Genomic DNA, 144179 nt, shown 5'->3' with positions numbered 1-144179 from the left:
ATCAGAACTTCAGTTTGGCCTAGTTGGTATTTACTGCAAATCATAGTGACCGCAAAAAAGACGGGGACAGAGGAAGAAAACACATAAACAGCACGGCGGTAACGATGTAACTGATGAGGGATTCTTCGTTTGGGGACACGACGGACGAGGGAACACAGAAAAAGGGGCCAACTGTACGAGATATATGCTTCAGAAGAACTTCAGTTTGGCCTAGTTGGTATTTACTGCAAATCATATGGACCGCAAAAAAGACGGGGACAGAGGAAGAAAACACATAAACAGCACGGGCGGTAACGATGTAACTGATGAGGGATTCTTCGTTTGGGGACACGACGGACGAGGGAACACAGAAAGAGGGGCCAGCTGTACGAGATATATGCTTCAGAAGAACTTCAGTTTGGCCTAGTTGGTATTTACTGCAAATCTTATTGACCGCAAAAAAAGACGGGGACAGGGGAAGAAAACACATAAACAGCACGGGCGGTAACGATGTAACTGATGAGGGGTTCTTGAGAATGAGAACGATGAGAATCCCTCATCAGTTACATCGTTACCGCCCGTGCTGTTTATGTGTTTTCTTCCTCTGTCCCCGTCTTTTTTGCGGTGAATATGATTTGAAGCCAAGAGCAGACCGCCCTTGAGAAAGCGCCTATAACATTAACCATCCTGAGCGTGCCATTCCCTATGCACTCTCATGCCCAAAGTGCGCCTTCGATTGCTGGTATTTAAGCATTGCGCGCGCTGTGTCGATGGTAGTTGTCGCACGCCTGGGTTGCCAGTTGGTGAAGCAAGCTTCGTACAGGACCGGCTTCCAGCACTGTCATGCAGACAGTGGCGGTGACAACTTGACAACAGAGTGTAGGCTTGGATGAACAAGCCAAGAACAGACCGGCCAGGAGATATCGCCCCGTAACATGAACCAGCGTGAGCGTGCCATTCGCTGTGCGCTCTCATGCCCAAGGTTCGCCTTTGATGGCTGGTATTTAAGCATTCCGCCCGCTGTGTCGATGGTAGTTGTCGCACGCCTGGGTTGCCAGTTGGTGAAGCAAGCTTCGTACAGAACCGGCTTCCAGCGCTGTGATGCAGACAGTGCCGGTGATAACTTGACAACAGAGTTGTAGGCTTGCATGCACTAGCCAAGAACAGACCGCCCAGGAGATAGTGCCCTGTAACATGAACCAAGATGAGCGTGCCATTCACGATGCGCTCTCGTGCCCAAGGTGCGCTGTTGATGGCTGGCGACTAAGGCTTCCGCACGCTGTGTCGATGGTAGTTGTCGCACGCCCAGGTTGCCATTCGTGAGGCAAGCTTCGTTGAGAACTGGCTTCCAGCGCTGTGATGCACACAGTAGCGGCGATAACTTGACACCAGAGTGTTGGCTTGGATGAACAAGCCAAGAACAGACCGTTCAGGAGATAGCGCCGTGTAACACGAACCAGCGTGAGCATACCATTCCCGATGCGCTCTAGTGCCGCAGGTGCACTGTCGATGGTTCGCATTTAAGGCTTCCGCACGCTGTGTCGATCGTAGTTGTCGCACGACGCTTTGCCACTTGGTGAGGCAAGCTTCATTCAGTACCGGCTTCCAGCGCTCTGATGCAGACAATGGCAGCGTTAACTTGATACCACTGTGTAGGCTTGGATGAACAAGCCAAGAACAGACCTGCCAGCAGATAGCGCCATGTAATATGAACCAGCATGAGCGTGCCATAGGCGATGCGCAGTTGTGCACAGGTTGCGCTGTCGATGGCTGGATTTTAAGGCTTCCGCACGCTGTGTCGATGGTAGTTGTCGCACGCCCGGGTAGCCAGTTGGTGAGACAAGCTTTATTCATAACCTGCTCGCAGCATAGTGATGCAGACAGTGGCGGCGATAACTTGACACCAGAGTGTGGGCTTGGATGAACAAGCCAAGAACAGACCGTCCACGAGAAAGCGCCATCTAATATGAACCAGCATGTGTGTGGCATTCCCGATGCACAGTTGTGCACAAGTTGCGCTGTCGATGGCTGGATTTTAAGGCTTCCGCACGTTGTGTCGATGGTAGTTGTTGCACGCCCGATTTGCCAGTTGATGAGGCATGCTTCGTTCAGAACCGGCTTGCAGTGTTGTGATGCAGACAGTGGCGGCGATAGCTTGGCACCAGAGCATTAGCTTGGATGAACAAGTGAAGAACAGACCGACCAGGCGATAGCGCCTTGTAACATGAACGAGCGTGAGCGTGTCATTGCCGATGCGCAGTCGTGCACAAGTTGCGCTATCGGTGGCTGGAATTCAAGGCTTCCGCATGCTGTTTCGATGGTAGTTGTACCACGCCCGGGTACCCAGTTGGCGAGACAAGCTTTATTCATAACCTGCTCGCAGCATAGTGATGCAGAAAGTGGCGCCGATACCTTGACACCAGTGTGTTGGCTTGGATGAACTCAACAGACCGCCCAGGAGAAAGTCACATGTAACCTGAACCAGCTTGTGCGTGGCATTCCCGATGCGCTGTCGTGCCCAAGTTGCGCTGTCGATGGTGGGCATTTAAGGATTCCGTACGTTGTGTCGATGGTAGTATCCGCACGCCTGATTTCCAGTTGATGAGGCAAGCTTCGTTCAGAACCGGCTTGGAGTGCAGTGATACAGACAGTTGTGGCGATAACTTGACACCAGAGTGTTGGCTTGGATGAAGAAGCCAAGAACAGACCGCCTAGGAGATAGCGCCCTGTGACATGAACCAGTGTGAGCGTGCCATTATTGATGAGCTCTCGTGCCCAAGGTGCGCCGCCTATGGCTGGCATTAAAGGCTTCCGCTCGGTTTGTGCATGGTAGGTGTCGCACGTCCGGGTTGCGAGTTGGTGAGGGAAGCTTCGTTCAGAACCGGCTTAAAGCGCTGGTATGAGGACCGTGGCGGCCACAACTTGACTCCAGAGTGTTGTCTTGGATGAACAAGCCAACCACAGACCGGCCAGGAGATAGCGCCCTGTAACAGGAACCAGCGTGAGCGTACCATTCCCGATGCGCTCTCGTGCCGCAGGTGCACTGTCGATGGTTCGCAGTTAAGGCTTCCGCACGCTGTGTTGATGGTAGTTGTCACACGACGCTTTGCCACTTGGTGAGGCAAGCTTCATTCAGAACCGGCTTCCAGCGCTCTGATGCAGACAATGGCGGCGTTAACTTGATACCACTGTGTAGGCTTGGATGAACAAGCCAAGAACAGACCTGCCAGCAGATAGCGCCATGTAACACGAACCAGCATGTGCGTGGCATTCCCGATGCGTAGTTATGCACAAGTTGCGCTGTCGATGGCTGGATTTTAAGGCTTTGGCACGTTGTTTCGATGGTAGTTGTCCCACGCCCAATTTGCCAGTTGATGAGGTGTGCTTCGTTGAGAACCGGCTTGCAATGTTGTGATGCAGACAGTGGCGGCGATAACGTGACGCCAGAGCATTAGCTTGGATGAACAAGCGAAGAACAGACCGACCAGGAGACAGCGCCTTGTAACATCAACCAGAATGAGCGTGCGATTCCCGATGTGCTCTCATGCCCAAGGTGCGCTATCGATGGCTGGCATTTAAGGCCAGCCATCGATAGCGCACCTTGGGCACGCTGTGTCGATGGTAGTTGTCGCACGCCTGGGTTGCCAGTTGGTGAAGCAAGCTTTGTACGGAACCGGCTTCCAGCGCTGTGATGCAGACACTGGCGGCGATAACTTGACAACAGAGTGTAGGCTTGGATGAACAAGCCAAGAACGGACCTGCCAGGAGACAGCGCCTTGTAATATTGTCACGTGGTCGTGACGTCAAAGAACACAGTAGCAGTACTGTCAAAAGCAAAACTAGCTTTTATTGGGCGAACCTGTACCCACAAACAGGCTACACTTAAAGCGCAACGAGAGCGGCAAACACAGTCGGCGATCGTCGAAAATCTGATCAGCGGGTCAAGCGCGTCTGCTTTTATACAGCTGTCGTCCAATGTTCCAGACTAATCGTTGGGATCCGCATGCCTTCTACAAAGTTCTACATCATTCGCGTCAAGCGATGATATCAGATAACACAAGGTTCGGTGACAACAGACAGCGGATAGAAGCATCGACAACTTTCCAGAAACTTCGGATAAATGCAGGCGCGTCCCGCGCTGTGCGATAACATTTGCTAGGCGGCAAAACATGTCGCCCGATAAAGATAAGTACACGTGTCAATATGAACCAGCATGAGCGTGCCATTGCCGATGCGCATTCGTGCACAAGTTGAGCTGTCGATGGCTAGAATTTAAGGCTTCCGCACGCTGTGTCGATGGTAGTTGTCGCACGCCCGGGTAGCCAGTTGGTGAGGCAAACTTTATTCATAACCTGCTCTCAGCATAGTTATGGAGAAAGTGGTGGCGATACCTTGACACCAGTGTGTTGGCTTGGATGAAGAAGTCAACAGACCGCCCAGGAGAAAGTCTCATGTAATATGAACCAGCTTGTGCGTGGCATTCCCGATGCGCTGTCGTGTCCAAGTTCCGCTGCGATGGTTGGCATTTAAGGCTTCCGCACGTTGTGTCGATGGTAGTTGTCGCACGCCCGGCTCGCAAGTTGGTGAGGCATGCTTCGGTGTGAACAGGCTTGCAGTGTTGTGATGCAGACAGTGGCGCCGATAACTTGACACCAGAGCATTAGCTGGGATTAACAAGCCAAGAACAGACCGACCGGCAGATAGCGCCCTGTAACATGAACCAGCGTGAGCGTGCGATACCCGATGTGCTCTCATGCCCAAGGTGCGCTATCGATGGCTGGCATTTAAGGCGTCCGCACGCTGATGAAGAAGCCAAGCCGGATGAAGAAGCCAAGAAGAGACCGCCTAAGAGATAGCGCCCTGTGACATGAACCAGTGTGAGCGTGCCGTTATTGATGAGCTCTCGTGCCCAAGGTGTACCGCCTATGGCTGGCATCAAATGCTTCCGCTCGGTTTGTGGATGGTAGTTGTCGCACGTCCGGGTTGCCAGTTGGTGAGGGAAGCTTCATTGAGAACCGGCTTCCAGCGCTCTGATGCAGACAATGGCGGCGTTAACTTGATACCACTGTGTAGGCTTGGATGAACAACCCAAGAACAGACCTGCCAGCAGATAGCGCCATGTAACATGAACCAGTATGTGCGTGGCATTCCCGATGCGCACTTGTGCACAAGTTCCGCTGTCGATGGCTGGATTGTAAGGCTTCCGCACGTTGTGTCGATGGTAGTTGTCGCACGCCCGATTTGCCAGTTGATGAGGCATGCTTCGTTCAGAACCGGCTTGCAGTGTTGTGATGCAGACTGTGGCGGCGATAACGTGACACCAGAGCATTAGCTTGGATGAACAAGCGAAGATCAGACCGACCAGGAGATAGCGCCGTGTAACATGAACCAGCGTGAACGTGCGATTCCCGATGTGCTCTCATGCCCAAGGTGCGCTATCGATGGCTGGAATTTAAGGCTTCCGCACGCTGTGTCGATGGTAGTTGTCGCACGCCTGGGTTGCCAGTTGGTGAAGCAAGCTTTGTACAGAACCGGCTTCCAGCGCTGTGATGCAGACAGTGGCGGCGATAACTTGACAACAGATTGTAGGCTTGGATGAACAAGCCAAAAACAGACCTGCCAGGAGACAGCGCCATGTAATATGAACCAGCATGAGCGTGCCATTACCGATGCGCAGTTGTGCACAAGTTGCACTATCGATGGCTGGGTTTTAAGGCTTCCGCATGCTGTGTCGATGGTAGTTGTGGCACGCCCGATTTGCCAGCTGATGAGGCAAGCTTCGTTCAGAACCGGCTTGCAGTGTTCTCATGCAGACAGTGGCGGCGGTAACTTACACCAGAGTGTTGGCTAGGTTAAACAAGCCAAGAACAGACTGCCTAGGAGATAGCGCTCGGTAACATGAAGCTTAGAACGACAGAAAGCTGAGCTAGTTGGTAAGGATTCATTATGCAAACTAGAAGTGCAAACTAAATGCAACTAAATGCATTATGCAAACAGAAGTGCAAACTAGAAGGCATTTGCCCTGCAGTGAGCATAGCCAGGCTGTTGATGATGATTATGGGAGGAGGAAGAGTAGGCTTTCGCCGTTCACCGCTTATGAGAGATCTTAACCCTTTGAGGGTTGATTTTCTTCGCCATATGCAACCGCCCAGGGTTAATTTCTTTTATTGCAGATTCCAATTTTTCTTAGGGACTTATTTCGAAAACAATGTACCGCAATTTTTCTAGGGTGACCGTAAAGTGAGAAAAAAATATTTTGCCTTGGTATGTATGTACTCTTCATTCATTAATAATAACAATAAAAAAGGAGATAACCTTATAAGGATTATAAGTTTGATGCATTTTTATACACACAGTTCAAGGCCTTGAAAATGCACTCACGAGAATATTTTTCAGGACTTAAATGTTCCTGCTCTTACACTAATATGTACATCCATAGCGTAATCGAACTGCGTAGGTGTGTCCACTTGAGAAATCTGTGTGGTCCTGTGCCTGTCAAAAAAGCACAGCATGTGAAAAACTTCCGCTAATCTTAATCTTATCACCAACCAGAGGCAATTAATTTTCGCAAGTGTCAAAAATAAAGCAACGGAAATGCATGCATGGCGGCATCCTTCCTATGCGCGCCCCTGTGAGCACTAAACAAGCGAGAAAGAGGCCGTCACCCTTTAAGCGATTAGTAACGAGTTAGCTGTCAGTTTTGCAAGTGCAGGAAACCGACACTGCCTGCGGAACAAAACCCGAACTGCCGCCTGCCTGCCCGCCCGTGCACCAATGCGCCAGCGGTAGTATATTAGTATATAGAGACACGGGAGCAAACTAGCTCTAAACGAAACCATGCAACGAAAACAAAGAGAGGGAGGTGCACGAAAAAAATTCCCTGTATTCCCACATAGTGGCAGCACATGACAGAAGAGAAAAAGTTATGAAATTGGCACGCTTTTTAAACGTACAGACAGTACCGTAAATATACGGCATTGACCATTTTGGGACTTGTTAACTGCGCCGTATACTTACGTCATTGACCCACAAAAAGTTAAGAGACCCCGTAATTTTTTTATTTACATCATGAAGTGCTCCCAAACGTCAGGCTCATGTGCGAGTATGAGACACACCAACATCCCACATTTCTATGAAAGGAACAAAACAGGTAGGAAAGACGCCAAGTAAAAGGGATCTCTGAAAAACTACACACAGTATGCCAAAACACAGAAAAACAGTGCGAGTACATTCCAACCCAAACAATGGAGACGTACAGCTGAATTATTATGCTTAAATGAATTCCTTAATTCATTTCGTAATTACATTGCTACGGGATAGTATTTCCAATGACGAAGAGCCGAGCAGTAAGAAGATGACGACGACGATTGGAAGGTAACGTGGGCTGTTGCCTCTTGGCCAACTGCGCCGTATTGCCTTGTAAATATACTTGTAAATAGCTTTTTGTCGGTGTCTTCCTACGTAACATATCTGGTGGAGGTGGACGTTCCCTGTACCTCGTCACGGAGCTTCGCAGTGGACAGTACGTCGAGCCTTCCTTCGTGGCTCCCGGCGACGACAACTCGACTCCGCCGGCTCCGACACCTGCTGCCACTTCGACAGCCTACATCACTCTCCCCCGCTCCCCATAATCCTGGCGTATTCTCGGCAAAAGATGGGGAAGATGTCGAGGACTGGATCAGCCTGTACGAACACGTCAGCCGCAATAACCGGTGGGACCCTACTATCATGCTCGCCAACGTAGTCTTTTACCTCGGTGGCACACCTCGAGTTTGGTATCGGACGCACGAAGATGAGCTGAGCAGTTGAGATTCACTTAAGCAAAAGCTTCGTGACTTGTTTGACAACCCCTACGGTCACCATCTTGCTGCGCAGAAGGCGCTTTCCGGTCGTGTGCAGACGTCAACGGAGCCCTACATCACGTACGTTCAGGACGTCTTGGCTCTGCGCCGCAAAGTTGACGCACACATGACTGAGTCCGACAAGGTCTCCCACATCCTCAAAGGCATTGCCAATGACGCCTTCAACTTGCTCGTATCTAACAACGTGGCGACGGTGGATGCAGTTATAGAAGAGTGCCGCCGCCTGGAACTCGCTGAAAGCTGACGTATCGACCAACAGTTTGCCCGTCTGCCCAACACCGATTATAACCTTAATTATAACCAAAGGTAGTGGGTTTGACCCTCGGCCTTTACGGTGTCAATTGGAATCCAACTTGGAGGTATAGCCGATTCGCCCATACTATGTATCTCCAAGTGCTTTTCATACCCACTGCTTTTGTTGTTGCCTCAGTCCATGTCACTTTAATTGTATCGATCAGTCCTGACCATGGCGACTAGGTCTTTCACCAAATATACCAAATATTCGAAACACGAAATGGGAGATATTGAATTTGTGAATCATATTATTCGAACATTCACTATTTGATTTGTATTCATATTACTTGAATATCTGCATAACCCTACATTTTTTATTTTCTTCAACTTTTCAAAACTGGCAGCAGTAAAGATAAGTTAGCAAAAATGCAACATACTGCTGTAGTACTACAGCTACAGCCCGAATGCGTAAGCCAGTCTATCTATGCAATGCTATTACATAATATGCTTTGCCAATAAGATCTCTTGGCACATTTATTAGTTCAATATTGCCATGTTTTTAACTCCGAGACATAAAGTGTAATTCATCCCTATTAAAACTGCGGCGTCACATAGCGACAGCTTCCTTCTCTTTTTTTTCATGTTGAATGTGCACATTGCACGCATCTACAGCACCATCTCGGTGAGAATAATTCTGCCATGTTGGTAGAATATTATGAATTATTCTGTGAGCTCGATATAGTGCTACCAGTATGATAGATGCTTGAAACTTATGGAAACTGAAATATTCTCTGTGGCTTAAACATTAGAAAGCGCTCGTAATAATAATGGACAAGCTGTAGCTGTCTAGAGCACTTACAGTACAATCTTGTTAATTTGGAAAATCGTAAAATTCACACTCGTCTGAAGTAACTTTAATTACTATGAATCAGGTGATTCAGACTAATTCAGGTGCCTGCATTGACTAAAAAAGTTTATCTGTCAGGCAATTTGTTTCTGTACCATCCCTGATCTCTGCTTTAGCTAGACGAAAAAGTGTGCAACAGCCATTCGTCTACTCTGTAAAGGACAACACATACAGCAATCTTTGTGGGCCTTTTAGAACGCCCACGCTCGGCCGTACATTATGCCAAGCCTTTCTACTGGTTGTCAGCAACTACTTCAGCATGCCAGATTCAGGCATTGCTAACCGCGGCTGTTGTGGTCATATACTACACTGCACATTGTCATTGCAATTATGGTACTTGTGCAGGTGACAGACCCTTGTGCATCAGACCCAATCAGCACAAACCATCAACTAGGCATGCCAGAAAAAACCTGCATACCTTTGTGGTTCACTACTACGTACCTTTTATAACTTCTATGTCAAATACTTTCAATTTGATAGCTAAGGAATTTCCACACTATGATGATGTGGCATCGAATGGCCAAAAGCATTGTGGCAGTATTTACATATTTAGTCAACTGTGCACAAGCTCACAGGATGGGTCACCTCTGCACAAAAGTGCACTCTCCTTACTTTCAGTAGAGCTAATCGTTTTTGCCAGATTACATAAAAACTTAGTGTACACAAGGCAGTGATGGAAGTGCTGCACCAGTTGCGCCAAACTGCACCGTGAAGGAAATCCTGCTACATGCTGCGCAACATTGTCGTTTATGGCAGGTATTGCACCAGGTCTGCGCTGACCCACAGCTGCTCCGAATTGGGAACACACGTTCTGAGCATGCGTGGAGGTGCCGCACAGCAAGCACCCTTCTTTGCGACTCAACCTTGCACGCTTTCCATCATAGCTACAGCATGTAGGCCTAACCATGTTTACAAACAGTAGGCACCGTTGATCTATTCTATAGTATTCTAGCTAGGCCCAATAGCACCATCTCGTAGGTTCCGCCCAGATTTTCCGCCATTGCTTGCGCTTAATTTTTTTTTAATTTTTAGACTGGGGGGAATTGCCAAAGCCACAATTTGATTATCAGGCGCGTGGTAGTGTGGAACTCCATAATAATTTAGACCACCTGGGCTTTCTTGACATGCACCCAATGCACGTTCTTGCATTTTGCCCCCATTAAAGTACGGTCCAACAAGATAGTAGGCCTATCTCGCTGACCACCGCAATAATGACGACCAACAGCGCCTGCGATCTGGCTGCTGCTCATCATGGCGCGCTTATTTTTCACAACACGATTAATGTGCACTTAAATGAACTGGTTATTCTCGGTTTTGTCGGTGTGATTAGTAAACAAAACATAATACTTGCAAGCCACCCGAGCCACCTCGCTGATCGGTGTTTGCTTTCCATCCACGAGACAATACGCCGTTCGATCGTTGCTGGCGATCACGCCAGTGGTTTATTACTAGGCGCTGCTTTACGAAACACTCGCACATTTGATCAAATGTTGTTGTATTAAATACTAGATCGTATGAAAAACAAACTAGCAGATTTCTATGTCGCCGTGAGCAGCTATAGAAGCGATCGCCTGCGCTGGGTGATACTAGCCCAATACAGTGATGCTGGCTGCGTATAGGCCCGCGCAATCTTAGCTATTGGCTGCGGCCGTCTTATGACTTGAGCTCTGTACCTACGTACCTTTTATTTCGCGCTCGAAAATTTATTAACACATATAGACGCATTAATGACATACGCACTGCAATTTACGTAGCTGTGACTGTGCTGCCTGCATACGTGAACGGGTTAAAGGCTGTCTATACTGCAGGTGGTTCAAGTCTTTGAGATGAAAATAAATTATTTATTAAATTCTTCATTGAGCTGCAGAATTAACTGTGAATTATGATTACGTTTGCGTTTATCTTCATCTTCTTATATAACGACAGTAAAATCGAACAGCAATGTGAAGAAAAAATACTTGCATCTTAGTATAATACATATTGAATGCAATATTTCAGAAAGTAGTAACTTATACAGAGCTTCCTCTTTGCACCAGAGCAGTCAAAGCACTCTTTTCTTGCTCCAAACAAATTTTTTTTCTCTGAATGCATAAATTTGTGCTCCAAACTGTGATTTTTCCTGCTCCAAAAGCTGCTCCAAAAGACAAAGTGCCGGTTCCATCACTGACAAGGTCAAAATGTAGTCACATGTAGTATACTTGGATACATTAGAATAAGCATTTTGGCCAGTTTCGTGTAATTTCTTGACTCCGTACCTCTGGTGGTGGCATGATTTTGGGGGTTTGCAGTCACCGCTGTGGCTGTGGCTGGCCAGAGGTGAAAAGTACCATGCATGGTCAAGGCACGGACGAGAATGAGAAGGCAGCTCCTACTGAACACAAACCATCAGCAGCCACGCAGTGCTGTCGAAAATAACCACCATCAAAAGCGAGTGTTAGCGAGGTGCTCTGTATTGGTACCTTTTGCTTGAGCAGGGAATAACCGTTCGGCCTCTGTCAGTCATAGCAGTTGCATATGCCCCTGCACTGTCTGCTTTTTGTAGTTATCGCAAGAAGCCTCGATTCGAGTCATTGAGTGAGTGAGTGACCACAGGTTGACATTGCAGGGTTATGCGAGCATTGTACATAGTGAGCTCTCAAGTTAGTGAGAGCAAATCTCTGTCTACAAGCAGCAAAGTTAGTAGGAGTGTGTGAATATTCAAAACTTTAAAACAACTAATCAAATATTGTCAAATTTGATTCGTCTTTGACTCAAATAATCACTCTTTATAAATATTTTTCAGTTTTCTAATACTTTTACAACTGTCAACTGAGGGTGATAAAACGTCAAATTGGAGCAAAACATGAGATAAACTTCATCTCAGTGGCCATAGTAAACGTAAATAAAATGAGATGTTATATAGTAGAGCTCACTATAATTTGCTCAGGGAGCCAAACTTTTCCAGCTAAACCACTATAACTTGCACTCCCTCAAAAATTCCTAAAGTATGAAGACAAACTGTTTTATGCTTTATTTGTACTTTTAATAAATGCTTGCTGATTTGCAATATAATTGCAGAAGCTTGGTAATGTGAATATACTAGGATGGTAACATCCTGAAAGCAGCGGTTTATTGTTCAAAAAACCTATTTGATGTTTAATGTCAGATTGCATTTGCTTCTGGCACTGCTTGATTCAATCTCAAGAATACCATATTTACTCATCTAATTGCCCGCATCCCCATTTAGGAGCGTAAAAATTTGAAGAAGGAAAAGAAAGGTTCGCTAAGCATCACGTGCATGCTCGTGTGCTGGTTAATTCCCACAAACCACCACAATCTGGCACTAGTCCATGTCCGAAAAGTCAGTCAGCAACTGTAAATATGTTCATAATCAACCACCACTGGTTGCATTTATTTGAATAGCCGTATGAGTGCAGTTTGGCGCTTCAGTGCGTAGTCATAAGCCTGCCCAGTAACAACTGGGAAAAGAAAGTCCGGGCCTTACACAAGTAAATACGGTAACAATTTGCACACCTCTTATAGTTGTTAGGATGCTTCTCTCCTCAGTACTTTGTCTGTGCAGGAAATTTAGGCATTCCACAAAAACGCAGCAAGAGCCTTAGCGTGATTGCGTTTCATGTGCTTGAAAACAGCTATGCTGCTTCTACTCTTGAACTCATGCATGTGGGCTTTTCTTTTTTTCACCCACCTTTCTTTAGCAGCGTGCCACAACATGGAGAGTCCAGGAGCAGAAGGCGATGTCCCTGCTGGTCAACAACCGCTGCACCTCTCAAGCACTGTGCGCTGTGAAGCTTACCTGCAGCTGATGTTCATGGCTACCTTTGTTCTTTCGTTGTTATCTGTCATTTTTTGCCTTGAGACAGTGAGCGTACTTGCTCTGGCCCATAAGGGGTGTCTTAATTCCCATCCACTTGGTGCCAGACGTCTTCGAAATGGTTGTTCACTGGGTGCCTGTTGTAACTAGTTCTTGAACTGACTGTGGTCACTTTAGCTGAAGAGTTGGAAGAGTAATCATGAGTGCACTCATAGACTAGGTGAGAAACTAGTAGGGCGTAGTATAACTGCAAAAGAAACTAATAGGCTGTACTTGAATAGTTTAGGTATGGTTTTCTTTTTTTTTCTGTATAATTATTGCAAATGCTGTCTGTGTTTTAGAACATTTATGTCTTGTTAATGTTGAAGTTTTGTTTTAATTGTTGCTTTTGAACACTTCTCTCGTTTGGATAGCTTCAAAGTAAGGAGGCGGCATGCGACTGTTATTGCCGAGGTGATTTTGTCCTTGTCGCACTGAAGGCCACTCATTTTTATTCAGCCCCCACCTGCATAAATGTACGGGTTCCATCTCATCTTGACAGAGCAAAGACTGAATTAGTGTCGACCAGGAGCAGCATTTTGCACAACATTGCCAACCATAAGCCTAAGCCACAGCACGCAGTTGTGAAAAACATTGCACATGTATAGCATTTGCCCATGCATTCTGCTTCCTTCCATCTCGTTGGAGCAATTGCAAGGCATTAGTTCATAGCATACATGTTTTAAATCACAAGTAAACTTACTTTATTTCACAACTGTCAGTTGAATGCGAAAAGCAGCATTATCAAAATGAATACAGTAGAACCTCGTTAGTATATGTGGAAAAAACCGACAGAAAAAACACACTAATTGGGAAAATGTATGATCCGAAGTTACTAAAAACAATTATATGGACTCGCCTATTGTTGACATCTACATACTGCAAAGCATCGCACAGATCGTCGCTGCACGAGACGGTGACGCGCGTGGAGCTAGTAGTGCTCCAGTGGCCCGAGATGCTTTTTGTTGATTTCCTATTGCATGTTGTTTTAAGAGAGGGCAACGGGAAACCAAAACGTAATCCAAAATGTAACCAAAACCAGTGGGCGATGCCGCATGCCACTGAAGCAAAACGTGATGCCCAGATTGCACCACCTGCTGCAGGGAACGGCAATGCGTTTGCATTATCGTCTACTAAAAGCATGCAGTACGCTACCAATGGCACTACGCACCACACGCTGTAAAACAGATAGGTGAAGATGCTTATTGCAATAGGTTTGGCTGCAATATCTGTGAATGTGGTGTGCGACGACCCGGATGGAGGTTTGCTGGTACCAAAATTAGAAACTGTGTGTGCGCCGGTGTTTTTACGTGAGACGGGCAGGCGAGTATTACGGTGAAGCCACTGCAGTGGGCAGCTATATACTGTTCTCAGTCGTGCACGCCTCGTGGATTTTCTTGTTTACATGGGACCTAGCGGCCGCAAAACGTATCGTACGATCACAGTTTGGCAATGTACTGAACGTTGGTGCCGAAAAATCGTGTTTTCCGGCAACGTATGAACCGGTAAAAAATGAGCGTAACTCTACGGGTCATTTTTTGTGTTCGCGATCGCAAATGTTGGCGCTGGGAAAACGTACGTAATGGGAACGTATCAACGAGGTTCTACTGTATTTATGGCTTGTTGGCCATGAGTGGAGTTGAAGCGTGAAATGTCGCCTGTGCCATCTTGCACTTCAACTGTACTCGTAGATCACCAACTGGCCTGCTCCCAAGCCTTATTGGCCAATTTTCAAAGCATAGCAGGCAGTGGGTTGTCTGTTCAGAATAGTCACTGTGGAGTCCCATGGCTGCAGTGGCTTCGGTTCTTTGCTTATTTTTTTCTTTCTAATTTGTTGCATTTCTCTGTAAACAAAGCCCCAGACATTGCCATTTTAGAGTCCTGCTTAAAATTTGTAATTTACAGGTCACAAGCTTACAAAGACTTTTACTCCAAGTCTTTTGCACACCTTAACCTTTGTAAATGCTTTTCTCATAAAAAAAATATTTTTAGTTAGGCAATCGTAGTGGAGGGTTCTGCTATGGTATTTTAATGGTATATGTGATGTAGATGAGACATGGTTACAGGATTGTGTTGGAATTCAGTGTTGTCATCAGGTTTTTTGAAACTGTCATTGCTTATGTCATGACCTCATTTAGTTTCACTACATCATTGCCAGGCTTGCTTGGAGCACAGTGGAGAATTGACGATGGTAGAGAATGTCAGGTTTTATTTTTGGAAACATTACACATGGCAGAACACAGGCCGAAAAAATGTTTGCATTCCTTACAAAATTTGGCCATCACTCAATGTGCCGACATCTTTAGTTAGTGCAGAAGTGGTGCTGCTAGGGAACAGCACAGAATTGTCTTTCCAAAAAACTATGGCGCAAGATTTCTTATGAAAAGTTGATTAAATGCATGAAAAGGGCAGTGCTAGCCTTTATTCAGTTCAGCCTTGCATGTGGCTGTGGTGTTTTGTCGCCACTCTTGCAGCACTTGCATGTGATGTCTGTTGAGCACACTTTTTTCTTATGTGCATATTTAAATGAAGCACTTTTTACCTTTAGGATTAATTCTTTTATTTCATATAAGAACATGGTTACATTGGGACAAGAAAAGCAATGTTTTTTTATTAATATTATTATTTCTTTCTTTAACTTTTCCACAAATGTATCATAGCTTCACATCCTTTTGAACCTAAAAGTAGCTGCTCCTCAGCATTCAATATAGAACTTGTTGGTGAGTAACAGCATCTTCATTTGAAATTAGTGGGCTTTTATCCCTTCTTCAAAGAAGAATGTTGTGATGCTTTACAGTAGTGGTTTTTAAAGCTTTTGGGAAAATGTAATAGTATGTGTAGGTTGCACAATATTCGGGCAGCTTTTTTTTAAACTTCAGAAGCTCAAGTGCCAAGCCCTCTGAGTGAGAAAGTTTGCTCTTGGCTGCTCCCTGTCTCGTAGTGTTCTTGTAAGGCACCATACGGAAAGACTGCATCGAATTTGTACGAGTAAGTTTTAACAGAGTGTACTTCCCCAGTATTTTGTCTAAGCCAAAGACTCTGCTTTTACATGATGCTAAGCCATCTTGTGATTCTTGGTGGTGGTTCCGTCAAGTGTCCTGATCAAGCAAAAGGTTGTGTTTTCATATGCCTTCCAGGCTGTGAATGAAGATTAGCCATGTTCAGCTTTGTACTATGGCAGCCGCTTTGCAGATTTCGTTAACGAGTTTTGCATGAATGTATGAGGATTAATGTGCTCACACACTATCTTGTGCATTCTGTTTATTGTGTGTGCGCACACTGGTACATAACCTTATAATTTTTCAAGGCACCTATGAGTCATTTATTTCTTTTTCTGTGGTGTTTTAATTGCTGCATAAGGAAAATTCTTGGGTCGCTAGCATTACGCAAACCTGCTAATAGTCATGCGCACATGGGCCAAATATTGGCCGAATTCTATTTCTGATAATGTGTTTGTTCTTTTTTTCATTGTGATTGTCTTGGGCACTGCATCGCTGGCATCACTGCCAGAACTGGCGTGAAAGCCAGTAACAGTGGAATGGAATCAAATGAAGAGAACCTTTGCTATTTTGGAGCTCCTTAACCTGTTCTAGACTGTTCTCCTCACAGGTACACAAATCAACGTAGAATTCTTCTCACCTTGTGCAACATGTACTCTTCATTTCCAGTGGTTTATGTCCAGAATCACCAGAAACGGGTGCAAAAAATAATGAGCCTCTAGAGTGCCTTGTGTTGCTGGAAAATGATGTCCAAACCTTAACTACACTATATGCTGGCAGACCAAACGTGTTTGTATAGAATCGTTTGTGTTTAAATAATTTGGTTGGAGGCTGGCCATTTTTCTTTGTGTATAAGTGTTTGGTCACTGCCTCCATATTTTGAGGTCTGTATGCAGGAACGCTGAGGGGACAAGAGAGGTGTGCTTCTTAGGAAAACAAACATTGTTCATTAAGCTAGTCATTGAGCAGTCGATGTAGCCGAAAGGCTACTGATATCTTTCCTGATGAAACTTGCAAAGTAGAAACTATCCGAAAGAGTACAATATAATATAAGATGGAAGTCAAAGCTTTTCGGTAGAGTTTCATAGTTGCATGTAAACGATTTTATGCTGAGCCTAAGCTGTCTGCCCTACTGCTTATATATGCCTTGGTGGCTCTGCAAGACTATGCACAGTGGCAGTTCCTTAATGAAAAACACAGGCAACTAGAAGAGAGTATTTATGTCTATTCCTACAGTCGCAAGTATTATTTTGCACACTTGATTGCCAGCTATTGGTGGCATTTAACAGTACAAATAATAAGAGGCTTTGCAACTTTGCACAACCATTGTTTGATTTCCCTAGCAGTTATACATGCACTGCGGGAAAATGTAGATACAGAGCACAAAAGTAAGAAGTTGTTGGCTGGGCCAAACGTATGAGTAGACAAACTTGAATATCTAGAAGGTGCTGTAAAAGTAAATGACGCATCTCTCCCTGGTTAGCCGGGAAGGCAGCAAAGTGCAGATAGCCTATTTTATGTTAATATTGCATGAAGCCATTATGTAATTTGTATGTGCACTCTTGCTTCACTTACATATCTTAAAAAGTACAGAAAGAGTACTAGAAGATTGTGGCCTGTGAGGCAGCAGCTGTGTGAAACACTTGCTGTATGGAAAAAAAAGTGTTCTCAGTCTTGTCAAGTTTGGCCCGTAGATATCAGCGGCTGAAGTGCAAGTGCAGTAGGAACTTTTATTTATAATTTATTTATATGAAAATTTGGTGTGCATTTGCATCAGACCTTTCTCTGCATACAATAAGAAGGGGTTGAGAAGGACTTGCGTCACCGAGTGCTTCATCTGTGCTAGTAATGTCCTTGTGTTTTAAATATTCACACTATGATATATGATGCAGCCCATTTGGTAAGCTGCTGAGCTGGTTTAACTAGGAACAGCTCCAACTGCACACAATTTCTAACTGCATTGGACACACATGATTGTGTGCTTGAGTGCTATTATTCATTACTGTTGCACTTACATGCCTAACATCCCACTCTGTTCACATCATTTGTCATGAATTTAACATATTACAGTGTCTGATAAGTCTTAAGTCCCATGCCGAATATGTAACGGGCATCACTGACCTTGTTTTGTCACTAGCTTTGTTTTGTCTCAGGAAAAAAAAAGAGGAATCCACAGTACTCTGCATAGTTGTAGTTAACACTGAGCCTTTGTTATATTGCAACAGATGACTGTAAATGTTTTTCATAATAATGCATCTTCTTGCACTGTCTCTGTAATCATACATACTCACGCATTTGTTTAAAACCTCCTCACTGTCAGTGCAGACTGTCAGTGTCTACATTTCTGGACATCAAGGTTAAGGTTTCATACTTTTGAGTCACTCCGAAATTCAATCCTCTAGCACCTCATAGAGCACACATATGACATATAGCATGCTGGCTCAGGTGTAATAATCTTTTATGGACCAGTACCGTTCATGGGCATTAGAGTATGGTTTGATGATTGGCCTGCACTAATGTGGACTTTGGCAGTGACAAGGTTGTAAAAACGAGGAAACAGCTTCTTTCCAGGGCAGTCATCTGAAATACATAACGAAGGTGTGATTTGTGCCAACTTCGTATTGCAAGGTGAATTTTTTTTTTTGTATGGAGCATGATTAATGGCATTCCACAAATGTAATAAGTTGAATCTTGATATAACTAACACAGATAGCGCCGATAATTTGATATAAAGAAGTAAATCTATACTTTTGTTGGTCATGCTTTATTTCAAAGTATTCTACAGCTATAACGAAATGCCAAATTCAGAGGTCATATTGGTTACAGCAGAGCAAGTATTTTTCTCGCAGCTTAGAATGTGGATTGTGCTAGCAAAAATGTCAGCAAGAGCGAACGACACATTCTAGATGTGCATGTGTGTTTTAGTCAGCAGCACGGCTTGACTTCTTGAAGTTTGGAAGCTAATGTTCCGTGCCTGAGTGACCACACCAATCACATGGTTATGTATATTAATGACGGTGCAAAGTGCATTTATAATTTTACATTGTTCACATGCTACGTATTGGCACGGTATGCTGCTGACATGCCGTAAAGGTTGGTAGGAGACCCTTTGCTGACCATCAGAGGCATAACATTTGCACTTCCATTGCATAGACCCAATCATAATTCTTTTCACCTATGCCTGTGTGTACACATCTTACGAATATAGGATATAACGAAGATACGTATTTCTGTGTCAGATGCGACTTTGTTATAATGAGGTTAGATTTTAAGTGATGTAAGGGTGAGCATTGGTTTTGTGACCATGTCAACTTTTTTGTAGTTCATGCCATGTGGTTTATAACACATTGCGATGACCTGATGTCTTCTCTTGCTTTGCACCAGGTGTTTTGTTTAACTCCTGTTTCGCTCTACTAAATGTGGCGAACTTTTGTTAAGGGAACTACCGAGGTTGATGCCGTTCGTGCTTTTTGTAATCTTTCCAATCCGTCCTATCGAGGTGGCTTCACTCTTATTCACTGTTGGCCGTTTTACAGCTTTAAGTCTTCTCTGCAGCAATCATTTAATATAAGTGCTTGACAGCCTCGATTATCCCTCCTTTGTACTTTGCACGCACGAAGTGCCAGCATGTGTCCTTTGTCTTAGTGTGACAGTCATCCTGAAATAGAGCTGCTTATTTTGTTAGCGACAGCATAGTTACTTGCCTCCACAATACATTCAAAATTCCGGGTCCCATTTTTAAGAATGAAAGCCGGTATTCTTTTATTCTTCGTGCTTAAACGCAAATCTTAACTGGATATTGGAGCTGATTTAGCATCTTCGCAGCCACTTTGCTTGACAACATGAAGTAGGACTCGTTCACCTGATTATCAGATGCATTTATTTCTTGCTGGAACCAAATGAAGGAATTACAGGGCCTGCATGTCTATGACCTTTTCGTTTGAGTTGGCTCACCAATGCATGCATGTTTGCAAAACGTGTAGACATTGACTGCACATAAGGTTGGTAGTTGAGAAATATAGCTCTAAAAATCCTGGGCTCTTGGTACGACATGCAGCACAAGAGCACTGCATCCACAGTTGGTTCCAACGTGTATGTGAATGCCCAGTCATGCTGTGCCAGCAATGGGCAGTACGTAAGGACCACATTTCTGATATGTTTCAGCTAGTCATAAAAAATGTAATTGCAGGCAGAGAAAAAAGAAGTTACTGGCAGTGGTGCTTCATAGAACTCTATTTCCTTGTGCAAAATAGAACTTGCTGGAGGCTGCTAGTTAGGCTGCTTGCCCTGTCTTAACGTGCCTTTGTGAAACTTGGTTCTGGAAGAAAATGTTTTTAGAGTAGTTTCTTCAAACCTTCCTAAGGTGATTTAGTGGCACCACCTGGAGCAACATCAGCTGTTGACCAGTTGCACTGTATCACTTGTCTTTGCTTTTTTTGAAAAGTTGCCTGTGTCGCCTGCTCATGGTGCATCTGTGCACTTTGCTACTGAAAGGAATTTCAAATGGAGTGCCTAGAGTATTTGGAGAGAAGAGCTTCAAATAAGAACATGGCCAGGCTTGCATGTCGGATAGGCTTGCAGATGGATTTCCCAAACACAGTGGATGATTTGCTGGAACAGTACCATGGCATCATCTGTCACTGCAGCGGTGAAAAAAAGTGCACACAGTGTTTTGCTTGTAATCTATGGTGTTGCTCTGACAATGACAGATGGCACAACCATTCTGTTCATGTAAATTCTACACTATTTGCCAGCATCGTCGTAGGCCAACACGTGCTTTATTCTGAATGAATGAAACCGGCAAGTAATGCACCAAGACATATTAAAATGCATCCACCATGAAATGCCTCTTGTGTGTGAAGTTTGAGTGCAAGTCAGCCAGGCGATTTATCAGGTAGAGTAATGTACACCTGCAGTCACATTTAGGCAACATATTGTCAATACAAAGGCTAGGAGGTGAGGTCTTAATGGTGTACAGGCGATGTTCTTGTTCTTGAAGCTCTCATGAATACAACCACTAATGCCTTTTCTTATGTCAGTGTTACTGTGCCGTTGTGCGTCAAATTAATGTGCTAGGAAAAAGATATGGCAGAGTGCTGCCCCTGTTAGGTGCACATCATAGTGCCCTGTGAGCTGCAATGCATTTGACGCCGTCTAGTCATGGAGTTACCACGACCCCTCTTAATCATGGTTGAGTGGTCTGTGCTATGCAGTATATTGTCTGCGAGATTGTTTATCTGCTCTGTTGGACGTGTGTAGCCATGGCTGGTACAATGCACCCTTTCTATGGCTATTGTATTTTTTTAATTATTTCTTTTGCTTGAATAAAGTTCATTTCGTCCGCGTTTGCATGTGGCCATTGGTTTTCACAAAAGCACTCGCTACCTGCTGGCTGTGGAGTCGCTACAAGTTAAGCATTGTTGGTCACGTCGAAAACGTTTGGTACTGTGCAGTGCAGAAACTGCAGTTAGTGAGGGGGGGGGCAACATTCCTGGTCGCTTGTGTGGCCTGTCCACAATCGCTCATTGGAACATTTCTACCGAGAAAGACTCATTTAGCTCCTTCCCACATTACTTGCCTTAGGATGTAGCATTGATTAGGTATACTACACCTTCTACGAGTCATACAGCTTTGTGAAAGCGAGCACAGCTGCGCAGAGAGACAGACCACAACAAACTTTTAGTGAGATTCCCAGTAACAGACTGTTTTCTATACTTTCCCTGGTGCAATAGCACTGTTGAAGCCCTGGCAGATTATGAACACTGGCAGAACATAACCATATCAATACTCATGCAAAACCCACCAATCTTGCTGTGCACTTTGACTTCAAAAGAGGCCCAACCTATGTCTTCCTGCACTGCAGCATTTGTGGTTTTAACATCGACCGCATTACCAACCTTTGGCTAACTTCCAATCCCAACATGATGTCTGATTTTAAGTGCAGAATGGCATTTGCGAATGGTAGCGCTGGCACCGTCACCCCTTTACAGAGTCCTCGCACCACCTCACATTTATGTTCCATTATTGCTGTATTCTGCTTCCCCTTCATTCTTAGATTATCTTGGTGGATGCTTGAGTAGGTCTTCTTTCCTTCGTTTATTTATATACCAACATATTGATATTTCTTGCCTGTAGGTATGACTTGCTGTTGATGCTATGTAAATGTCTCTTCATTAAAGGTTATTAATGACCGAACTCGGGGGCTCCGCACCATCTGGCAGACGCTGTGGCAGTTCAGTTAGATGGTACAACAGAGGGTGACATCAACAAGGACATGCCCCACCCTGTTTACAGCCAATTGTACTAGTTTATTTAGTATGCCCTTAGTATTGCTGCATGTTCTTTGCATGACCGTGTGCGCATGGTCATGACATTACCTCATTTAATACCATTCTCATGTGTCCACACGATCTACAAGTTGCCTACCCAACCATTGTTTTCTAGAAGTGGTTACAAGATAACCATGCAGGTACCAGATAAACCAAATCTGTCCAACGTCAGCCAAAAAGCCCTTGTCGGCAAAAAGAAAGGTGGGGGGGGATTACATTGAGAGAGAATTCTCTTTTACAGCTCAAAATGTTCACGAGCACTGTGTGTGTGTTGCCGGCTGTGGTTAAATAAGGAAATAAATATCACTGTGTGCCTCTGCACGGACCTCCCACATGCTCTATTTTTTGATGAAGTATTGGCATCCCCTTTGAAACGGGGCGGTGACAAATGTAGTTGCCTAGCCTGCTTGAGTTAATCAAGTATGCTAACATGCTTTTCATTCTAGCATTTTTGTATCCATCTCCTTAATCTTCTTTCTCTTCCTCAAGATTTCCCCTTCTACATTGTACTGGTATACCTATGCCTGTTGCTTATCTCGACTGCTGACCGGTTGGTGCTTCCATCCACTTGAAATCCAAGCGCTTTTGGAAGGTGTATGTATACCTAAAGGTCTCGGCCCCTCTGACCTCATCGCTAGTTATCAGAGGAGTTCCTGTATCCTGACCTCATCGCTAGTTATCGGAGGAGTTCCTGTATCCTGTTCATTACTGTTTCTAATTGTGTTATCCTGACTTGGCTGGGTACTGTACAGGTCAGTATAGAATTCTTCTGCTGCTTTTACTATATCTTCGAGATTGCAGATGATATTACCCTGCTTATCTTTTAGTGCATACATCTTTGTTTGTCCTATGCCAAGTTTCTATCACTGATTTCAGGCTCCGTCCATTTTTTACGGCTTCTTCAGCCTTTCTCGCATTATAGTTTCGAATATCACTTATTTTCGCCTTGTTGATCAGTTTTGACAGATCCGCAAATTCTATCTTATCTCTTGAGTTGGACACTTTCATTTTTTTTTCGTTTCTTTATTAGGTCCTGTTACTTGGGAGAGCTTGCCTACTGGTTGCCCTGGTGCCTCACCTCCCACTTCTATTGCTGCTTCTGAAGTCGGACTAGTTACGGTTTCATTTATTGCCTCTATGTCATCTTCATCACTCTGTTCTAAGGCTGCATATTTGTCTGCAAGTACCAGCCTGAATTTGTCTGCTTTTACCCTTGCTGTCTCTAGGTTGACCTGTTTCTTCTTGACCAATTTAGCTCTTTCTCTCTCCAAATTAAGGTGAATCCTAGCCCTCACAAACCTACGATCACTGCACTTTACCTATCACTTCTACATCCTGCACTGTGCTGGGATCATCAGAAAGTATAAAGTAAATTTCATTTCTTCTTTCATCATTAGGGCTTTTCCAGGTACACTTTCTGTTGCTACGCTTCCTGAAAAAGGTGTTCATTATTCAAAGCTTATTCCTTTCTGTGAATTCTACCAGCATCTCTCCTTTAGCATTCCTAGAATCGACGATGTAGTTGCCAATTGCTTGTTCGCCAGCCTGCTTTTTCCCCACTTTTGCATTGAAGTCGCCCATTACTACAGTATATTGAGTTTGCACTTTTCTCATCGCTAATTCAACATCTTCATAAAACTGATCTACTTCCTCATCATCGTGACTGGATGTTGGAGCATAGGCTTGTACTACCTTTATTCTATAACTCTTTTAAGTTTGATTACAACTACAACTACCCTCTCACTAATGCTGTAGAATTCGTCAGTGTTGCCCGATATGTCCTTATGGATTATGAATCCTACCCGGTATAGCTTCTTATTTAGGAGACTTCTATAGCAGAGGACATGTCCGTTATTCAGCAATGTATAAGCCTCACCAGTTCTTCTAATCTCACTAAGGCCGATGATAGCTCAAACAATGTCTGATAATTCCTCAAAGAGTCCTGCTAAACTAGCCTCACTCGAGAGGGTTCGGTTGTTAAACATTGCAAGGGTCAGTTTCCATTGGCGGCTTGTCCGGATCCGTAGACTCTTAGCACCCTCTGCTGCTTTTCCAGGTACACTTTCTGTTGCTACGCTTCCTGAAAAAGGTGTTCATTATTCAAAGCTTATTCCTTTCTGTGAATTCTACCAGCATCTCTCCTTTAGCATTCCTAGAATCGACGATGTAGTTGCCAATTGCTTGTTCGCCAGCCTGCTTTTTCCCCACTTTTGCATTGAAGTCGCCCATTACTACAGTATATTGAGTTTGCACTTTTCTCATCGCTAATTCAACATCTTCATAAAACTGATCTACTTCCTCATCATCGTGACTGACCACTGCGGTCTGACCACCGCAGTGGTCAGGTGCTCCGCAGCTGCTGGGGACTGAGGGCCATTGGGTAATCAAGTTAGCCAATACTGCACCAGGGAGGCCAATTCCTAATCTGGTGAGGGAGTGCCTTGTTGAAGCTTTGTAGGCCTTGCTAATTTGGTTGTATCTGGATTAGTACAGCCCCACTCGCTCTCGGCATCATCTGCCGGTGACAGGCATCACTCCAAGCCTGCAGAAGTTGTGCACTGGAAGAGGTGAATTTCAAGCTCACCATAAAAAAAAGGAAGAAAAAAAAACTTATAGCGTGTTATAACTGCAGTGTTCTTATCATTTCTCAGTTGAAGTCGACAGCTGCACGTGCCAATCTGGTTGCCTATCTTATGTTTTCTTACTTTGTTTCCCTTCCCCTCCTTCCTTAACCTGTCTTTATATTCCGACGTGCACTGCAAATAAACGCCCATTCTTCGAGCTTGTCCGCTTGTGTCTGCCTCGCCTGCGTCAAGCGCAGTGTCTGACCTACAATGTAAGAGTGGCGACGAGAAATGGAAAGCAAAACCCCTGGCAAAACCTTGAAGCACAGGACGGCAACTACGCCACGGGGCGACGACTTGGCGATGACACACCAGCAACTGCCCGACTTCGACGATGAAAGAGACAACTGGAAGGCCTATGTTATCAAGGCAGAGGCATACTTTGAGGCAATGAGCGTTACAGAGTCGGCAAAGAAACGGGCGCTTTTGGTGGCAGCTTTAAGCACGCGCACCGTTCAAATATTAGCAGGATGAGTAGCGCAGAAGAAGTCAAATTCTTTGCAGTACGAAGACGTCGTGAAAGTCTTGGACGAGTTTTTTTATCCCAAGCGCCATGAGATTACCGAAAGGTTCCGCTTCTGCAACCGCTGCCAGCTTGACGGTGAGTCTGTTCGAGAATTCATTACTGAAATTCGTCGAATTGCCGACAACTGCAATTTTGGTACCATGCTCGACTGAATGCTACGGGATAGAATTGTGTGGGGCATAAGATCGAGTGCACTGCAGAAACAACTCCTGACAAAGAAAGATCTGTCCGTAGAGGACGCTGAAATGGTGGCACTGTCGGCTGAAGCTGCAGATAAGGATGTTATTAAAATGGCCGTAGACACGTCGGCAATGCTTAAAATTAAGGTGCAGTCAGCCTCAACGAAAGAGGTACCGGCCGAATGTGGGCGCTGTGGCAGCATAAAGCACAACAGTAATGACTGCTGTTGGAGTAATGCTCGTTGTTATCACTGCGGTCAACGTGGTCACCTAGCAGTAAAATGTCGGAACGAAGAAAGCGCAAGATCTCGCACTCGAGAAGGAGCCCGGGGATTTCGTGGCACAGTACTGACTGTTAAGGAAGGGGAGACAGATGAAGACATAGAGGATAACACGCACATTTGGACGCTAAAATCGACGCGGGAGGTTAATGTGAAGCCCCCAATGCGATGCACCTTCACGTGGGGAGGTATGGACGTATCAATGCTTATCGATACGGGTTCCCCTGTCTGCGTCGTGTCCCAACAGCTATTTGAGCAGCACAAAAACACTTGGCCTTCGCTACGGCCTTCACGCACGAAGTTATCATGCTACCTCGGAAAATTGCCAGTTTTTGGAGAGCTCCTGTTGCCAGTGTCGTACGACAGTACAACTGTAGAATGCACATTGGTGGTGCTAGATTGCCCCGGTCCAAGCTTATGTGGTAGAGACCCAATTTCCTTCCTGAGCGGCGCAGGCTCCCCGGTCCTCAGTCTCTCAGCCAAGCCGCTGACCGCACAGCCGTCTACCCCCATGCAGGTCACTGCTGACGTGTATGCCGAGTTTCCAGATATTTTCAGCTCGAATCTGGGCCTGATCAAAGGACCTGCGGCACACCTACAGCTGAAGGAGGGCGCCATGCCCAAGTTCTGTAAGGCCCGATCTATTCCCTTCGCTCTACGTGACAAGGTATCTGAAGAGCTTGATAGGCTCGTGGCATTAGGCGTCTTGTCACTAGTGCTGCATTCCGAGTGGGCTACACCCATTGTACCCGTGCTTAAGAAGGACGGCACCGTTAGGATTTGTGGCGACTTCAAAGTCACTTTAAATTCGGCATGTGAGCTGGAGCAGTACCCTTTGCCAGTAATCAATGACATGTTCGCGTCCTTAAGCGGTGGAAAACATTTGAGCACACTGGATTTACGTGACATATATAACCAAGTTCCTGTCAATGAAGAATCGCACCAGTTATGCGTGATTAATACGCATAAAGGTCTTTTCTGTTACAACAGATCCGGCATTGCCTCTGCGCCAGCCATTTTTCAACGCAGAATGGAAACAGTTCTGCAAGGCTTATCAGGCGCACAAGCTTATCTGGATGATGTCTTGGTGTCCGAAAAAGCAGGAAGTGACAACGTGCTAAAAGCCGTTCTACAGCGTTTCCGCGAGAGTGGTGTTAAACTACGCCTCGACAAATGCAAATTTCGGCAAGTGTCCGTTGCATATCTCGGCCATCGAATCGATCAGCAAGGGTTGCACCCAATAGAAAAGAATGTCGAAGCTATCACAGAAGCCCCTAGCCCGAAAAATGTTGCTGAGCTTCGTTCTTTTCTTGGCATGATCACGTTCTACTCAAAATTTTTTGACGAACATATCGTCTCTGCTCGCTCCACTGTATCGGCTGCTGGTAAAGAACAGACATTGGCTCTGGGGACAAGAGCAACAAACGGCGTTCGATAAAGCAAAACGGTGTTTGCAGCAAGCAGGGGTGTTGGTTCACTTCAACCCTTTACAACCGTTGAAACTGGAGTGCGACGCATCGCAAAAAGGTATCGGCGCAGTGCTTTTTCACACGAAAGGGAACGTCAACAAGCCAATCGGATTTTGTTCAAGGACATTGTCGAAAGCAGAAAAAAATTATTCGCAACTTGAACGTGAAGCACTGGCCCTCGTATTTGGAGTAATGGAGTTTCGTGATTACCTCCCAGGCCGAGAATTCATTCTGGTCACAGATCACCAGCCGCTCCTGGGTCTGCTGAGACCGGATCGGCCCACTCCGCCTCTGGCTGCTGCTCGTATACAGCGCTGGGCGCTGTATTTCGGAGGATTTTGCTACAAGTTACAGTATTCGCCAGGCAAGCAGCTCCTGAACTCGGACGCGCTTAGTAGGTTGCCACAAGAAACTTTGGAGCCAACGCCGGAAGGGGAGCCACATGACTACGTTCTGGCACTCGCATGTGTCCAGGAGGGGGCAGTCTCAGCAGAACTGCAGGCACTGACGGCAGGTGACGCAGTACTTTCAAAGGTCGTGCAGTACAGAAGAGACGGGTGGTCTCCAAGCTCTAAAGCATTAGAACGAAGCTTACTCCCCTTTTATGACCACAGACTGGAACTGTCATTGGCCTAGCGTTTGCTGTATTGGGGCCGTAGAGTTGTCATTCCAGTTAACGCGCAACATAGAATCTTGCACATGTTGCACGAGACACATCAAGGATCACCGGCGATGAAATCAATCGCTCGGTCAGCTTTTTGGTGGCCAGGAATGGACCACGACATAGAACAACTGTCAGCGGGGTGCACAAACTGCATCCAAAATCAACCAATGCCAGGCATCTGCTCCGCCAGTTAACTGGCCAACCTGCCAGGAAAACTGGTCGAGAGTGCACTTAGATTTCGCGGGGCCAATCAAAAGAAACATGATCCTTGTTCTCGTAGATGTTCACAGCAAATGGCTTGAGGCCGTACCAATGAAACAGGCGACCACATCTTCGACTATTACTTGCCTGCGCAGCCTCTTTAGCAGGTTCGGCATTCCTCACACCATTGTTTCAGATAATGGGACGCAGTTCGCTAGCCAAGAATTTACTGATTTTGTGAACAACAATAACATGACCCACCTGCGCACGGCTGCGTTTCATCCACAGTCGAATGGCCTAGCAGAGAGGGCTCTCCGAACTGTTAAAGATGGGCTGAAAAAGATGAACCAGGGTAGATTAGAAGATTGCCTTTGCAAACTACTTTTCAACTACCAGAGAACACCCCTTGCATCGGGCATACTCCTTCAGAACTTCTTGGCTACCAAATCCGGTCCCACCTCGACACGTTTTCCTCCTTTGGTTGCAGGAAGATCGGGAGCATCGGATGACTGGATCCTTGCACCAGACACAAATGTTTACGTCCGTAACTTTGGTAAAGGTGATAAGTGGAAGACGGGCACGGTAAAGTCAGCAGACAGAGCTAGGATGGTGACAGTGGAAACACCCGAGGGCTTCGTTCGGCGACTTGAACAAGTTCACACAAGGAAAGACTCAATGGCTACCCAAGGCCACAGGGAAAGTGAAAGCTCGCCCACCTCGAGAACTCCGGAAGAAACTCCCGGAGCAGCGCCAAAGGCAAAGACCGAAACTCGTGAAACGTCACCACTACAGCATCAGTCATCACCCCAACCCCTGGACGAGCAAGAGAGAATCGGTGAACCTACAGTAGCCACACAACTCCGACGCTCAACTCGAGAGCACAGACCTGTGCAGCGTCTTCAGTATTATTGATGGAGAAATGTTATAACTGCAGTGTTTTTCTTATCATTTCTCAGTTGAAGTCGACAGCTACATGTGCCAATCTGGTTGCCTATCTTATGTTTTCTTACTTTGTTTCCCTTCCCCTCCTTCCTTAACCTGTCTTTATATTCCGACGTGCACTGCAAATAAACGCCCATTCTTCCAGCTTGTCAGCTTGTGTCTGCCTCACCTGCGTCAAGCACAGTGTCCGACCTACAAACTTCCAACTATGGCAACCGAGCATTTGCCATAGCTCAGTCAGATAATCCTGCAGGTGGGGAGGCTACCTTATCGCCGACAAGTACAGCCCCGAGGGCCCTACATGCCTAAAAACTTCTTTGATTTGTCCGCGATAGAAGTGTTTTCCTGATTGCGATGGGTAACTCAATATAGAACAATTTCTAAATGGTTTCGGCCTCGTAGTTCCGGAGCTGCACGTGCGCAGGTGACACAATGGTCCCGACATTGTGGTTTCGGAGTCACCCGTGCGCATGCGGTCATGAACGCAGCTAGATACACAATACATTTTTGGCGAACTTGAATAATACTTAAATGTAGTGTGGAAAAAAAAAGAAAATGAGAAGAAATAAAAACTTTCAGCGCTTACCAGGAAATCACTAGTAAAGTGTTCAAGGCGGTACACCAAACTCAGTCTCGGCTGCCTGTCTCACACATGGAAGAAGTTATTCCTAACGAGGTGGAACTGATACTGAATCGTCGCGAAGACTGGCGCCAAATGAGAGAAGGACGCCTAGGCAGAGACCTTCGCTCAAAGGGCAAATTCTAAGAGTGTGGAGACGGGCCGCTACAATGATGCCGAGCCACGCGTAAGAAAGGCTTCCTTGGAAAGCGGCCTTTCTCTATGATTGGAAAGCGCCTACACGTCGCCTCCTTCAAGCTACAGCGCATGCGGTCAGTTAGACATCGTTTGTACAGTTCTCGCAGGGAATCTATTGAAGTACCTATTACCGCCGCACTTGCAATACTGTACTTTTTAGCAGTTGCGAATGCGCACTCGTGAAATGAAAACCCGCGAAAACTAATATAAGCGCGAATGTAGAGGAAATAGATGGGTGCGAACTACGACCTTTTTTACATGATGATCTGTATTGTCAATTTTGCTGCTGGTTGTCGCTACATTATTTCTTTATGATGTGCGTGATACTGTAAACTTTCTCATCATATTTTCTCTGAAATAAGACGGCAAGCTGGGCGAGTTGGTGATTGAACATGTTCCTATGGGTGGGCATAGTCACTTTACACGTGTTTACATTTTCTGTATATTATAGTCCGTTGCTTGAAATAATAAACCAGTTGTTAGTCTGCGCTCGTGATGTGTACTTCCTCTCGTCCTTCGTCCGGGTTGCACTGCCCACCCATAGGAACATATTTTTTTTCCTTTCGCACAACAATTTTTTTCTCTGCGGCACAGAGCCCATACTTCTATTCGTGTTTCGAATAATAGTAACATGCACGATGAGCTCGCTTTTATAGCAGAAAGGGGCATCTCAATAAGTACAATCGGCAGCACGCTTCAGAAGTTATCGGGAACGTAAGCATGCCCGCAATAGAGATTAGTAAGAGGCAAATAGAAGATTGGTGAAAGTAGGGAAACGACAAACAGAGGTGTAAAAAAACAATGTTTCCAATAGGGGTTCAGAAAGTTTGGTTATGGGAATTATTAGTTTTTTTTCCTTTTTTTTTAAACATAGGTAGGACATTGCCCGATTTCAAAGGGGACGCTCATAGCATCCACCCATCCATCCATTCATATACAGGAGCGTGGCAGAGAGGAAAGGAGATGCAAGAAACATGTTTGGATCTTTGCACAATGCCCCCTGGAGCTCCGTGGGCAATGATCACCACATTAACCTCTTGACAGCTGTAATTATCTGTGACCCCCACAAAAGCACTGCAGAAATTGCAGCGCTTACCTTTCTACTATACCCAAGTTCAGAGGGAAACTAGAGAAAATGGTAGAGAGGAGGGGGAGAAGAGGCAGATAATGGGTAGAAACGACGCAGTTGCGAAACGAGTGACTAACAGCCTTGTTACTCTTCGTTCGCAGTTCCCACACAAGGGGAGGGGGGAGGGAATAGAGAAAAGGTGACGTGAGAAGGCAAGAAAATGCTGCTACTACAGATACCACAGCGATTGCGGGGAAACTGGATAAACTTATGTTCAAGGTATGGCGACATGATAACCCCCCCGCTCCCTCTTCGAACTGCCACTGACCTTCGCTTTGCTTTCACATTCAAGGTTTCCCTTTCATCCACGTCACTCTGTAGGAGCCCACCTCCTGAAATCTGTTCTGTGGGAAAGAGGGGGGTTCATGTCAATGCCTTACGATGATTGTATCACGAAGCCTGCATGACGACAACGGCATAACGAGAGTCGGATAAGGACGCTGTAGTGACGATGATGGAATAGCTACAATGGCACCATGATGACGCGACAACGTATTCATGAAGTCTGTATGATGATGACAGCATGACAAAGGTGGGATTACAAAGTTGGAACGACTATGATTGAACGACCACGCCAGCAGCACAATCACTTATCTGGCGTCCCAAGCCGGTAGACAGCTTGCGCAACTGGGTCAGTGTAAGAGGCTAGTAGATAGGTAGTTTCAAAATGGCTAAGTAGGCAAAGGATGCTAATTGCATTAAAAACAATAAAAGGCAAGAAAACAAGATATGCAGTTGTATGTGTAGAGAACATGGCACATGCTGTCACCTATTGTACCTACGTGATCTAGAAAGGCATGCAAGCACCTCATCACAAGGGTATACTGATGCCATGCTTGCACACGAGTCGCTCAGCTCTACTATTTCTGCTGCCATAATAATTTCACAAGTAGTTTGATCTGTGTATGTCACCAGAACAATTCACTTCTGGAACAGTGGTCTCCAGCAGCAATCACATGGTGAATGCCCAAGTGACTGGACACAAGAGCTGGAAACATTATGATCATAGGTGGTACACGATTCAAGGATTAGTTGGAAGACACTGCTTGCTTAACGATTAACATTTTATGTTTCTTACTTTGGATACAGTCATCCCTTGCTTTCAGCAATAGGGATGAAAAGAGAAGTGGCTGGGGTGTCTTGGAGATTGTGAGCTAGATTGTTCATGTGTACATACAGAAGCAAGCTCTCGGAGATCTTGGACATCTAGGCCAGGTGGAGGGGGCGCAGCCATGAGCAAAGCTCAGTGGGTTTCAGTGTCAGTTCTGTTGCAGACTAGGTCAGGTGAAAGGTAGGAGGCTGAGGTCAGCACAGCTGTTTGGTGTGACAACACCTGCTCTTGATCTCCAAGACCAGCCCCACTTTATAAGCCAGAATGGTGCGGTAACCGCCCCTGTCAGCAGACGCCTGAGACAGTCAGCTGCTGCCCATGAAAACTTAGTCGAAATCAGTGTAGGATTCAATGGGGAGTGTCCAGGCAAGTTCTCAATGGTAATTAGCGTGTGCCACTGCAACAGCCTCATCGTGATCATAATAAAGTGCAGGAACTTTGGTGCAATTGGCTAAGGAGCTCAGAAGCTCCTCCCTTACCAGTCTACAAACGATGTCAAGCAACAATAAAAAAGATAACAATGCGGTCCTTATTTCGTTTACAGCTGTGTCAATGTACAGTAGAGTTACACCATGTTATTATGACCCTTATTAACGTTGCTGACTCGAACAATTAACAAATTTTGTAGGCCCCAAGCTATTTCAATGCATTTGTGCATAGTTAATACAGAAACTCACCGTCCAGGCAATGGACAGCACAGGAAAGTCTAAAACATATAGAAGCTCATGTATTTGTGTCTTGTTAGCATGGATAGTGTCAGTATGGACAGGACTTCCCCTAAATATGAACTGAAAGCCCTGTGCAAACTGGTGGCAAAATATGTGCAGTGTGCTGTGCTTTCTCTTCCTACGTGACACCTAAGTAATAAGCTTCAGTGCTGATATGTTCTTTCAAGCATAGATACTTTCTGAAACAAGGATTGACCAGCTACGTCTTCAGCTGTTCTACTGGTATCTCATGCTCAGAAGTCGGTGGACACAGAGCAGTTTCTCCTCTTCAGCGCTAGCTTAATCAACATCTAGCTCCCCCTACTGAAGTCCAGTTCTATTGGACTCACTTTTTTTAGTGGAAGTGCCATTGAGAATTCTATAAATAAGAAGCCCATCACAGCCCTCATGCTGTGTGAGATGCTTCAAACTGAACTGAAATTTTGATAGGATACCGTGGACCAGAATAATGTTCTTGAACTTGCTCAAACTTTGTGAAATTCGATTTTCAGTGCACAGTGCAATGAATATAAACAAGCTTTTTTTGTGTTCTTTTATCAATAAGCATTTCTTTTCCCCCATCAAGATTCATTATTATGAACTTGCTTTACAGATGTTAGCTGGAGACCAAAGTGTACATATTAACAACGCACTACTGGATTTCTTGTTACTACTGTTTGGATTCAGCTGACATGTACACACACTTCAGTTTGTTCCACTGCAAGCAGTAAGCAATGCATCTCTTCAACCACGCTGTTGGTCAGTAACATGTTTTAATGGGCCAGGCTGGTCTCTTCCCTATCCCAATGAATGTGGTACAGAGAGCTGGTCTTGGTGGCTTTTGTTTCGTCTACCCAAAACATTGAGGTAATGTCTTGGGAGGCAAGTAGGGTACCGTGGATTTCAGCTTGCCTGCTGGCAGGTTCATGTAATGTCGAGGCAACATTAGTATGGTTCACTGCAATACAGTTGAACACACTCATAATGAAATGGCATCAGACACAAAAGTACTTTTGTTATATACTGTATTCATTATAAGTATGGATGCACGAATATTATTCGAATTTTCGAATATGAATTGAATAGTCCTCGCTATTCTATTTGTATTTAATTTGAAAATTCACATTCAAGACTGTCGAATATTCTTTTTTTTTTTTCAAACATGAGAGATAGTAACACTTCATAGATTTTTAAATAGACTGTTGCAGGTGAGGACTGTGCCGAATGGTTCTGCTGCAGGAGAACCATGGTTGTTGCACAGAGGCACTGCAGTTCCCAAGTGAATGCACAAAGCACATACCTTCTGCTCAATAACTTCCAATCATTAAAGAGTATTTAGCCTTTCATTAGCTTATATATGAATTCGTTGTCAAGATTTAGGCAACACAATTATTTATCCAGTCTTAACATGACTGCATCCTTGTAAAACGATATGCAGTGCCATAGTATCTCTCCTTCAATGAGGACAACACCCTACATACATCTGGTGACATGTTGTTTCCTTGTCTCATTAGTGTTGTTGTCACCGTGTGACAGATAACCGAAATCAGTTTATTATTTACAAGCTCCTCGGTTGATTGGACTTCCAGTTGTGAACAGCAGTACATGCATGTATCAAATAATGTAATCAGGCCTCACAAGTTTTTTTTTTTTAACCTAGTAAACTTTGTACAAATTTATATTTGTACAAAGTTTATATTTGTACAAATTTATTTTTTAAGGAATAAGAAAATGTTGAATTTTTAGAAGTCATTTTTCTGAAATATTCATCTTCGATTCACTAAACTCACGATTATTCGATTCACTTCAAAATATTGCCATTCGAACCCTCCTAGCTATAAGCATATATTCGTTACACACTGATATCAGTAAAAAACATTATACAGGGTTATACATATCTGATAATATTTTACAGCCATATTCGTTACATTGTGGTTCAACTGTATTCGCATATCCATAAGAGGATGCTAGGGTGTTTGAAAAGGAATGTTTTTTGTGCTAGTTGTCTTGCCTGTAAGTTACAGAAGCTCAGTCTGTAAGCTGGTGGTGGTGGTGGTGGTGGTGAATTGTAGCAACAGGCGGGTTTAGCCTGGCGAACAAGGCCGGCAATGTAAGCTGACCATACCAAAATCGTAGCATCTACATGCCTTTGTAGAAACCAAAAAGTTTATTAGGTTAAAATAAAAAGCTGTTCAGCTGCCAACGATTAAAAAGAGAAAACTTTACTGTTTTTTCCCTGACATACATAGAAAATGAATGTCTTAGAAAATGCAAATTCTGGCAATAACAAAATATGGAATTTTGTTTATACCCTAGTCAAACAATGTGCACTCCATTGGTAAAGGACAGTACGACACAGATGCAGTGCAGAACACTTATAATGATATCCTGCAACATTAAATCATGTATTGCTAGAAACAATCTATTTTAACAATGTAAACTTTTTCTTTTGTATTACTAGAAACAATTCTGCTTGACAATGTAAACTTTTTGCAGTGGCTGCACACAAAAATAAACTGGACATGATAATGCATTTGTCAGCTTCAACATATAAAATCCTGGCTTCTGAAAAAGTACTTTCTAAGAGAACAGGTCATTGCATTGAACAAAATTAAGATATGCAGGTGGCACCAAGCCCAACTCTATTCTTCATCCATAATAATACCACACAACATTAAATAACATACTGTTGAAAACAATGAACCAATCATTTTAACAATGCAGACTTTTGCTTTTGTATAGCTAGACACAATCACATTTCAGCAACGCAAACGTTTGCACTGGCTGTATGCAAAGATGAACTGTATATGATAATGCAATTGTCAGCTTTACGATACAATAAATTTCTGGCTTGTGAAAAAGGTGCTGTCCAAAAAAAAAACTGATCACCAACAGAACATCACAATATGCAGGTGGCACTAAATTTAACTCTAACCGTTGGTGAACACACCCATAAATGCACTCTGCAATTAGGTACGTAACCTTAGGCATTCCAAAGAGCTGATGTTAATGCATATGCAGCGAGTAAGTGCAACACACAGTGTGACTGTCAAGCTCTGCATGTTGCAGAACTAAGCACATATTTCCAATGAGCTAAGCCTTATTCAACATGGTTAACACTTTGAACACTGACCAATATTTAGTTGTGCAAATAACAACATTACAGTCTTCATTTCTTGCAACTTAGTTCTTATGATGCAGTTAACATTGCAGCACAGGTTCTCACAGAGTCACTGAGGTGTCTCAAGAGCTTAATGATAATGCATCCTGCCGAATTACAGAAATTACATGTCGGTAGAGAGATATATGCCTGGTGCTTTAGCAACAATTGTCTCTGTTCAATTAAAGATAGGGGACATGAGGCAAGCTGATAACTTTTGCTGGCAAAGATCCACAGCAGTTGTGAAAATCAGAAGCTGCATGATACCTGCCAATATTGTAATTAGTAACATTATGACTTTAGTAACATTATGATGCATGTTCTAATCATAAAATCATAAAGAAGTCAGCCAGCATGCAAAGCAAAATCATTTGCTATAAGGTATGCACATGTCACAAGTTCAGAGAAATTTATTTCGACTCAAAATGCATGTTGAAATACATAGAATTTCACTATGCATTTGAGACTCCACTTCTCCAAACTGCTGCTAGATACAAAGCTTCCAAGCATTATGCTTTGTGTACTACTAGTGGACTTTCATTCTGCAATTACATGCTACCTGAATTTATTGATTAAAAGCTAACTAGTGAAGATTACTTATTGAGCATATTGGCAACTTACACAAATTATGATGTTTGCTACTGTTATGAATCTAGGCCAGCAAAAATGACCATTTTGTCTCAAATCCCTTGCTATTAATAATCACACATTCATCACTGTAACACCCTGTGTAACAATAGTCAACTATAATGATGAAATTTTCTGGCACGTGATTATTGTTACCAACAGACTGCACTGTACAGCACATACGCTTCGTCTGTCACTCATTCCTAGAATTGCAAGCATAGTTGGCAAGCACTAAAATAACTCTGCTAGTTATGCCTCACACTCGCCTCTAGAAAGCAAACTGAAGAAAGGCAAAAGTAACAAGTTCTAGGTCTGGGCACATTGGTAATCTATTCCAGAGAAAACTTGAAGTACAGCCAAGAAACAGGCACACAATAAATAGTAACAAATGACACCTAAGTGAACTTGTGTTAACATATATACTAATTGTGTCCCTGTGCCCTTTGCTGTTTTCCAAGTTCTCCTTACATACCAACAGTCTTGAGAAGATGGCATGTGTGATATCAATACAGCAATGCCATCTTATATGATGTTGTTTTTTTTCGTAGCTGCACGTCAGTTTAACTTCGAAAGTATCATGCCCGAAAGCTCTTCGCGAAAAATGTTGCACCACAAAGCATTTGACAAGCAATACCCGTTTCACATTTCGAGATCTTTCCTCGTCAGTTCAGTCGGGCATCCCACATATCTTGTATGTCTGAAGCACCGTCTTCTGCAGCTCCAGTATCAGCAAAAGGTATTGGTGCAGCCTGCTGTGAAGAGCTGTCATTCCCCATGAAATGCCAGGTAGCCTCCATCCGGACTCAGTACCATTCTCGTTCTTTCTTGCATATGTTTGCTCTGCACTAAGCACATACAATAATTTACTATTTAAAATTCACACGAAAACATTTATCAACTGTACCTCTTGTAAAAATAATTTTATATCATGCATCAAGAAAAAGTGTGGGGCTCACACCATGACAAAAACAACACAGCAACCTCCTGAATGTTACAAGGGCAAATAGGACCTTAGCCCATTCGAAATACACAAGTGTACCGACAGAGCGAGTAAATAAAATCAGATTTAGTATGTGCAGTTAACGTCCAATTTTTTCGGACTTTCCGGGAACTGTGAAAACATCTGAAATGACGAATGCATGCCTTTAACTGCCCTCAAGTGTGCAAATCGCCACAGCCACATCCGAAATAACTTTAAAGACCTACCAGTACAATTATTAAGTGTCTTGGCGCTTGTACTGTGAGAGAAGGTGGGTGCTTGCATGTATAATTAGGGAACACATTTTATGTCCTGTGACAGTGGCCACTTTGCACTCTTGGTATGCTTCACCGCAATACAGTGCATATGCTTGATTGCATACCATCACTGCATTGCAATAAATCTGACTTTCGGAAACTGGTGTTACGGAATGCTTTAGACACTTGACGTGCATTTCACACTTTGACGCCATCGGCGAGGATGACGAAGGCGGAGTGGGCACTATTGCTGACTCGCAACGAATCGTGTAAGTGAAAATGTGGCACTGAACAGCTGGAAGCTTGATAGTGAATGTAAAAGCAGCTAAGCCTAACGACAGCACAAAGCTACTATGGGCTGCCAGCGGATGGACATGCGAGAACGCTTGTTCATTGCAGCAAGATAACCAAACGGTGGCAGTAGTGGCTTCAATAAATGCCGTTTTGGACCTGTGGTTGTGGCAAAACGTCAGAAACATTTTACAACGTAGGGTCTCAGCGTACGAAATTTTAGATGTCTTTATACATTGGCTCTATGGGTTATGTGGCAGTGCCGCGAAGACGTCCGAATCGGGCATGTCTGAAAAATCAGTCATTCAACATAACGGTAATACTAGAAATGAAATGGGAAAGAACATGACGATAGGAAGCTTTGTCTGCCAGACTACGATCACCATCGACCATCTCCTGTTAACAAAGCAATTTTATCCCCACCGGAACATCCACTCTGGTTCATCTATTGAGAAACATTCAACAGCAGTAAAATGTGGTTTACCCCTGCTTTGCGTTTATACAGAAAGAGAAACAGAACTATTGAACAGAACTATTGTCCTCAATGGTAGTGCTGCAAGTGCTTGGTTTCAGAATGCTCACATCTAACGGCTACTGGGTTCCCTATGTGGCAGGGACGGAACTCCCTCATGTTTGATCAAATTCCAGAACCTCGAAGGTCATCATATCGAGGTAAGATTTCACAAGCAATTCATCTGCTAATTACAAAAACAAAAATTTAGACCAAGTTTTGTAGCCATGAGCTGGAGAGAGAGAGAGAGAGAAACAACTTTACTGGTCCATTGTGAACTGAAACGCGTTAAGCGTCTGATGGGGTGGCTCCCTCTTCGCGGGCTCCATATGCTTCCAGGGCCGCCTGGCCCCTGTGGATCAGTTGGAGCTGGTCTTCCAGGGCGGGGCTGGACAGCATGATCTCCCATCGCTCGGAAAGAGTGGGGATAGCAGGGGGGTTAGGTATGGGTATAGGTGGGGGGTGGTCAATGGAAAAATTGCACTCTCCTATGACGTGCCGAAGGGTGCCTAATGCATTGCAGTGAGGACATGTGTTCTTATATCTCTCTGGGTACATTTTGTTCTGGAGGCAGGGGTGGGGAAAGGATCCTGCCTGGATTTGCCTGTATATTGTTTGTTCGGCTCTGGTCAAGGAGTGGTGGGGGTGCGGGAATGTCTTCCTGCCGTCCCTGTAATATCTGACTATATCTCTGTAATTTGTGATGGGTTGCCATCCCCTTGCCTCCTCCTCGTTGGCCCGGGAGTTTAGCGCTCGGGCCTGTTGATGAGCATATTCATTGCCCTCAACTAAGGAGTGAGCCGGGACCCAAACTAATTCGATTGCTTGTTTAGGAGGCGTAGCTTTACCAAGAATTTTTAGTGCCCCAAGGGACACCCAGCCAGATCTGTAGTTCTTGTATGCAGCTTGTGAGTCCGTGGCGATCTTGGTGACGTTTGGTTGCAGGAGTGCGAGAGCTATCGCTGCTTCTTCTGCTTCCTCCGAAGACGGAGTGTAGATTGATGCGCAGGTGACCAGCTTTTCTAGCCCGGTGACCACGACTGTTGCCCTCGTGGAGCGTTTCGATAGAGAGGCGTCTGTATATAAAACAGTGTCGTCTTCCTCCAGGGTCCTGAAGATGGCTCTTGCGCGGGCGTCGCGTCGTCCGGCATGCCTTGTGGGGTTCATGTTGCGTGGTAGTGGTTTGCATTCCAACTTCTCACTCAGCTTTTCGGGTAATTGGTCGTGGCGGGTGTAGTGCGATTCTTGCCATCCTAGCTTGCGGAGGACGCTTCTGCCCGCCTTGGTCTGGCTAAGGCGTACCCTTTGATTGGATAGGTGGGCTTCAACGAGCTCGGCTACTGTGTTGTGGACTCCCATTTGAAGTAATTTTGTCGTGGATGAATTTATGGGAATACCCAGGGCCTGCTTCGTGGCTTTCCTGATTATTGCGTCAAGTAGTAAGCCGTCCTTCTTGAGGAGCTGCAGGTACGGCGCCGCGTAGACGATTCGTGATATAACAAAGGCCTCAACGAGGCGCAAGGTGTCCGATTCCTTCAGACCCCTCCACCTGTTGGCCACTCGTCTGATCATGTTCAAGATTTGGTCTGACGTGAGCTTCATTTTTCTAATCATGGCTGTTGCCTTGCCGTCTGCCTGGATCAGGAGGCCCAGGATCCTGAGTTGTGGTACCGGGAGGATCCGGTTCCCTTCCAAAGTGATTTCTATATTTTCTGCTTGGGTACTTGATGCACGTGGTCTGACAACGGTCAGCTCCGATTTTTGAGGCGAACAGCAAAGGCCACATGTCTTCACATAGCTGTTGATCGTGTCAGCCGCTTTTTGGAGCGTGTTTTCTATCCAGCCATCCGACCCTGCCCTCGCAGTCCAGAGGGTGATGTCGTCGGCATATAATGCGTGGCCCAGACCATCTATTGATTCGAGAAGCTTGGGCAACGGCAAGAGAGCCATGTTAAATAACAGGGGGGAAAGGACCGAACCTTGCGGCGTTCCTCGATCCCCCAGGTAGATCGGTTGGGATGTCTCCTCTCCTATTCTGATCCTTGCCGTTCGGTCACGAAGAAAGTCTCGGATGTAGTTGTAAGTTTTCACTCCACAACCCGTGTTGCGCAGGTTGCGGAGGACACTTTCATGTGTGACGTTATCAAATGCCCCTGTGAGGTCTAGCGCTAGTATCGCTCGCGGCGCCTGCTTCGTTGCTCGCTTAATTACCAGTTCGTTGAGTTGTACGAGAACATCCTGGGTGCCCAGGTGTTGCCTAAAGCCATACGATGTCTCTGGCATCTGATCGGTGGCATCAAGATGTCGCTGCAACCTCTTAAGTACCATACGTTCCATGACCTTCCCCACGCAGGACGTGAGGGATATCGGTCGCATGTTGTCGATGTGAGGTGTCTTCCCAGGCTTGGGTATGAAGCGGACTTCTGCCTCTTTCCATTCGTGTGGAAGATTGCCAGACTCCCAGACCCGGTTCATATACTCGAGCAGCTGTCTGCGGGCCTTGTGCTCGAGGTTGTTAAGTAACTTGTAGGTAATGGAATCGGGTCCCGGCGCGCTGCCCCTGTTGCTCTCGGAGATTGCTGAGATCAACTCGGTGTCAGTGAATGGCTTATCTAACGCTTCATTGGTAGGTCCTGCGTAGTCGGGAGGTGTGATATCACCCTTCTCCGTTTTCAGGTACTTGGCCTTCAGGTCGTTGACGAGTTTGTCGGCACCCCCAGTATAGTTGTTGAGGGTGCGTGTGAGGCTTCGATTAGTGGCGCTCTTGCTGCCGAGAGCTGGACAAGAAACTAAACAGCAATGCCATGGTACGAGCGTGACCAAAAAGAATTTAATGCCGTGGTCTAAAGGCCACCATTCCAGATTGAGGAAGCCATGATAACACCGAAGTGCAAAAAGTGCTTTCCTCTTATTTTGTGCATGCACCATGTGTGCTGGCACAAAGTGTTTCAGTGAATGCACAGTATACTTGTAAATTCTGTTGAAGACAAAAAATTGCACATTGTGATGTGAACAAAGTTCAAAGAAACCTTATTTACCTAGGGTGCAAAAAAACAAGCACACAAGATGCAACCAAGGGCGGAAGAAAGCTACAAGCAGCAGGGTACCCTTGTTCTATCATAGCTGTAGCAGCAGAAACCCTCCTTGACGGGTAAGCGGAAAGCAAAGCTGCTAGTGGAAAAAAAGCCGCAGGTTGTTCCGTACATGCATAAAGTGGTCCACAATTTAAAGAAAGTGGCCAGCAGGTACAAAGTACTTATTGTTTTTTCGGCTCCACGGAAGCTTGCTGGCCTGTGCTAAGGCATCGCAGACCTGCAGAAAATCACCTTTTGTGGTAAAAATCATAAAAGGCTGTATGTCTTCTTGCCGGTCAAACAGTGGGCAACGCAGCAGCAAAATGGGCAGCGTGCTTAGGAGCCCCTTTTCTACGTATTCCAGGTTGCGGCTCTGCTGGCAAAGTGCGAGCTTTTGTTGGGCTGCCACACTGCAACTGCCTCATGGAATCACAATATAGGATGGCTTCACATCCCGTTATCGGATCCTGGTGACAAGTTCCACGTCAACAAGATATCGAGCCCTGGCATCACAGCGTACACACGGGATCAGTCATGGATGACGTCGGCTCACGTGACCCTGCAGGAGGTGAAGCTACCACCATGCTATTCCAGTGGGCAACGCAGCAGTGAAATGGGCAACATGCTTAGGAGCGCCTTTTTCTACGTATTTGAGGTCGTATTTGCCGACGGCCTGCTATTGCAGCGATAATAGGTTTGTGCTGCTGCTGCCTTGCCCACTGTGTTTTAAATGCCTTCTTGCTCGACTTAAAGATATTCCTGTAAATCTTTTGCTTTGTGGAAACATTGGGGCCAACCCTGGCCCTACCGAGAAGGAAATATTGATGGAACTTCTTGCTGGTCAAAATTAATTGAAAACAGCTATACAAGATGTACAGGCGTCTCAGAAAGAGATTGGCAAGCAAGTCAGTTCATTAACTGATCATGCTGATGGTTTAGAGCACCAACTGAGCAACCTAAGTGTAGTTACCCGTGAAAAATGAAAGAAAAATAAAAGAAACCAAAAGAAAGAACTAGGAGGGAGAATCAGCAAATTATATGTCTAAGAAATAGAATTCTTTGCGATCCGATGTTTTTGAACAATTGTCTGCGTAATGAGCCACTTGGGGGTGGGGGGGGGGGTGGGCATGATTAGCCGTGGCGGTGAGTGCAGATCTAGCCTCCATTGTTGAAAAACTAGATGACCTAGAAAATCATGGTCGAAGAAACAATTTGGCCATTTACGGACTCGATGAACCAAGCAATGAATCTTCTCACGATCTTGAAGGGAGAGTAAAAGATTTGTTTCACAGCAATCCGGATATTCCCATGGCAAATATAGAAAAATTCCATGGAATTGGAAACAGAAATGTTAGCCATGCACACATGCTTGGGTTGCTTGATTATCGTGAAAAAATGTCAATTTCGAAGGCTGCATTCAAATTGAAGGATACAGCTGTTTCAATATCACAAGATTTCTCACGTAGAGATTGAGAAATTCGAAAGAAGCTATGGAACAGTTCTACTCTAGAAAGAATTAATGGCTCGAAAGTCAAACTTGTGCACAATAAACTGAGCATAGACAGTGTAATCTTTGGCTGAGATGAAAAGAAAAGTGCACATGTCCAACGAAAAAAAAAATGTTTTGTACAAAAGCCTCAGGAGCTTAATATACTTAACGTGAACTACCGGAGTGTTGTTAACAAAGTCACAGAACTTGAGGGAATATTGGTGGCCCATAACCCTGGAATAATTATTCTCACTGAAACATGGTTAAATGATTCTATAAAAGATAACCAATTTGTTCCTCATGGGTACAATGTGCACAGGAAAGATCGAGGGAGCAAAGGTGGGGTAGTTGCTTTGCTGTTCAAGGAGCGCTTAGAATATTGAGAATGCCAGATATACCGAACATTGAGGGCATATTCTGTAAAGCTTATCATGGCGCAATTAGATATGTATTGAGAGCACTTTACCGACCACCAATTCCTCTCCTGATTTCCTTGCTCATTTGCAAAGTTACCAGATTCATGTGAAGCCTGGTGATCAATTAATTCTGGGCGGAGACTTCAATATGCCAAACGTGGACTGGCCAACCTTCACACTTAACGTTTCTAATGACAAGCTACAAGAAGGTTTGTTTCATCTGATTTTTTCTTTTGATCTATGGCAAGTAGTTGACAGTTTCACTAGAATACACGGTGACTGCTGCTCCATCCTTGGTTCTAAGTGGTTCTATTACGGGGCAATCAAAGTGCGAAGTACTGCCTAGAATTTCCGATCACTATGCTGTGCTGCTGACCCTTTTGGGCGTCTCTGTGAACAAGTCCATTGATGTCCCTTTCGTGCTCAACTTCTCGCGCTCAGATGATGTCGCCATATTGGACATGCTTTCGTTTAGTTTTGACTCATTCCAGGGCAGCAGCGCAGACATTCATACACTGTGGAATCAATTTAAATATATTGCAAATGATTGCATAAAGCACTTTGTTCCTTGCATGTTAAAGAAAAGCAAAGGCAAATCTCCTTGGATTTCTCGGGACACATCACAATTAAGAAGTCAATTAAAGTGCCTGAAGACAAAAAGAGGTACCGCAAGAGACTTGGACACTTTGCTTACTAAAATTTCCAAACTCTCTTTCGAGCTAAAAAAGAAAGTTTCTTCAGACAAGCAATGCTACTTTGGGGAGAAACTTCGTACACTTATTTCAACATCTCCTGAAAAGTTCTGGGGGCTAATTTCTCCCAGTAAGCAAATTAATTATGCTTTTGTCATAAATGGTGTTTTGAGTGATGATAGTGCAGTAATAGGAGATGCATTTAGCTTACACTTTATATCTGTTTACACAGATATATTAATGATATGACAGTATTAATGCACATTTGTCTATGCAACGATTCCTGCACGTGTGAGCCAGATCTTTTCCAAATCCGCATTCTTGGTAAAAGCAAAGATTCCCTGGCATGGGAATTAATGGAGGCCTATTTCATCAACATTAAATATGATGTCTGTGTCAGCAATAAATCTGTGGCTTTATGTAGCACTGAACAACAGTTTCTGCACTGTATGATTGGATAATGATGCAAACTTGTTTTAGTATTGTACGCAAACGTATGTGCCCATATGACCACCTTCGCCTATAAATAAGATCCTATCTACTTTCAATAAACTTCTTTTTTTTGGTACACACATACAGCATAAAGCGCTTATAATGCAAGTCACTGGCATCTGGAATTTCCACACTATAAGCAGCACCGCACTATAACAAAAACAACATTTTTCAAAGACTGTGCATGTGCAAAACATGTCGACCAAGCAGCCACGTGTCTGGGAATCGAACCATACAACTGGACATTATGCCCGGACTTTCGTAGGTGAGGTGGTTCCTCCACTTTCCAAGTACCTCACAGCCACTGCAACGCATTTCGTGACTCTGCCCCAAACCGCGAAGTTGGCCACCGACTCCCGACAAGACAGCACTGGTTAGGCCTAACTTGCGGGGGTGTCGGGCAGGATGTCGTCATGGGAAGCTCGCTCTTGATATACATTCGTACCCACAGAAAAACACATGGAGATCTGGCATGAGATGTGCACAGACCGCACTCACAGCAGCGCACTGGAAGCGGGGTTTGTGGGCACTGAGCCAGTAACTACTGCAAATGCGTACAGCTAAAGTTCATATCTGCTTGTACTAGTAGGAATGGCGAAAGCTTGCATGCAAACAAGATTCTGAACTGATGAATTTACAAAACAGAGTTTAGTCTGACAGTGTCACAGAGTCAAGGTCACATGCATGATATCTGCACTTCCGAGATGATGCGCAGCACAACGGGCGAACGTGAAACACACTCGTGGCCTCAACCAGTTTTTCCACGGTGCTTTGTGAAAAACAACTGATTTTACTATTGAAATTCATTTTATTAGCCTGTACAATATTTCAGTAATTTTTTCAACCACGTTTGCGTCTGAAAAATCAGTCGGCAACTGTACTTAGTTTCTGCATGCAAACTGAAGAGCCAAAGAGCGACAATGCACACACATTCGGTGTGGATCATGTGCCAAAGAACGAAATCAGAGACACACACTTCGTTACTCTCAGAACAAAAGACGGAGGAACCATTCCACACGTCAGCAAAATCAGAGTCCTTGGAATGCTCATTGAGAGCAACAGCTCTAACGCCGCGACAGTGGAGAAGATCGTGACAAAGTCTAATAATGCCTTGAATCTCATACGACGCGTAGCAAACAGACAACATGGCCTTAAGGAAGAAAATCTCCTCAAGCTAACACACGCCTTTGCGCTATGCCACTTCACCTACGAGGCGGCCATGCACAGATGGAAGGTAGCGGAGAAGGACAAACTCAATGTACAACTGAGGAAGCTAGTCAAACTAGCACTGGGAATCCCCAAGAACACCGAGACAGAGCTCCTGCTGCAACTGAGGGTGCACAATACACTTGAAGAAATCGCCGAAGCTCAAGAACGGGCTCAATGGACAAGACTCTCTGGAACCAAACCAGGTAGAGAAATCCTAGCCAAACTAGGTCATGACACCACAGTAATGGAGAATCTATATCGAAGCGTTCTGACGGACACATGCAACTCCTACACAGTTCGCCCACTCCCGCGGAACATGAATCCCGCGCACCATCAACCCAGAAGGCTGACACGCGGATCGTTCATCCTGCGCGAAATACGTGATAAGAAGATCTTAGCCTGTTTCGTAGACGCGGCACAGTACCCGACCAGGAAGGCTTTCGTTGCAACCACGATCAATAAGCAGGGTCAAGTCACAAACGCTCTCACAGTCAAGACCCACAAGTCCGAGATAGCAGAACAGGTCGCCATCGCACTCGCGCTCACAGACCCGACCACCACCGACGTCTACAGCGATTCACGCTCGGCCGTCAAAGCCTTTCAGAAAGGAGCAATTGCAAGCCAAGCTCTACAAATAATCAATAGATCTGCACCGCTGCAGCATCACACCATCTGCTGGTTCTCGGCACACCTCGGAGATATCGAGGATGCCCCTCGCAATCTCAATGAGATGGCTCACAGGAGCGCGCGAGACCTAACCCTCCGCGACGCCACTTATTCTGGTCGTGACCATCCCAGCGAGAATCGTGACCCTCCCTCCACATATAACGAGATAAAAAAGCACTTTTATCTAGACCACAGAATATACAGCACACCTCGCAATAAGCTCACCAGGCCTCAAGCCCTCACGTTCAGAATGCTTCAAACAAACACGTACCCCACGCAGAACAGACTACATCACTACATGACTGACCTATACAAAACATCATATTGTGAAAATTGCCATAGCACACTAGACGTACATCACTTGCTCTGGCCGTGTGGTCGGACCCACGCAAACAAGGATCAAGACTCCGCCAGGCTACAAGAAGCATTACGCAGCACAGACCTGGCGGAGCAGCTCTGGGCCATCCAGCGAGCCCACGATGCGGCCAGGGAGTTACAACTCCCGGTCCCAACGTGGGAGTAGCCCGCTCTATGGGACCTTGCGTCCTGTAGCTCGCAGGACCTTTCATTAAAGTTATTCAATCAATCAATCAATCAATGTGCAGTTGACACGAAGCCAAAGCAAAAGGCTACTCCATCGCGTAGACAACCCATGTGTGTCTGTTGAGCCAGCCCACTGCCACCGCGTCCACGCCCCCCCCCCCCCCCCCCGCCTTCCTTGTTCGTTTGATAGCTCCGCATCTCCTTCTCATCCTCCCCCGCATCAGCCTCGTTGTTCTCTCCTCGGCCGGCGCACTTCATCGAGAAGTGCGCTTGCTGCCTCCCTTGGCTTGTCTGCATGATTTTAAAAAACCACATCATAATCAGTATTCTATCTCGCACAGCTGCTCTATAAGCCGTAGCAAACTCTATGGGAAAATAAACAGGAGTCAGGAAAGTCTGTATTATATGTTATCCTGCACTAAAAAGGGGTTATAAGCGGTCTGAGCTGTACTATCAAATACGAGCAACTTTAGAGATAGAATGGTGTGGCAATGTAACCTGCATATACTGCATGTCATATAGTATGGCATATAGCTAACATATACCTAAATATGTAGAGAGCCTCACGGTGAATACAACAGCAAAAATACGCTTGGAGTGTCCATATAGTTGCAATCGCGATACAAGCATAGCGGAGCAGCATGCTTCAAGTGTTGCCAATGAGGAATGACATCACTCACCTATTCTACAAAGAATAAGCAGAGGCAGGCGATAACATGGGGAATTGTACTGATGCGATTCGCTGCAATGCAGTTTAACTTAACATAATAAATTATGCAGTTAATTCAGATCGCTTAAAACAGGCCCTTGATGGTCACTAGGACCTACACTATCAACTAAGTGCATTCACACACAATCAGCAAAATTGCTTTGGGGTCCCTTCAACCCTTGCACCCCCAATTCCAAAACAACTTGGGAACCCACCTTTGCACTAACCCTCCTTCTCCTGTATACTACACTCGTTTTGAATTTTTTGTTCTTTTTTTTCAGCACATCCCGTGCTTCTCCCAAAGCGACTCCTGAAAAAGGAATATTGCATAGCCATTGCGCCATCTGTGCAGAGGTCAACTAAAACATACAAGATGTTAAAAAATTTCTGAGAGTAGGTGGAGCGCTTGTCCCAGTGCTTTGTTGCTGTCTCAGCAGGGCAGCCAGGGGGACCAAGTGTGATAGGTCTATCTGCACATGTTGACTGATAAAGGAATATATGTACAGCTGACAAATTCTGAATTTGGAGAAAGCAATTATGAAGAGCCTGCCTCTATGTAGCATGAAAGGTCCACTGAAGCAACAAAGGGGGAAAAAAAAGTGCGGGCTGAGGATCGGCATGGAAACCATGTTAAAGGGACACTAAAGCGGAACAATAAATCAGTTTAGACTAATGAAGCATTGATTGAGAACCCTGCAGGCAGTCATTTAAAAAAAATAGTTTGATTATTGGATGAGAAAATGAAGGTCCAAGTATCAGTATTTGAATTTCGCGCCGAAACCCCAGCGCCGGTACGTCAGCGTGACGTCAGGAATTCCAAAGTATGTTTTCGCATTTGGGCTTCGTTGGCTGAATAAAGGTTCCCTAAACTTGCCATGTTTATTTTTGGTTCCTTTAGAACACAATGTAGTCAATCTGTACCGCTACATATAATTAGTAGGCCCTAGAAGATGCCATCAAAATCCAAGACGTCACAGCTCCCAGGTGCGGGAACTTAAGTAGGCGTCGCCACCCGTATTTTGTTCTTGCGCTTTTTCTGGCTTACCAAACGTCTTATCATTGTAAGAGTGGTGTTTTTGGTGTTGTAGAACGGTAATTTACTGATGCAGAAGAAATCATTTTTTACTTTAGTGTCCCTTTAATATAGTGTGCCAAGTCTGTCCACAATTTACCACATGAAAGAATTTATGTACAACAGAAAGCTGAGGATGTTAGCTGGTATTCACAGTATGGATATACAGGCATGCAATGCACGGCCACAAGCAGAATGAGAAGGGCAACAAAAGTGCTTACTACACTTGAACCCTGCGATAATGAAATTGGCTGGGCAAGCGAAAAAATTTGCTTTTGTGAGAAATTCGTTGTAGCGAAATGAAACAGCACAAAACAGGGAATGTATCGCAAAACAAAATTTTACTGCCCAAATTCCACTAGCTTACTTTGGCAAGCCTTGCTTGAGCCTACAGAACAGCACTTCTGACAGCACAATGTGTGCCCGATGCATCACTAAGCGATGGCGGCACTGCCATGGAGCCATATTCTTGGTCAATCGGTTTTCGGGATGCAATCACTTTCATGCAACTCAGCACCAGATGTGGAGCAACAGTGTTTCATGCATGCAGCAGCATTCCTCCAGGGCACGCTGTCACCCGCAGAGGCACAGAACAAAAGTGATCACATCTCGTACCCCTGAAAGTGATCGACGGAGAATATAGCCTCTTTGTGTAAACCTATGTCCAGCGATGCCAAATCTGCATACGATGACTGTTGGGTGATACCGACACCAGTGTTCCTGAAGCAAGGGATGCGTATTCTCGGATGTTTGCTCAATCATGGTCGGATGCATGGCAGCAGCCCACGCAGCAGCCGCCAGCTCAAGCGCCATAAACAAGTCCATGTCGGTGAAATGCGGATTTCTTTGTTTTGCTGCACTTTTGTCACCAACCCGCAGATTATGCACTGCACTAGGTACACAACAACCCTTGTCACATGTCGGTAGAGACATGTGGCCGTGCCATTTTAAAGGGCGATCAACAAACAAGATGGCAGCCATGACAAGTCTCCGATGCATGTGATCGCTTCCAGTGCATGAGATCGCTTATGGTGATTGGTTGTTTTTGTAAACAAAAATGGCAGCGCCCATGCAATTGAATAGGGTAGTACTTTATGCAATTTTAAGTGTGAAGAAAAGGCACTTGAACACTTTTTGGAGTTTGCTAGCCTTGTGCGAATAGGCAATATGTGGGGTAACGTTTCGGCAAATTTCGTTAGTGAGGGGTTGCAGTTCAGCGACATTTCATTGTCAAGAGATATAAAATGCATTAATTCCTATGGGTACTCACCAGGGATACAAAAATATTTCACTGTCGCAGCAATTTCATGGTCGTGAAATTTTGTTATCATGGGTTTCGACTGTATCAACTAAAAGGTTGCACTTCTGCCACTGTGTTACCTTTTAGTTTTTAGTCCGCATTTGTGCTGTCGTTCTCATTCTTCTTCTATGCGTGCTTGGCACGCCTGCATCTTCATAACATGAAATAAATTTATGAACTGTTCATGAATTCTGAATTGGGAGAAACACTGGAGAATCAGCTTCTATGTGACATAAAATCTCAGCTGAACCAACACGCGAAAGAGTGCAGATTTTTGGGCTAGTTGGTTCATTGCATCAATTGAAGTTATAGCACTGGATTGACACGGACAAGAAAGACGACAGAATGTGCACTATTCTATCGACCGAATTTTATTTCAGAAAAGCATGATACTTATACCGGTCAAATGAGTGGAAATCATCGCATGCACAACCCAACATTTTCCAGATAGGCAGTGTCCTTTCTGCTTAGAGTAATCGACAGAGCGCTGACACAGTGAGCACCTTCTTTTGCAATCAAGCTTGCTTCTACAATTTCCCTCGTACCTTTATCTGTACTTTTAAACACGACTACACAATCTCTAATCAGTGGTTTACACCCATAATCATCACAATGCATGGAGACATGTCCATCTCAATAACAGTTCAATTTTTGCTCGTGTTCCCTTAGCCTGTCATTGATGCATCTGCCTGTCTGCCCTATGTACACTTTGCCGCACGAGAAAGAGAAGCAATAAACGACACCTTGTGCGCTGTGCACAAATGGCGGCCGAATGTTCTTCGCGCATCCTCGGCGCATTTTTCTCAATGGATTGGTAGCCTTACATATGCTTCATAACCTTTTGTGGAACTGAAAATACAACGTCCACTTTCACTTTTCGGGCCACCTTCTTTAAAGCATGCGATATCCCATGCATGCACGGTACAACCACCTTCTTTCTCCTTTCATGGCTGCACTTGCACTTACCACCCAGTTCCCCTAGTTGTTGCAGCGCATTTTCAGCCACTGATAAAAGTGCGTGGATAGGGTAGCCTGCTTCCAGTAGCCAGTCAAGCATGCATGCTTCCGTCTTTCTTGTCCATGTCAATCCAGCACTATGACTTCAATTGAAACCTGGGAGAGGCTTAGGAACAGTTCGGGGGTGGGGGGCAGCAGTGGTGGAACTGCCATTTGACCTCCTGGCACAAGTCAAATGCCTGTTAAATCTAGATTTGAAAGATCTGATTTTGGTGCAGTGACAAGTACTTTAGGCATGATGTCCAACATACATCTGCATACCATATATGGTCTGAATTTTGACTGAAATAGTCAATACAGTGGAGCCAGCTTTACACACATCAATGAGACATTCAGGCTAAATATTACCTAACTAGTTTCTTTAATATAGCATAATGGCTTTCCCTGTGTGTACATTGCAGTACAAAGCTGCTTCTACCATTCAGATTTGCAACAGGTGTTGCGCAATGAGCTCGCTTCAAGTGAGCAAGAAAAAATAGGTTCGTGGAATTGGGGCACGTCAACAAGACCACACCCTAGGAAGTAGGGTGGAGAAAGCACACTAGCATCATTGCACTACCAAAAATCTAACAGCCTCAGGTGAACTCCATGACGCAGACCTTGCAGCAGTGTGATAAAAGTAATTGCGGGATAACCCCGGGAACATGCCTCAAATGATCGCCTGCAATGTGTCAGTGGCTTCAGGTGACAGCTTGGTTAATACTATGTCCAGGGAGCTATTGCAGCTGCACTGAGCACAACTGCACATGCGATGCTTGATTGCCACCAAAACTTTCCAAATTGAAATAGTTTATTGCACTTCATGAAGGAATCAGGTCTCAGCTCCACACTTTTTTAATGTATCACCTCTATATTTCAATGGCTGATATACCCAAACAGGACTTTACCGTCAGGTCTGCTACTTGCAGGTAGTAAGGTCTTCCGTTTTTGCATTCATCCCCCTTCGTGATGATGGTCTCGAACGACCTACCCTTTGAAACAGGATGGCGACAAACATTTGCATATCCTGCATAACCTAATTAGGTCTGACTATATTACAGTCTGGTACTTTGCCTATCTCTAATTTATATTGTTACAAGTTGCTGCCATGTAAAGTTACCTATACCTGTAATGATCATGCCCTCGCCTCTCTCCTGCTTTTCCCCCACCAATACTCAAACGGTGTCTTGCTTACTCGATTCTGGAAGGTGGACGTTCGCTCAGGCTCTCGATGTACGAATATGTGTAGAATGGTTGAGATGTCCACTACAGAGAGCGCAGTTGCTGCACTTCAGGGACCCCTTTCGCCTCCCAATGATGATTTCACTTACTACCTTGCATGGCGAAGTGATACAAAACGAGGCCATCATTTAGCGACACTGAAAACCAACACTAAATAAGTCTACTTTGGCATAGCATTCTTCCAAAATGCTTTTTAAATTAAATTGGGAGGGGATTAGACTGGAGAAAATGAAGGTCCAACATTCGCTGGATTTTGCACCTAAGCACTGGTACATCAAAGTGGCAAAAATTTTGGTACTCTCTCGTATACTCTCTAAAAGCAGTTTCACTCGCTACTTTCCGGTCATGCTGATCATGCACATGTCATTTGTGACCTGAAAATACTGGACGTGCAATGATAAGCCCCCAACCACACTAGCGGAAAAATGCATGCGGCATGCCGCCGCTGTTAAAATGCGAAAACGCCGTTAAAACCAGACACGTATATCGAGCAGTAGGTTGTGTCAGCATGATACCAGTTTCCTGTGTGCATGTCACTGAAGGGGCCGCTCTCATTGGTCTCCTATTGCGGCTTGCTTGCCACGGTGGCAAGCTGCGAAAAATCAGTCCAGGACCGATCCCTCCCGCAGCATGAAAAAGCTGCTGCACAGGTTTTTCTGCTAATGTGGCTGATGCATAAATGACAGGCATGCAAGGTAGACGATTGTTGTAGGTCAAAGTATGCCTCAAAGCATGTAAACTATTTTTAGAATGCACTTGCGCTGTTCTCACGCAGGAAACGTCCTCGAAAATTGCAGAGTTCTTCATTCCTTTATAATTTGGTGTAATAATTTTACGATGAATACTTAAAGGGACACTACAGGCAAGTACTAAGTTGACGTGAACTGTTTAAATACCATTCCAGAAACCTCGCAACCCTTGTTTCATGCCAAGAAAAGACTTATTTGACAAGAAAATTGCATCTGAAGGGTCCAAATACCTTTTTTGAAATTCAAATCTCCCGCCATCAAACCAGGGAAGTAATGACGTTGCATATGCCATCACCACTCTTTGCTGCCATTGGTGAGTAAAACACCGCCCTACAGACGGCAGTACCATGCCAAGCTGCTTTTTGGTCAAGTGGCATAGACCGTTCGGACATCCCGCGACATCACATGGAAATAGAATTCTCTGCTACTTGCAGTTTGTGCGAGTTTCGCGAGCCAGCAAAACCAGCACGTCACTCTGCGATAACTATTGAAACGCGAAAGCATGGGCGGCTCGGAGTCGAGCGAAAACGAAACCTTTTGACCGCCCGCGTCGTTGTCAAGGGTAATTTCAATTAGTTCTTTTTTTCATAAAGTGAAATAGAACTGAACAAGTAGCATTTTATTTCATCTTATAATACAATGCAATGATGTTTTTTGCAATGAGTGGTTCACTACTATTGACGGAATTTAAATAAGTGCTTTTGTCATCGGGCAATTACTTGAGTGTCCCGGGGGAGTCTCTAATCATGTCTGCATTTACCTCAATTTCTCGATTATTAAGGCTCTGTTCGCGATAATATTGACGCCTTCTTGAGCACTAATCTATCACTTTATCTTGACTTAATATTTGTTTTTAGTGTCCCTTTAACAGGGGTGCAACAGCTGAAACAGCTTTTGGAGCGATTTTTGGAGCAGGAAAATTCTGGTTTCAGAGCAGATCAAGGGGGGAAAGGATATTTCTGGAGCTGAAAAATTTCAAATTTGGAGCAGCTAAATTTGTTGCAGAACACTCAAAATCTGGAGCACATCAATGGATTAAGAGAGCAATTTTTATAACAGTCCTTCCCTTTTGGATTAACTCCTGCAGTTATTTTACTTTTTGTTAAATTGCCTTACATTTTGCAATGGATCTGACTTAGGTAGGGGGCAAAAAAACTGCTGTGTTCCGATGCCTAGTTTTGACCAGATACACTGAAGTGCCAATAATTTCACTCCCATAATTTGAACTACAGGATAACTTGAAATGCATTTGTGTGCAGTTGCAGCGGTGGCAGACATTTAAATCAATAGAAAAACTCAGTATTAAAAGAAAGAAAGACACAAGGTGGTTACTTCAAGCCAGATTCCCTTTCCGCCCACCAATTTTTGCAGAGACATGATGCCTGAACACAAACTTAAATTCCGGTCGAATGCTATGGTGCTTGCAGTTGTTTTTTGCTTGCACCATCCTAAGGGTATTCCGGAAAATGTCTGGCATATCTTAGAGAGTTTTCTGCATAACACATTGGCGGAAATCATGTTATGCCGATACAGTAAAACCTCGTTTTAAGTCCTGCAGTGGGCTTAAAATAGATTAATGATGATTTCAGATTACACAGGATTGAAAAAAATGTCCAAATTAACCAAATGTCAAATTATCGAGGGTGTCAAGAAAACAATAAGCAAATGCTTACTACGTCAACATGCTTTTATTTACTGAATGAATCAGCAAATCCTGCTTCTATTTTGCACAGAAGCAGTGCGGAAGCTGCAATTCTGGTCATCTCGTGACTGATTAGCGCTCGCAACGGCGAAGGCCCTGCGACTTCCTTTATAGCGCAGCCGTGGCAAGCGTCTTCATCTGAGACACGCTTTTTGCGACCGTGCGCACATCCCGATTATTTTGTCACCAGGTCCCTGCCCATTGTGATGTAGACGGTGCTCTTCATCCTTGATAGCTTTCCACTGAGTAAAAACAAAACTGCTCGTTGCCGCAACAGCTGCAGACAAAAACGCAGTTGCTGTCGACAGGCTCATGGATGGCAACCTTGCGGTTCTGAAGGCGCATGGCCGACGTGTGCACCAAGTCAAAACGGGACTACCGTTTGCTCCAACTGCGGACGAAACCACGGCCATTATCAACGCAACCGTGGATGGAGACTACGCAGTCATGAAGGTGCACTTCCAACGCGGTGCCGTGCACGGCGGTAAACGTAAGAATAAAAGCTTCAGAGGCACAAATAGGCACAAAGCATTCTGGCATTGCTGTCATTCACGTACGGTTTCCACTGATGACTATGGCGATGCGATTTCCGCCGCTTCGTTTTGTTGGATGCTGTTTCTGCTCTTTTGTGTCACCATTTGTGGTGCTCCACTCTTGCTGAGCTCCGAGAGTTGCCCGAATTAACTGGTGTGCGGCCAAATACGTCCGAATTAATAAGAGTGTCATTGCATTAAGTAATGCAAATGCCTGCTGGGACCAAAGGAAGAGTCCGAATTATGCAATATTTTAAATTAACGAGGGTCAAATTAAAGAAGTTTTACTGTACTGCATCGAAACAGCAGCTCCATTCACTTTTGGCTATATGGTTGCTTTGCTCGCTACAGGCATTTGTTCAATAATTGAAACCATAATTTGTCAAAAAACGTTTTGTAAGCCATTGTGTTTTGCCCCCTGGCACTGATTCTGCGATTTTACAAGTGTGCTTTTCCCCTATGGACGTGGCTGATGCAAAAGCGCTTCGGCGTTCACACGCTGACTGACAGGGCGTGCTTATTGCTGCAGCAACTCGTCTTATCCATATTTTGTTGGAATGTTTTGTTGTTTTCCTATTGTGCTTTAAGACGGCGATGGGAAACAAACGAAATTGAGCTGGTGGGCGATACCATATGCCACAGAAGCAAAATGTGGCACTCGCATTGTGCCGCCTGCAGCAGAGAATGGAGGTGCGTTTGGATTATCGTCTACTAGCATGCAGTACACTACCAACAGCACTACGCACCACACACTGTAAAACAGATAGGTGAAGATGCTTATCACAATAGGTTTGACGCCGATAATGGGGAATGTGGCATGTGACGACCCAGGTGAAAATTTGTTGGAACTGGAATAAGAAACCGAGTGTACACTAATGTTTTCACGTGAGACGGGCGGACAAGCATTGCATTGAAGCTGCCGTGACAGGCAGCTATATACTGTTCTCAAGTGCGTGCGCTTTGCACATATTATTCTTTACATGGAATCTAGGGGCCAGAAAATGTATCATACAATCACAGTTTGGCTATGTATTGAACATTGGTGTAAAAAAATTTTGTTTTCCGGGAACGTATGAACTGGTAAAAAATGAGCATAACTCATTCAGTCATTTTTTGTGTTCTCGATCACGAACGTTGGTGCCACGAAATCGTACGTAGCAGAATCATATAAACGAGGTCCTACTGTATATGGTCCCTTTGATGTTAACCCACCAGGCTCGAAAAAAAATTCACTGATGATTACGATACTCCCTAATGCAAAATTTGAGCAGAGCTCTATACGTGTTCTCATTTCGCGATATTTGAGGCAAAGAATTTGAGAGACACATGTAGCAGAGTTGGCAATTGTTGAAAATCTTATCCGCAGGTCAAGCATGTCATTTTTTATACATGACTCGTCGAAGGTTCCAGTGTAATCGGTGGCACTGCTTGGCTTCCAGAAAGTACTACACAATTCGCGTCGCGCATACAATCAGATTACAAAACAATTGCAAACCATGACAATCAAAACAAGTGTGAATGAGACCAAACCAAGCAAACAAAACAAACGCGAGCGAGAGCTGATGTGAGCAGACACTAGTACAAATCATGCGGTCGGGCGGGTTCACACGAAGCCAGTTTCCCACGCACACGTCACTGAAGGGGCCGCTCTCGTTGGTCTTTGTCGTTCGCGGCTCGTGTCTTTCATCTGCCGTTCTGCATTTGCTCTTTCATCTTTCACTGTTGTGCTTGTTTGCTTGGTTAGACCACCACCGCCGTTGCCGCAGGAATGGGCCATTAAGAGCTGCACTCTAAAAAATTCATATTTCATAAAAGCGGTAATAGTCCTAAAAAAATTATGGGATTTTACATGCCAATACCATGATCTGATTTTGAGGTACTACAACCTAGTGAAGGACTCCGTCCTCGTTGAAATGTGGCCACCGCAGACCGTATCGAACCTGCTGCCTAGAGCTCAGCAGTGCTACGCCATAGCCACTGAGATACCATAGCAGGTAACATTCTTTCAAAATGGCAGCTTCATATGACATTGAAACGAATATCTTTAGACTAGAATATGACTTGAGCACTGCTACGGTGCTCCTTACAAGTGATGTGCAGCCCATTCAAACCTGTAACATTTACATTTTGCAACATGTACTTGCACCACTGTAAGCAAAGCAACCACACAAACTAAAACAAACTGATTAAATGATTTAAATGAGTTGCCACGTGAAAAGTCACTTGAAAGGACTAAGGAGTCTCTTGATGCTAGGTAACCGAGCAAAGACAGCTTGTTTGGTCTACCAGCCCTGCTGGTAAGAATGATCATGTGCCTACATTGTTACATGCGTGCGAGCCTCTAAGCGTGTTAGTATGAAGGTATATGTAACTAACAGGCCCTAAGCAAAACACTAACACGGTTTCGTAGGCGTGCTAATATGATCGCACTTTATCGTGCATAAATGCACCAACATGCAGGGAACAATGGCGCGATACTAGACAACTGTGGCGACTCCAGAGGTTCTGAAGATGAAGTTGATGGCACGATACTTGACGACTGTGGCGACTCCAGAGGTTCTGAAGATGAAGTTGACAAAAGCCAAGCTATTTGCATACGTGCCACTCTCTTCTGGCTTGAACATGAACCTCTGGCAGTTGCGCTTAGTGTTTTTGGCCAGCTCAAGTGCAATTCGAGGCACTTTTAATGTTTTGGCACAGGATGGCGCAGCAAGTTGCAAATATAGCACCTGGTCACGATTCCCGTAGATGTACCAACCATGTAAAAGTGGCAACCCAGTTCATGACCACCACTGTTGCAACATCATGGGTACAGATAATGTCCTAAATATCTATCGATACACTGTAGGGAACCTGAAATATCTACCGTTCTTACACACTGTTCTATGGAGTAGGTGGCAGTGTTGCTTGGGAAGTTCAAATAACTGAACTGGTCTGAAAAATCAGATGTCTTAAAGGTCAGTCGACCACTGCAGTGATGAAGCACGATTTTCCTGCCAGTTAAAAGAAACAATAATGTCAGCCTTTATCACTGAAACAACAGAATACAAAGAAGGGTGTACAGAAGTGTGTTTAAATATATGTCAGTCACGCTCGTTTAGTTGATGAGTGGTGAGAAGAGATGCAACGACAACATTGTTTGAATATAGGGTACACTGAAAGCCCGATTATGCACCCTTTGATATTACGAAACTCCGGGTCTTACGACGTGTTAGTGCTATCCTGGCAAATTCCACATAGAGACAATACCTTAAAAACCTCAATTATATAACATGAGATAATGCACGTCCTGTCTCATATCATGAGATGTGGGGAAATATCAGAAAGAAATGAGACATGGAAGTTGAGAGAACTGCATTTTTCTTGTGTGCTGTTGGCAAAAATTGGGTCGAGAATTGGGTGCTAGGTGCCCCTGCACCATGCGGTGTGTGACTTTCTGTTAATGCAACACCGCAACTTTAAAACCATTGTAAAGAGGAGATCATAGCTTCACACAGCCACAGCGTCGTATACTGCTGTGCAGACACAGACGGAGACAGACAGACAGACAAAGGAAAAGAACTAGCATCGAACACAGGAATCGCTCCTATTGGCCGACATAGATTTAGATCTAGACATAGATTGCCTAACTGACGAGTTAGGCTATCGCAGTAGGATGCATCGCTGGCTTGCATTAGGTTCGCTAATCTGTCGAAAACATAAAATAGGTAAATTTACAATGCAAAATAGGTAAATTTACAATTCAAGCTTACACAATGGACAACTTGAAGGACAGGGAGGAGAGAGAGAGGGAGGCTTAGTTGCGTGTGTTTTTGGCATTGTGCCAAGCTCGCCATCTTTGCGCAGTGCAAAGAGCCCCGTCAACCACATACTTGGACGCATCCAGTGCCGAGTCTCGTGAAAGTGATCACCTGAGAGTGCCACTGCAGCGCATACGGAAAGCGCAAAAAGCATGGTCACGCACACACTTCATAGCTTTTTGTCCATGTGCGAGTACAAAATACTTCTTACACGTCTGTTGTTGGGTTCCTGGTTTCGCATGGGTCGTTGTATGAGACGGGACGTGCAGGGAGGCATTGTAACAATGTCGATACTGCTGGCTGCAACCTTGGACGAGGACGACGTCACAGATGCTGCCATGCCTGTGCCTACATTTGCAGACTGGCTAGTAGCACTTACAACATTTGGATACATCTATGCAGGCAAAGTGATATCTAAGTGATCTTGCGGACGTTGCTGCGCAAAAAAAAAAGCTCTAGCTACATGGCTCGGGGACCATCTATATGAAATTTACATATTTTTAAAAATTCTGTAGGTGAGAAAAGAGCATTTTAGCATGCTGCCGGGCATAGATCGTGGTGCATGTTATGCAAAATCTTCCCGATAACGTGTGATTGGCACTTGCACAGCAATATTTTTGCATTTACTTTTTCGCCAGTTGGGTTCTCGAGTCCTGCAAATTAGCCTATAGTTTAACCTGAAGCTCCTCACAAACTCTGTTACACAAAAAAATTCACTATAGACACAATTTTTGTTGGTCAGATTATATGATGTTTTTGCATGGTCGCAAGAAAGTCGTACAATTGAGGTTTCACTGTAGTATGTCCTGCCATCTGCGTTGACTACAGCTCCTCTTGGTGCAATTTTCTCATATTTAGCATCAATGTATAGCACCTTCAACAAAAAGGCACGATTGGTACAGCATTCACACCACCGCTTTAAATTTGCACTGCCACGAAGCATCCTGGCAGTTGTCATGCATCATTGTGCACGGCTTTCAAATAATCAAGCAACTGCTACATAGCCTCAGGTAATTTTTAATTGCCATCTTTTCTTCGAATGAAATCTCTGATACCATGTCAAATGCACAGACATTTGACGCACCTGTGCAATGCTGTCAGCTGTCCAAATCACAGGTCAGGAGAAATTAGCAGTTGCCCAGGCACCTGGCGGTGCACTTTTGTATCCAGCGCTGATGCATGGCTTTCTTCCAGCATTTCTTGCAGTGAACAATCTGCCGATGCTGCGAGTGAGGAGCAACTTCGGTTAGTAGACGCTGGCTCTGAATTGGATCACAATACAGTACAAGCCTTAAAACGCTGACTTGTGCTAACAAGCGCAGATTCACCGAATGTTGATGCTCCTGCATCCGGCTTATTCAGCTGTGGCACTTTTCCTCGACTGTGGTGGGCTGTGAAGGCGCATAAGATACTGCACGCTGTATCATGACGGGGTGAATGAATACATAATTCCCTGGTAGAGGAAATGAACACTGAGAACTTCTTGGTCATTGCCGTAATGAAGACTGTAGAGTTAGTATAGTAGAACCTCATTGATACATTCCTTTTAAAAAAAGATGTGAGGAATACACATGTTAGTATCTAGGAAAGTGCATGGTGAACCTGCCCAAGGAACAGCCACCAAACCACTTTTTACTTGCTGTCATTACTTTTGTAGAGTTCATCTTCTCGTATATCTGGCCTGATTTTTGCAATACTGTGGTGGTCACATGGTAAGGCATTGATGTTTACCGTAACGAATTCCTCTGTAACACCGTGTAGACAATCCCTGCCTGTCCAGTGGTGCCAGTGTAGCTATGGTTCACTGGTGCAATTGGCAAGGCATGCATCATCTGCATGTTATAATTCTACAACAGTAGAAACCCGCAATGAAATATTTTCGTATCCTCAGCGAATGCGCAAAGGATTCAATGCTTTTCGTACCTCTCGAGAACAAAATGTCGCTCTACTACAATATCGCATCAACGAAATTTGCCGGAACATAATCCCACATATTACCTACTCGGGCAAGGCTAGCAGGCTCCAAAATGTGCTCAAATGCAATTGCTTTGCACTAAAATTGCGTAAAATACCACCACATTACACTTGCATGGGCGCTGCCATTTTTCTTTGCAAAAACAACTAAGCGCTGGGAGCGATCGTGTGCACCGAAAACACGTCATGGCCGCCATCTTGCTTGCTGATCACCCATTCGAAGTGTCACACATGTTGCTACCGCCATGTGATGATGGTTTTTGCACACCGAGTGCAGTGCTTAATACGCGCCTTGGTGAGAAACATGCAGCAAAAACAAGGATATCCACGTGCCACACAACGGGCTGTGATTAAGTGATTGTCCTGGAATATACATTCCTTGCTTCAAGAACACTGGTTTCGGTGCCACCTAACAGGCATTGCGTGCGGATTCGGCACTGGACGTAGATTTGTGCGAAGGAGCCGTAATCTCAATTGAGTGCCTTCAGGTATACGAGAGATTATCACTTTTGCACTCGGCACCGGACGTGCCACAGCGTCTACGGACGACAGCGTGTTGTAGGGCTTGAGGGACGGACGTCGGGATGGAAACCCAAACTTGGGAGGATTTATTCTACATTATGTACAGGGAGGTGAGACGTCAAGTACCAGTCGTACAGTCATTACGGGCCGGCAGCAACTCGGACGCTGCGGCCCGCGGCAAGAAGTTCGAGAGAGGTGAATCAGGGAATCAGGGAATGTCCCAGAATGCTCAGATCTCTCTGGAAGGCTTCTTATAAACCCTTCGAGCACTGTAAGTCACGTCATGTTTGACCAATGGGAGAGTCCGCTCCGATGACGCCACTTTCCGCCAATGGTAGGCGCCCGTGTCGCGGTGTCACACCTGGCGGCTCTCTGCGGTCTTGCCTCGCAGACTGGCAATGCACTTCTAACGAGGAGAAGGGGAGGGCTGCTCATGCTCCATTGTCCGAGGCCCACCTGCTAATCCCGGCGGCGCACGAACTTGTTCCCTTAAACTTGTTTGCTCGGCCGCTCCTCTGGAATGTGCTTTCCTGCTTCGGCATTCCTCAATTAGCTGTGCTGCGACTCGAAGTGGTTTGGGGAACTCGAAGTAATCGCAGGAAACAGCTCCATATCTAACAGCTCGTCCTCGCCCCGGTTGTTCTGAATGGCCGGTGAACTCAATTCGCTGGCCATGAGGAACGCTGAAAGAAGCTGCAGGGTACTGGGGTCGAGCCTCGTTTGACAACCCTCGGGATCCTGGGCCCTGGAGAACATACGTCAAACAAACCAAACAACACAGAGCTGCACCACGCGTAAGCGCAGGCTCTTCACCCCTGACTCGCCAGGCTATTACTGAGTCAAAATCAACCCTGATCTTTTAGTTCCCCAATTTTGACAAAGCAGTTCCAACCACCCTTCCAAACAGCTATCCATTTCTCCTCGATTGCCGACAAGACCAGAGTACTATTGTTGTTGCAAAACAAAAGGGTCGTTGACGATGCAAACAACAAATGAAAACAGCCGAACATAACTTAAGTGGCCTAACTACACGAACAGCATGTTTCCAATCTATCGCAGTGGCGTACTTATCGCACGTATTGGTGCCACTGAACAATCTGGTCAACCTCACAAGTACGTAATCACAAGCGCACTAGCCTTGTGGTCACTAAACAGAACGCGTACTTGCGTTGTAGGCAAACTTTTCATTTACGCTTACTCACGTTTCTTCCCTGAAAGTCCTACAGGACACGTGACGTAAACGAACAATTAAACTCGCGGGACTTACACACTCCGCAGAACTCTTAAAATGATGCGTCTTCTACTAACTCTTTCCACGCACGTTCACTAAAGAAGTCAGAATACGGCTGCCCTCAACACACACTAGCAACCCAGTCATAAATCTGCTTCCTTCCGTCCACACAGAACACGCACTAATGGAACTAAGAACGCTTCTCCGTGCAACTCATGCACTCAGTGAAAACTACGCGGTTAACCTTAGAAAAACCAAAAACACTTAAAAAGAAAGAAGGTTAAATAACTCACACGCGCGTTACGATAGGCCTCTCTACGATAACCTTGACCCTCAGGTTACTCACACACAAAAAAAAGAAAGCCTATATACTTATTAATGAGCATCTCGCGAGACTACATGTTTAATTAAAACGCATCTTTCAAATCTCGAGCTTCTCGAACGAAAACATAAACAAAGCTCAAACCTTACACCTTGAAAGGAATCCTAGTCTCAAATCGCGAAAACTTTCCGATGCTCAAAAATAAAACAAAATAACATTTCACTTCTACGGAAGCTCTCTTGGCTTCCCGTTCCCGATTGCTTACGACTGACTCATACTTTGAGTCGAACCCGTGGTGGGCGTGGTCTGAAAGCTACTCTGGCTGCCGAGGAACAACAAAAGGGCTGACTCAGTATCAGCTCCTTCAAGACGTTACGGTCTCCTGCCAATTTGCGTCCTCCCGCCCCGCTTTCAACAGGACCTCGACTGACCGCGTCGCCACTCCCCACTTGGTCTCGTCCTGCCACCTTGCGTTTCTTCGAACTGCACGCTGAGCTTTGAAAAGAACTACGGAACGACGAGGAGATTAACAGCCTCGTGCCCTTTGTCCGCGTCCGTGCAGAACCTGCTTCACGGTCCACTTTTGACCGGTGGCTCGAACGTTTTCGATGCGTCAACATCGTCCGTGACGACCGCACCTTCTTCCTCGCGCCCTGCCCTTTTGGGTTTCTCGCCATCTTTGGCGGCGTTACACTAGTTACCGCATTCCTATCTTTAGGGCGCTTCTTCCTGCGGCGCTTTCTCTTGGCATTCCCTTTCATGTCGCCTCGTGCCTCGTGCTGGCCGGTACACATTTCGTCGGCCCGGATCGGTCTCTTACCCGCACAGTCTGAGTGATTTACATTTAAATCTACTCTCTCTCTGCCTCGACTGGCGGACAGCTCAACCGACTCTGGCACAATGCAGCAGGCTTTACTCGAGTTAGACGACTCGCACTCTTGCGAACTGCCCTCTACTACATTGCCCAGCTCACGCTGTGCATCGGCACACAGCCCGTCGGTATCGATCGCTGTCTCACGCGCACAGTCCGAATGATTAACAACTGAATCATCCCTATCTAGGCCATCTAGACTGGCGGAGAGCCGCACCGATCCCTGAACAATGCAGTTGTTCTCTCGTGGACTACGGAGCTCGCCATCCCGAGAACTACTCTCAACTGCATCGCTCAGTTCGCACTTCACTTCTGCACGCAGATCTGGCTCTACATGGGTGCTCGCCTCTGTCGCGCCAACAGTACCCTTTTCTTCGCTAGCAACCTCGCTAACATTACCAGCGACGCACACGCTCGGTAACTGTGCCAATTTGTTCGCAGCTGGCCTGGCTGTCTCTACAGTCATCTGTTGGCACAGCACCTCGTCGCTCTCCTTGCGGCCTTTAACGGCCTCTGTTGCCACTAAGGCATCGTTAGCGGCTAGCCTTTCCCCTTCACTTATGAATCGGCAGCCAATCTCACAGGCACTACTCTTCTCGTCGGCTTCTGGCGAAAATCTGCTAGATGCTTCCTCATTCTTTCGCTCTGTACTACCTACAGAATTCTCGGACAGCCGTTGTCTCTGTGCCAATAACTGATCACAATACTGTATCTCTTTGATCAGTGCTGCCTTCTCTCTCTCATACTTTTGCTCACGCTCAAGCTTTCGTTCCTGATACCCACGTTCGCGTTCCTTCTCACGTTCGTGACGCTGACACCTAAGAGTAAGTTCTTGAAGCTCCTGCTTCCGTTCATTCTCGCGTTCTTCACGCTTACTCTGACTCTTAAGTTCACGACGCTCTCGCAAACGTACACGACGCACACGCTCCCGTGGCTCCTGTATCACCTCCCAAGCAAGCTCAATGCTTTTGTCATCATTGCCACTATCATTAATCGCCTTTATGATAGCTGGCGTTTTCATCCGTTCATCCGCCTCAACTCCCAAATCGTCGCACACCAACAACAAGTCTAACCTCGTCAACCTTCTAAGATCCATGGCAGCTGCCCTGACGGGTGGTTAAAACTGTTTTCCTTAATTAATTTGTGCAAACACACAATGCAACAAACTCCCGATTCCCAGAACTATCAAAATGAACACACAACATTTGAGTCTGGCGAATCATAAGGAAAAAAACCACGCGCTCACTTACGGTTGCAGCGCCCTGCCATCCGGTCCATTCGTCCGCTGTTCCCGGTTCCTCCGGACTCCCTGGGTCGAAGGCTCGCTCCTTCTTCGCTACTCCCAGTTTCTTCGGACCTCTTTCGACGAAGGCTCACTCTTCTTCGCTCTTCCCGGTTCCTTAAGATCTCTCTCGACGAAGGTTTATCCGTTGCGCTGCCACCAGCTGATGTATTCGGAGGCGATCCCACCGCTGCCCCCAGATGAAGGGGTTGAGGGACGGACGTCGGGATGGAAACCCAAACTTGGGAGGATTTATTCTACATTATGTACAGGGAGGTGAGACGTCAAGTACCAGTCGTACAGTCATTACGGGCCGGCAGCAACTCGGATGCTGCGGCCCGCGGCAAGAAGTTCGAGAGAGGTGAATCAGGGAATCAGGGAATGTCCCAGAATGCTCAGGTCTCTCTGGAAGGCTTCTTATAAACCCTTTGAGCACTGTAAGTCACGTCATGTTTGACCAATGGGAGAGTCCGCTCCGATGACGCCACTTTCAGCCAATGGTAGGCGCCCGTGTCGCGGTGTCACACCTGGCGGCTCTCTGCGGTCTGGCCTCGCAGACTGGCAATGCACTTCTAACGAGGAGAAGGGGAGGGCTGCTCATGCTCCATTGTCCGAGGCCCACCTGCTAATCCCGGCGGCGCACGAACTTGTTGGCACGTGAACTTGTTGCCTTAAACTTGTTTGCTCGGCCGCTCCTCTGGAATGTGCTTTCCTGCTTCGGCATTCCTCAATTAGCTGTGCTGCGACTCGAAGTGGTTTGGGGAACTCGAAGTAATCGCAGGAAACAGCTCCATATCTAACAGTGTGCTAAAGAAATGCTACTGTTTGCGTGGAGCCGTGTTGCTGTGCGTCCGGTGCCGAGTCGCGCCAAATCTCGCAAAAGTGATCGTATCTCCTAAAGCAATTTACCAAGAATACTGCTCCACAGCAGTGCTGCCACTGCTGATCGACGCATGCAGTGCACTTTGTGCTGTCAGCACTGCAGTTCTATATTCTCGAGCAAAGCTTGCCAAACTAAGCTAATGCAATTTTGACAGCAAAGTTTCATTCTGCGACGCATTACTTATCTGTGCTATCTCATTTCGCAACAACAAAATTCTTGCAAAAGCACATTTATCGCCTTCCCAGCCGATTTCGTTACTGCGAAGTTCAACAGTAACACATCTCCTTAATATGGATACACTTTTTGTATCCGTTCTTGATGATGCAGTGCATGATGCTGCACGACCTTGCATTGTGTAAGTGAAAGGCAGCAGCCACGCGCCTCATGGTGCGTGAAAATTTATAGGATGGGCACAGCAATGTGCGAGTCATGTTATGAGCACTATGCTGCTACGAGTGAAGGAACAACATGAATGAGCATGAAAAGCACACCTTGATTTCACTGTCCCTGTCTTCACTACCACTGTCGTACCACCTCGTTGTGGCAATGAAAAAGTGGGCGAAAAATATGTCTCAGAAAACAATGTGTGAGAAAATGATCTCTGTGCCGTGATGCTACTGGCCCATGCCATCCCAGCAGTGATATGGTCCTTCTGATCAGGTATATGAAAGCGATTGTAAACTATATTATATGGTGCTTTTTACAATGGACAAGGCATGTGAAGGCAGTAAATGGTCACTGGTTAATAAACTGAATTGAAACACTAGAAGTGACACCACCCACCATGTCATAAGGAGTGTGCAATAGAAGTCGGTGGTAACTCCGCTAGACCGTATACCAGTAAGCTATCGCAGGAGACGAAAGATCTGATCAAGAAACGCCAATGTATGAAAGCCTCTAATCCTACAGCTAGAATAGAACTGGCAGAACTTTCGAAGTTAATCAACAAGCGTAAGACAGCTGACATAAGGAAGTATAATATGGATAGAACTGAACATGCTCTCAGGAACGGAGGAAGCCTAAAAGCAGTGAAGAAACTAGGAATTGGCAAGAATCAGATGTATGCGTTAAGAGACAAAGCCGGCAATATCATTATTAATATGGATGAGATAGTTCAAGTGGCTGAGGAGTTCTATAGAGATTTATACAGTACCAGTGGCACCCACAACGATAATGGAAGAGAGAATAGTATAGAGGAATTCGAAATCCCACAGGTAACGCCAGAAGAAGTAAGGAAAGCCTTGGGAGCTATGCAAAGGGGGAAGGCAGCTGGGGAAGATCAGGTAACAGCAGATTTGTTGAAGGATGGTGGGCAGATTGTTCTAGAAAAACTGGCCACCCTGTATACTGTTAGATATGGAGCTGTTTCCTGCGATTACTTCGAGTTCCCCAGACCACATCGGATTGCAGCACAGCTAATTGAGGAATGCAGAAGCAGGAAAGCGCATTCCAGAGGAGACACGTGCAAACAAGTTTGCGGCCCCCAGGTCGTGTGCCGCCGGGATTAGAAGGGGCCCTGGGACAATGGAGCTCAATCGTCCCCCTTCGCCTTTGAAGAAGGCATTTGACACCGCTGCGGAGCCTGTTGTGTCGGCTGGCGCTCGTCTTGATAAGAGCCTCTGCGAAGTGCGCATGCGCCACTAAGTGATAAAAGCAGAGTGCCCCTTGCTAGCGGCCCTCTCTTTCTTGCCGAGCCTCAACCCACAAGCATGGGCTAATAAATGTTTCACCTCGGAACTTGTCTGATCCTTTTCGACACGCCTGGCGCAAACGTAACACGTGGCGACGAAGATGGGATTTTGAAGAGCTGCGCAGCGTCAAGGAAGGCAAGTGTTCTCGGCATTCAGCCTCTGTTCAGTATCGACGATTGAAGAGTACTGCTTTTTCTTTTCTTCGCTGACTGATACCATGAACGAAGAAGCCAGTGCAGGTTCGACGCAGTTTGCTGCTCAACTGGGCCACATGGAACCATTCGACGTTTCCACGAATGACTGGGCGTCGTACGAAGAACGGCTGACGTCGTTTCTTATCGTCAACCGCATTCCCGAAGGTGACAGAGTACATGCATTCCTGAGCATCATAGGCCCCAGTACCTACAGTCTTCTGAAATCGCTGGTTGCCCCGGAGCTGCCTTCAGCCAAGAGCTTCGAGGTACTAAAGAAGACGCTGGGGGACCATCTGTCGCCGAAACCGTCGGTCATTGGCGAGCGAGCAAAGTTCCACAGGAGGCAGCAAGTCGAAGGCGAGTCCATTTCTGATTACATTGCCGAGCTACGGAAGCTAGCACGCACCTGTGACTTTGGAAGCGCGTTAGATGAATCCCTCCGGGATCGCTTCGTCTGCGGCTTGTTAAGAGAGGATATACAGCGAGTGCTGTTCACGGAGGATAGCAAGCTTACGTTTCAGAGAGCGGTAGAGCGCGCTGTGGCTGTGGAGGCGGCAACGAAAAGCACTGCGGAAGCCCGTGCAGGGGTGTCTACAGCCAACCTCATGCATAAGGTACAGGCGACTTCGAGTGTCCAGTCGCAGGCATGTTTTCGCTGCGGGTCGCCGAAACATTCCGGCAAAGCGTGTCCCCACGTAAATGACAAGTGCTATAAGTGCAACAAAAGGGGACACCTACAACGAGTTTGCCGTAGCACCTCCAGCACGTCGCGAGGGAAACGCCCCTTCAAAGACACTGTAAAAACGTTATCGGTAGTATCCCGCTCGGAAGTGGTATCCGTAAAGGGCGTATCTGCTCCCAGTATTGAGCCCATCATGGTACCGATGAAAGTAAATGATGTGACAGTCCATATGGAGCTAGATACAGGTGCCGCCGTCACAGTCATGCCTTTCAAACAATACCGCCAATTTCTTTCATCAGCCAGGCTCAACCCGACAGAAGTGAAGCTCCGCACCTATACAGGAGCCCTGGTGATCCCAAAAGGCGTCCTGCAAGTCAAGGTGCAGCACGGTGGCAACACGGCGAGCCTTCCTTTATACGTCGTTGACCAGGAGGGGCCGCCGTTGCTGGGTCGGGAATGGCTTCAGGCAATTAGGCTGGAGTGGAGCAAAATCTGGAACGTCCACCAGCTGCCAAGGTCAGAGCTGCCTTTTTCTTGTCGTTTAGAGGAAAGGCTACACGCCTTGATCGCAAAGTACGACTCTCTATTTAAAGATGAGTTAGGCATGATTACAGAAGAAAGGGCCGAGCTGTATTTCAAGCCTAATCAGGCACCGAAGTTTCTCAAAGCAAGAAACGTGCCGTTCGCACTGCAAAAGGCGGTTGAGCTTGAACTTTCGAAGATGGAAAAAATGGGCATCATAACGGCCGTTGCCACGTCAGATTACGCAACGCCAGTGGTACCCGTTATCAAGAAAGACGGTGGCATACGTCTCTGTGGCGATTATAAGGTGACAGTGAATCCGTGCCTTGACGTCACACGTTACCCGTTGCCGAAGGTCGATGACTTATTCGCGGCTCTGTCTGGTGGCACTCATTTTTCAAAGATCGACCTAAACCGCGCTTATCAGCAAGTGGTCATGTCTGATGCCTCAAAGCAATACCTAACCTTGAACACGCACAAAGGATTGTTTGTCGTCAACCGATTACTTTTGGAATCGCTTCCGCGCCGGGGATTTTCCAAAAGATAATGGACACGATGTTGAAGGACCTCAAGGGTGTTTGCTGCTACCTAGATGATATTTTGGTAACTGGGAAAACCCTAGAAGACCACTTAGCTAATCTCGAAGCGCTGCTGGGGCGTCTTCAAAGCCGAGGTGTCAGGGTAAAGAAAGAGAAGTGCTCGTTTTTCCAAAGCGAACTTCACTACCTTGGGCACAAAATCAGCGCTGAAGGCATTTCCCCATTGTCAGATAAAGTTGACGCACTTCTCCAGGCTCCAGAACCGAAATCAAAGAAGCAGCTTCAGTCTTTGTTGGGCGTTGTGAACTATTACAGTAAGTTCGTGCCCCAGTTAGCAACGATAGCTCAACCATTTTTCAGACTTCTGCAAAAAAAGGTAGCGTGGCACTGGGACGAGCATGCTAGAAAAGCGTTCAACCAAGTGAAAGCGCTATTGGCACAACCACCTACGCTCGCACACTATGACCCTGAAAGACAACTTAGGCTGTCATGCGACGCTTCTCAGTATGGTGTAGGAGCGGTCCTATTTCATGTCTACGATGACGGAAGGGCGCGGCCCATTGCTTACGCTTCACGCACGCTATCTGAAGCGGAAAAGAAATACAGTCAACTGGAGAAAGAAGCGTTAGCCATCATTTTCGGTGTAAAGAAGTTCCACTTCTATCTTTATGGGCGCTCATTCACATTGGTCACAGACCATAAGCCGCTTCAAACAATATTGGGCCCGACAACCGGTATTCCCACCATCGCGGCTGCTCGTTTGCAACGCTGGGCCGTTACGTTGGCAGCCTATTCCTACAATCTTATCTTCAAAAAATCAAGCGAGAACGCTGAAGCCGATTTCTGCTCGCGTCTGCCGCTGCCAGTTCTTGAAGCGGAAACCACAGAAACAGAGGAAACATTTTATTCGTTGCGCTTGGACTCGTTGCCTGTTTCTAGTCGAGATATCGTGGCTGCCACATGTAAAGACCGAATTCTTTGTCAAGTGAAGGAATTCACAAATGTAGGATGGCCCGCGTCGATCAAGGATGAACAGTTGAAGCCTTTTTTTCGCAGATGCAACGAACTGACGGTGCATCAGGGATGCGTCATGCTGGGCGCAAGAGTAGTCGTGCCTGCAAAGCTACAAGGGTTCGTTCTGGACGAACTCCATGACGGCCATCCCGGCATCGTACGTAGCAAAGAACTAGCACGCAGCTACGTGTGGTGGCCAACTCTTGAGGCGGACCTGGAACTTCGCATCAGAAGCTGCGCTAGTTGTCAAGAGCAACGTAACGCTCCAATCAACGCACCTCTTCACCCGTGGTCATGGCCGACTTCACCGTGGCAGCGTGTTCACGTAGACTTTGCGGGACCTTTTCAGAATACCATGCTTTTAGTGGTGGTCGACGCACATTCTAAATGGCCAGAGGTTTTCGAAATGAGATCGACAACTACAGAAAGCACGATTCGTTGTTTGACTGAGCTCTTCGCACGTTTTGGTTACCCTGAAACAATTGTTTCCGATAATGGACCTCAGTTTGCTTCGCAGGAGTTCAAGCACTTCGTGCAGGCAATGGGAGCGCGCCACGTCCTCACGGCTCCCTACCACCCCAGCTCCAATGGGTTGGCAGAGCGTTTCATCCAGACCTTAAAGAATGCGCTGCGCAAAGACGGCACAGGAGGAACATTGCAGGTAAAGCTGCATAAATTTTTGCTGTCGTATCGCAACACGCCACATGCGACGACTCGTGAATCACCGGCGGCATTGCTCCTAGGACGACGCTTACGCAGTCGGCTAGATGCCGTAAAGCCTTCCGTGGGGGAAAGAGTAGCACACAGACAGTGCACTCAGGCATTAAGTCGTCCGTGTCGCGAACGTCACTTCTTGGTAGGCGACAGCGTGTTAGCACGTAATTATTCTGGAAAACCAAAGTGGACTCCCGCTGTGATTGTTGCTCAAACAGGACCTGTCTCTTTCCAAGTACGTGCAACCACCCCGAGGGGCACATTCACCTGGCGTCGGCACCAGGATCAGCTGTTACAGAGGCCTGCAGAGGACGTTACCCCTAGGCATGGAACGGCTGGCGAAGTTACGACCAGCGAGTTCCTGTTTTATCCTGAGACTGCAGGCGCACCAGTTCCTTCCAGTCCTCAACCGCCCATGGTAACTCCGGTTGCGCAACAGGCAACACCAGCACCCGCCGAGGCAAGACGCTACCCTATGCGAGATCGTCGCCCACCGGATAGATTCCAAGCTGGACTCTGAGTGACTGTGTGCTCCATTAAAAGGGGAGGTGGTGTTGTGTCGGCTGGCGCTCGTCTTGATAAGAGCACTCTGCGAAGTGCGCATGCGCCACTAAGTGATAAAAGCAGAGTGCTCCTTGCTAGCGGCCCTCTCTTTCTTGCCGAGCCTCAACCCACAAGCATGGGCTAATAAACGTTTCACCTCGGAACTTGTCTGATCCTTTTCGACACGCCTGGCGCAAACGTAACAGAGCCGAGTCACCGGGAGCAGTTGGGCCCTTGTACAATGGAGCATGAGCGCCCCCCCTCCTTCTCCACCTTAGAAGTGGAATGCAATTCTGCGAGGCAAGAGCGCAGTACCGGGAACAAGTGATCAAGAGTGGAGGACCAGGCGCTGACTCTCTTCGCCGGGTATGACGCCATCGCACGGGCGCCTGCCATTGGCGGAAAGTGGCGTCATCGGAGCGGACTCTCCTATTGGTCGAACATGACGTGGCTTCCAGTGCTCGAAGGGTTTATAAGAAGCCTTCCATAGAGACCTGAGCATTCTGGACAATTCCCTGATTCCCTGATTCACCTCTCTCGAACTTCTTGCCGCGGGCCGCAGCGTCCGAGTTGCTGCCGGCCCGTAATGACTGTACGACAGGTACTTGTCGCTCACCTCCCTGTACATAATGTAAAATAAATCCTCCCAAGTTTGGTTTCCATCCCGGAGTCCGTCCCTCAACCCCTACATCTGGTTGGCAGCGGTAGGATCGCCTCCGAATGCATCAGCTGGTGGCAGCACTACGGATAAACCTTCGTCGAGAGAGATCCTAAGGAACCGGGAAGAACGAAGAAGAGAGAGCCTTCGTCGAAAGAGGTCTGAAGAAACTGGGAGTAGCGAAGAAGGAGCGAGCCTTCGACCCAGGGAGTCCGGAGGAACCGGAACAGCGGACAAATGAACCGGATGGCAGAGTGCTGCAACCGTAAGTGAGCGCGTGGTTTTTTTCCTTATGATTCGCCAGACTCAAATGTTGTGTGTTCATTTTGATAGTTCTGGGAATCGGGAGTTTGATGCATTGTATATTTGCACAAATTAATTAAGGAAAACAGTTTTAACCACCTGTCGGGGCAGCTGCCATGGATCTTAGAAGGTTGACGAGGTTGGACTTGTTGTTGGTGTGCGACGATTTGGGAGTTGAGGCGGACGAACGGATGGAATCGCCAGCTACCATAAAGGCGATTCAAGATAGTGGCAATGATGATGAAAGCATTAAGCTTGCTTGGGAGGTGATACAGGAGCCACGGCAGCGTGAGCGTCGTGTATGTTTACGAGAGCGTCGTGAACTTAGGAGTGAGCGTCAGCGTGAAGAACGCGAGAATGAACGGAAGCATGAGCTTCAAGAACTTACTCTTAAGTATGAGCGTCACGAACGTGAGAATCAACGCGAACGTGAGCGTGAGCAAAAGTATGAGAGAGAGAAGGCAGCACTGATCAAAGAGATACAGTATTGTGATCAGTTATTGGCACAGAGACAACGGCTGTCTGAGAATTCTGTAGGAAGTACAGAGCGAAAGAATGAGGAAGTGTCTAGCGGACTTTCGCCAAAAGCCGACGAAAAGAGTAGTGCCTGTGAGATTGGCTGCCGATTCATAAGTGAAGGGAGAAGGTTAGCTGCTAACGATGCCTTAGTGGCAACAGAGGCCGTTAAAGGCCGCAAGGAGAGCGACGAGGTGCTGTGCCAACAGATGACTGTGGAGACAGCTAGGCCAGCTGCGAACAAATTGGCACAGTTACCGAGTGTGTGCGTCGCTGGTAATGTTAGCGAGGTTGCTAGCGAAGAAAAGGGTACTTCTGACCCGACAGAAGCGAGCACCCATGTAGAGCCAGATGTGCGTGCAGAAGTGAAGTGCGAGCTGAGCGATGCAGTTGAGGGTAATTCTCAGGATTGCGAGCTGTGTAGCTCAAGAGAATACAACTGCATTGTTCAGGGATCGGTGCGGCTCTCCGCCAGTCTAGATAGCCTAGATAGGGATGATTCAGTTGTTAATCATTCGGACTGTGCGCGTGAGACAGCGATCGATACCGACGGGCTGTGTGCCGATGCACAGCGTGCGCTGGGCAATGTAGTAGAGGGCAGTTCGCAAGAGTGCGAGTTGTCTAACTCGAGTAAAGCCTGCTGCATTGTTCCAGAGTCGGTTGAGCTGTCCGCCAGTCGAGGCAGAGAGAGTGTTGAGTTAAATGTAAATCACTCAGACTGTGCGGGTAAGAGACCGATCCGGGCCAACGAAATGTGTACCGGCCAGCACGAGGCGACATGAAAGCGCGTGCAAAGAGAAAGCGCCGTAAAAAGAAGCGCGGTAAAGACCGAAAGTCGGTAAATAATGTAGCGCCGCCAAAAATGGCGAGAAACCCAAATGGGCAGGGCGCAAGGAGAAAAAAGGTGCGGTCGTCACTGACGATGTTGACGCATCCTAAACGTTCGAGCCACAGGTCAAAGGGGGACCGCGAAGCATGTTTTGCACGGATGCGGACAAAGGGCACGAGGCAGTTAAACTCCTCGTCGTTCCGTAGTTCTTTTCACAGCTCAGCGTGCAGTTCGAAGAAACGCAAGGTGGCAGGACGAGACCAGGTGGGGAGTAGCGACGCGGTCAGTCGAGTTTGTGAGGAAAGCGGGGCGCCAAGACGCAAATTGGCAGGAGACCGTAACGTCTTGAAGGAGCTGTTAGTGAATCAGCCCTTTTGTTGTATCTCGGCAGCCAGAGTAGCTTTCAAAACGCGCCCACCCTGCGTTCGACTCAAAGTATGAGTCGGACGTAAGCGTTTGGAAAGGGAGGCCAAGAGCCCTTCTGTAGTAATGAAGTGCTTGTTTTTTATTTTTGAGCATCGGAAAGTTTTCGCGAATTGAGACTGAGATTTCTTTCAATGTGTAAGGTTTGAGCTTTGTGTTTTCGTTTGAGAAACTCGAGATTTGAAAGATGCGTTTTAAGTAAACATGTAGTCTCGCGAGATGCTCATTAATAAGTAGGTAGGCTTTTTTTTGTGTGTGTGAGTAACCTGAGGGTCAAGGTTATTGTTGAGAGGCCTATCGTAACGCGCGTGTTTTATTTAACCTTCTTTCTTTTTAAGTGTTGAATTTTCTAAGGTTAAGCGCGTAGATTTTCAGTGAGTGCATGAGTTGCACTGAGAGGCGTTCTTAGTTCCTTTAGCGCGTGTCCTGTGTGGACGGAAGGAAGCAGATTTATGACTGGGTTGCTAGTGTGTGTGGAGGGCAGCCGTATTCTGACTTCTTTAGTGAGTGTGCGTGGAACGAGTTATTAAAAGACGCATTATTTTAAGGGTTCTGCGGAGTGTGTAAGTCCTGCAAGTTTAATTGTTCGTTTATGTCACGTGTCCTGCAGGACTTTCAGGGAAGAAACCTGAGTAAGCGTAAATGAAAAGTTTGCCTACAACGCAAGTACGCGTTTTGTTTAGTGACCACAATGCTAGTGCGCTTGTGATTACGTACTTGTGAGGTTGACCAGATTGTTCAGTGGCACCATTACGTGCGATAAGTACGCCACTGCGATAGATTGGAAACATGCTGTTCGTGTAGTTAGGCCACTTAAGTTATGTTCGGCTGTTTTCATTTGTTGTTTGCATCGTCAACGACCCTTTTGTTTTGCAACAACAATAGTACTCTGGTCTTGTCGGCAATCAAGGAGAAATGGATAGCTGTTTGGAAGGGTGGTTGGAACTGCTTTGTCAAAACTGGGGAACTAAAAGATCAGGGTTGATTTTGACTCAGTAATAGCCTGGCGAGTCAGGGGTGAAGAGCCTGCGCTTACGCGTGGTGCAGCGCTGTGTTGTTTGGTTTGTTTGACGTATGTTCTCCAGGGCCCAGGATCCCGAGGGTTGTCAAACGAGGCTCGACCCCAGTACCCTGCAGCTTCTTTCAGCGTTCCTCATGGCCAGCGAATTGAGTTCACCGGCCATTCAGAACAACCGGGGCGAGGACGAGCTGTTAGATATGGAGCTGTTTCCTGCGATTACTTCGAGTTCCCCAGACCACATCGGATTAAAGCACAGCTAATTGAGGAATGCAGAAGCAGGAAACCGCATTCCAGAGGAGACACGTGCAAACAAGTTTGCGGCCCCCAGGTCGTGTGCCGCCGGGATTAGAAGGGGCCCTGGGACAATGGAGCTCAATCGTCCCCCTTCGCCTTTGAAGAAGGCATTTGCCACCGCTGCGGAGCCGAGTCACCGGGAGCAGTTGGGCCCTTGTACAATGGAGCATGAGCGCCCCCCCTCCTTCTCCACCTTAGAAGTGGATTGCAATTCTGCGAGGCAAGAGCGCAGTACCGGGAACAAGTGATCAAGAGTGGAGGACCAGGCGCTGACTCTCTTCGCCGGGTATGACGCCATCGCCTGCCATTGGCGGAAAGTGGCGTCATCGGAGCGGACTCTCCTATTGGTCGAACATGACGTGGCTTCCAGTGCTCGAAGGGTTTATAAGAAGCCTTCCAGAGAGACCTGAGCATTCTGGACAATTCCCTGATTCCCTGATTCACCTCTCTCGAACTTCTTGCCGCGGGCCGCAGCGTCCGAGTTGCTGCCAGCCCGTAATGACTGTACGACAGGTACTTGTCGCTCACCTCCCTGTACATAATGTAAAATAAATCCTCCCAAGTTTGGTTTTCATCCCGAAGTCCGTCCTCCAACCCCTACAATACCCAATGCCTCATGACTTCTAACGTACCGGAATCTTGGAAAAACGCTAACGTAATCCTAATCCATAAGAAAGGGGACGCCAAAGACTTGAAAAATTATAGACCGATCAGCTTACTGCCCGTTGCCTACAAAGTATTTACTAAGGTAATTGCAAATAGAATCAGGAACACCTTAGACTTCCGTCAACCAAAGGACCAGGCAGGATTTCGTAAAGGTTACTCAACAATAGACCATATTCACACTATCAATCAGGTGATAGAAAAATTTGCGGAGTATAATCAACCTTTATATATAGCTTTCATTTATTACGAGAAAGCGTTTGATTCAGTCGAAACCTGAGCAGTCATGGAGGCATTGCGGAATCAGGGTGTAGACGAGCCATATGTAAAAATACTGAAAGATATTGTCACATAGTGGTGACGTTGAAGAACACAGTAACACCACTGTGAACGACAAAACTAAATTTTATTGGGCGAACCTGTGCCCACAAAACAGGCTACACTTATAGCACAACGATAGCGGCGAACACAGTCGGCGATCGTCGAAAATCTGATCAGCGGGTCAAGCGCGTCGGCTTTTATACGACAGTCGTCGAATGTTCCAGACTAATCGTTGGGACCCGCGTGCCTTCCACAAAGTCCTACACCATTCGCGTCACGCGATCAAATCTGATAGCACAAGGTTCGGTGACAACAGACAACCGAATAGAAGCATCGATAACTTTCCAGAAACTTCGGATGCATGCAGCCGCGTCCCACGCTGTGCGATAACATTTGTTAGGCGGCGAAACCTGGTCGCCCAATAAAGATAAGTACGCGTGTCAATATCTATAGCGGCTCTACAGCCACCGTAGTCCTCCATAAAGAAAGTAACAAAATCCCAATAAAGAAAGGCGTCAGGCAGGGAGATACGATCTCTCCAATGCTATTCACAGCGTGCTTACAGGAGGTATTCAGAGACCTGGATTGGGAAGAATTGGGGATAAGAGTTAACGGAGAATACCTTAGTAACTTGCGATTCGCTGATGATATTGCCTTGCTATTAGTAACTCAGGGGACCAACTGCAATGCATGCTCACTGACCTGGAGAGGCAAAGCCGAAGGGTGGGTGTAAAAATTAATCTGCAGAAAACTAAAGTAATGTTTAACAGTCTCGGAAGAGAACAGCAGTTTATGATAGGTAGTTAGGCACTGGAAGTGGTAAGGGAATACATTTACTTAGGACAGATAGTGACTGCGGATTCGGATCATGAGACTGAAATAATCAGAAGAATAAGAATGGGCTGGGGTGCGTTTGGCAGTCATTCTCAGATCATGAACAGCAGGTTGCCATTATCCCTCAAGAGGAAAGTTTATAACAACTGTGTCTTACCAGTACTCACGTACGGGGCAGAAACCTGGAGGCTTACGAAAAGGGTTCTACTTAAATTGAGGACGACGCAACGAGCTATGGAAAGAAGAATGATAGGCGTAACGTTAAGGGATAAGAAAAGAGCAGATTGGGTGAGGAAACAAACGCGAGGTAATGATATCTTAGTTGAAATCAAGAAAAAGAAATGGGCATCGGCAGGACATGTCATGAAGAGGGAAGATAACCGATGGTCATTAAGAGTTACGGAATGGATTCCAAGGGAAGGGAAGTGTAGCAGAGGGTGTCAGGATTGGGGGCTCAATCCCATCGCTCGTGATCCGTTGTCAAGAATGGAGTCGGGCATGAATTAGAAGGTAGCTGGCCCATGCCGTCGTACAACTTATCCACGCTGAGGACGTTGATGAAGGGAAGGACTGCTTCTCATCGAGAACGAGAAATATGGGTTTATTTACAGTATTTATATCAGTCTAACATGACTGGTTGAGAAAGTACGTCAGTCTAACATGACTGCTTGAGAGAGAGTGACCTGAGCAGCCGCACAACAGCGGTTTTTAAACAGTCGGTCCTCTCCCGATACAAGGTGATGCGAACATTTGTTTAGTCATCGCAAACTAGCCGCCTCTCCGCGGCACGGTTTACACACACACACACGCATACACACACGTGTTTATGGTCCGAAACCGACACCACACGAATTTCATAGAACTCGGAGCCGTTACGGGTAGCACGTTGTCTTGTGTCTTGGTCGGTGTGTAGGAAGGAGCGAAAAACGGCGTTCCCGCGGCAACTCAGGCACCCGTAGCAGATCAGGTCCGCGTTGGGGAGTTTGGTAACAATAGTTGGCCTGCCGAACTCATTCCGTCACAACGGCGATGAGGCTAGAGGTTGGCGGCGGTTTCAGCACAAAGCCTGCTTCATCGAACGCATCCTAGTTGAAGCGACGGAGAGTGGAGGAGGCGCGTATTGTTCGCCGACACAAAGTCGATTTAGTCATGCTGTGGCTAGAGGTTGGCGGCAATGCTCACGAGATGTTGATTCCACAGTCACAACTGGTTGGCAAAACTTGCACTGCAGCTGGCCGTTCTTAACAAGCAGAGGGCGGCAGAAAGTCAGGTGGGCGGATGAGATTAAGAAGTCTGCAGGGACAACATGGCCACAATTAGTACATGACCGGGGCAGTTGGAGAAGTATGGGAGAGGCCTTTGCCCTGCAGTGGGCGTAACCAGGCTGAAGATGATGATGTTAACGCCAGCAGAATGCATTGATTGTACACCTTTCTTTTCAATGATAGTGGTAAGCTTCCAGTAAGGAACTGAGAATGTCTGCCATATGCACTCCAACCCATTTTCATTCTTCTGTCAATTTCCTTCTCATGATCAGGATCGCCTGTAAGTAATTGACTTAGGCAGACGTACGCCTTCCCAGACTCTAAAAGCTGACTGGAGATCACGAATTCTGGTTCCCTTGCCAGGCTAATGATCATTATCTTTGTCTTCTGCAAATTAATCTTCAACCCCACTCTTACACTTCCTCTGTTAAGGTCCCCAATCATTTGTTGTAACTCGTCCCCAGTGTTGCTGAACAGGACAATGTCATCTGCACATACAAGGTTGTAGAGGTATTCGCCGCTGATCCTCCCTCCTAAGCCTCTTCAGTTTACTAGCTTGAATACTTCTTCTAAGCATGCAGTGAATAGCACTGAAAAAATTGTCTCCTTGCCCGACCGCTTTCTTTATAGGTATCCGTCTACTTTTCTTGTGGAGAATCAAGGTAGCTGTGGAATCTTTGTAGATATATTCCAAGATATTTACATAGCTTCCTGTACTCCTTGATATGTAATGCCTCTATGACTGCTAATATCTCTACTGAATGAAATGCCTTTTCATAATTTATGAAAGCCATATAGAGAGGTTGATTTTACTTTGCAGATTTCTTAATTACCCGATTGAAGATATGGATGTTTCATTGTAGAGTATCCCTTCCTGAACCCAGCCTGTTCTCTTGGTTGACTGCACTGCAGTCAAGTGTTGCCCTCATTCTATTTGAAATTATCTTGGTGAATATTTTATACAACACTCGGAGTAAGCTAATGGGCTTATACTTTTTCAATTCTTTGACGTCTCCCTTTTTGTGGATTAGTATAATGTTCTGAACTAAACGTAACAGCGCAAACTTATAAGACGAGCCACAAAAAGAAAGACACGACACACACTGGCGCTGACTAACAACTTCTTTTTTTCCTTCCATCGTCGATGCATTTATATAACTAGGCCACATATTCGCGCAGGCGCACAGAATGCATTACTGACGTCAGCCATCTTATCATATACGCAAACGTATGAAATCAAATTCTGATTGGTGCAGGGACAACGATGTGTCACTAACGCAATTATTTCCTTGTCTTTTTATGTGATAGGCCTCTAAGGCAAGCCGCGCATGTTCATTCTTGCTTTTTCCAAGGATAATTGTCCGATCAAGTCGCGCCTCACAATTGCTGCAAGAGTTTATATGCGCAACCAAGTGCGCTCCTTTATCTACATTTTTGTTTACTTTTTGCGCATGTTCCCTGAGTCGCTCATTGACGCAACGCCCTGTCTGACCTACGTATGTCTTACCACAAGAGAGTGGAATGCCATAAACCACGCCGACAGCACACAACACGTATGAGGCAGCATGCCGGATTTTGCATCCTCCTCTGTTCTCTCCGCAGGTGCGGGAACATAGCTTTGAAAGCTTGTTTGGCGCAGAAATTGCCAAAGGTACGCCATGCCTGCAAGCAACTCTCTTGAGTTGATGGGTTACCTTATGTATATAAGGGACCACCGCAGGCCTACGCGTTTCACGTTCGGCGGCCGGCCTTCTTGTGGTTTTATTTTTCTGGATCAGAGCTTCAACCACTGCAGTCAAGAGCGACATAGGGAACCCAGCTGCCAAAAGTCGGCTGATCTGATTGTCAAAACTTTCTTGCATCTTGTGTACACACGACCTCTTAAGGTCGTTATAAAAAAAGTTATATAAATATAACTTTTTTTATAACTAATAATAATAATTTATTATTATTATTATTTTTTAATATACTTTTAAAATATAAATATAACTTTTATATAAAAAAAGTTATATAAATGCATCGACGATGGAAGGAAAAAAAGTTGTTAGTCAGCGCCAGTGTGTGTCGTGTCTTTCTTTTTGTGGCTCGTCTTATAAGTTTGCGCTGTTACGTTTAGTTCAGAAGTATGTACCAACTAGGCCCAAATGAAGTATAATGTTCGCATTCTTTCAGTTCTTTGGAACCCTTGAAGTCGTGAGACATTTTGTATAAAGGGCCGCAAGCTTTTCAAGCATGATATCTCCTCCATCTTTGACTAAATTGGCCGTTATTCCACCTTCTCCTGCTGCTTTTCCCCATTTCGTGTCTTGCAAGGCTCTTCTAACTTCATCGCTAGTTATAGAGGAAGCCTCTCTAACCTGTTCATTACTACTTCGAATTGAGGCATCGTGGCTTCTCTGGGTACCGTACAGGTCAGTACTGTCGACTCTCGTTAAAACGGACCCTGATAATCTGCCAAAAAACTTCTATTTTATGCAAAATCCGTAATATCCGAAATGTCTCAATTTCGAAACTTTCGTGCCGATGTCTGAGTTTATTGCAAGGAGTCAGTGACAAACGACCAACTTTGTGGGTTTAATGTTCTTATAAACATTTGACGCCAAAGGTGTATTGACTTTTCTAAAATCATTCATTGGACCATACAATGAGACAAGCCAAATCAACACATTATCAGGCAAGTTGACAAAGCATGCAGCAAAGTCCGAGGAGACGAAGCATTGTGGTGGTTTACTTGTGCCATTGTGTCACAGAAAAGAATACCAACATTTTTTTCACCTGCAGCAAAGCATTAATGTCAAGACACTAAAGCCAGCACAGGTAACTACGTAATTTATTTTTTCTACCTTGACTTTTAATCATGAGGACTCATTGAGCCTCTTCAATTTTTTTGTTCTTGCTACTCAATGGCTGCCAGAGCCAGCCAGAGCACATCTGTTTTTCTGGCGTTGCCCCGACCACAGCACAGCACACTTTGGTTCACATTCATTTTTCTCTGGCTGAGTGGATTTGGTCTGGCGGAGTTTTGCACACTTTCTGGCTAGGAGATGAGAAAAAGAAACAATGGTAGCTCGCCGTCATCACTGTGGGCTACAGACTGGATGGATTGCAATGCGTTCGCTTGAGGGCAGTACCTTCACTTCGACGTTATCGCAACCTCTCCAGAAAGTCTTCTGTCTTGCCGGTGTAGGATACCGAGCAGTATGCATATCTCTGTGGACCATGCGTCTCATTTTTTCTACAATATTTCTTCGGTAGCCACATTAGGTGCCCAAAGGAAGCATTCAATTGTGGCCAACATACTTTCCGTTGCCTTTTTTTTTTTCATTTCAGTGCCCCCACTCCACAAACAAACAAAAAAACGTTGTGGTGCATTGAATTGTCGCATGGTGAAAGTTCGATTTTGTTACTTCTTTTGCAGAAAGTAATGGGCCACAGGACTCTTCAGTTGCCAGATACTGTTATATTATTGCGATAGCAATTATATAGAATGTCCAGGTGCATTCCAGTCGTCACCGTCATGTTCCATATAAAGTCCAAAGGTGATAACATCTTCACCGCGCGCCGCATGCTGTATGTGAGTGAAAGCCTGGCGGAGGAGGGGGGGATTGATGAGACTGCGATGGTGGCCGAGTCTTGCGTGCGCAAAGGTAAAAAGCGGGAAGGAAGCGTGCCGCCTTCAGTCGCGCACGGTGCATCGGGGGAGTGGAGGGAGGGGGGCCTTAGGATTCAGTAATTTGTGAATCTGTGATTGCGCAACACGTTTATTTGCCTTGTTTGACGCATATACAGTAAATTTTGTATAGATATGTCGTTTTTTGGAGACTTATACACCTATTTAAATATCTTGTCGCAAGATTTTGTGTATACATGCAGTGAACTGTTTCCAGTGACACTTTTTTTGCCCTTTATCAAGCTGTATTTTAGCATCTGTATATTTCATTGTATGTTTGTATTTCTGATGTACATTTTGCAGAACTCCTGCTTTCTACATGCGCTTTGTGCTGTGGCTATAATTTCGGTGCAATTACTCACAATACACGACTGTGGCAGCTGCGCCTGCGCAATACATTGGAACGAAGGACAGTGTCATTGAGATTTCCCCTTGGTTCTGCACATATACAAAAATGTAAACAAGGTTCTTGAATGACAAAATTCAATTAAATATTTGTCCTCAACTTGTTCATTTCATGGCCTTTATGTTTTTCATATCAGCGACACGCACTGCTTTGCTGGTTTCGAACTTGTATACTCCTAAACTTCATGTGATATTTTCTTTACTTATTAAATAGACAAAAAACATGGAAGCATTTATTCTGGCACAATTTTGAGGACATACGACTATATTCTTTTATGAAAAAATAGATATTTTACTTCTCTTGACAGTGTGTAGCGTTCAAGAATTCAGCTGCAGCATTTCTGGCAATGGCAATGCAGTTCTTTGTATTTGATCCCCTCAACATATTCTATGAGGAGGAGGCCGAGCTGTAATCCCTCCCCCCCCTGAACGAAATTTCTGGCTATGCCACTGCTGCCAGAGGATCTGCGTGCGAGAGCGCCTGTTCGAGGCGGCGAGATAATTAAAATGGTGGAGGTGGTGGCTTCGATCAATGCCGTTTCAAACCTGCAGTCATGGCAAGAAGTCCAGAAAATCGAACGGCAAAGGGTTTTTCCACCTGAAATTTCCGACGTCTTATACGTTAACCCTATGGGTACCGTGGCAGTGCCATGAAGGAGTCCGAATATTGGGCATCCGAAAAATCAGGCGTCTAGAAAATTGGTCATTGACTGTAGCTGCGTAACTCTACTGAAAACATTGCACTGCCGTCAAAATGCAAAAATAGCACACTTTTGCATAATTGGCGCAAATGGCACTTGAGTGGGCGTAGCCAGAAGCAGGCAAGTTGAACAGTAGCAAAATGGCGCAAATGACGCAGTTGGACCACCAGTGCATGTTCTTATACATTGACTGTATGAGGTCATGGCTGTGCCAGGAAGGTGTCCAAATTATCGGGCATGTCCGAAAAATCAGGCGTCCGGAAAATCGGTTGTCGACTGTATTTTAGTCGATTCATTTTCATGATTTGAATGAAGGTCCTGGGCCTATAAACCCTAGAAAAAGTACTGACAAGCCCCAGAGTGGCCAAATTATTTAATAGAGCAGCTTTTCTGTAGACAGTTATGGTTTCATTTCCCATAACGTTACTCTGTCGTGATGTTGCAATGCACAAGGTAGTCAAGTGGGAGCAGGACAGTGTGACGTTTCAGTGCTCACACCGGCTCATTCGTTTGCCTTCTTTGGTACTCCTCGTTGAGCGAACCAAAGAGAGTAATAGGGATGCAGTCAACTCCCATAAGCTCGACACTTGCGGGACCACACAAGATTTGGTCGAATTATGTGAAAGGTTAAATTAAGAAGTGGCAAAATGAAACAATTAAAATGTTTTTTGTTGCTTGAACTAATCTGTAATGTCTTTTGTTTCTTCCTCTTCAAATATGAGTCAACCAACATGCAGCGAAGAGCAGCAACATCTTTGAACACTGTCTGAGCATTGGTACGTCATGTTGCCAATAGTGTCATTGTTGGTGAGTGGGTCACAAACCTCAACAAAGCTGTAAGTACTTAGAAAATTCTCAAAAGAAGCAGAAGTAACACCGTCTACTGAAGTTCCTGTTTTAGTAACTGCTACACGCATAAGGATGCGCAGTCAGTAGGGGTCGAATTAACTGAAGCAGCATGCTTTAGCCATTCGAATTAAATGAGCTTTCCTCCCACAGCAATGTCTGATTTCTTGCTGGAACTTTTCAGTAAGCTTAAATTAACTGGAAAGTCAAATTATCTGTAGCTGAATAAACAGGAGCCGACTTTACATCCCTTGGCCATGAAGACCTCAAATTAACGAGGCTTTACTGTACAGTCGAACCTACTTATAATGATACCGGTTTTAACAATACAGTTAGACTTCAATATAATGGAGTTGGTAAAACCAGCAAGTCGCTTTGTTATATTGAAATATGGTTGTATTGAAATTCGACCTTTTATGCACATAAGTGCAGTTGCCGATCGATTTTTCTTGCATGGAAAGGGGCCGCAGAATTTTCCGAATTATCGGGCAATCGAAAAAAGCTAATTTGAATGAGAAAACAATTCACTTTGATGAATCTAGGAGTTGGCAATGAACAATCTGCCACGTTTCATGCCATGTCAACAATATCTTCACATTGGCGGCACAAATTAAGTGAAGCCAGCCACGCATTCACATGCACTCTGCCCCCGCGGCTGATAGTGTCGCCCACAGTGGGATGACGCTATCAAGAAAAGCGCCAGCAGCAGGGAGCGAATGCTCTGTCTGCCTCTCGCTCTAATGGGCCACCGGAACTAGAGATTACGCAAATTCTAATACTAAATGTGTGGGAAAACAGCTTACAAGATGCCACGCCGTTTCGGCATGCCCACTCATTGCACATGCGGCACATTACCTCTAAAGCAGGGTGCGTGGCTCGTATGCGCTCAGCCGTGCTTACAGTCATGCGCAGCCACTGCAGAGACACGTGCCAGAAATGTAGAAGCGTGCCAACTTACCCCCCACTCCAACTCTTCGCACGCACTTGATCGCGTTACCGCGAGCTCGCTCCCTTACCCCTCTCCCTTTGCCCATGCGGGAAGTGGCACTCGTGAAGCCACCATCTTTCTTGTCTCACCCTCGCACACTTTCACTCGCACCTAATGCACACAGCGCATGGGGTTCGATAAGATCTTATCAGACTTGGACTTTATACAGAGCATGATGCAGCTTCACTTTGGCAGTGTGCGACTTGGTGAAGGAATGCAGACTATCGCAACCGACAGTGTTGACAATCATCCGCTAAGCAGAGAAGTTCGACAAAGAAAACTGCCCGGTAGACAACGGGCACGAACGCGTTCGACAAGGTGCCTATGCATCTCCTTCACCTCAGATCTCAGCTTCCTCGACACGGGCTCTGCCTCACGAGTCATCGCCTTCCTCTTTGAGGGGCGCGACCCACTAGCCTCACCTACATCAGCAAAATCCATGCTCTTTATGGGCTCAGGCACTGCCCTCTCGGCCGGTGCAGGTCCTGCCACAAGGTGCCTATAAGGAGGTGGAAGAGGCCCTCTAAGAGTGTTTTCTCAGTGCACATGCCATGAACTTGCCTACCACTGGGCAAATTCTGGCAACAGAGGCTAAGCAGTTTGCCTTACTCATCAACAATGTGGACTTCCCGCTAGGTGGCGGCTGGGAACAGCGCTTCAAAGAGAGGCGTGGCATTGTTTATAAAGCCATCACCGGTGAGGGAGCTTCACTTGACATGGAGGCAAAGCAGAAGTGGGTGGAGGAAACACTATCCCGCATCCTCAACAACTATGCAGGCACCGACATACATAACAGTAACAAATCAGGATTGTTCTTCCAGATGTTGCTGTCCAAAACATACGCACTCATAGGAGATATGTGTAAGGGCAGCAAAAACAGCTAGCTGTGCCTCACTGTGTTTTTGTGCACCAATATGGACGGGAGCAACAAGTGCTCTGCATTTGTCACTGAGAAATAAAAAAATCTCCGCTGCTTTCGCGGTGCTGCCAGGGTACGCTACCGTCACAACTGCAAGGCATGAATGATGCGAGAACTTTTTCATGAGTGGCTCTTGGAACTCAATCAGCATATCGAGCTATCTAAGAAGAAGGTGGCGCTCGTCCTAGACAACTGTACTGCCCACCACTCCATGCCTAAATTCTCAAGTGTGGAAGTTTTTTGCCTGCCACCGAACATGACAGCAGGCTTGCAGTCTATGGACACCAGCGTGATCACCAATTTTAAGGTCATGTATCCCTGCCGCATCCAGAATGGACATGGCCACGTGGACAAGCAGGGAGCAACCAGGCTTGAAAGATCAATCTGCTGATGGCTGTGTAGTTTATCTTTGGTGCACGGTCTGAAGTAAGAATTTTTACCGTGCGAAACTGCTTTAGGAAAGCATGCTTTACCCAAGGCAGCAGAGACTTATACGAAGCCTCACCGCCAAAGAAGTGATGCCTGAACTTTCATCTGCAGTTGATTAGAATGCTTCAGGACTTGAAGAGTTTCTACATGCAGATGACGCATTAGAAACATTGCAACTTCAACCGATGAGGCAATCATCGCAAACGTGCTTGCATCAAATAGTGACAGCGATGGTGACGACAGCAGTGATGATGCAGTAGGGCAGGCTGCCTCAATGTTGTCCTTGCAGGAGGTCCTGCAGATGATTCAATCTCTTCAGGGCTTCGTTTTCGCTGCACTATGTGGTGCACCTGGATGCCTCGGAGATGGATGTTGGCAAACTTCGAGTAAAGCAATCAAGGCTGACGGACATGGGGTTTTCTCGTGCAAGCCAGTATGTGGCGGACGCTTGTGGCAATTCTGCACCATTTCTAGATTTTCTGGATTTTTCAAGCTGAGTGGCTGCTGCGGCAACATTCTCGCATTTTTTAAACAGCTCCTTATGGGGCCCCCAAGGCGATGCCTAAGCTGAGCTCACATGTCACTTGCCATCCAAGACTCCTCTTTGCAGTTGTTACAGCAGTGCTATTCTCGAACGCCAACAGCCGCGGCTTGTTACACGTGATCGGTACATGCAGGAAGCACAGTTAAACAGTTAAACAAGTCGACACAATCAGCAGCCAGAAGGAGGAAGGTGGTGGAGAGAGGCACTGGCCTCCCCACCATTATAGTTTTCTCACAATAGCTGTGCCATCCCCGTATCTTGCTTTTCATGCAGCCCGGTCATAATTATTATTGTTTATAGCAATGGAATTTGTGTGGTACTCAAATATTGTTATAAGTGCGTTCTACTGTACTGTAAAAACAACAAAACATAAAACCAGACATAAAACATACAAAGGTGGCGCACCTTTATGACTCATGTGTGTTACAATAGATCTGCACACTTTTGGATATAACAGACAATTCTTCTCACTCAGTTTGGTCAGCATATACTAATGCAAAGAATTCTGCTTTCAACAGACTATCGAATACAACAAACAAGCTTTGTCTAGGTGGTGCAGACAGACACACTGTACTTTGCTTCAATGCTGTGTGCATGCAGCAACGTGATGCATCAAACCACAGTCACCGACCTATTTTTGGGCCTTGTGAGGACCGAAAAATAGGCCGAAAAATTCTTTCAGCCCAAAAAACAAAATTTATTAGGCTTAGGGAAGCTTAAAACAATCTCTAATAATTCCTTGCCTCATACTACGCTTGGAGGCGATCAGCTATGCTTGAATGTGCGCAAGTGTGACGTCGCCTCCATGGTCTCTGCACACAGTCGCCAAGGGCGTCACGATGTTGGCGATCTCCGCTAACGTAGATTGCCATCGAGATCAAAGAAACAAGCCATGTTTCTTCGTGCCACTTGGCACTTTCAAAGCCACAGGGAGCGACGCCAAGCACAGAAATGCTAAGCTGCGCAAACACGCACTAGATGTGATGTCTACAAGCTACAAGCTACTTGCTTTATGTACTTTGTGGGCACACCACATGCATAACAGCGACTAAAACTTAAAGAAGAAAGAAGGGTAGCGTGGCTCAGGACAAGCGATTTAGTCCAAAAAATCGAACTTTGGGGCCCACATTCATTCGAAAAATCGGTCGCACAAATGCAACAGCTCTATGGGAACCCTTACGGTGCATTTATTAAGTGCAGAATATCCATCAAGTCTGAATTTTTGGAGTACGAAAAATCTGTCAGGAACTGTATTTCCGGCCACTAGTGGAACGTGCAAAAATGAACTTTTTCTAAAGGAACGAACACCAGAAGCAAGATTCACACAAAAGTGTGCCACGCAGCACCATGTCAGTTAATGGAGAGTTTTCTGGGCGATCACACCAGTCAGTGGCAAAGGCAGAAAATTTTTTTGGGGGGGAAGGGGGTACTTGCCTAGTAACAGGGAGGGTAAGGAAGGAAGGAGGAGGTCTATGCAGGCTGCATACTAACACAGATTTTTCTTTTTAGGGGGGTGGGGGAGGGTGTGCCCCGTGTGCCACACCCTGGCTACACCACTGACGCCAGTGGCTCACAGCTGCTCAGTATCGAGCAGTGCCAAAAGTGCCACTAGGCTGAACCCGCCTGGCTTCGTAGATGTAGCTTACGGTGCTTCAAAACAACTGCCGACATTCACAAAATGCATCACTTTGAGAATGCTTTATTTTTCATTGCATCCATTTGCACACAAGGCTGCTATTCGCAGCATCCAGATCGCAAAGCATGTCATGCAGTCGAGCTGCCTCGTATGTCATGCAGTGGCGGCTGGACGAGAGATCCGTGCTGCACTTGCCTCACACTGCAGCTCTAGTTCATGGTACAGGTTTGATAGCGGTTGTCTCTTGGCAGAGATAAAACTAGGACACCAGTTTACACTAACAACCTTTGTCTTATGTGAACAAGACACTGTAGCCAATGTTTGCATACACACTTGGACCAAGTGGCCAGCACGAGTAGGGAGCTGGCAGAAACAGCAGAAATAATGCTTGAACCCATTTTTTTGCTGAGAAGTAAATCTTGCCATTGTGAAGAGTAGAGCTATACTCTAGTGTGGGGAAACTGCCATTTGCCAGCAGCCTGCATCCAGAAAATGGCAGATAGGAAGGCACGGTGCCACTAGGGTGGTTGCACGATTACAGTGCCGTAAACCTGTTTATTTGTAATTTCAATTTCTTTTCATCGCTCTTGCGATTGCCGCCAGGTTTCAAACACTGAACAGCAAGCTGTGCATGCGAAATTCCACTAGTTAACAACATAATGCAGCCTTAATTATGGTTACACTAGCTCTCTATGTGCATTTCATTATCCCACAACATCCTGCAAACACTTTTGCCACAACAATACTGCAAAGCAGCTTGCACGCATTATGAAATTTTGAGGAGTGATGAAACACCTCCATTTCAGGCATGTTTAAGTGATGATATTCCTACTGTGCATGTCAACAATAGCTTTTGCGTCCCACTGTCACGAAACAAGGGAATGATCCTGACAGCAAACAAGGAAAAATGAAAATGACTGTTGAAATGCAGAAGGTGTTGGGTATGCCTCCTTGCTTACGTCCTCCATTGACGGCACTTTCGTTTCAAGCTTTTGTACTAATGCCAGAACCAAGTACTGCTAGCTCACGGAGTCACAAAAGTTACGAGACAAGGCAGTCGGTATTGAAGGCATGGGAAATATTGCCCCCCAATGAACTCTCGCTTCATCTTTCTAAATGTTTGGGCTTCCTGTTGATTATGCCTAGTCTATCGCATAGTTCAGCTATTACTGACGACAAAGTACCATATTTACTTGATTCTAACGCGCCCTCGATTGTAATGTGCACCCGTTTTCAGTAATAAAAAAAAAAGGAAAAGAGAATCATTTAGCCGTGACCTAAAAAAAGAAAAGTCCTTTACTGTACCATATCACCTTTCGGCACAGGTTGTGGTGCAGACCAAAAGGCTGATTTGGCGCAGCAGCAAGCACTTCTGGCACAAGGCCCAATGCACATACCTTTACCATATACCTTGCAAATTTTAACTGATATAGTCGACATGTGCAGACGAATTTGCATGAAGCTTACCCTGCAAGCGTGGTAAGGAAAGGACTTGACACTCCTCCACATCGCAACGCAGGAAGGGCACTACGGCCGGGCTCATCGATACAGTACTGAGAAGGCACCACCGACAGATTGTCAACAAACACAGGTTTATTAACCCAGGATGCAACACAGTGCGAGTAACAGCTTGCGGGTAAAGGCTCACCGCGAGACCGATCGAGTAAGCGCACCTGCACTGAACACAACATCATGCAATATACTCATATCATGCCATGCACATTAGGGAGTTTTCGAATTGGGGCCGCAAAGGTTTGTGGCTGCAAAAAAATAAAATAAAGAAAGAAATAAAAAAAAGAAGAAAATAGAAAAGAAAGAAAGAAAGAAAAATGCCAGCGTCACTGCACATGCGCAAGACAGAAATAATTTTGCATTTTGAAAATAGCACAGCAACCCAAACTCGACGCAAAGGTCTTGCGTCAAAGAACATGGCGGCACCATGGAAGTGACAGCTCTCGCTGTGGCCTGTGTATCACAGTCTACCTCAGTCGCTAATACCATTCTTAACTATGCATTATATGCGATTCTGATCACAGCAGCTCTTTTTCAAAGCCTAGCTATCACCCATAAGCACCGAAAAAGCTTACCTTTAAACCTAGAATGTGATATCCTCCTTCGGCAAACTCCGCAGTACCACGCTGGTTTATCGAACACCAAAATAAAGCGGAAGCAAGAAGGCACACCGGCACTACATTATTTGTCCATCACCATAGAGTTTCATACAATAATCATTGTACAAGGCTGAATCAGAATGTCTTTGCCTCAGTGTTTATTAGCCAAAATAAGGTACATACAAGGAATTACAGATACAGTCGACTCTTGTTACAACGGACCTTGATAATCCAACAAAAAATGTCTGTTTTATCCTAAGTCCGTAATATCCGAAACGCCTCACTTCCGAAACTTTCGCGGCGATGTCTAACAACTTTATTGCAAAAAGCGAGTGAGGAACATCCAAAGTAAAAAATAAACAAAAAAAGTCAGTTTCACCAGAAAGGCAAAGCATCAATTGCGATAGCAAATTAAGCATGATAAGTGTGGCAGCAGCAGCGCGCGAATTGACCTTCATGCTTTCTCTCGCTTCAACGTGAACTAAAGGTTCTAAACAAAACTTCACGATACAATGCCAGCGGGGGCGCGCACTCTGTCCCCATCGCAGATCGTTTTCAAAATACAGCAGCCGCTGTCCAAGTAGAACTAGTACTCCCCCCCCCCCCCCGTGCCTCAAGCGCGAAAGAGAAAAGTAAGTTTCCGTCCCCCCTTCCTCCCTCGGGAACGCAATATTCAACCGCAATCATCGGCTGACCCTCGCAAGTCAGCTGTCAGCCCGTGTCGACACGGCAAAAGTATGTTTTATATGCCCGAATTTGAAAAAAATTTTTGATAATTTCGTCCGCTGTAACCAATAGTCCATTGCAGCAGTCCCTTAAAAGCGAACTTTGTTGCATTAATAAAATAGGTAGAACAATCTAAGGCTGAAATACGGTCTGTTATATCCGAAAGTCTGTTGTATGCAGGTCCGTTGTAATAAGCGTAGACTGTATACATACAATTCTACATGCCTTACACTGTTTTTCCACATAGTCCCCACACCGGTTCAGACATTTTTCCCATCACAGCAATAAATATGAGATGCCTCTGTGGTCAGTCAGCGACACACGTGGCCTCTCTGAATGCTTACCGTCATGCTAACCTTCACAGACTTTTGTGAACTCACAACACCACCACCTCGCATTTCTCAAAGCGAGACACCTTTCCCCATACGTGGGCTGCATTTTCCTGTGGATTTCTATAGGCATTCGTCCCTATGAAAAGCGAATCTTACTTCGTTGCTCGTGCGCCGTGGACGTGTGAAGCACAACCGCCATCTTAAACAACTGACAGCAGCGCCGTGCCGCGGAGCTACTGGCAGAGAAGGCCGAGCCGGTCCAAGAATGGTCCACCGCTGGGATTTTGCATTTACAGCCATAGTTTGGCTAAAAAAATAGGGGTAAAGACTTTCTGATATGCCCTCGTGTCAAACTCTATATCTGTCAGAGAAAAATGTGTCAATGACTAACCAAATGATTTGAACAGGCGCATAGAGTTTCCCACTATACTGTGAAACTCCATAGACTGGCCTCTGCTGCCTTCTATAATGATGGTGATAGCATGATTTTGGTTCTGATTTCACTATTGCTAGCTGAAAAGCATCGACGAAAGGAGGCTTTCGCTCTTACACATGCTTTGACGCAGGCTTGGCGCAATTTTCCGTTAAAATGCTATTTTGGCCCCGGATGGTGCAAAGGCCCGCTCGCAGTGCAGTTTGGAGCATTTGGCGCTGCTGTTTCACCACTGATACAGGAATACAACTTTCTCTCATTTGGAAAAACAAAGAGTTACTCCCAATACACTAGACTTGCGATAAATAAAATAAGTAGCAGTTTTGCCTGAAAGGTGAAGCGTTGATTGCAATAGCAAATTAGTAGACAGGTATAAGAAAAATAAGGATAGTAGTTTTATCGGCCGTATAAACTTTTAAACATTCGCTCACTAACTAAATTAACAAGCATGGCGTCATGCGCGCAGAAGTAAACATGAACACATCTCACGCAATGACCGCGGAAACTCTTTATCAAAACGCTCAATTGGGGAAGTGCGGTAACAGGAGTGAGCAAATTGACCTTTGTGCGGTTTCTCACTTCAATGTGCCCTAAGTGACGCGAACACAGCGCGGTGTGCCTAAGTGTGTAGTCTCCATCGCAGGTCGCTTTCAAGATAGGGGCCGCGCGGCCGTGCTGTGTGCAGCAGCCACCAGAGTAGAATGTCCTTCCTGTTTGCGCCAGTTCCACATGGAAGTTTCAGGAACTTTGAACACCCGTGATGCGGCCCGATTTTCGCCCGTCTCCGCACATGTGATCACTTTCCTTTTAATTGCGCCATCGTGATGAATTCAGCATGTCTTAGCAGTTGGTACTTCCATGCTGATAGATCGAACACAGAAAATGGGAAGATGGCTGGTGGACTAACCTAAGCACACGTATTACAGCACATGGAGAAAGCTACGACAGCTAGGCTCGAAATGCATACAAGGCAGCCATTTTGGAATGCCGATGGCAATATGGTAATGCAGATTTAGGATCGTACTCAATTCTAACGCGCACACAATTTTTGGACTTGTTTTATTATAAAAACAGTGCACGTTAGATTACAGTAAATACGGTATCTGAAGCGCAACAAACTGGGATCTGAAGCATGCGGACCCCACGACCATGCATGCGGGCACCACGAGCCTTGGAGGCAGGTGCGTGGCTGCGGCTTATTTAGCTTGCATCGACTGCCTATTTAAGATCAACGACACCTTTGTATCACCAGTGTGAACAGAAAAAAGCTCATGCCTACAAAGTATCTGACATGGCACTGGCAACCACTTCGCATGCAGTGATGTGCTGGGAAACAAAATATTTTCTTCACTTTTAGTATAGATTTACAGAGTCACATTTTACCAATGCACGTGCAGGTTGCCAATGTCTATGCAATTTTGTCAGACACCGAGTGAAGTGATATGATCATGCACAATATGAATTTCGAGATAATATGAATTTTCAAAAGTCCTGGCCCAATTCAATTAGCTTAAATGTGCTAAATTTCGAATGTTGCTAACTGCTTATCGCACCATGATAGATAGGAACAATCAAGCCGCTGCGCGATCCCTTTTGGAGCCAGCAAGGGAGCGCTGGTACCACCAGACACCGGCTGCAGACAAGCCGGCTGCACTAATGCAGCAGTTTCATTCCTGTTGCCAGGGCGACTTACATTCCTCAGCCATGACTCCATCACCGTGCATCTACTCCCACCCCTGCACTCGCCTCCCCCCCCACCCCCCAAATAATAATGAAAGGTTTTGTGCTATCTGCAGTATCGTACAACTTGACGGCCCTTTTCAGACATCTTGTAACTTCATCAGGAGCTGGCAATCACATGCGTTCCAGTCTTGCTGCATCAGCAAGGTAGGCGACATTTACTTTCATAGGTAGCCTTATTTCTGTATTCCAAACCTTCCATTGTTTTTGGTGGTCGATGACAGTTAGAAACTTTTCTGCCTTTGAATCCATCAGATCGCACAATACGAAGTAGCTTGACTGCCTCAAAGAAAAGTGAACAGATTCCCTTATCTTGCGCAAATGATGTCATTATCACCATCAGGCAGCAGCTAGGACACAACAACGTAAGAAATTTTAGATAACTAGGCCGATCTTTAAATGTTGGTCTTGGAACACGCAAAATGCGGAACACGTTGATGCCAAAACGTGTGTGAAACACGTGCTCCAGTGATTCAAAATCAGCCAATAGGAGCGCTCCCTGCGAACCGTGTGAGTGCAGCAATGAATCGCAACGCTAGGTTTAGCTTTTTGAGATCACTTTTGTTGCTTTTATTTCTGCATGGACAGCTCTGTGGTTATTTGAATATCTAATGTCTTGTGTTTACAGCGATACCAAGTTTACGGCGATGCCCAATTTTCTTGATTTCTAACGCACTAAAAAAGTTCATAAGTTTTTTGAAATTCTGTTATGTATTTCTATCAAATATTTTGCCATGAGATAAAAAAAAAGGTTTAGGAGTGCAGAAAAAATAGTACTAAACAAAGAGGAAATTTTGAGCAAGTCGGGCATTTATTTGCTGCACCCCCCTCCCTCAATTTATATGTTGCATGAAGGAAAGCTCGATCTTGAAAAGCTGTGTCAAAATGTATGTGTGCATACAGAATCCGGATTTCTTTATGTCACTGTAAATGGAATGAAGGTCCCCTGCAATCCGTGCATTTATTCATTATTATTTTTTAAATGTCACGCAATTGCAGGCCACTGCTTTGAGAACATTTTCATAGCAGAGTGAATGCCCTACTAATTGACAACATTTGCTAGATAGATCTTGCAAGAGGCAGCGCACAAAAACGCCATTGTGCAGCTCAGCGAAGGGCACCACATTCAAGCACGGCAGCACCCTAGTTAAAAGAGGTCTTCAATTGGACACTGAACTGGTGTCTGATCTACTGCGAGCACATACAGCCTGTCCCTGTGTGCATCTAAAATGCCTAAAACCATTTTTTTTTTTTTGCAAGTGGTATTACTGCAAGCGCCCTCATTTCAGCACATGTCCATATTGTTGCTGTGATTAGTGGGAGGTTCACTCTGCTATGATACCGATGACACTTATACATTAAATGTATAGTCAGTTAATCCATTGTATACTATCATACTTCTTGTCTGCTGTGTAGAGTTGAACCCCAGGATGAATGAAATTCTTGCCATAACAAAATATTTTCATCTCCCCAGTGAACACCCAACAGGATTTAATGCATCCTAATGCATCCAATCCCATATTATTTGCTGCAAAATGCTCAGAGTCAAAAAAAATTTTAAATGCATTTTTTGCCCACTTAAATTGCACACAACACCACAATAGTATGCCTGTGTGGCCTCTGCAATTGCACGTGCTGAAAACACATCACAGCTGCCATGTTGTTTTTTGACTACCCATTTGAAATAGCATGCTGCACCGTCATCGACCTGTATTGACATGTGACAATGCTTTTCAAAAATAAATTAAGGGGTTTTACGTGCCAAAACCACTTTCTGATTATGAGGCACGCCGTAGTGGAGGACTCCGGAGATTTCGACCACCTGGGGTTCTTTAACGTGCACCTAAATCTAAGTACACGGGTGTTTTCGCATTTCGCCCCCATCGAAATGCGGCCGCCGTGGCCGGGGTTCGATCTCACGACCTCGTGCTCAACAGCCCAACACCGTAGCCACTGAGCAACCACGGCGGGTGGCAATGCTTTGCATACCATTTGCATTGCAGTACTCTGCTTGGTGTGCACTGAAATCGAGCTGTTGGTTGGTTCATGATTACGAGCACAACACAGCGTTAAACGTCAGGACAGAGCGAAGGAGCAATGCTGTGGTCTGTGTCCTTCTTTTTGTCCTTTCGTTTAGCGCTGTTTTCTGCTCGTGGTCTGTGATGTTCATAGAAAACAAACTAAAGAAAGAGAAGGCCACAGCCATGAATGCGGACTTTTTTTATGGTGCCTAAGAGATGGCAGCCGCGGTATCGGCTGCCTTGCCTCCAACAGTGATTCGGAACTGAGGTCGTATTGTGTCTCTGAATACATCCAATGCTTCAAGCATACTGGTTTCGGTACCATCCACCTGGCATTATGTGTGGATTCGGTGTTGCTAGTTGCCAGAAGACACAGATTATGCCAGTGCCATCAGAGCACTGACACCATCCCTAACCTATGCATGGGGGTTAGTGATGTGCGGCTAGCAATGAAGTTCTGGATGGCTTCAAGAAAGGTTCGCCAAAGTATGCTAATGCAATTTTGTCAGTATACTTTCATTTTGCAGCACATTCCCTGTCTGTGCTGGCCCCTGTCTGTGCTGGCTTATTCTGAAACAAAATTCTTGAGAGAGTGCACTTTCCCCAACTTTATTATTGTGGGGTTCATACGTTTATGTACTTCTGTGTTCCCCAGCTTACTCCTAAGGCCCTTTCACGCTGTGAACTTAAAAGCTGTTAGTGATCACTTATTTGATTTGATTTATTGATTCCCCATACAATCCAGAAGAATACCAATAAGGAATAAAGAATTACCTGTTGGAGAGCAGTGGAAGGAGAGTAGTGAAGCACACTGGGCATGCAGTCCTTGAGTGCATGTATGGGCAGATAATCAGGCACATAATCAGGCGGATCATCTGGCGGATCATCTGGTGGCTTCTCAGGCAAAAAAGTGCACCAAAGTGGGAATGGAAAAAGAACAAAAAAACAACACAGCTTAAATTGCTGCAGTGCAGCATGCAAACATAGGATGCAAATAATCGCATCAGTTTCAGGCCTTTGAATGCCATATGCACCACTTTTTCTTGTTTTGTGCCAACTAACCACATATAAAGGGACTGTGACCTCTACTTTTTGCATACCGTATTTACTCGAATCTAACGCGCACTTTTTTTCCAATAAAGCAGGTCCAAAAATTGCCTGTGCTTTAGAATAGAGTATGACCCTAAATCTGCGTTGCCATATCACCATCGGCATTTCAAGATGGCTGCCTTGCAAGTGCTTCGAGCCTAGCTGCCGTAGCTTCCTCCATATTCTGCAGTGCGTGTTTTTATGTTAGTGCCAAGGAGGTTAAAGAAACACTGCTGGAGTAGAAGGAGCACCTGTCAAGTGAAGCTGCTGCGTCGCCATCTTGTGGGGGGCTAAAGCACGGCAGTCGCCGCAGCTTATGTGTTTCGTGTCGTATTTTGCATCGTATCTTGCGGATCCCAAAATGTGCTAGCACACTCGGGTGTTTTTAGAAAAGTTGACATACAAGCAGTTGACATCTTAGCGTTATCCTTCTCACTTAAATAAGGTTGCAGATTAGTATTGCCTTGGAATAAATGAAAATTTTATATTTCAGGCTAAAAGCAAATGGGTGCCACCAGTTCCAAGACGCAATGAGGATGCCAAAGCATGGCAACACCTGATGATAATGAGGATAATAATGAATACTTATGTTTGTTGCATGTAATGCTATCTCTCATTCTACATTTTCAGTTTAATTGCTTTTTGGTCTGACAGTTTTCATGATTGATCAATTTCTACACTGCATTAAAGAAAGTGAATAAACGCTAATTAGTGCATTAATATTTTTCTACTTTGTGGCAGCTGCATATTGATGCCGATGAAATGGGAAGATGTTCCAGTACTCCGATATTTGCGATTTGCAGACCTCCAATATGGCTCGCATCATAGCCCACAATATTACATTAGAACTTGAAAATCCATTAAGCCATTAAAAACTGCTGGAAAAGTCTGCAAACAGCACTGCTAAGCTCTGCATTCCGCTTTTTGCTCCCCGCAAGATGCCCGCCACCGGCTTCACCCAAGCCCATAGGCCAGTACAGGTGACTTCCACTCCAACAGTTTTTCTTTAACCTCCCTGGTTAGTGCACCGTCCGTCTTCCCTGTCTTCCCGTTTTCCGCATTTGCTCTATTGGCATGGAAGTGCCGACTGCAAAGACATGCCGAGTTCATCACGATGCCGCAATTAAAAGGAAAGTGATCACGTGTGCAGAGTCAGACGGAAATCAGGCCGCAACACGGGCATTCAGAATTTCCTAAACTTACGTGCGGGACTCGCACAAACAGGAAAAGCTTTCTACCCCAGTGGCTGCTACATACGGCATGGCCGCGTGGCATCTATCTTGAAAGCGATCTGTGATGGAGACTCCACATCTAGGCGCACCGAGATGTGTTCTCGTCGCTTAGTGCACATTGAAGCGAGAGGCTGCACAGAGGTCAATTTGCTCGCTCCTGCTACCGCACTTCCCCAACCCAGCATTTTGATAGTTTCCATGGACATTGCGTGAGACGTGTTCACGTTTGCTTGCGCACATGTGACTGCCATGCTTGTTAAGTTAGTGAGCGAATGTTTAAAAGTTTATAAGGCCGATAAAACTACTATCCTTAATTTTCGTATAGCAGTCTACCAATTTGCTATCGTAATCTATGCTTCACCTTTTGGGCAAAGCTGCAACTTATTTTATTTATTACAACTTTAGTGTATTGGGAGTAAATCTTTGTTTTTCCACATGAGAAATAGTTGTATTCCTGTATGAAAGAATGAGGTGCGGAGTACTGTAAGGGACTTTTCTTTTTTTAGGTCGCAGGAAAAGGGTGAGCGATACAATCGAGACTGGTGTTTTGCCCCCCCCCCCCCCCCTTTTTTGGGAGGGTCATGGAAAATGGGTGCACGTTGAAATCGAGGGCGTGTTAGAATTGAGTAAATACGGTATATTCCTTTCGCATCTGTGCTCCCGGGAGTCTCAAACCAGAGCCAGTATAACGTAAAACTATTCCAATCTGTTTTGTTCCAAATCTGCCATTACCCCTCCATGATAGGTCAGAATGGTTCGGGTACAGCCCATATGGGCAGGCGTCACGCCCATATTGACAGAGCCCCAGCCATTTTGACCTATCACAGAGGGCTAATGGAGAATTTGGAATAAAAACAGATTGGAATAGTTTTACGTTATACCAGCCCAGGTTACAAACACAGTATTCTATGTCCAGCTCTGCATCGAATATATCAGGCATTTCTTTTTATGCGGAATACTTTAAAAGAAAAACTGCCACATCCAGCCTCCTTCCGTTTCTGCCTGTGGCTAGACAGACATTACCAACAAAAAAATTTTCAACAATTTATCTAATTAACAAAATATGCAAATTATATTTTGTAATTACTAACATTAGAGCACATGTAATTGTGACATTAAACCTGAAGAGTACTAGTGAAGTATGCTTAGCTGAACTCCAAAGACTAGCACCATTTTCGGTGAGCTTACGATGTGGTACAAAACACATTGACACTTCTGTTAACTATTTCCAAAAGTGCATCTCTAACAGATTGAGAAGACCATAACCAGGAACACTGAGGCATTTTGTAAACAGTGTTTGCGGACAAATACTTTCAACGTGTGGCTAGTCTTTGGATTTCTGCTAAGCCGACATGACTTCACTACTGCTCCACTTCAATTTTGAAAATTGCATTGGACATATGGTTAGTTCAGATTTTTTGTAGTCCCGTGAAATTCAAATGAACAGGGTTTTACTGCTATAGACATGACAAAGTAATTTTGGCTCCCCCTTCAACTTCGTTATTTATTTATTTATTTATTTATTGTCATACTCTCAAGGCCCGGAGGCATTACAGAGAGGAGTGGTGATTACTGCAAACAAATTCATTAACAATATTCTTGAAGTTGGTGGCTTCAGAAATGGCAGTGATGGAGGCAGGGAGGCGGTTCCAGTCATTCGTCGTTCTTGGTATAAAGGAATCAAAATAAACGTTGGTGCGACAAGTTGGAGCTTCAACTTTAAAACGATGATCCGTGCGTGACGATATGTATGATGGCGGGGAGATTAGTTCATCCTTAAGTGTTTCGTTAGAGTAATAAATCTTGTGAAAAAGGCATAGGCGAAAGTACTTACGACGTAACTCTAGGTTAGGCAAGTCAAGGGTTAGTTTCATTGATGAGACACTTGCATGACGAGAATAATTCGAAAGAATAAAACGAGCAGCTCGGTTTTGAATGGATTCGATGGTGTTTTTTAGCTTTAGAGTAGAAGGGTCGAAAATGGAGCATGCATATTCAAGTTTAGGCCTCACTAATGTTTTGTACAGAAATAACTTGAGAGCTGCAGTTGCCGATGAAAAATTACGTCGTAAAAACCCCAGCATGCGATTAGCGTTACCGTAAATGTAATTTATATGAATGTTCCATGTAAGATTGTGTGTAATGTAGATACCAAGATATTTATATGATGATACATTTTCTACAGGTATGTTGTTAATATTGTACGTAGGAAGGGTGGTATTTCTTACAACACGGGACACACGCATCGCCTTACATTTATTAGAATTGAGCTTCATTTGGGATCTAGCACACCATGATGTTACTATGCCAATGTCTGATTGAAGAGTATCGCAGTCGTCAGGGTTAGAAATGACACGATAGAGAACACATGCTTTAGTGCAGTACTTCATGCATAAGGGGGCCAAAAGAAATTTGCTACATGGGAGCACTTATCGGCCAGTTTTGTTCTAAAGCAGAGCTCCACTCCATCTCACAAGTAAGTTGCAGCACTGCCAAAGGTACGAGGCATACACAGGCAATATCCTTGTGCAGTAGAATGTAGTTCCAGGCACGTCTTATTGTAGGTGAGATCAGAGAGTTTTATTTTTGCATAGCACAAGATACGTCACAGCGATACGTGACATGTTAGAACCATCGTGTATGCACATCATATAGCGTGAATTACTGTGGGGATGAGCAGAAGGCGTGGTGCAGATGAACACATATTGAGGGGCATTCAGCCTTCCTATAGGCTAAGGAGTCCTCAACTTTCCACATTGCTGCGAACGACTTGCAAGAAATTGAATACTAAGGTACTGAATGAAACGAACAAGCAGTATACTTGATTTTCAAAATACTTTACAAATATCTTGAAAATATTTTGATGTGGTAAGAGTTTTGCTTTTTAGCAACCATGGCCTCCAAGGTCTCCATGGCCTATGTGAGACTGCAAATGGAAGAATGTATACAGCAATCCACAGAAAACATCTTGAATACAAGGAAATCAACAAAGAGCATTGTTACTTAAAGGGACCCTGAAACTATTTTGACGATTTTGTACAAACGTACTGAGTCGTTAGGGTAGGTGCTTCTGATCATTAATTGACGCATCTAAGTGCTCTACATAAAGCTGTAATTTATTATAAGGTTTTAAAAACATACATCCCTACCGATTGTAGCATGTCACTCTGCTGAATTTTCAGCCACCCCTGACCATTTGATGTAAGTTCTAATGACGCCAGTAGGGCGAGCTATCCGATTGGCTGCCCAGGGCACATCATTGATAATTTTTTTAACTTTATGGTGAACAAATCTTGTTTGTAATAGTTGGAATGTTAGTTATTTGTTTCTATAAAAATAAAGTAACATAAAGAGAATGCACAAGGACAATTTCTCGCTACACTTAAGCGCTTCCAGCACAAAGCAAGTGCTGTCTGCTTGCGCTACAACATGCTCCGTGTTGACGAGAGCTCTGCGGTCAGTGTTGATCCCGATCGTTATTTTCGCAAGCACCATGGTTCGCCCTTGTTATGTTGTGGGCTACAAACGTAGCGACTAGCAATATATCAAGCTGCGATGTCGCGTCCCTCTGCAAGGCATCAGACAAGCGAAGCGGCTGCAGCGCATCATATTGTTGCTATCCGATCGGCACCAGGAGTTGCGTGTTTGCGCTTGTCACTTTACGCCAGATGATTACTACAACAATAGTGTTGTGCATCCGGTATTCGGGTAAACGCAAGCACAAGCAGACTGGGCTTGGCCATTTGACCGTGCTGTTTTACGAGATGAGCAGAGGCACAAATGTGCATGGTCTGCACGGTGCAGCCGCCTGGTGGCAAAAGCTCAACCAAACACAGCAGCTGTAACGAAGTCTATTCTACTTTGCTGCTGGTGTAAATTTTCCTCAGGAGCGTAATCGCATACATGTTGTTTTGTAAATGTTTAAAATGTTCTACACTTGGTTGGAGCTATATTAGCTCATTGTTTGGCTCGTTAAACTCTGCGCCACCAGGTGGCTGGACCATGCAGACCAATCAAGGCGCTCACGTATGTCTATGCTAAAACTCCTTCATCAGCTTGAGTTTATGCCTCCACCCATCCGTCGAAACGCCCACCTCGCCTGTGGTTACCGGAATACTGGACACACTCGGTGCTGGCTGCGTTGATGGCTCTGGCTTAGGGTCGACTGCCAAGCGGCTGGCGGAGAGGTTGGAAAGGCTTTGCGCGCTTGCTCCTAGACAAGCGGAAGTAGACAGCACGACGTGCCATCATGACGCAGAGCCAGTGAAGGCGGAGCTTAGCCCCGATCACTCGGCGAACGAGTTGAAGAGAAAATGCATGGCAATGGAGGAGGGTAACTTGTAATCGTCCATAGCTCTCTTAATATGAGACGCTTCACACAAATTGTGGTGCAAATGATTAACTGTAGCTGAACCCTACGTGTCTACAAAATTTGTCCGAACCATTTCAGGGGCCCTTTAACACAAAAAATTTTAGGCTACTTTCAATTGCGTTTTACGTGCAGGCAGCCAGCATACAGGGTTACTAAAAAAAAAAAAAAAAACATTTGTACATATAGCACTCCAGTGTGTCAATATATCTATATTCCTGATCATGATCGCCATTTTGATAGGATCCGTTCGATTAATCTTCACTTTGTGAACTAATTTAGGTGGTGCTACATTCTACCATTCATTTCAGTGATGCAAGAGTGAAGTTTTCTGCACGGTGTCAATAATTTAAAAATGTGTGATTAAGTTCAGGCCTGGTTCCCAAACTTCCTTCACCACCGAGATTGCCAGTGCTGATGAGATCATCAGTGCCGATGCTGTGCAGCTGCAAAGTCATCACCATCAGCCCATTTTATGTCCACTGCTAGGACGAAGGCCTCTCCCTGCGATCTCCAGTTAGCCTTGTCTTGCGCCAACCGATTCCAACTAGCGCCTGCAAATTTCCTCATTTCATCGCTCCACTTAGTCTTCTGCTGTCTTCGACTGCGTTTCCCTTCTCTTGGTATCCATTCTGTAACGCTGATGGTCCACCAGTTATCTAACGTATGCATTAAATGACCTGCCCAGCTCCATTTCTTTCTCTTAATGTCAATTAGAATAGCGGCTATATCTGTTTGCTCTCTGATCCACACCACTCTCTTCCTATCTCTTAACGTTATGCCTAACATTCTTCGTTCCATTGTTCTTCCGCGGTCCTTAACTTGTTTTCGAGCTTATTTGTCAGTCTTCATGTTTCTGCCCTATATGTCAGCACTGGTAGAATGCACTGATTGTACACCTTTCTTTTCAATGATAAGCTTCCAGTCAGGAGCTGACAATGTCTGCCGTATGCGCTCCAACCCATTTTTATTCTTTTGTAAATTTCCTTCTCATGATCAGGGTCCCCTGTGAGTAATTGACCTAGATAAACATACTCCTTCACAGACTCTAGAGCCTGACTGGTGATCCTGAACTCTTGTTCCCTTGCCCGGCTCTTGATCATTATCAGTCTTCCGCATATTAATCTTCAACCCCACTCTTATACTCTCTCTGTTAAGATCCTCAATCATTTGTTGTAACTCATCTCCAGTCTTGCTGAACAGAACAATGTCATTTGCAAATCGAAGGTTGCTGCGATATTTGCCGTTGATCTTTGCTCCCAAGCCTTCCCAGTTTAATAGTGTGAATACTCCTTCCAAGCATGCCATGAATAGCATCGGAGAGACTGTGTCTCCTTGCCTGACCCTTTTCTTTATAGGTACCTTCCTGCTTTTCTTGTGTACAATTAGGGTAGCTGTGGAACCTCTGTAGATATTTTCCCAAGGTATTTACGTCAGCGGTCTGTACTCCTTGATTACGTAACGCCTCTATGACTGCTGGTATCTCTACTGAATCAAATGCCTTTTCCTAATCTATGAAAGCCATATAGAGAGGCTTATTGTACTCTGCGGATTTCTCGATAACCTGATTAATGACATGGATGGGATCCATTGTAGAGCATCCCTTCCTGAAGCCCGCCTGTTCCCTTGGTTGACTAAAGTCCAGTGCTGCCCTTACTCTATTGGAGATTATTTTGGTTGACATAATAATGGAAGTAAGCTAATGGGCCTATAATTTTTAATTTCTCTAACGTCTCTTTTTTGTGGATTAGTATATTGTTGGCATTCTTCCAGTTCTCTAAGACCCTTAATGTTGATAGACACTTCATATAAAAGGCCGCTAGTTTTTCTAGCATTATGTCTCAACCATCCTTGATTAAATAGACTGATAGTCCATCTGCTTCTGCCGCTTTTACCCGTTTCATGTCTTGCAAGGCCCTTCAAACTTAATCGCTAGTTATAGAAGGAGCCTTTGTAACCTGTTTGTTACTAATTCAAATGGACCTTTGGGTACTACTGTACAGGCCAGCATAGAATTCCACTGCTTTTACTATATCTTCAAGATTGCTGATGATATTACCCTGCCTATCTTTCAGTGCATACATCTTGGTTTGTCCGATGGCTAGTTTCCTTCTCATTGTTTTCATGCTGTGTCCATTTTTTACTGCTTCCTCAGTCTTTCTCACATTATAATTTCGAATATCCCTTATTTTCTCTTTGTTGATTAGTTTTGACAGTTCCATGAATTCTATCTGATCTCTTGAGTTGGACACTTTCATTCTTTGTTGTTTCTTTATTAGGTCCTTTGTTACTTGGGAAAGCTTACCTACTGGTTGCCTTGGTGCCTTACCTCCCACTTGAATTGCTGCTTCTGAAGGCAGACTAGTTACGGTTTCATTTATTGCCTCTATGTCATCTTCATCTCTCTGTTCTAAGGTTGCATAGTTGTTTGCAAGTGCCAACCTGAAATGGTCTGCTTTTACCCTTATTGCGTCTAGGTTGGCCTGTTTCTTCTTGACCAATTTTACTCTTTCTCTTCAAATTGAGGTGAATCCTATCCTTCATTAACCTATGATCTCTGTACTTTACCCTACCCAACTTCTACGTCCTGCACTATGCTGGGATCAGCAGAAAGTATGAAATCAATTTCATTTCTTGTTTCACCATTAGGGCTTTTGCAGGTCCACTTTTTGTTCCGATGCTTCCTGAAGAAGGTGAAGAAATATGGTCCAGTTGAATGGCATACTGACAGGAATTGAGCTGTTAATTGGCAACAATGACACCCTTGTCCATGAGAGAAGCCAGTATTTCTATGTGGCTCTCAAATATTTCCAGAGACCGGTGAAACAAGCACACCAACTCGAACTCAAAGCACTTGCTTACAACTTCTTTACAATATGAAGTTATCCTATTTCTTTTATGTCTCACCAACCTACACATTAGTATAGCAACGAGATCATCCTACTCCTCATTTTTCACTGTTGGGATCTATGAGCTCTACAGCAGTTTCAAAGAGTGCTAGCAAAAAGCCACTGTCCATCATTTTCCTTGGAACACAGCAGTCGCAAAGCCAATAAAAATTGGCATTTGCAACACAATCGCAGTGCATGCTTAGCAATGTCAGCAACAAAAGTTGCAATATGCAAACGCAGAGGTGGAAGACCTGCACCAAATTCCCACTTTCACATTCATTTCTGAAAGGCACTAGTAGCTTGCTGTGGCTGCACGAGCGTGGAAATTGTGCCTTGAACTCATGAAAAAAGTTCAGGCAAACCGAACAGACCATTAAAAATTAAATTATGGGGTTTTACTTGCCAGAAGCACTTTCTGATTATGAGGCACGCCGTAGTGGAGGACTCCGGAAACTTCCACCACCTGGGGTTCTTTAACGTGCACCTAAATCTAAGCACACGGGTGTTTTCGCATTTCACCCCCATCGAAATGCGGCCACCGTGGCGCTTTTCTGAAAAGTATGGTGTATTTTTACTTGTACTTAACGACCACAGATTAAATCAATAACTTTTAACCTATTAGGGACAACAGGCAATTGCTTTGCAGGATGCGCTCAACATGCACTTGCTTAAAATGAGAACTTACATATTGTTTTGTCTGAAAGCCGGACAGACACATTAGCTACTTAAACACTGGTTAGAAGCTGTCACAAAAGTAGTACAGTCGAACCCCGCTACAACGAACGTCGCTTCAACGAAATTTTCGCTTCAACGAAATATTTCCAATTCCCCGTCAGCTCGCTATACAAAGTAATGGAACAAATTTCTCATCACAACGAACCATTTTTGGGGCGCGTTTCCGCTTCAACGAAATTTTTGCTATGCGAAGCTCGATTTAAAAATATATCTTACAATAAAACAAGCATATCGCCGCCCATCTATGTACTTCCATAGGCCCACGCTGCTTTGTTTCGCTAAACATTCGCTGGACCAAACTAATCCACTCACTGAAACGCACATGATCACCGCCATAGCTTGGTGTTGATGACTATCGGGCTGGCTGCCTTGCGACAAGGTGCGGGGGCAAGCTCCCGTTTTCTTCCAATCCAATTCAGAGCCGCAACCAATCCGTTGCCAAAGGACGCAGCAGCCTGGCAACAGCAGCGCGTTTGCCCTAGTTTTTTTCACTCGTGCTTGTGCTGCTAGTGCGCTGTAATGAATGCGAGCATGGCGACTTCATCTAGAAAGCGGAAGTTCCTCTCGCTTGAAGAGAAGGCACGGATTATCAGCGCGGCATCCAGTGGCAGGAAAAAGGGAGATGTTGCAGCGGACTTCAGCATCTCACAGAGCACGCTGTCAACGATCTTGAAGTCGAAAGACGCGATAGCGCAAGCTCTTTCTTCGGGGACATCCGCGAAGCGGAAAAAGCTGACGCAAGCGGCTCATGAGGACCTTGAGAAGGCTCTGTACACGTGGTTCCTCGACGTGCGCGCAAAGAAGATGCCGGTCAGCGGAAACATGTTGCAGCAAAAGGCACTTGGCTATGCCTGTATGCTGGGCATCAATGATTTCAAAGCCAGCTCAGGGTGGCTGACCCGTTTTAAGGCCAGGCATGAAATCGTCGCTAAAGTGCTGTGTGGGGAGTCGGCCTCATCAGACGCCGACGCTGCATCTGCTTGGGCATCAGCTACTGTGCCGGAATTAATGGAGAAATATGCCACATCAGACATATACAATGCCGATGAAACGGGACTTTTCTTCGAGCTCCTCCCCTCCAAGACGCTTCACATGAAGGGCCAGCCATGCAGCGGAGGGAAGCATAGCAAAAAGCGTGTGACTGTGCTCCTGTGCTGCAACATGGACGGGTCTGACAAGCGCTGCCCACTGGTGATAGGCAAAAGTGCGAAGCCGCGGTGCTTCAAAGGTGGCAAGAGCCTGCCCGTCAAATATGTTGCCAATAAGAAGTCTTGGATGACACGGGCCGTTTTCAAAGAGTGGCTAACCGCTTTCGACCGTGACATGACGGCAAAGAAACGTAAGGTTTGTTTGCTCATCGACAATTGCTCAGCGCATAACGTTGAAGACGTTCAGCTTCAAAGCGTGGAAGTAAGATTCTTCCCGCCGAATTGCACGGCTTTAATCCAGCCGCTGGATCAAGGTATCATCAATAGCGTTAAAAGCGCTTATCGACAGCGACTGATTCAGCGGCTGGTGTTAAACATCGACACCGGTCGGGCAATCGAAGTGGATTTGTACATGGCTGTACAGATGGTCTCAGCAGCGTGGACGGCAACCAGTCGCAGTATCATCTACAACTGTTTTGTGCACGCCGGCTTTCACTCCGATGCTCAACTGGCAGAGAACTCCACGTCGGACGAGGAAGGCTGCAGTACAATTGCTCCACCCTCCACAGAGGCCAATGCGGCATGGGCAGCCCTTCAGGACTCCGGAGATGTGCCGGCCGATGTTCACATCGGCGACTACATCGCTGTTGACAGTGAAGTGCTAGCTCACGAGGAGCTGAGTGACGAAGCTATAATTGAGGGCGTTCGCCACAACGACGCATCATCGGATGATGACAGCGACGCGGAGGACTTAGCGCCACCACCTGCAATAAAAGTGATGGATGCTTTTGATGTGATCCGCAGATTTTTCGGTGCTCACGATGACGACGTCGCGATGCAACTGTTCACCGAGTGCGAAAGCCGCGCCACTGCACTCGTGGCAAAAAAAAAGAAGCAGAAGAAGCTGACCGACTTCTTTGGAAATAAATGATGTTTTGGGACTATGTGGTCCAACCTGACAGTGTTTTTGGCCTGTTTTCGCCTCAACGAAATTTCGATTTAACGAAATTTTTCGCGCGCCCCGTCAGTTTCGTTGTAGCGAGGTTCAACTGTATTCATGTCTGATTCAGTGCTACAACAATAGACTCACATTCAACTAAGATTCTAAACTACTATTTGCATACCTATATATTATAATACTTTTCACAAGGTGTCAACATAGAAACCTTTAAAAGGGCCCTGAATCACCTTTTGTTAAAGCTGCATTTTTTGGGGTCTTTGTAGCTTCTTTACTTTCCCACTGAAGCTTGTGCAACAGCCATGGTTTCTTAGCCATGCATGGCTAAGAAACTATGCTGTCATGGAGATGCTGTACTTTCCGGTACAAGAATACTGGCCAATGGTGCCAACCCTTTTCAGGTAGTCCAGAAAGTACTATAACGCAGTAGCAACAATAAATGCTCATCCACAAGCAAGCTGTAGAAGAGAGTGTACAGTGCACTTTAGGGCCCCTCTAAACCTTCTACGGTAGTTAGAGTGAATACCTCAATCTTCACCACCACGCCCGATGGCAGTAGCCTTGCGTCTGGAGAGCTTGGCCTTGTGTATTGGGGATTCGAAGTCGAATGTGCAGGACTCATACTTGGACACGAGTCTGGCGTGTCTGGCATGTTTGGTAAAGGTGGCATTGAGTCGAGCTTTAAGCGCTTCTTGGATTCTGGTATCTCTCGATCCAAATCAACGTGCTTGAACAAGTACTCTGGACAAAACGAGACAAGACACAGCATAGCTTTTGTTGGACAAGACACATGAATATGTGAGCACTGCTCCCACCCACTCATTGTTGCAACACATCTCATACTCATCACACCACACACAAGAACACTGACATGGAAGTTTGAAATATGCTCCGAAACACATCTTGTTCCGGCAATCAAGCTGTGCCATGTTGATCAACGCTCGTTGCTAAATTCTGGACAAGATGCAGAAGCACGCGAGCAATACTTAAACCTACACTGCATCTTCATTCCTGTGTCCCTAAACTCACACGCTGCCTCATACCCATGATGTTGCATCCACTAGTAAGGCAGCACATTTTAATCAATCGGTGCCACATGATTAACTTTTGTTCAGACAGTTAATAGTGGCTATTGTTGCCACTGTTTCATATCTAAACTACACTCCAAGTGAGGAAACAGAAAAGCTGTTCAAATTGTGCAAGCTAGGTGATCAAAATAGTGCAAAATCAATAGGAAGTGCTAAAAACAAGACACAGTTTGTTTCCTGCTCTTGGGCAGTTGTTTATAGTTTGCCTTCATCCTGGGGGAAAGTGGCCAGACGAGAAGGTCCATGAAAACAAGATGAGCTGAGCACCTGTATTATATCGACAAGCGTCAGCAAGGTAACTTAGTTGTCCTCTCATCGCACGTGATGTTGTGTTCTAGAGTTGCCAGGCTTGCCGGCTTTCCACGTGGTGCTGGCTGCCAGTTTTACCCGGACTCAAGCAATGTCATTTGCTGTTTTTTAGTTTTCCCTAAACCTGCACATTAAAAGCTGGATCGCAAGTGCTCTGTCATGCGTTTATACATAGTGGACAACTGATTTGTTATAGGCTTCCACATACTGTTATGTTGTCCACAGGCCACTAATAGCCTTATGATCAAATTATTTACGACAAGAGCATGAAGACTAGGGAGATAACTGATGCAGATTTGATTGTACAAATAGCACAGCAGTATGCGAGCACTCCTTCTATCTCGCTACTTAACAAACAAAATGGCCTTTCTACACGTCTGTTGTACTGCTACTCATTGTGTCGCCCAATATAGCAGCATAACAGACCACCAAGCAAAGCTGGAGTGCCAGGACAACACATTATGTCCTACTCCCACGTGACCGCCTTCTGTGTCCTCACGTTCTGACACATACACCTCTAGAGAAAAATGCAATTGAAGTCGGTTCTTAGAAAGCTATTATAGTAAATTATTTGAGGTACCTTGAGCCTTGCCAGTATATATTCTAGGGTTTCAAGGCCCAAGAGCTTAACGTAAAAGAAAGTATACAAAATAAACAAATAAATAAAATCAGAGATGTCAATGTCAGTACTACTACTTTAAGAGAAAAATTGAGATTGCTTGGACATTAAAAAGGCCCAGTGACAAAAATGAAAAAAGCATAGAAAGCACAAACTGATGAGTAGCAATGCAAAAACAGACCTTGACACACTTCAGCAGTCCCTGTTAGTATTTTGATCACTCGTACTGAGAGGAAACACAAGACAAACAGCAACAGCAAATGGCACTCAGTGCTGTGTACCATCCACTTTTCCCGTTTGTCCTGCATTTTCACACTGTACAATTGAGGAAAATGCCCTACCAATAAGCTAAATTGTTTATCAAACCAGTATCCAGAAAGAAGCACTATTACACAGTGCAATGCATCCAACAGAACCAACACACAGCAATATGAAATTTCCATAACCCCTTGTGTAGTGCTGTGCCCACTGATTAATGTAATGCTTTGCATACAATGCTATTGAAGCTAACCTAAATATTCTTTGCTATGCAGCAATTTTCTGTCTCTTCTACTTCCCTCCTACTGCAGCATAGCATATATCTTTGGCTGACTAAACAAAGCCCTCACACATACCAGTGTTCTAGCTGACAAGCAGAAAAACAAGAAAAGAAAGAAAGGCTGTGCAAGGTAAATTCTATCGCTCACATACCTGCCCAAACATGCGTTTGCAAGATCAGGTGCGTCGTAAATTCTCAGTCGGGTAAAGGGGTGTTCAGGAGAGGAGAGGAGGGGCAGCAATCAGTTGCTTACCAGAGCAGGGGGGGAGGGGTGATCACCGTGCAAGATTCAGGAAACACCCCCTCCCTTCTCCTTTCCTCAACATCTTACCAACAAAACCACTGAGCAAGAAGCAGAATGGCAAGTGGCGATCTCCAAGCCTTTTGCCCTCCTTCATGTTATTATATTCGTGCCATCCAAAACAGGCGTTGCGGTGAGCTAGTAATGGCAGCCTCATTCAGCGCTGCTCATCGATTTACTTTTGTTATGAGCACAACAGTGCTCACAGTTGAGTGAATGTGAGATAGACATGAAGCAACTCACAAACACTGGGGCAAACAATGGCAGCTTAGACTGCTGCTCTGATGCCACAGTGTGTGCTCAGGTTCTGCTAAATTACATGCATGAGATTGTACAGTTAAACCTTGTTACTATGAACACCACATTAACAAACTTTTCCGAAATTCCCTGCTGACTGCTTATACTTTCAACGCAAAAATATTTCAGTGCTATGCACTTCAGAATACTGAACTTTTCGGAACAATGAGCATTATTGAGTTTCTATGTCATGTTAACAATGCCTCAGTACTACGAAGTGACATTCTGAAATCTAGTGTTTCTTAGTTTCCATGTATCCTTTACGGCAGCCGGAAGAGTAGGCTAGCAGATGAAAAGGCGCAAAAAGCAGACGTTAAGACACGTGGGTTCGGAAAACCCAAGACAGCGCCGGAGGAAAAAAACGCGGGAGGGAACTTTTTTATTCTATTGCAGAGGTGACGATGTATCAGGTTTTGCTAGCACATGCTCTACCCAGGCTAGTGTCGCCTAGCAATGGAGGCACATCTCTTCCTTCTTTCTGCAGCCATACCAGCTACACGCAGGGAGAAATCTAACCTCCGTGCTCGCAGGGATGCCACATGGTCACCCTTTCTGAACGGTGTTGTCTACATGTGCTTATGCTTTGAAATAGTTCCGTTGTCGGCCCCAAGAGAGAAAGCTGCAGTGTCCGTGGAAAGGAATGTGAAAAACAAACAAAAAGAAACATTACGCTTTATAGGTGACATAAAGCTTCTTCACTGTAGGTGGTTACTCGGCGTCAGCGTCTCTTATGCGTGCATCATGCTATATACAGGGGTGCTTGGTGGTGGAATCAATGGAAAATAGCAACAGCACGGGCCTAGAGCCAGCATCAACATTTTCATGGTTAGCTCATACAGTGACAACTGATAAACTGGTCGATTGATGGGCAAAATGGTTAATTTTGGGGCTTTCACTATAACACCTTTCAGAATAGGGAATAATTTGCCATGGTCCCCTGAAGTTTGTTATATTGAGATTTCACTGCAACTATCACCTCTTTCTTCAGTCACTTCTGCAAGACTAATTTCTGAATGTTTCAAGTTTAGGTTCATAATTATTATATTCTGTAATCCCACATTTTGCACTGCATGTATCTTACCATGTTGTTTGGTTTCCGTGGTTTCCAGGGGAGGTGGGGCCTAATCAAGCTGCTGTAACAGACTTTTTCCCACCATCCCCACCACTTATGCATGTAAATGCACTTTACTGGCGAAATCGTATACTGTGCGGTCTCTTACAAATTTTCAATTACCACATGTTCTTTGACAGAAATGTTTTGTGCTACTAAAACAGGGATACTTATTTCTAATGAAGCGTACAGCCGACTGAGCCTTTGAGATGAAAGCACAACCTCACAATGCTAAGCTTCAACTGCAAAGACACCCTTTCTTGTTTGGTTCATAAAGTTTTCTTCTCGCATATGCATGCACATTAATCCTATGACTGAAGGTTTTTTTTTTTTCCCTGCACTAGTTCGGTGGACATTTTGTGCTTGATGAAACTGTTTCTTTGTAATCACTTTCTTCCAATGCAAAATTCACCAAAGTTTCGAAATCCCTTTGTCTGTCAAAGTGCAGATGGACCAGCCACCCTGGTTTGCTATGGCTGTCCTACTGAGACAGAGCAACAGAACACCAAGACATTTGCTCCACCTTCTATTACACATTTAACTTGCGAGTTTCAGGTGTTTTTAACGACTTCTCTAAGATGGTACAAAAGATATGCAACGTTCATTTTTGCATGCGTTGCTTCTTCAAAGGCTGGAACTGAGCTGAAAAGACAAAACAAGTATACTCTGGAGTGGCCCAGTCGAAGGGTCAAAAGTGCAAAACCAATACACGCAGTATTGCCAGAGTAACTTCATGCCACAAATTCTGAGTGTCATGTAACGTAATTAGTAATTATTGAACGTATTGACATGTGTGCTTGTTTATCTTTCACCGGTGACCGCTTTTCAATGGCTAAGAAATGTTAAGCATTATCGTTCAGCGCAGGATGTGCCTGCATGTATAGGAAGTTTCTCAAATGTTATCGATGTTTTTCCTTGTCTGATGTCACCAAACCTTGTGTAATTTGACTGTATGAGTGACGCAAATTGTGTAGTACTTTCTGGAAGACATGAGGGCACCAGCGATTACTCTGGAATCTTCGATGATTCATGTATAAAAGCCGATGCACTTGACCCGCAGATCAGATTTTCGAAGATCACCGACTATGTTCGTTACTGTCGTTTTTACTGAGTGTAGCCTGTGTTTGAGGAAACAGCTCCGCCAAATAAAACGGTATTTTCGTCATTCACAGTTTTTTGTTGCTTTCTTCACCATCACTACTACGTGACAGTATGACAAACAACTTTCAATTGTTGCTAAAGAGATAAACCTCTTGAATGGTCCTCACTGACAGTCTCTGATCTTTGCAGCCCATTCAATCAGTTTTGACGCAATTTGGAGAAGAGATCCCTTTGGTGAGTTAATTCAGACATGCCACTTGTAAACAGATTGCAAAGGATGAGAAACTGATTATAAGTTGACAAGAATGATCGACTGCTTTTTTCAGTGATGAAAGGAGGAAGAAAATGCAGAGGTAATGAAAGTCCTACGTGTCCTTGCAGCTTTCATAAACAGAGATAGACATACCAACCATATGCCCTTTTGAGTGAACGATTATTCTTGAAATTAACATGTACACACACAAACATACATCTCATACACAACACTTGACTAAAGTGTCTCAATGAGGCCTATGTCCCTAAGGAAATACTCAGAACATAGTATTATTATTTTAACTGACATTCACGTGTATAACTGTTCAATCCGTGACCTTGGGATGAATGGTTACACAAAGGCGCCCTGCACTGATGGAACAAAAATGAAAGGAAGACGGTGGCTGCCTGTCTCAATACCATACATTCGAGATGTTAGCAAGACATTAGCCCATGAGCTGCGAGGAGCAAAGGTTCACATTGTTTACAAGCCTCTCTATGGTCGGTAGCCTCCTCCCTCGTCCAAAAGACCACCTTCCTGTCAAAAAGGCGCAGGGCATCGTGTACAAGATTAGCTGCACCAACTGCCTCGCGTTGTAAAAATTTCCCAGAAAGAATTCGTCAACACAAGAATGAACTTTGCCAGCTAAACAGAAAACACAGTGCTGTGGCAGAACACTGCAAGCTTTTTAGAGCGCAGCGTAAACTGAGCGAACGAGCACAGCGAAGCATGAAAGAGCGAACGTGGTGCCCAGCGAGGGATAAATGATGTCTAGCGCGAAAAGAGCAGAGGAGGAGGGTTGCAGCGGAAGCACGAGGAGGAAAGCGGAGGAGGAGAGCATGGCGAAAGGGTGAGGAAGAAAGCGAAGTGCCACATGAGATGAACTTGACGGCAGCGACCAAGCATGCGGCGAATGCATCCACCAATACCATATATGGAAACAAAGCACTGGCGTGGGCTTCAGATCCAAAGCGCATGCACTACTTCACCTACGCTGTCGCTGCTAGAGAATGCGATCTGCATGAGCCATGTGTTCCCAGGTTCAAGCTATCTTTCTGAACGATGAGCGACACAACCAGCGGAAATGCTTGTCTGCTGCTGCTGCTAAACGAGCCGCCCAAGCAAAGGCTCAGCGCCATCACCAGAATCAGAATCAAGTTCTTTGTCACAATATATCGCAACTTCAAAAGACCCAACAACTGCGCTCAAAATTTGCGTGAGGGAGTATGATAATGATCTATGAATTTTTGATCAGCAGATTAGCTCCGATGGTGCTGTCGTCTTGGAGGGAGAAAACAACCACCAGCGGCTGCTCCTTTTGGAATCCTCACACATCCAGAGGACACCAGGTAACAGCAATCGTTCAGCAGCAACACTTCCTGCCATTTACTTTCAATGTTTACGAAAAGTGTCTGTGCGCCTGCCAAAGTGCCAAAAATGCATATAAGAACTGTATGCTTCACGCCATCTCACCCCCGAAGAAGGAGCGGGTCGGAGGTCCAAAACGTCTGGTTTTAAAATAAAATTTGGTTGGAGTTTTCCTTCTTCTTCATTCATGTCAATCTTGTTCACTAGCTCAGCCACTGAGTTCATGCACTCACTACTAGCGGACCAGAACTAAAAGATAAGTAATTAAGACAAAAGAAACTTCTTTTATAGTTCAGTTCCGGCCATAGTGATCTGAAATGTTGTACACTAAAAGCTTGTTAATTTACAACTCGTTAATTCGAAATTTTGGATAATTCGAGGTAGCCGCCGCGGTCCGTCCAGCAATGTATTGAAAGCAATATGTAATGCATCCCGGTAATTCACACTGAAATCTGCACCATCACCGATAATTCGAACTCTGCGCCATCATGGATGGGGACAGTGCTAGTTCGCGGGAAGCACGTTGGCGACGCTGGTGTCGCTGTGCGGGCCACACGGCTTTGCGTTTTCCATCTGCGGCCCTTTGTTTAGGCCTGAATGGAGAGAGATGCGTTTGCACCTGGCCAGGCAGGCATTCTCAGATCATGAACAGCAGGTTGCCATTATCCCTCAAGAGAAAAGTTTATAACAGCTGTGTCTTACCAGCACTCACATAAGGGGCAGAAACCTGGAGGCTTACGAAAAGGGTTCTACTTAATTTGAGGACGACGCAACGAGCTATGGAAAGAAGAATGATAGGTGCAACGTTAAGGGATAAGAAAATAGCTGATCGGGTGAGGGAACAAATGCGAGTTAATTATATCTTAGTTGAAATTAAGAAAAAGAAATGGGCATGGGCAGGACACGTAATGAGGAGGGAAGATGAAGGGAAGACGTAACCCTTAATGGTCATTAAGGGTTACGGAATGGATTCCAAGGGAAGGGAAGCGTAGCAGAGGGCGGCAGAAAGTTAGGTGGGCGGATGAGATTAAGACGTTTGCAGGGACAACATGGCCACAATTAGTACATGACCGGGGTAGTTGGAGAAGTATGCGAGAAGCCTTTGTCCTGCAGTGGGCATAACCAGGCTCATGATGAGGCAGCATATTTCCAATTGCTAGTAGGTACAGCGGGGCGTGGCACTTGCGGAGATGACGCAAATTTGCGCGCATGCGCAAGAGTGGGTGCGAGAGAGGAAATGTGGGGACTTTTGCTCCTTGAATATACGACTCTTCCTAGGCACTACGGAGGAGTTTCTTAGCATGTGTTGTATGCGCTTGTCCCTAAGCGTGCCGGCAGAAGTCGCGGGGTGTGGTAGTGCTCAGCTTAGCACTGCAAGTTGGCGGCTCGACACAATTATATTTATTCAATCGTGTTTTTTACTAATTGAAACAAAGTATCATTATTTTGCATTGCTGGTGGCACTCGCAGAGGCCTGCGCATGCCAGGGGAGTATAAGATTGGCTGTTCGCTATTGCGGACAGCCAATTCTTTATGCGAACACCCCCTGGCATGCTGCGGCCTCCGCGGCCCCAAACCACAGGCCGCCCTGTTTCCAGCTTTGATCCCCCTGCTACCGCTTGGGTGCGCCGGAGATCCTGTGCCGCCTGCTTTAATATAATATCAGGTGCTCTCCTGAGGCCTCCATTTGGCGGTTACATGTGCCCTCCTGGAGCAGTGCTTGTAAAAAAATGCAATCTATCATCGCGACTAAAAAAGCGACCGCGACTTATACAACACGAGTTAGAACCTTGCCCCTTCAGACACAGCGATCACCAAATGGGGCGCCCCTGTCCACTGCCTCGCCACGCAGGCAGCCAGCGGCGAAGCGTAAACAAACTGGGTGCCCAGGGGACAAACTCATACAACACGCCTAAAGAAACCTCCTCCATTGTGCCTAGGCAGACTCACATATTCAAGGTGCGAAGGCCCCCAGTATCTCTCTCACACCTGCTCTTACTTGCGCCTGCGCAGAAACGTCAAGCGCTGTGAAAAGCGCTATGCCCCACTGTACCTACTAGCAATTGTAAAAATGCGGCCAGGCATGGCCAACGCCTCAGTTGCCAGTCGCTTCTCTCCTGTGAGATTCCACCCTAAACTCAAGGGCGATAAAATCGTCGCCGTGTGCCGTATGTGCGAGTGAAAGCGTGCAAGGGTGAGCTGGCGTACGCAGCTCAATCTCCAAGCGAGGAAAACGGGGCGGACACGCGCCCTCTCCTGTCACGTGCGACGCACGAGTGGTGAGGCGGAGGGAGGGAAGGGAGGGGACGTTCTTCGGCAGCTGCTGCTTACGGCGTGGCCATGCGGGTGCTGCATATTGAAAGCGATCTGCAACGTGGCCAAAGTGCGCACCCGCGTGGGCCTCATCTTCAAAGTGATCTGCTATGTTTGCAGAGTGCGCGTAGTGCTGGTAGTTTCGTTTGCAATGCGCTTTCTACGTTTCATTTGTGTAGATGCGATCGCTGTACTAAGGTCAATTGCCTCGCTGCTACTGCCGCAATTCCTCACTCCAACGTTTTTCAGCGAATTTCAGTGGTCATTGAGCGAGATGTGTTCATGTTTATCCGTGCGCGCGTGACACCATACTTGTTAATTTAGTTAGTAAGCGTAAACATAAGTTTATACAGTTGATAAAACTACTATCTTTATTTCGTATAGCTACCTACTAATTTGCTATTGCAATAGATGCTTGAAACTGCGACACTTCTTTTTTTCTCAGCGCCAGTCGGCGCGATGAATACGCGGATGGTGCAAGAGCCATCTCGACGTTGGGCACGTTGGCCGCATTCAGTTACGTTGGCTGCACCAGTGCTTCGACATATAGACATTGTTCATGCCAACGTGACGTGGCGTGTGTGCGCAAGTGCTCATGCCACGTTGGACTATATAAGCGCCTTAACTGAGCGATTCTTTTCTCCGACTTTCATTTGTTCAAATTTTGTATAATTCGAATTTTTGTAGCATCCCCGCGGAATTTGAATGAATTAGCTTTTGCTGTATTGTGCGCACACAAAAGCGGGAAGTGCCGACACGGCACGTCATCGTTCTCAATGGAAGGCTGCTGGTCGCACTTGCCGGCACTTCCATGAACAAAATGCAACTACATATACACTGAAACCTCATTATAACGAAGTTGAAGGGGGAGACGAAATTACTCCGTTATATCTGTTGCTTCATTATATCCATTACTGACATTTACTCCAATATACCATATATACCCACATAATGAACACTTTTTTCCCTAATATAATGAAGCAAAGTTGGGGGTGCGTTTATTACGTGGGGTACATTTCACGGTGACATTTTCTAAACAGAAAAAAATGAAAAGGAAGATGTAATGATTTGTCACATGCACAAGATAGCTTACCTTTACAGTAAAAATAAATGTACAGTCGCCGACCGATTTTTCGGACTCCAAAACTTCGGACAAGCTCAATCATTCGGTCTGCTTCGCGGCACCGCCATTCTCCCCATAGACCATAATGTATAACTGCCAAAGTTCAGACACCTTGCAACCTCTCGTCTGATTTTTCGGACACTCCTTGAGCCAGCTTGATTGAGAGCACCATGCACTGACTTGCTGAACGCCATTTTTGTTTTGAACAGAGCCTCCTTGCTGCCCCACGAAGTGGCGCTACTACAATTTCCCGCTCATCATAATCGGTTCTGCCTGGTTTGATAGAGTGGCTACAGCAGTTCCAGTCTCAGCTTAGTAAGCCATGTCAAGACAATCCAGCAGCTGATTTGTTTGTTTCTTCGTGCACGACGCTGCGAGTAGGCCACATTTTTCGTTTGTGCAACTGGTGTCAGCATGACGACGTGGTGGTGTTTGCTTTGTGTGCTGTGTCGAAGTTGTAGTGATCCAACGCGGCATATGGAAACATTGTGTCAAGTGTCTAATGTTGTCGGCAGTGCCCGCGCAGACTGCGCTGGGGAATGCTGGCAAGCGGGTGCCGGGAGGCCTAGGATTTGTCGCCTTCCGATGTGCTCCCTACTGACGCCGAAAATGTTCCGCCGAGACCTGTGCAGTGGTTGCATTGTGATTCCGGACACCGTCTTATTTGACAGTTTCACAGGTAGTGACACTGCTGTACTGAGATGCGCAAAACTCGACGACGGCAAGATCATTCGTCAGGTTTCTGCTGCACCGCTGGACGATGACTCTAACTCGGAAGGTGACGCCTCATGTGCTGCGCTGCCGTCACATGTGGAGCGTGTACAAGCAGTGACTGTGCTTTCAGTCGCCTATAGTGACCGTACGACCCTCTCCGAGATTGAGGCTTATCTGATTGCGTGTAAACGGAACAGCGTGCAACGGCGCATTCACGATTTCTTCAAGCCTACTGCCGAGCCTGAATAAGTGCGTGAAAATACAAAAATTAAAAATTTTCTTAATCTGCTTTTTCGGACACCTGTTTATTAGGACATTTCCGCAGTCCCCGTGAGGTCCGAATAAACGGTCGGCGAGTGTATGCCATTTGCAAACCATAACTACTCTCCATTGGGACTGCCAGACCTGCCATTCAAGTCGCTGGCAGCGTCATCCACATTGTGGTTCTACCACAGAATACAAAACCAACGCATCAGCTGCGCAAAGTTGGTGCGGCCTAGGCCGCAGCGCTAAAACAGCGCTAAACGACAGGAAGAAGAGAAGGGCACAGACCACACTGCTGTGTCCTGTTGTTTAGCGCTGTTTTCTGCTTGTAAATACACTAATCTTTCGCACCGCCACACAGAGCCGTGCAGCATGGCGCGGCTCGCGCAGTCAGGCACATGCAAGAGAGAGAGGTCAGTGGAGAAGTGCAACGGTGAGAAAGACTAGGGCTGCTTGCCGTGTAGATGCGAGAGTTTTAAACTGTAAAGGCAAATGAGTGCCGAACACTACAGATAGCGATCTACTCGGCACGCAAAGGTCGCGCTTTTGGAGACCAATCTAGTTCGTTATTTATCTATTGGCTGGGCAATTTTACTTCGTTAGATTGACTTTTAAATATATGGATCTCTATGGGGATTTCAAGGGGAATTTGATTTACTTCATTATATCGCCTACTTCGTTATATCCCGTTTCATTACAATAATGTTCGAGTGCAGTGGAACCTCTGCATGTATTGTTCACTGCCCACAGGTGGTATTCTTACATTGGCACATTTATTTGCCTCTTATGGCAAATGGGCAACAAAAAATTAAGTGACAGCACCCATAACACTGCAGCATGCCTCACTTACTTGTTATGCGAGTATATTTGAACCCATTTATAGTGATGCTGGTTCTAACAATATATTGGATATAACAATGAGCAGCCAATGCACCGTCAACGTTTTATTGTGTTCTATGGTAAAATAAATTGCTTATTACAATGCTCCCATGCCACATTATTGGTTACAAGAATTAAATCTGGATACGGATGTGTGTGCCGAAAAAAACAAGGAGCACAAGCCGCTTTGTCGCAACTGTTCTTGTGCCGCGCATCCCATATTGCAATGCCTTTGTTGCGTTGCATCGGTGGCCTTTTATGCCCCTCTCCCGGCTCTCTTCCACGATCTCACGGACGTCGAATGGGTGGAATGGAGACAGGAGGGGGGGGGCAATGAAGGCGTAACATGTGGGGGTGCGAAGCATAAAGGTGGGTGTGGCAAAGCAGCTCAAATTTTTCCCCCCAGAATTTCACATTCTTTAAAATTTTTTTTGACACAGACACCCACCCAGCAGCCAGATTTAATTGTTATAGCCAATAATGTGGCATGGGAACATTGTAGTAAGCAGTTTATCTTGCCATGGAACACACACAAAAGTTTACAGTGCATCAGCTGTTCATTATTACATCCTAGTATTGTTAAAACCAGTAATGCTATAACTGCTATTTAACTGTACTTCTTCCTGCCTAATTGAAATGTTTGAATGCGTGTCACCTCTGCTTTTTCATGCAACCATATAATAACAATCATCATTTGTAACAATGGGATTTTTTGGCACTGGATTCATCGTTGTGAGTGGCTTCAACTGTACACAGCCGACATAGATGTTTTCACGAGAGCTACATGCTCTCTAAATGAGCACTCATGCGTGCAGTTTCCTTTAACAATACTTAATGGAGCACACTGCATGCACAATGAAGAGTATGAAAAACAAGACCCAGCCATCAATACCAGCCCCCATCTTGCAATCACCATTTTCAAAGAGGCCCCTGAAGGTGCTGGTTGTTCATATCATGCAGCTCGTACATGCTGGTGTAAACGAATGCACCACTTGGGTAAATCGGTATTCAAACGCGGAAATGTGAGCTCTAACAGCGTTCCTTGCAGCGTACATGTGAGATGACTCTTTGAGATTGAGTAAAATAAAAAAAGCGAGCAGCACCGCGTAGAAATCAGTGGCAAAAATTCTACAGTGGCTGCGCCAGTAAGGCAGACCGTTGTGTCGTTGCAGTGTGACAACGAAATCATTTGAGTTGTCTGCTGATGACTCCACTCCAGCCGACACTGCCATCGACACAACATAGCTCTTGCAGAAAGTCAGCAGACCAAAATCGGCGTCGTGTCAGCCTAGTGCAACTGGGCCTAAATTCATCTAAACTAATGTAAACTGCCAAATCAAGTCGATGACACTGGTGATCATAGTCCCCTCATCTGTAATGGCACCACTAGTGGCAGCTTCTATCCCTACAGCAAACTTGGCCTGAAGTTTCTTGACCAGTGGATAAGTACCGTATTTACTCGCATAATGATCGCACTTTTTTTGTCAGAAAAATTGACGCAAATTCAGGGGTGCGATCATTACGCGGATTAAATTTACCGCGAAAAAAAAAAATTTTTTTTTTCGCCCCGCGTTTGCTGCGGGATGCGAGATTGCAGGTGCGGGACACCAAAACAAAAATGGCGGCCGGCGGAGCAAGCCGAGCGCGCCGAACGCGATTTTTTTTTCTTCTCGTGAGTACATTACGTGTATTGAAACAGTTTCTTCCGTATCAGTGATGAATAATATCGTTAATATCGGCAAGTTTGCGGCAGTAACGTAGCCATGTCCACTTTGAGGGGACAGAAACAGGTGGGCGCGCTTAGCTGCCAGTGACATAGAAATGCATGGGTGACGTGCTGCGGAAACTGCGACATCTGTCTTCACTACTATCCTAATACGGCACGTTTCCGCTAAGGGTGGGCGAATATCTTAGCTGTGTTACAAGCGTCGGCGTATGAATAGGGTACACTTTTAACGTATCAGAGTAAACGTGGCTACTATCATTGCCGCGCGCGATTTGTTGCGTGCTCACGAGTGCAAAAGCAGATGAAAAGAATCGAAATGCGCCTTTATTGTTTTTGTTGAGATCAACCATTATAAAGCCAACCCATAATAAAGGCAAGTTTGGTTGTACCTCATTTTGTCATAGATGTGCGGAAAGTGATGAAAGTAATGAAATGAGGTATCTACTTAAGAATGTTTGGTGCGTGCAGGCCGCTTGGCTTGTCTTGAAAAGTCGTTCGTGTAGCATTCGACAGATGGTAAGCGCGATCATTATTAGCTAGACTTAGCACACGACATATCGCTGCGGCAAGTTCGGGGTGCGATCATTACGCGGGGAATAAAAGAAAATCGAATTTTGATGACAAAATTTAGGGGTGCGATCATTACGCGAGTGCGATCATTATGCGAGTAAATACGGTATTAAAGGACTCCGGAATTGCTAAGCCAAATGCTGCTTCACTTCTATGTCCGTGATCCAATTGAAAGTGGTGGCTTGAGCATGACTCATGAGGAGCAAGGAGTGGGAAGGCGAGGTCAAAAGCCTTCACACCCCTTTCTGTTACCAGTACTTCTCTGTCCCTCTTCTACCCTTGGGTTATAAATCTGAGTTTGGCACGCGAGAGGTTAGCTATTGAACTATATTCATGACCAAAGAATCTCAACCTATATTCGTGATCAAAGCTAGCAAAAGCACTGAGCTAATAGAGTCCCAATGTAAAACAGAGTCTGCCGCCGGAGCCATGAGGGACGAGGCCGCATACCAATATGCCCTGCTATGGATGTCGATATCATAAGTTGAAGCCACAGTCATCCAAATCACAAATACCTTATTTACTCAATTCTAACGCGCACAGATTATAATGCACACTCGTACAGTACACTACTAACTAAATTAACAAGCATGGTGTCACAAATGCACATGCAAACTTTGAACACATCTCACTCAATGACCGCAGAAACTCACTGTCAAAATGCTGGAGTAAGGAAGCGCGGCAGCAGCTGCCTCTCACTTCAAGGCGAACTATAAGTGGCGAAAACACAGCGTGCGGCAGACTCTGTCCTCGTCAATGATCGCTTTCAAGATAAGGCCAAAGTGGGTCATATTGCCGAAGTGGGTCATTGCAAACACGTCCTACTTCGGTCCACTGTGTTGCTTTGCTGGCGAAAACCATCTTCTTCTGTTTGTGCCAGTCCCACATGCAAGTTTCAAATACTACGAACGCTCGTGATGCGGCCTGATTTCCGTCCATCTTCACACACATTATCACTTTCCTTTTAAATGCGGCATTATGATGAACCCGGCACTTCATGCTAATAGAGCAAACGCAGAAAACGGGAAGACAGACGGTGGACTAATGTCTAAGCACACGCACTACAGCACACCAAAGAAGCTACAGCAGCTAGGCTCGAAGCTCGTATGAGGCGGCCATTTTGAAATGCCGATGGCGAAATGGTTACGCAGATTGTCTTACTTCATTCTAAGGCGCCAATTCTAATTAGTTGACCTATATTCGAATAAATTTTTTTTATTTCTCTGAGAGCACAATATATAGGCATCAACCTATATTCGTGCCTGACCTATTTTCGAGTAAATATGGTAAATGGTGTATTAAAGCCAAATCAGCAGCACTTCCATACTGTTTACAGTAGGTGCATTTTAGTACCCACAGAGAGTGCAGCAGCACGTGTAGCATAAAGTTTTTAACTTTACACTGTTACTAAAGTATTCTGTACTACAGCAAAACCTTATTAATTCGGGTTTTGCGGGACTGAAAGAATGTCCGAACTAACCGAATCTTGAATTATTGAGGGAATCAAGAAAACAAACCCAAATGCTTACTGCTTCAATACACATTTATTTACTAAATGAAGAGGCAAATCCTGCTTCTATTTTGCACAAAAGTAGTGCGGAAGCTACAATTCTCATCATTTCATGGCTGATTAGCACTCACAGCGGTAAAGGCCTCGCAATTTTTTTAACTGTATTTTCACGGTAAGAAAGACGAAGATTTGCTGCGGCTTGGAAAAAAAGGTAACTTAGAACTCTGGAATCTCTGAAGGCGTGATTTAGACACCGGTTATAGGTGGTGTCCAATGATGACAGACTTCCAATGCAGAAGCATCCGGCACCTAGAGTAAGGCAAAGCATGGCTTTCGAGAATGGTGGGTGGGATTCAAAATGGGGGGGGGGGGGGAAGAGGGGGTGTATTTGCACATTGCATATTGCAGTTTTCACTTTGCACTCGATTCTAATGCGCATGTCATACTTTAGTGTATTTTCCCAAAAAGAAATTGCACATTAGAATCCAGTAAATATGAAAAGTAGAAATGAAGATTTGTTGAACTACTACCTAAGTCGTCCTTCGGGAACCGCCGGAACTGGAAGTTCTTTTCTGGAAAGACGCCTTGCCAGTTTTTCACCCGTTCCAAGCGCATTTTTGATGTAGCAGCACGAAACCTCTGCTTTGCCTCCGTTCCATCACATGGCTTTCGTCTCACCTTCAATCTGTGCCAGGCCTGAAAGAAAAGGCACCAAATTACAAGCTCTTCAATACCAAGGGCTCTGCCAGCAAGCTTCCCTGCAGAACCCAATGTCGAAAGCAGAATGGTATCTCAGCTTTTGGAGAAGGCAAATGGTATCTGTTACATGACAATAACATCTGTAGTAAAGCGTGCGTGTGCCGTCTTGAATATATAGGTGACTTCCACTAATAAAACCATGACGGGACAGCATGAGTTGGTTGAACGTCCCTGTGAATTAAAATAAAAGGCCGAATTGCCCCAACATGCTCCAGTGCCTCATTTGCCAGAATAATCCTCATTCACCTGCTACCATCAGCACTAAAAGGAATATTCGAGAGAGCATCATATGTGAAATGTGTTGATCTAAACAGTTTTGGTCTTGTGCAAAAATATTGGTCAAGCATAGCACCTTCTGGAAGAGATAGTACTTCAAAGGTATGAGTGCCTGCTGGGGCCATTTATTAGATAAGCTTATTCTGTCCCTCATCTCCTCTGCTTCCCTTCTTTATTGTTTTTTTTTCTTTCTTGCTCCTGCCTCCTATTGTAACTACAGAAATGTAGCCGCCGAACGAACTTTCAACAAATTGTTTACCGGTTTTCTTTTTCCCCATTTGTCTATGGGAATTGAGTGAGGTTGTGTTAGGTTGGGGCAAGCAGTTTTGCCTCAACTTGCACATAACTAGAAACCCTGGATTTGAAGTCAGAATATAGCTGCTCCCATCTAATCTTTCTGTTGCCATGATCAGAGGAAGTGGGTGTGCTCATATGAGCAAGCACATGTAATATGGGTGAATGCATGCAACTTCTAAGACAGGCATAGCAAAGGCACACCCCATAGGAAGGTATGTTTGCTGGCCAGGTCATTCGAACGATCAAATCAACCAATGTCAAATTACTGGAAGTATAGCAAAACCTTGTTAACTCAAAGCTGCAAAAATGGGAAAAAATTTCGATGTAATCGAAATCGCAAAAACGGAAGCTCACTGGCTGTGCACAGACCACATGGAGCATTTCCAAAATGTTGCCAGTAATATTCTTGGTCCCTTTTGCGAGCATCAGCCCTAAACACGTCACATGTACAGGTAACAACATTACTGGCACTGTGTCAAGACAGCATGCTTGGCAAAGAGTCAAGACAATTGATCCTAATACAACAGTTGAAGATAGTCATGCGATGATAACTGGTTCCAGACATACAAAAAGCTGATGGTAGTATTTTCTTCATCTTAACGAATTCCAGACGATTTCCCTTCGAAGACCGCAACTAAACTGCATAAGAGCACAATGACAACTTTAGAAAAGTCAGCGCCACCTGTGGCACCGAGGGCATTATGGGAAATTTGATGGTCAGTTTTGCTTTTGGAGGACATATGCTGCATAGCTTGATACTACCGCGGCTGCCACAGCGTGCCACGATGAGCTCTCTTGCCACTTAAATGTTTACACAACTGCATGCTTTCATTGGTTTCTGTGGGTGACGTAGCTCCAGGCATGCGAGTATGGTGATGCGACCCAGCTCGAGCTCGTGTCATGCTTTGATGAGAACGAAATGTCTCACACTGTCTACCAGCGCTGGCCTTATGCACAGAAATGTGTAAGGTCAGCACCTGTTTCTTTTTCAAGGGTTCTTCGACTACATTTGCCAACGCAACCACCATGCTCTCACATATTCTTAAAGATAAAAAATATGCTTGCAGGAACCTCATAGCTGTTACCAGTATACATTAAGGCATATGTTTCAACACACGCTTGGAAGAGCAAGTGGCAGGCAATGTTTACATCCAATCAGTCTGTTGTCCCCAGCAACTTGTCAAAATGTGTTAAAAGACACATTCACAGATATCAGTTCAAATAACGTTTTTGGCGTTCTAATTGGCACAAGGCATATTCCAGTTCATAATACATGGCCAAGAGCTCCACAAGCAACTGTTTTTGCATCCATTTGCTTTAAGCATGATTGCTGTCGGAATGTCTCCACGCCATATTTACTCGATTCTAATGCGCCCTCGACTGCAATGCACACTCGTTTTCAGTGACCAAAAAATATAAATAAATAAAAATATTGATTGTAATGCGCATAACAGCTCCTTATAGCTATCAACGAATCAAAGCATTTCATCCTCGGTGCTGTCCAAGGCATTCGAAATCCCGCACTTTTTAAAGGCCTTGTTGACCACTGTGGACGGGATCGTGCACCATGCATCTTTTACCCATCCAGCAAAGCCCTGCAGCGAAGCATGCTTCATTTTATTGGCGGGCGTAAATTCGTGGCAGCCACTGATGAGCCATTTGGTGTAGAGCACCCAAATTCTATCTTCCACTGGCTTGTTCAAACAAACACCGAGTGGCTGGAGCTGCGATTTCATGCCGCTGGGTATCAGGACAAGGTCGGTGTTGCATGCAGCCAGCTTGTCTTTGATGCGCTGGTCAAGGTGGCAGCTGAACGCGTTGAGCACAAGCATCCCACGCAGACCCAAACTGCCGCTGGGTTTCTTCCGCCAGATGTTATCTGTCCAGTGTGCAACCAAGTCCGTGTTCATCCAACCTTCTTCATTTGTGTGCACAATCACGCCACTCAGAAACACGATGCCTTTCGGGCGTCTTCCGTCTGAAAATAAGATACGGGGCAGCTTGTGCTCATCTGCAGTGCAACAAATCATGGCGGTGACTCTAGTTTTTTCGTGGCCGGAAGACAAAACGCGCACTTTCTTTGCCCCTTTCTTTTCAACAGTTGTGGTGGCATGCATGTCGAAGTAGAGTGGCGTCTATTGGCATTTCGAATCTGTCAGAAGCGGTAGCCGAAATTTCTATGGCGCAACTTCAAAACGTGCCGCTGAAAACTGTGCAATTTCTCTTCGTATTCTTCAGGAAATTTTTGGCATATCGCTGTCAGCCTTCGAAGAGAAAAGCCTTTTGTTTTCATAAAATTTGATTGTCAGCACCTGCTCGCCTTGAAGTCACTCCGCATTAGCCCTTTCTGTAGGGCTAACTGCATCGCCCGTACTTTGAGCAGATCGGTCGTCACAGGCTGCTGTGCCGCTCGCTGCTCTTGCACGTAATCCACGAGCAGTTCTATTTTGGTGAAGCAGCCCTGCTTCGGTCTACTGAAGCCCTTCCTTGTTGCTTTGCTGGCAAAAATACACTCTTTCTGTTTGTGCCAGTCCCGCACGCAAGTTTCGGGAACTCCGAACACCCTGATGTGGCCTGATATCTGTCTGTCTTCGTGCACATGATAATTTTTGTTTTTTTAATGCGGCATCATGGTGGACTCGGCATGTCTTCGCAGTCGGCACTTCGATGCTGCTGATTGAATAAACACAGAAAACAGGAAGACAGATGGTAGACTAGGTTACACCAGCATCTGGTTACACGTACAACGTGGAGGTATGCACATGAAGGAAGCTACGGCTGCTAGGCTAGAAGCACGTACGAGGTGGCCATTTTCAAATGCAGATGGCGACGTGGTAACGCGGATTTACGGTCATACTCGAGTCTAATGCGCATGCAATTTTTGGACCTGAATTATTGGAAAAAAGGTGCGCGTTAGAATAGAGTAAATATAGTACACGGAGGCACGAAATCCAGCAAAGTATTGATGTAAAACCTACTCGATATTCTGAATGCATGTCACTGTCCTCTCAACAGTGTGTCGTGGCTGTGCATTTCATGCATTTAGCAAAAGCAGGTCGCAACTCACAAGCTTAGCTTCACACACACCTGGTGAGCAAAAAGCAGGTGCCGACCAACGCACTCGCTACATCAACTGTACGGAAAGAGACATGACAGCTGCAGAACCGGCATGGCATTTTGTGGTCACTGGGGTTGCGTTTGTCTTTCTAATCTGTTGTGCTATCATTGGCAAATACGACTGAAGGTTAGACAAGGCACATCTGTGCGGGTGGCTGCAAGTAAAGCAGGCGACGGAGTGTCTTCTCTCAAGATTTCCATAATGCCTTTCCCTGCAGACGCTTAAGGGCGCGAGCAACTTTCTAGAGCTGTCCACTGTCCCAACTCTAGCACACACACACATCATTTACGCCTCACCATCATGCAAGCATGAAAAGAGCCTCCTTATCAAGCTGTGATCTCGCTAAAATGCTGTAGGCGGCTGGCTTCTTTTGGGTGAAGAGCGTGGGTGCCTGCTCAAAAGCGATAATCATAGGTCGTTGCCAATGCCACAAATGCGGTTCTGGTTTCGTATCTGATTGCAATGTGTAGGCAATTTTCAAACCCATTTTCTTTGAAAAAAAAAAGTGTGCATTATTTGCAGGCAAATACGGTAAAGCGTTCTCAAAATGACGCATTTTGTGATTTTTGGTAGATATTTTTGAAGCACCGCATGCTACAACTATGAAGCGAAGCAACTTAGGCCTGGCAACAGTGTCAGCACTGAGCCTGCAACAGTGGGGGCAGCGTTCAGCTGTGTGCATGGTCGTGAGCTGGCCAGGTGTCGTGTGGCATGCTGTTAGAGGAGGCTTGCCACTAATTTGTTCATTCCTTAAAAAAGAAAGAAAGAAAAGAGAAAGTGTATTTCTGCACTTTTTGCAAGTGGCCAGTAAAAGCTGCATGCAGTATTATACTGCTGCACGCAAGCAATGCCGCAGCAATGTACGTTGTACATGCCCCATCTAGACAAAATTTACCTAAAATTTTGTCAGTAGTAGCTGATAGTCCATCAGAACTGCGTTCATTAAGCAGGATTTGTTTAAGAATAAAAGTCACAGTTTTGCCTGAAAGGCTAAGCACCAATTGCAATAGCAAATTAGTAGATAGCTATATGAAGTAGGATAGTAGTTTTATCGGTCTTGTAAACTTTTAAACACTCGCTTACTTACTAAATTAACAATGATATAATGTGCAAGTGCGACTGAATGAGGACATAGAAAGAAACAGACACACAGAGACAGTGCTGTCTGTGTGTGTCTGTTTTTTTCTATTTCTTTGTTCAGTCGCGCTTACACATTCTATCATGAATTCAAACTAACAAGCCCGCCAACATGGTTTAATTAAATTAACATGCACGGTGTCACGCATGCACAGGTAAACATGAACACATCTCGCTCGATGAGCGCAGAAATTCACTGTTAACTTGCTGGTGTGAAGCATTGCGGCAGCAGCAGCGATCGAATTGACCTTCGTGCATCTTTTGCTTCAACGGGAACCAAACATTGAAACCACAGCGCATACCAGCACTACACGCACTCTGTAAACATCGCAGATCGCTTTGAAGATCGGGCCCCCGTAGGCGTGTACTTTGGCCACGTCACAGATCACATTAAAGATACAGCGCCCGAACGGCCGCACCCTAAGCAGCAGCCACCGGAGAATACCCCCACTCCCTCACCTCAACCCCCGCCCCGTGCCATGCCTCGCAAGCAACAGGAGAGGGCGCGCTTCCAGCTCGCCTTCCTCACTCGCACATTCAAAATTGAGCCGCGTTCGCCAGCTCACCCTCGCACGCTTTCACTCTCACAAACAGCATATGGCCAGGGGTGATCAATTATAATATAGACAGACCGAACTAAGAAACAAAAGCAGGAATGGATTACAGTTATCTGAATGCATGTAGGCCTTTGCGATGAAGCTGCATAAGTTGCCTGTGGAACTTAAGTCCTCCCTGAATATTTTGAAAGGTATAAAATGTCCATAAATGACCATTTGTAGTAACCTACCTTTAAACAAACTAAGTGAAAGCCTTTGCATGAACATAATATGCCATCACTTAACACCTTGTTGACAAGCCATCAATCGATTTCTCTTGTCAGCAAAGATGAATTTGGGCTGCATAAGAACTAATCTGTCTCATTCTTTGCACATCAACAACAGTAAAATTATTTTTGTGCACAATAGTGTATTGTGTTGCCAAAGGGCATAAACACCCTTCCACAAGCTGTACAAACTTCCTAGACAAAGGACACTGTGTCCCTGGAGTTCGTGAATATTTCTGGCAGCCTTCCAGGTGACCACATACACAGGCACAGTGTTACACTTTTGCATGAAACACATTTGTGACACTAGCCATGAAATCAATTGTATACATGGGTCTTGTGCTCACACAATTCCTAAGGAACATGGGCATGAAGCTCACTGTTTCATGCTAAATACTGAAGCATGCAAAAAGCACGAACTATTGTGGCACGCACTCTACTGCTGTGGGAAGACACCTGGCAAGTCGGTGCCCATCCACAGACTTGCCGAGTGTTTTCATTCAACTAGAACCTGTAGCGCCAGAGTGCTACAGTGACAAATAACAACCACAACCCAAAGGCACGACACACTTTTGTAGTGTTGTGCCTTTGGGGAACACTGACAACTTTCTTTCATGTGCACCTGCTGCGTCACTCTATATGATAATGAAGACATGAGGTACCAGGAACAGGGCGAAGTCCTCCTCAGGTGTTACGGATGAGCCATTGCCATGCTTCCAGAGTAGCTGGAAAATTCCCGCTTCCCTGTCGAGCCAGCGAAGCCGCTCGCCAAATGTGCCCAGCTCCAAGTGCCTGAACAGAAACTGGAAGAGCTTGCCCGTGAAGCGCCTTGGCATCTGCAGGCCGTCAAGGGCAAAACTTGACACCTGGGGCCAGATACACAGTACCTGGTGAAAAGAAGTATAATCAAACAAAAAAATAAAAAAATAAAGCTTTTCAAGAAAACTTGCACCTAGATCAAGTTACAGCAGGATCCTCCTAAACTGAGCTTTGTTAAGCTGAACTCTTAACTACGCTGAGCAGTTCAGGGAGCTTCCACTGTTTCTGATAGACACAATGTAAAAAATAACAATATTAGTAATAATACTAACAGTGCTAACACTAAGCATTTCCCCTACAGTTTTGTCAATATGAACTCTTTTATAGAATGTGTTGTTGCTGGGCTAGTTGGCTCATGTTGACTGGAAAACTAAGCGCAAATAATTTAGACACAGTCCTCATCTATACCTGTGTATAAATTATTCGCACTAAGTTTTCTAGTCAACATGCTCTTTCAGTTCTGCACAAACAAGCACAATCCAGCACCAGGCAGTTAGTGTCTGTGGCTGCATGTCACAACATCGATTTTCATTAGAATAAAGTGATAGAATGAGTAGTAGCGTGAAAACAAACAAACAAAGCTTATTTTCTGGGCATTTCATGTGCAGGTCCTGTCCCCTTCTAGCCTTCAATGGGAGAAAGACACCTTGCAAGTTCACGGAGTGACAATACATATTGCTTGTCAGTTGTGATATTGACAATTAATGATGCACATACACTACCCTGTAAACACTCTTACTAGCACTGTAAGCAGTTCTGAGCGAATATGCATGAACTAGAGCACACATGTGCTGTTTTACTGCAGCCTACAGTGCACAGCAGTATATACTTTATTTTCCCTCTTTTCTTATCTTTTCAATTCAATTCAGCTTTATTCAACATCTGTCAGATGTTTGGAGCACGGACAAAAAGCCTGAAAAGGCTTGACTCTTCTCCCTTCTCATAATTTTTTAACGAGATTAGCATTCTTAAAATACCTCACGCACTTTTCAATATCTGTCAACATTCTCCCTTTGATGCCACCTTGGGTCACTGGTTACATGCCGCTCTTCAATGAACCACTTTGACGCTAACTCAGTCACTTGGAACTAGGGCCGCGATTTTGCAGCAATGCGTTTACCCAATGCTAATGCTTTTTGCCACTTTTCGCATCTGTGAGTGGTCAAGCAACGCTTCGCCCCAGGCGGAGCATCAAATGCGGCCATTCACACCAAAAGCGCCAAAAAACATTAGCATCAAAAAAGTCCTTGATACAAAATCACAGCCTCGGACGTGTGCAAATCCGCATTACCCGTAGATGACTAGCTCGCTTCCTACCATTGGATATGTGCCTCTCAGTACATGCCTCTCTTCAATGAACTTCTCTGACGCCAAGTTCAGACACTTGGAACTAGGATGACTGCAAGTTCTTGTTGCCCGTGGGCGAATAGCTCGCTTTCAAACACGCTTCCTAGCAATGGATATGTGCCATTAGGTATGTGCCAATCTATCATTATAATAATCATTGTACCATATAACATGCATCACCAAATTAACATTGCCAATCATCTTCGATGAATGGACACACCACCAATTTTTCCTTCTTTCTCATTTTTTTTCTCCCCCATTCCCTCAAGTGTAGCCAGGCATTGTGCCACTCTTGGTGGAAGTTACCAGCCAGCTATTTTTGCAGCGAAGCTGTTAAGGGCTAGTTCCCTCAGGATCGTGTCCACGTATAGACCCAAAACTCCCCATACGTGGGCCAATCCCAAAGATAGTGCAATGCCAAGCCGACCCGCGGCGGAGGTGAAGCAGGCGTTAAGCACTCCCCATACACGGGGTGACCCCGAAGATAATGCAATGCCATGCCGACCCACGGCAGAGGTGCAGTTCACCATTAAGAGGCCCACATACACAGCTCCACTGGTCATCCTTCTTACAGAATGGAAGGGCACTGAGGTCTTCTTCTTTCACCTTCAACTTTTTTGCTAAGCTGTCTATTTGCTAAGACAACACAAGCTTGCATGGTTAAAACACGCTGGCGGGCTAGTTGGTTAGAATCCATGGTAGAGTGTACAAGCGCGACTTGGACGAGGACGAAGAAAGAAACAGATACACAGACACAGCGCTTCACTTTCAACTATATATTTTATTTTCGCACGCATCGATAAATATATACCGTGCGAGCGGAAACAAACGTGACAGCAAAAAAGAACATTGATTGGTACATTTGGTTGAACCGGACACGTGTGCAAGGCAAGGGAAAAAAAGGGCATTCACTGCCCTTTTTGCCCCAGTGCTCACTGCCCCAGTGGGCATTCACTGCCGAGATTGTTCCTGCAAGCCCATGTTTGAAAGCACTTCCGTTCTGTATAAGGCTCATAGCAGGATGACGAGGGAGATTGTAGAGGCACACGAGATAGCAAAATTACAGCAAAAGTGCGTAAGCAAACCTTCGGTATCACTTTCGGAAAAGGAGATACGATTCCTTGGCTTGTCTTCGGGACAATTGTAGATTTTTTTCCCCTTTTTTTCCCTTGCCTTGCACACGTGTCCGGTTCAACCAAATGTACCAATCAATGTTCTTTTTTGCTGTCACGTTTGTTTCCGCTCGCACGGTATATATTTATCGATGCGTGCGAAAATAAAATATATAGTTGAAAGTGAAGCGCTGTGTCTGTGTATCTGTTTCTTTCTTCGTCCTCGTCCAAGTCGCGCTTGTACACTCTACCACAAGCTTGCAACAAACTAAGCAGACCTTAAGTTTGCCCTATGTACATTTCAGTCGACAGTATCTCAAAAGACAGCTTCGTGAAAACTGAAGCTACTGCAGAGCTCAACTGCACAAGGCTATATATAACAGGGAGCTTTGTGTCAATGTTTCTAATGGTGAGCCATTTAATTTTTCAAGCATAATTTGTCAACCCTGTTGAAATCTGCATGATAACCTCGTCTGACAGCAACACAAAATGTGTGAGTTGCACTACAAAGAACGCTTAAATAGTTATTGAAATACAGAGTATACAAACATTATTATTATTGTTCTCTGTCCTTGAACACTGTGACATCTGCTACTCTTTATACAGAGATATATTTGGAGGTTAATAACCTCACAAAACCTCTTGAAACCCAAGACACGACCAAAAATAGACGAGTCATCACACTGTATTCTCACAGCTTCAAAACAATTTGCACATTCAGCCGGCTCTGGAGTGACATAACTGACATGAGGACAAAACTTCACACTTTTTGGTCATGAAGTTAAATAAAAATGCTTCCAGTCAGGCAGTGCTTCCAGTCAAGCAGTCACTGCCATGTATTCTTTTAAGGATTGACCAGGCCCCACTCGAAATTTTGTTTGTACACTAGCAATCCACGGAGTGTTCTCTCTCGGTAAGGGGCCTTTTAAACTAACTCTGTTTCTCATTAGGTGGTACTAAACCCTCCAGGTTTGTGTACACCAGCATGGCTTTACATAAGATGCAATAGTGCTCACATAATGTGCTTACGTTGTGACAGTGGTCTCACTGTACATGCAGTCCTCTAATTGAAAGTTATCATGGCATGGCCACTGGGGTCATTACGCTATGAACACATTGGAAGTATTAAGGCTAAACTCCATGAGAGCAATTTTGTGCGCGACAATGATGAGCGACTAAACGGGCCGCCACTTGAACAGATCACTCGGTCTTGCATCTCAATCGCTAGGTTCTGGAAATGTAGAATTCGTCACTCGTCACACGGAAGTGTTATGAGCGACTAGCCAAAAGGGCGAAGCCGGAACGGGATGTACATCAATCAAATATTACCGACTGTCGCACGGAACAAGCAAGCGATTGAATTTTTATACGTGCAGGGATAAGAACCTACTGCAAGACCTTCAGAACTCTTTTATGCTCCTTTTTTACAGTAAAATACATCAACTAAATTATTAAAGCACGCGTCACGCTAGTTTCGATGCGTATTTGCTGCGCTCATACCGGCAACACCACAGAGACGTCGCTCAAGATCATTGCTCGTATTGGGTATGACTTTTAGGCTATGAGTGAACGTGACAGCCATCTCCATCGCATCACTTGTCGCTGTCGCGCACAAGATCGCTTGCACAGAGTTTGTACTTTGCTTAGCAATGCTGCACACATTTTACAGAAAAAGTGCGAAAAAAAAAACACTACAGGACAGGGATTTTTCATTGCTGTTGCTAATCTTGAATGCATACGTATATATTGTTCCTAACTCGGCCCAACAGCGTCCAAAAGACTTGACACACACGATCGAAGCACACTGGGTGGTGCCTTCTCAATGTGCTTTGATCCTTTGTGTGAGAGTTACTCGATTAGGAGGTTTCGCACAGCCCATAGGTTACAAAGCATATCATAGTGGGAAAAGGTGTATTGTGTAATGGATGTCAAGCACACAGGTATTCTAACACGTAGCCGCAATCGAAACATTCGATTTCACGCAAGCAATGAATATGGCCCAAGCGCACTGACAGCAAGGACCACAGTATGCATAACGTAGCTGTTATCACGTTCAGGTGCCGATGGAAAACGTAATATGGCTACGCACCAATGCAAGCGTCTCTGGCAGTAGGCGAACAGGAAGAATTATGCATCAAGAATAAAGCAAACAAGTACTGGCACAGTAATGGCCCACATATCGCATATGAATAGAAAAAGAGGGTGCTCGTTATCGATACGATCATTCAGCTTACACGTGTTGGTTACACACCGTACTCGCACTGCGTCGAGCGTCGGAGAAACGAAATGGTCATGCCGAGTGAAACAAACTGGCGCTAACCAAATCGATAATCGCCGATTTATAGCAAATGAAATCACAAGGTAGGCGCTTATCTACATGCACATTCAGCTCACACATGACGTGATTACATAACACAGTTGCACAATGTTATTTAGTTGTAGCAAAAAGCAAATGGTTCGTCATCGCAAACACGAACTGACAGCGACAAAAATCAGTGTAGGCATACATGTAAAAAAAGTGCGAAAAAGGAAATCGGTGGTCATCACGCATACAACTTACAAGCACATTTAGATCACACGTGCTCTGACCACCTTTCACAACGGTACAGCCATGCTTGCAATCGTGTAAAAACACAGCTGCAATTGCCTGCAACCATCGATGACGCAACATAAATACTTCAAAAGTATATAAATTACTTCAGATCAATCATACAAGTTGAAATCCTACAGTGGTGCTCCAACTTGACCGTTGTGGCAATCCCTTTCTCTATGGTTGTGGCGTCAGCAAGTCGGGGCACGGCCGGAAATCGAACGCCTTACTACAGTGCGACCTTCGCCGCGCAGAATAAAGAGAAACGACCCACTAACTTACTTGCAATGAAAAAGCGGGTCCTTCTCGATATTTCTTTCGTATTTAACGACGTAATCTTGTGGGAGAAAGTCAGTACTGGTCGGTACATCAGTAGGTCCACATGCGAAATGTTTTTTGCACCGAGCCGATTCGCTTGATCGCAAATATCAAAGAATCTAGGTTTGGTGACGTCAGAACAATTGACCACGATGGATGGATGGATGGATGTTATGAGCGTCCCCTTTGGAACGGGGCGGTGGCTTGCGCCACCAAGCTCTTGCTACTATGCTGCCTAATATCCTACCTAGGTTAACCCATGAGAACAAAAAAACACACTATGAACTACCACGTCCAAATTTTCTGATACCCTATTGCGAACTGTGCTTTTGTACGTCTCCGTCCTTTGTCGTTTCCCTACTTTTCTTCCACCAATCCTCCAATCGCCTCTTACTGATGTCTATTGCGGACCTGTTTGCTTTTCCACTGCTCCCGCTGAACCCAAGGGCTTCAAGGAGGCCAGTGGTGCCTAAATCGACCGCTGGATAGATGTCTTCACATTCTAATAAAATATGCTCCGTCGTTTCCCTAGCTTTACCGCAGCAAGCACATGCTTCTTCTTCCTTCTTATATCTCGCTTTATACGTGCGTGTTCTAAGGCATCCCGATCTCGCTTCGAAAAGTAATGAGCTTCCCTTTGAGTTATCATAAATGGTTTCTTTCCTAATTTCGTTTTTTCCCCTTAAGTAGTTACTCATGGCAGGTTTCTTTTCCATTGCCGCCACCCATGAGATTAATTCAGCCTCTCTGACTTTCCGCTTGACCTTCTTTGTTGCTGTGTTGCCCACCCCACAGGCCGCATACTTGCTGGTAAGCTTCCTAGTTCTTTTCCTCCACTGTGAATCAATGTTTTGCCTGTACAGATACCTGAACACTCTCCCAGCCCATTTACTTTCCTCCATATTCCTCAGCCGTTCTTCATACTCAATTTTACTGCGAGCTTCCCTCACTTCAAAACTAGTCCAGCCCATATCCCCTTGCACAGCTTCATTTGTAGTCTTCCCGTGAGCGCCCAATGCGAGGCGACCCACTGACCTTTGGTTCCCGTCGAGTCCTGATTGTACCCCTGATTTAAAGCAAACAACCGCATTTGCAAAAGTAAGTCCTGGAACCATTACCCCTTTCCACATACCTCGGAGGACCTCGTACCTATTGTATCCCCATAGCGCTCTGTGCTTCATTATGGCTGCATTTCTCTTCCCCTTGACTGTTATGGTTTTTTCCTGTGTTTCCATATATCCGTTGCCTTCGTTTATCCATATACCAAGGTATTTATATTCTGTTACCCGAGGTATTTCTTGGCCCTGTATCTCCACTGTCTGTTCACTGTTTTCATTGAATACAATAACACCTGATTTTCTAACACTAAATTTCAAACCTAAATTGTTGCCTTCCTGTCCACAAATATTAGCCAGACGTTGCAAATCACTTTGGTTGTTTGCGAGCAACACAATGTCGTCTGCATAAAATAAACCTGGGAGTTGCTGCTCTATTACTGTACCTGCCTGTTTGTATGAGAGATTAAACCCGATATTACTTCCTTCTAGCGCCCTCTCCATCCTCACCATGTACATCATAAACAGCAGCGGGGATAAAGGGCACCCCTGCCTCAGTCCCTTGTTGATATGAACTTTCTCCGCGCTCCTCATCCCTTCCCATTCAACGCAAACAGTATTTTCTAGGTAAATCTCTCTCAAAAGCTGTATACAATCGTTACCTAAGCCTTCCCCTTCCAGAATATCCCACAAAATGCTGCGGTCTACGTTGTCGTATGCTCCTGTAATGTCCAAAAAGGCCACATACAACGGTCTGCTTTCTGCTTTTGATATTTCAATACACTGAGTAAGAACAAACAAGTTATCATCCAAACGCCTACCTATTCTAAAGCCATTCTGAAGCTCTCCCAAAATGTCATTATTTTCTGCCCATGCTTGAAGCTTTAATTTGATTGCCTGCATTGCTAGCCTGTATATTACCGATGTAATGGTCAACGGTCTATACGAGTGAATTCTGTCTTTCTCCCCCTTACCTTTATAAATTAAATTCATTCTACTTTGTCGCCAACTGTCTGGTATTCGTCTATCTTTTAAAGTTTTTTCAACTGCTTTCACGAGAGCTTCCTTACTTTTTGGTCCCAGTTCATTTATCAGCCTAACGGGAACCTCGTCTAGCCCTGTGGCTGTGCGCTTAGGTATTTTCTCTTCCGCTTTCTTCCAGTTTAAATTTGTAAGCACTAGCTCCTTTCCCCCTTGGGTCTCTTTCATGCTCTTTTTCTCTTCAAATACAACCTCGTCCTTGCCTTGGAAAGATTCGGCTGTTACTTTTTGGATGTAATTTATTGCTGCTTCTCCTTCCAGTCTGTTTTCATCTTCGTCTAGGATATGTTGTTGTATTGTTGTTGATTTTCTGCCTAATAATTTTATGTGATTCCAAAATATTCTAGGTGCGGCCTTCTTTTTCTCACGTATTTCTGACAACCAACTCTCACTTTCACCTTTTAATTTTGCTTGCACCAGTATTTGAACCATAGACTTTTTCTCCCGGTATATTTCCCATTTACCGGTTACTTCATCCTGTGGCAACTGCGCCTTCTTTGCCTGCCTGTGCTCTCGAGATGCTTTCTGTCTTTCGGCGATCGCTTCTCGTATCTCCTTGTTCCACCAGCTTTTCGGTTTCTTTTTTCCTTTCCAATGAACGTGTTGTTTCTCTTTCCGTATTTCTGTCGTTACTACACTTAGAAGCTCACCATATTCCCACCCCTTACTTGGCGACTTGCCAATTTCTTCCTCCACTCTAGTGACTATATTTGCTATTTGTTCAGCGTTCAAATTTGGGCTGGCCATTTTGCTTTCGTTGCTCTCTTTCCCAACTACATATCCCATTTTCAAAATGATGCGTTTATGGTCACTCCCTATGCTGCTAAACCCTTCCTCATCGATGACCATTTCTCTCAACTTATCCTGAATTCCTTCTGTCATCAGACAGTAATCAATGGTCGATTGCCGGTTTCCCACTTCCCACGTGATCTGTCCTTCACACTTAGGCCCTGTATTCACAATCACGAGGTTATGTTGCTCGCAAAGGTCTAGCATTAACTTCCCGTTATTGTCGGTATAGCCGTCTAAATCCTCTATGTGGGCATTCATGTCACCTAATAGGACTATCTCAGCACCATTCCCGAAACCCCTAATATCAGCGCTTATGCATTCTACTAATTCTTTATTCTTCTCTGTGCAATTTATTCCGGTCCACAAATACGTAACTCCAAGCCAAGTTTCTTTCCCACTCATTGTACCTGATAACCAAAGATGCTCTTGACATTGTGAATTTACTCTTTTCCATTTGGCTCCCTGATGGATGAGCATTCCGACTCCCCCTCCCTTTCTTTCCGACTTAGTTCTGTTGCACCCTTCCCATACATAATTCTCAATAAGTGGCGGCTCTTCTGAGTCTCTAAGGTGCGTTTCTGTAACCGCATATACCCCTATTTGTTCTCTATGTAACTGCTCCTCAATCTCTGCCCACTTTTCCTTTCTTCTGCCGCCCTGCATGTTTATGTAGCCTATTGCATGGCGAGCTCTTGTTCTTGCTTTCCTCCTTTTCCTCTTATCGACGGCGATGCTCTTCTGCTGTTCCCCTAGGGGACCTTCTTTATTACTACCTACTCTGACCTCCCGAGCGCCCGCGGGCCCCCTAAAAAAGCAACAGCGCGACCCCCAAGTCGCCAGCCCACTTCTCGTGCTAGCCTGTAATTGAAGTGGATCCCATCTCGTTTAAAACCACCACAACTTCTCACTTCCCTGTTTACTTCGACAACCTCGAAGCCTTTCTCTCGACTCATTTTCCATATTGCCTCATTGGCAGCCATTACGGCTCTTTGTACGTGACTGTCACGCACAGGCACCTCCGGCACCGTGCACACCACGATCTGCACCTGAGGGGATAGCTCGCGCAAGTCGTCCACCCCCTTCGCCAAGCGCTGGGCTAGTCCTGGCCCTTTCCTGTTCAGGACGTCATTTAGCCCACCTGCTACTACGACAAGGTTGCGCACGTGGGCATTTTCCGTGAGCTTTTCTTTTGCTCGCTCCATGACAGAACCCAGTGTCTGCCCTGGAAATGTCCCTACCGCCACTCTTTTGTCGCCTTTCACCCTCTCCACAATTGCTTTTGAGCACCCAGCCATGTTTGAGTCGCCAGCGATGATCACCCTTTCACTCTCTCCTACCTCTCCCTGCTTCCCGGCTTCCTGTGGCTGCAGCGTCGCCTCCCGCGGGGCGTGTTGCGCTGCTTCGCTATAACTACGCCGATTCACCGGCGGCGAGCTGACTACCGCTTGCCCTGCCACCCTGCCCCCGACTTCGCATGTAGGGTCTACCCTACTTTCTGTGCTTTTGCCTCCGGCTTGGTGTTCCGACCCATCATTCTCCGCTGCGCGCGTCTCAAGCGCATCGAGACGCCTATGCAGTTCTGCTCTCCTTTCCTTCTCTTCTCCAAGCTCGGCCACGGTTCTTACTAATTGCGCGGCCTGCACCGCTTCCACCTTGACCAACTCGGCGACTTTCGCCTGCAAAGCTAACCGCCTCTCCCGCTCCTCCTTCAGGTCTGCTTTCAGCTCCTCGAACTTGGCTGTCCAATTTCCTTCCAGTTTTTGGACTGCTTCCCTGACCTTTTCGCACAGCCTGCACGTAAAGCTAGACTCTTCCGCGTCTGCTAAGCTCTGGAAACTGGTCTCGTCGAGGGAGCACCAGCGCAGGCACTCGTCGCACTGCACTTGCTCCGCATCCCCCGCGGCCTTCCCTTTGTTTGGTTTCATCGCTAGGCCTACTTCCTCAGGCTCAACGAGCACGTCCGCCAAATCACTTCGAAGAGCTAGCTGAGATAGTTACATAGGCCTATCAAACAGGTCCCGCCTAGCACCCAGGCCCAACGAGGGAAACCGCCAGATCCAGACAAAGCCGGCACGTTTACCACGCTTACCACGAATTCAAAATTTGCGCCCCCGCTCCATGCAAAACAAAAGAAGAAAAAAAGACCACCTAGCCACGAACGAAGTCGCTAAAGCCTCGACACAGGAGCGTCCGCACGCCCAATTACTATTTAAATACAAAAAACAGCTAATAAAAACAGAAGCAAGCTCAAAGCATGCACAAAAACTTATGATTTCGTCGTCGCCACGGAGCTCCGAAACGCACGTCCTTCCGCCACAAAATCATTGCAGAAAAAACCACAAAACCACTTGCCACAAAACCACAAAACCACAAAACCACTTGCAGAAGTCGGAGCGCCACCTAGCATGAAAAACGGGAAGCTTGCGCCTCGCCGCTTGGTTGGAAAACATCCCGGCTCCAGCCTTGCTTTGGTACGGCGGCATCGAGTGGCGACGTTGTGTTTGCAGAGCTTCTTTCACGTTTTGTGAAAGCGTCGACGTTCTTTGGTAGTTGCCATATATGACCTACCTTAAATATGATTGAAGAGGACTTCATTCTCTTGCCGTTTTTGCAAATGGGACGGACAGCTGACTTCTCAGAGCGCTGGATAATGAGCGACAATGCGTGGGGTTATCTTCATGCCAAGACTTCGTCCGTTTGTCAGGCACACCGCCGATGGGCTTTAAAAAAAGAGGGTTAAGTTAAGCACATAAAACTTAACGTAAACACCGTGGACCTTCCACTTGGCCTCATAGGAGCTACGTACACACCATCCATGAAGTCGGGCATCTACGTGGTTACAGCATGGTTCACAAAAGCCATTGTCGACATTGCCGGAGAGCACTGTGAATGTGTGGCCGGATGAGTGCTTTATGCCTGTCGCATTCCCCGAACTCTTAGTTGTTGCATGGAACAACAGATGTACACGTTCTAGCTTGCAAATTTGATATTCATCTCGTGCTGTTTCGCCAAACTGCTGTGTTGCATGCTTGTGGTTTACGAAGCCGTATCCCAAATTTCGCATGCGGTAGGTTATTCAGTTTGTTTTTGCGAGCGCTAAGGCCTCAAAGCTTACGCCAACCTATTTTATTATATGTTATATTAGCTTAAATATGGGCAGCGCGTGCGTCCGCAGGCCTGTACGCTCCCGCTCACTCGCGAATACTCATCAAGGCAGATAGTTTGACGAATTGGTTCGAAGTCATGTTGGAAGAG

The 144179-nt window shown here is 45.5% G+C and overlaps 1 protein-coding gene across 1 annotated transcript; it reads right to left on the bottom strand.

Annotated features, from left to right (window-relative positions):
- Positions 1-34943: 34943 nt before the first annotated feature.
- Positions 34944-137886, bottom strand: LOC139060008 (uncharacterized). The gene is made up of 9 exons (XM_070538686.1): positions 137857-137886; positions 137689-137775; positions 132513-132737; positions 125971-126136; positions 109883-110097; positions 97709-97828; positions 91659-91709; positions 60407-60545; positions 34944-37440 (listed from the first exon to the last, which is right to left on the bottom strand). The coding sequence occupies exons 3-8, from the start codon at positions 132684-132686 to the stop codon at positions 60450-60452; spliced, it is 822 nt and encodes a 273-aa protein (XP_070394787.1). The 5' UTR covers positions 132687-132737; positions 137689-137775; positions 137857-137886; the 3' UTR covers positions 34944-37440; positions 60407-60449.
- Positions 137887-144179: the final 6293 nt, after the last annotated feature.

Source organism: Dermacentor albipictus, chromosome 1 (genome assembly GCF_038994185.2).
Source record: "Dermacentor albipictus isolate Rhodes 1998 colony chromosome 1, USDA_Dalb.pri_finalv2, whole genome shotgun sequence".
Taxonomy (NCBI): Eukaryota; Metazoa; Arthropoda; class Arachnida; order Ixodida; family Ixodidae; genus Dermacentor; species Dermacentor albipictus.
The sequence above is the reverse complement of the archived record's forward strand: the minus strand, read 5'-3'. Positions and strand labels throughout refer to the sequence as shown.

What these genes read in the sequence shown, in the direction of transcription:
- LOC139060008 (XM_070538686.1), bottom strand. Translation starts at nt 132,686, where the DNA reads ATGCCAAGGCGCTTCACGGGCAAGCTCTTCCAGTTTCTGTTCAGGCAC. An exon ending in GTTCCCGAAGGACGACTTAG is followed by an intron (nt 110,098 to 125,970) that starts GTAGTAGTTCAA and finishes CGTTTTGTCCAG; the next exon opens with AGTACTTGTTCAAGCACGTT. An exon ending in GCGTGGTGGTGAAGATTGAG is followed by an intron (nt 97,829 to 109,882) that starts GTATTCACTCTA and finishes TTGCCTGAGAAG; the next exon opens with CCACCAGATGATCCGCCAGA.